Here is a 137955-nt window from a genome sequence, read left to right as displayed (position 1 = left end):
ACCAAACACAAATGCATGTGTTGTGTTTTTCGAGTATGATTGCCTCTCAGTTTTGTGTATTCACTTCAGTGATAAATAGACAATTTTATCCCCGGTGCTGTTTCGATTGTGCCTACTCCCAGCTCCTTTGTGAAACCACCTGTGACTGAAAGCTTGAATTAGTTGCGATGTCAAGAGCGATGTGTTATAATCGAGACACCACTGATATCGATGCATACCTGTGCAACATGGGCCCGAGCATGTGGGTGTGCTGTGTAATGCGCCTTGGAAAAACTAAAAGCCACTCTCACCTCCTGGTCATCCGAGTGCGGCGGACAAACCATTCCAGCGAAGTGACACAACCATTTTTCACCCTACTCCCAACATATTACCTAATTTCTCCCGGTGCAGAGGCCCCCGCTCCCCACTGGCCTTACCGCTCTAACCTCCAGACCTAACCTGCTGAAAAAAAAAGCTCCACCATCCACCTCCATCCCTCCTTCCAGTTCTTTAACCGCCCCTTTCTCTTCCCTCAGTCCGTCTGGGGCCAGCAGCTGATGGATGGCCCCTCAGGAAAGGGTTGCGGGGAAGGGTCATGTCTGCTTTGTGCAACTTCTCTGTGCTACAGTGCAGAAACAGAGAGAGATGTATGGATTGCCACAGATTTGAAGGGTGGGGGAAAGAGAAATGGAGGGAAAAACGTGTCGGTGGGGGCAAAGGAAGTCCACAGGAAAACAAAACAAGAATTGTCAATCTTTACAAATCATCCCCCGGTTTGCAGCACCTCCCATCTCCTCCGTGTCTACTGCCACATCTTCCCAAACCCAATTCTGCCTGTGTTGTCTGCTGTCAGTAAAATCAACTGGGGACTGCTGTGCATTCTGGTACATGTTGGTGTATGGTTGCTAGAGTGCGCTACGTATTTGTTTGGGCTGTCAAGTTGTCTCTTGAGCATCTGCTTGCCTTCTGTTGAATATTTATCACTTATTTAATACCACCACCTCCCACCTGCACCTCACCCATTCACTTTCTAGCTCTCCTTTTTTTCCCCCCCCTCTTCCACACCTGTCTGTCTTTGTCTCGCCTTTTTATCTTTCTGCATGTTTCTTTGATGCGCAACATGCAGAAACTTCTGGTAAACTGTCTGTAACTCTCTCTCTCTCTTGCGCTGGCAATGCCACCCCTCCCACACTTAAAGCACCTTCACACACACTCTTCAACACATCCACATCTCTTAGATTCAAACAACCCTGAGCATTCAGAATAAGAGTGATAGTTCTTCCTTTAACGCCATCAAGGGACTGTTGCTGGAAAGATTGGTGGAGAACAAAAGCGAGAATGAAATGTCAAGGGAGAGGGTGTACCTGCACCTGGAAGGAGAAAGAAAGAGTTGGAAGGAGTGAAACTTTGTCGAGAAAATAGTCCCTCATGTGTGTTTCTCTTTTCCCTTCAGTCCCACTGTTTATTCTCATCACTCACACAAAACCTGGGAGAGACAAAACAAGAGAGAGGAATGGACATGAAGAAAAAGAAAGAAAAAAAAAGCTCCTCCCTTGAAGGTGTGATTCATTGTAAAAACGAGTTTGATTTCAGACAGTAACTGTGCTTCAGTAGCATCCTTCCCCCCCCCCACGGGAAATGTCACCTGACAGAACACGTTAGCGGCAAGAGAAAGTTGGAAAAAAACAATATAGGTCAAAGTGTAAAGAGAGAGCATGTGGAAAATTTGATTCAATAAAGGAGTGACAGAGGTGTTGAGAGATGACAGTGGTGGAGAGAGCAATAGAGCTGTGCGAGGCTTTCTGTCTCTCGGATTCTAACACGTCCACCAGGACGTTGCTCCTTCTCGTTCTTCTCCTTATTAGCGTTTGAATGGTCACTCGCGTCATCTCGCCTACTTCAGATTTCCTGAGATCGAAGTCTAAGGCCCATCTGCGTCATTAATAAGGAAAGTGTGTGGCACACATACGGTACATGTCAAAGACTGGGCTCTGGTGAAACAGGGATAAGACCACTGATCCACTGCTGAACACTGTTACCATGTTAAATAACAACTAAAAAATGGGGGGGGGGAAAACATTTTAAGAACATTATCTCTGTGGGGGAAAAAATGAAAGATTTATTTGGTGACCCTCGACCCTGCGTTGTCCACTGTGATGAATGTCGTCCACTCGAGCTAAGGCTTCTTTTCCACCGGTTGAAAAACCCACTGACACCCACTAATGGCGCTTTTCCATTACACAGTTTTATCTACTACTCGACTCTACTTGGGCTGGGTATCAGCCATTACTCTAATACCTCCTCAGTGTCTCAGTGTGGGTGGGGTAGCTGCCGTGATGTTGTTATTTTCGGTGTACAATTAATCGATGAATTGATTATTAATCAATTAGTGAATGATAACACAAGATTTCCGATTGTTTATGCTTCTTAAATGTGAGTATTTTCTTCATTTCTTTGCTCTGAATAACAACAAAGTCATTCAAAGTTAATCGTTTTGGTTTGTGGACAAAACAAGACATTGGAGAACGTCGTCTTTTCCAGGTTTGACGAACACCGATCAACATTTTTTAAGGTTTTCTGAGACTTTATGGACCAAACGATGAATCGAGAAAATAATCGTCGGATTAATCGATTATGAAAATAACCGTTAGTTGCAGCTCTAGTGCTTAATCATATGAATCAGTTCATTAAAAAGATAAGTTCAGTACTTCCTGCATGACCGTCACTGAACTAAAATATGGCGGAATGGGCTTTCAATGGACTCCTGATAATTTTGAGATTTTAGGCATTTCCTTGCTTAATGTTGGACATGAACGCCTATTTTTTAACTGATGTCTGTCAATGGACAGATGTTGTTGTTTTAGATAAAGGACACAGCTGATTGCAACACATTATTTCTGGACTTCTATTTAATAAGGACGTCTATATGACAGATATCAGTGGCTAACAGTGAGCAGTTGTCATCATGTCCCCACTTAAACTGATCGCACTATTTTAAATTCCTCATGTGAACCAAATAAACACGACGAGTCTTGTCAGCGAAAGTAAAATTAGCTTCTTTTTTTTGTCCCCCTCTGGTGCAAAGCTGTCAACTGTATCGTCACGTTTCAGTGGTGAGAAAAATCCAAACGTGAAACGAATTGTTTGGTGCCACTTTCGAGTACTTTGTGATAACTACTGTAATTTGCCATGCATCTATTTATCACCATGAAATAAGACCACCACAAACAGCACTCGTGAATAACATCAGTCTCTGTAAAATGTAACGTGTCTTATGAATTATACACACACACACACACACACACACACAGAGTTTTCAGCCTGACTGGTTTGAAAATCAAAGCCTGGGAAGTAAATGTTTCTTGATATGTTGAAGATGACACACACACAAGGCCTGGAGTTATTTTAGAATAAAATAACACTTTTTTTCAGCGCGTTCCATACGTCTTAAAGAAGCAATTACATGTTTTTTTCCCAAAGTGATTTAACATTGAGACGGTATGGTGCACACACACACACACACACACAGTTATATACTACCCCCCTACCTCTGCAGCGCCCACCCACCCCCTCAACTCCTGCAATTAGAAGTTCTTTGATTCCTATTGGCTCTATTAGAAACCAGGACGGTAGCGCTGTCCCCCATCTTGAAGCCATTTCAACAGGAAATGGTATAATTCCCTCATCTGGTTCCCATTACAGCCTGGCGGACTTCTATTCCTGTGATGCCTGCACAGTGTAATTAAGGGCTTTGTGTCTCACAGCTAGCCATAAGTAAGCTTTCTTTTTCTCTCACTATCTCCCTGTTCTCTGTTGCCCCCTGGAGACTTTCTAATGCCCTCATGGTAAAATGTACCATATTTCTTAATCGTTCACATACAGTAGAGCTCAGAGACAGTTGTCGTGATACTTTCACTTACTTACTAACTAACTTCACTTAATAAACAAAGAAAGAAAAAAGAAAAAACTGATCCAGCAGCTTATAGGTTTAGCAGCTTTTTCTGGGTGTGTCCACGTTACACTGCACCAAGATGAGAAAACATCACCTTTTGTTTTTTTTTGTTTTTTCAAATGCAGCATGTGTTTACCGAACATCTTTTAATACTCGAGCCAAAGAACTAGGTCAAACTAGTCTCAGTCCGATCTGAAATAAGCTTTCAACTTCCCATCATCCAGATGAAGTGCCCGAATCAGTTCTCTACAAATGTGAAGGTTAGAACAGACAACAGTGAGTGCTCCCCCTCTTAGTTGTATGTGTTAATTAATACTGTGAGGCTGCAGCAACTCCATTGTCATCCCTCTGGCTTCCTGGTTTCGGTCGCTTATTGTGAAGACGGAGGCGACAGAAGTGCAAACCCTGAGCGCCTTTTATTTATAGCCTGGTTCTTATTTCACTGGTTCATTCCAACATAGAAATTGAAATGTGGTTTTCCCTGCAGTCCGGACATTAGTCCTTTATTCTCTAAACATGGGTTATTGGTTGGTGGCTATAATCTGCACAGATGTTGAAAGCAGATAATCTTTATGTTTTGTTGTTGTTTTTTTGTTTTCTTTAAAGAAGGTTACATACATGCACAAAGAGACAGAACAGGAATGAGTGGGTGCATGTGTGCGCGCGTGTATTATTGTATACAAACAACCGTAATAATACTAATGATCTACAGCGTCGTCTTCATAATGGGTGTCAGAGGGAGGGGACGAATGAGGGAAAATAAATAAATAAACATAATAAACAGACAAAATAATAATTATATATATATATATATATCATAATTAATAATAAGAAGGTATGAACATTCTAATTAACCACTAATGTTTGAGGGTACACACATTACGTTTTTAATGATGCATCATTGTAGTAAACCTCTGTGGGATATTACCTTGTGAGAAAGTCATTATGTTTCATCTGCATGTCATTGACCTTCTGCATCCAGGCACGCTGTTCAGCCTTGTATCAGAGGTAATATGTGGTCGGCGTGCTGGCGTCAACAGGACGTCCACTTGCTCCTCTGTAGTTGTTTGCTAACATTCAGAAAACACTAAGAACAAGGAGTTCTCTCGGGGCGTTTGACAAGGTGAAGGTGAGCCGGTAATGGAGCTTTTTCATTTTACAGACGACGGTCGAGTCATGGCCGATCAGAACCAGCTAAGAAGCGTCTTCAGACACTTTCAGGACTCTGAAAGGTCGTGGTAGTGTGGACAGCAGGTGTATTAGAACAGTATTAATATGATTTAACTAAAATCTTGCTGACCAGATGTTTTTTTTTTCTTCCATTTTGACATAAATAGCTTCCTCTTTTAAACCCTCCCTCTCTGTTACTGTTGGCCCTGTTTTTTCTCCTCAGAAAGGGCAGTGATTACCGGCATGACTTCATGAGATTGCTTGTCGGAGGGAAGTAAATATTGGATCTTTACTCCCCCGGTGAAAATCGCCAGACGAGATTTCTTTAATCAAACCCTCGTATACAGGTATAATGTTTGCCAGAATTAATGGCAGCAAATAATGGCGGCACACATGTCTCTGATGTCTGTGGTCAATTTTACCGTTATCTCGCACCACTCCTTTGCCAGCGGAGTGATAGGAGGGAGCCAGTTTTAAAACAAACGTCATGGAGTCTCATTAAAATACCTCAGCGGCTAGACCTCCCCGCCACTCTTCAAAGTGGGACAATCTGTTTTGTACAACACGGAGACTGGATCGTTCCATAAACGTCCGTGTGTGTGTGTGTGTGTGTGTGTGTGTGTGTGTGTGTGCGTGTGTGCGAGCGTCATTTTATGGACATGACACACATTGCACCCTAGAGGCCTACACTCCCGACAGCCCAAACATGGGCACGTTGGGTGTTCAGCATAGATCACCCACATGCAGTATACTGTACACACACACACACACACACACACCTCTGCCTGCACTGTTCTCGAAACCCTGTGACTGTGTCGTTGGAAAATCAATATGACTTGCTTTTTCATCCAATTAATTAGTGACTGGTGGATAAAGCCGTACGTGTGTGTGTGTGTGTGTGTGTGTGTGTGTGAGGCTATAATCCTGTATGTGTTTGCCCAAGCATGTGTGTCTGTCTGTCTGTCTGGTCTTGCCTTGTTGTTCTATGTAAATGAACAATGTGACATCACTTTCTGACAACATAAATAAGCTTTACTGTTATCCCGTGCACACCGGACAGCTTGCGATGATGTCACTAATGCCTCTCGAAGCTCGCAGCAGTTTGGCGACTCTGCGACAAACAATAGTGTCGTTGTGTAACCAGATTATCGCAAAGCCCTGTGTCCTGGCCGCTCACTTCTGGCACCTCCTTCTGAGGATGAGTGTAATCCTTCAGGCCCTCGTACACCTGCTCGGTAACGACACAATGCGATAACATGTCATGGAACACTGTGCTATAGACAACACGTGAAAAACGAGGAATCGAGATCGTACGCGCTGCCTTTGAAGCACTGCACACAGCGCCGAGGAGAAGCGGCACAGTGGTATGCAATGCACTGCAACATATTTTCACCAAACACAATGCCAGCGTAGGGATGTCTAAAAAAAAAAAAACCCAATGAATTGATGCAAATCCGTGAAATAAAACGCAAGACATTCGAGGACGACACAACACAATAGCAATGCAATGCAAAGCAATGCAGAATACAAAAGGTTACGCAACATCTATTTTCTCTGCTTTCTCCAAAGGGCATTTCCATTTGTATGTTTGCAGCCACTTCAGTCAAACTCAGAAACCTCTGCTTTGCTGTACAATAGTTAAATTGTTCCCACATATGTCAAGTCAAGTCCAAGGCAAATCTCCACTTCAATAAAGATAATTATTATTATTATCAGCGACGCACGACATTGGACGCTTTGCCATGACATGTACGCTTTCCCCGAGGTCATTTAGTCTCTTCTGTTGTGAAATGAACATAATATATTGCCTACTCTTGTCGCAGCAGATGTGAATTTTCTTTATTGAGCAAAATAAATAAACGGAAGAAGAGTTGTAGAGGTCGAGGAGGTAGCAGCCTATTTAGTAGCGATGGGCATTCCATGCAAAAACACTAACTTTGAAAGTTATATCAAATGAGTCGAATAATCGTTGAAAAATCACTTCCTGAGCCAGCGGTTAATTTCAATAGGAAAGGCCGAGGTAACGTCGCTGTCAAAACTATCAATATGTCATATCTTGACACGTCAAATTAACTTGAAACTGCATTCCGTGACACAGAACAAAGTTTTGTGTCTCGTCTGTGCTTCACGTATATGCTGTTGTGATCTTGTGAAATGTGTACTCTTCAAGTCTGAGATCTGCCACCCTCGTACGTCTCCCGTCAGACGTACGAGGTTCAGATGCTGAATACAATACGGTGTTTTCTATCAAAAGCAGGGAAACGTAATAGGTGAGCACACTAATGGACTTTTAAAAAAACGAATCCATTATTCAATAATCATAACCCATCCCTTCTCTGTAGACTACTCTAGTAGTCATTGGTCATCTTGGCAGATCTTGGCGTGTTTGCTAATAACTGACGATACATTTTAAAGCCAACATCCGTTATCATGCCGATAATACTGTGCGTTATTATTATATGTGTTACAAATGCTGCACTTAGTTAATGAAAGTATTACGCAAGTGGACTGAGATCTGGATCAGAACTGCCATCGGATCAGCATTAGCAGGCCAGCACCGCTACAAGACAACGGCCTTAGACGACATATCTCGCTGTCAACCCAACTCCACTCGCCCTAAAGGCTTTATATTCTGCCTCAGGCGTTCATCTAGACTAGCAAAGGTCAACTTTCCGACTGAAGGGGGGACTTACAATAAATAAACTCGTAGCACAGACTCGAAATTCAATTCCCATCTTACGGTGGACGGTGGTTCACGAAGGGTCACCGATGAGATACAACATGCATGCAAATATTGAGTCGAAATCAATGTTAAGTCTTAAGTGATGAGGGATTATTAGTTATTAGATGCAGCCTAAGGTCAGAGCGTGTTGGTGTAAGGTTCCCTGGCTGGTGTCAACATTAATACCTCCAAGGGCAAAGGGCGAGAGAAGGTCACATCTTTCCGGAATAAATATGGATGTGTGACTGGAAAACAGCCAAACCTTGAGGTGTCGGCACCTTCTTCCCAAGTGACCTGATGAGCATTCCTCTCCGTGTTAACTCAAGCAGTCACATTTATATTCTGCAGGATATTTAAATTCATAAAGTTTGAATGCCAACACAAGCTCCACCACAAGTTTCATCCGTTTAACATTAATCATGTCTTTATCAAGGGTCTCTTCTCTTTTTCTTCCTCCGTCTGTTCTCGTCTTGTCAAATGGGCCATTTCCATTTTCAGCTAGCCCGATGCCATGTCTGTCCTGGACAGTGATTAAGATAATGTAAAAATATCCAATCAGTTCCACTGCCCTCCTAGACTGGGCAGCCTCCACAGCTCAGAAGTATTGCAATGCAATTAATTCATAATAACCTCAAATATTAGATGCAGTCTGTGCACACAGAATGGATCGAGGAGTCCAAATGTTTTTCCCCCTTCATGTGGAAAGACGGCAGTTAACAGAGGATGTTATCTCTTTTGGGAATATAATTAAATTCGCAATGAAGGAATCGTGAAAAACTTCAAACCCGTGTGAGCAACAAAAAAAGGAAATAAAGAAAAAGTCCACCTTCTGACTATTTACTCATATGGTTTATTTTATGATGCAGCATTTGAATGTTGTTGCATTTAGGGGGGGGGAGAGAGAGAGAAAAATTGTGGCACCAGTTGTGAAAAAGAAATATGACATTTGAAGTGAGTCATTATAAATCCTCTTTCTGCTCTGATGGGCAGCATAATCGTCACTTATTATAGATGCTCAAGCCAGCCAGGGCTGCGTTTGTATAAATGAGTGGCAGACCCAGAGTATCCGTCTGTATCCAGTGATATGTGCAATCTTTAATCTCCCGCAGAATCATGTTACCTCCTGCCTCCTCTTTCAGATTACTATTGACCTAACATCGCTGACATAGCCTGAGAGACCGCTTGTGTAACTGTGATATATACGGTCTCTGAAGCACAGGCTCTCAAAATTCATTCTTAGGGTTCCGTGTTGTCAAAACGTTTGCGGGAGCTGGCTGTGACACACCGACACTGTCATTAGCTTTGTCTATCAATACAGGGATCCATTTCTATCTCCCTGTTCACCCCGGGCCAGTATTTGAAAACTGTAAAATTGCAGTCATTACTGATAGTGGATGAGGCCTTGGTGGAGTGTGTCCCAGGCTCATGTTACTGTAGCCTGTGCTACCAAATGGCATATTAAAGTCAGAAAATCAATGTGAGTCTGGGAATATAGAGCAAAGAGTGCACAGTTTCCAGTACCACTCCCTGTCCTGGTTAAGTGTGTGACAGGGTGGAGGCTAAATCAGATTTTCAGAATATCCCGAGTGACGTTGCAGACATTTCGGTAAGTATTTGCTGTATATACAGTAGTTAATTGTGCAACTGGGTGAGAATTGATTCTAATATATGGTATGTCAGCGTGTTCCTACAGCCTCTGTCTCAAGATGCTGCACCCCCTCCTTAGTGATGACATTTTCAGCTCTGACAGCTATGTTCTTCTTTTTAGCTCCGGAAATTCCCATGTCTTTTCCTCCCTGTCTGCACTTCTTTCTCTCCTGTCAGTGATCTTGTCAAAAAGCTCATCGAGCCTCATCCTGACATCGGCGCACTTGCCCACTCCCTCGCTCGGTCCCCTGATTTTCCACTCACATTTGTGTGGCTCCGTAAGAAACGAGTACCGAACGTATCACGAGGTCACAGGAGTAAGTCGATAAACACCACCTTCCTCTGGGAGTCAAACATTTTAATGTGCTCGAATATGCTCTGCTGTGATGCATAAAGAGGGATTTCAGAGTCAGAGCAGTTCAATGCGATGCTGGTTGAGGCCGTTACTCTTCCTCATTTCTTTCCTTTGCAATGGGTTCGTTTCCCTAACCATGCCACCTCCTCTGCGCTGATTCAGAAGCAAAGTGGTGCCAGCATGACTGTGGATATGGATGTCTGGAGGCCCGTCTATATGTCTATGCATGTAATATATTTAAGGCTTGGTAGGTAGTTCAATTTCTCTTATCCTATAAAGGGAACCATTCAGCCTCTCGAGGTGGTAAAAGCCCCACTCAGCACTGTTGTTTACATGAGAAACTGTTTGTATTCAGCTGTGATCTTGTAGTTGTTATATAAAGAAAAGTGTGTGTGTGTGTGTGTGTGTGGGGGGGGCATGGAGATAGAACGGGCAGTGGTGCCCCCAGCCATACCTCCCTCTGCCATAAAAAAGAACACTGAAGCTGGAGGCGGGGCCAAAACACAAATGGCGTGTTTGGTTTGGTATGGTACATATTATTGTGTGTTTCCGTTAGGAATAGTACCCAGGAATACTTCACTAGAATAGAGGTGGTATTTTTGAAAAATTCTGCTTCCCTACCTCAATTTCCCCTTAGTTGAGAAATATCTTCATTCTTATTTTTTTTGTTACGTGCCCACAAGTGACACTTGATCCGAGGCTTGAAACTGCAACACTAATTCCGCACTTTTTAGACCCACTCGTAGGGGGACGGGACCTCATTCCCAGAATGTAAACATCTTTGCTAACAGTTACGCTAACAGGAGCAAGTGTCACTGGTGGCCACATAACACAGAAAAGAATGAAGAGATTTCTCGGGGCAAACTGAGGTTGGGAAGCAGAATTTTTCAAAAATACAACCCCTATTCTCGTAATACAAAGCTAAATGTAAATCGGTGACGTATTCCTCTAAGAGTAATGGTACGGTACATGTTTAGCTTGACCCTCATACAAACTTGACGTCTTATGAGACAAACAGCCACAAACCAAGCAGGAAAAAAACAATGTCCGCCATTGTTGACGAGTTGAAACGGTCCGAGCCGCACCGTAGTGCGCAAAATGGAACTGCACCGCTGTGGAAACGCACCAAATAGTTCTACCATGTAGTTCAGGATGAGACATGAGGGAAAGAAAGCTGGAAAGCTGATGTGAGACGTGTAACGATGAACTGTAGATGATGTGAGGGAAGCACTGGCCGAGACACAGGTGAAACTCAGAAGAGCGGAACAGGTAATCAGGGAGGCAGAAAACAAAGTGAGACAGGAGAATAATGCAAGAGGAGACACTCGGGGGAGAACCGGTTAAGTACAAGAAGAGAAAATAGACCAAAGTGCAGAATACTTAACAGGGGCAGGTGATGACAGTAATGTGTTTTCAACACCTTTTTCTGAAAGAAAATTGCATGTTGGCTGCACCTAGTTTGTTTTTATGTGTTCATCTTGTACATGTGTTGCCCAAGGCTTGTTGTAAATAACGAATTCTGAGACGTGTGATTGATTTGCTGCTCTTTAATGCAGTTTGTCAGTGTAGATCTGAAGGATAAACCAATACAAGGAAGCTATTAATAAGAGCTCGCTCACAATGAAGGGGACGCCACTCGATAGCCACGGATACCCGATAGCCTACAGCTCGACTGCGACTCGAACGTCGCCATGAAACAGTGACACGAGCATCAGGAACAATCTCCTTTAATTATGACATGCATCAGCGTACACATCACGTGACGTGGCTGAAAGTGTTTTAATGTGTTTTTGTAAAAAGAGAGAATTATATGAACACATACTCCATCTTTCAACTGCTAACCACCATTATCATGTATGTAAGTGCCAGCGTTGACTGTTATTACTGTGGAGGTTTAACAGCTGGAATATCTGTTCCATGAAGACACATTGGTACAGAACTATCCGTGATTTGGAATAAACAATAACACACTCATGCAGACACTCACACTCAGGCAGATGTTCATTTGTTCTCTTGGGAATGACGGAATGGAATATTGACATTCCCACCTCATGAGGATGTCCCTTTTTTATTGTACCATGTTTAATTGACAGCCGTTGCGGTTTCCGAGCCCACGCGGCCGCGCGCGACATCTCATTTTCTATCTTTTATCCTTTCATCTTTTATCACATCTCCCACAAAATGTTGTCTGTCTTGAATACTTCCTTTTCCCCTCCAGGTTTCCTCTCAGATGTTTTAAGAGTTTCCACCAGCATTGGCTTGTGAAAATCTTTAGTCAGGCTGTCAGTGTTCTGAGCCATGCCTGGCAGAGAGCAGTCTTTGATACTGAGTGTAACACTTGGGAATATCTACACACAGTGGATTTGTGTCTCTTATGGAGCTGCCATTTCATTACCTCCCTCAGCTGTCATATAGATTCAGGTTTATTTTCCTCCTCAGGCAGAGTAAATCCGCTCCTGAGCCAGGCATTCACACCATGGCACAATGCTATAAAATGAGGCCTAATCGACATGGCCCTGTAAGTGGTCTTACCTTTGGGGAGCCATTGTGAACCCAGACAGACATGATCAGGTGCTGCGGCCATGACCAATAACAGCCCTGTGGTGTCATCCAAGAGCAATAGAAGTCTGAGCTGCCAGTGACCCCCATCGTCTTTCAAGCCACATTTGCCACCCCACCAAATCCTGTCCCATAAAATGGAGATTGTAAATACATAAGTCTTTATAGGGTAAGTCACTTAGTGTGTGAAATGTAGTTCTAACTTTGTCGAGGGGTAACCTTTGGCTCTTTTATGGTCGGCCGAAAGGAGAATCTTCACTCACGCCAGTACTTGCTGGACTAGAAGTGGCTGGGGAACTGACCTCTGTCTGCCAAGTTGTTTTGTCAAAAATTGTATTGTTCATCTTTTTTTTCTTTTTTTTTGCCAGATTTGAATGCATAACAGCTAAAAATCGTTTTGTAGTTGTTGTTGTTGAGTTGGGCGATTGGTACTCAAACACTCAAAGGAAAAGCCGTGGCGACAAATCACTTTCTAATAAAAAGTAATAGCCCTAATATTGACTCTGTTCCACCCTGCCTTTGTTGTTATTCAGCCTGTTGAAGTGTGTGAGAAGCCGGTCTATGTGCTGCATGTGTGAATTACCCCCGTGATGGGATTGGTGTTTCTGTGACAGAGATGTGTCTGACGACAACAACCTTCATAGCATTAATTGAAACTCTCCCACCTCCACAAGCCGGGGAACGCTTCAATTAACTTCTCTCAGTGGCTCTAACGGTTCAATTACAGCGCTCGCCTCTGTTCTGCATGTCAGCAAACACAGTCACAGTTCACAGGGTGTGTCATCTGAAGGCCATGCTTCTGAAGTCCACTGATATCAAGCCTGAGGTTGTAGGGTACACTGGTTTGGGTGTCCTACTCTTTTTCTTTTTTTTTACTTTTCCTCCACACGAACATGAAAGCCATTTGTTCTTGCATGTGTGTATCAAGGTGAACAGAGATATGCCCTGATTAAAGAGGCTTTCCTGTCCTGTACAGTAGGACACTGGCGCTGATTGGCATTCTGACATTGAGTGCCAGTCGATTTCAATTCCCTGCGCCCAATTATGCGGGAAAGTTTGATTTGCCTCCAGTACCTCATATCAAATGAGACCAGTTGTCCTTCAGAGGGAGGCTCAAGAGAGAGGAAAGAGAGAGGAAAGAGAGGGGGGCGACGAAGAGAGGCCACCAGAGGAGCTAAAAGAAAATTGGACACTGACAGAACTTAACAGTTGGAGAGAAAAATCAGACAAGCGGAATAGACATGGGTCATTCCTCTGTCCTGTTACATTGTTGGACTCTCAGAAAGCAGAGGGGAAAAGGAGAAGTTGTAAGAGAAGCCTCGTGACTGATGTCAATTGTTCCCCTCCCTGTCCTTCTATTCTTGTCAATCTCTTTATTTGTCCTCTGTTGGGTTTTTTTCCCCCCTGTTCTGGTCCTCTGTCTCTCCATTTATAGTGCTAGATTGGCTTGTTATCAGTTAGTGGATAGCTGGCACATCAGTCTCTCATGGCTGCACAGGCAGGACATACACATATACACTTAGAGATACAGACGCACACACACACACACACACACACAGGAGCTGGTTGGTTGCTAAAACAAGTATCCTGGCAGAGTCGGGAGAGCAGAGAGAGAGGGAGAGAGAGAAAGAGAGAGAGAGGAAAGCACACCACCTCATCTAAAGCTGCTCCAGAGATAACTCACAACACCTGCAAGGAGTAGGTCTGGGAAGATAATGATGCCTGCAAAAAGTCTGTGTGTGTGTGTGTGTGTGAAGGCCTGTGTACAAGATGAGGAGCAGGGCAGATAAGGAAGACAGAACATCATAGGCTTCCCCCTGCAGACTACCACAAGGTTTACAGTTTAATTCTCTTTTCTTTTTTTTTTCTCATTCCTGACTCCTGAATCGGTCTTGATGAAGTGCAGCACAGCAACGGCGCCAGTCTTTAACTTCTGAACTTCTTAACAATTACACAATCTCAGAGCGGAAACTAACACGTGTCATGTGTCAATTGATCATAAAACAGTGTGGATGCACTTTCACTTATTTCCCTGCTCTTTCGATTTAAAAGAAAAACACTTCTGCTCACGTTTTCATACTTCAAGGATATATTCGTGTGTCTTGTGTCTTGTGGTGATATCAGACTTGATCTGATATCAGGAAGAGAAAGAGAGCTATCAGGGAAAGTGATTTAGAAGTGCTGCCTTGGCAGTGGTTGTTGGCTGGCTATCCGGCAGACATCTCAGTGATCTATGAAGGGGGACAGTGCGACCCCGGGAAAGCTCATTTTCAACCGTTTTCCCACAATGCTGAGCATGGAGACAAATGTGGTGCTGAGTGATGCGCCGCGCGTAGGAGTTAGATGAACTTTTTGGAGCCGAAGAGATCGGCGATCAACGGACTAATCTGTGACGCAGACTCGCCCAGGCTGCTGTAGCAAGATGAAGAGAGACAGCGAGGGGGGAAAAAAGAAGCCAAAAAAACGAATCATGAAGAGACGGGGATGAATGTAGAAGGGGGAAAAGGAATTCATGTTGATATGTTTCTCTCTGTTTTGTTTCAAGAAAGAGAATCATATTCACTCTGTGAGGGTGTCAAAAGTGAATGGCTATTGGAATATGACTTCTCTTAAAGGAATACAGCACCAATTTGCATTGAGCTTTGTATTCCCAGAAGTATTCCTTTAAATCACTAATAAAACAAAACAAAATGAAGTGAACTTTTCACTGTTAATGTCATGAAGTAAGAACACACAGAACCGATTCCCATGTGTTTATTTTTTTTTTGTTTATATGTTATTATGAAACATCACATCCACACCACAGTGAAGCCAGTGTTGCATCTCCTCAGCCCTTAAATCGTCAGCCATGAATCAGAGCTTTGAGACTGTAATTATTGTGACTAAAAATGAAGCTTATTGTTCTCACTTTTGTTCTCGCAGAGTTTCGAGCAAATGTGATTTAATATGTCACACTGGGAAGCCACAATGGACTCGCACAGATAAAAACAAAAAAATATATATATACTGTATGTATATATATATATATTTGGAATTCAAAATGCTTTGTCTTTCCTCTGTTTTTGAAATTGGAAATTGAAGAGGTTTGCCAATTAAACAACCAGTCTTTTGATGCTTATTGTGAAAGTGAGCTGAACCTTGTTGGCTCTTGCCTGATGAAGTGGCAGTTTGTTTATACAGGGGGACAATCCACATTTTGTCGTGAACCGATAAATAAAATGTTTCTCTGTTTCGCAAATTAAAAATGTGTGAAACCTCTTCACGGGGGCCACTTGATTACCTTCATTATATTTCCTGATTTGAACTGTGATTGTTCTAATGTGCTCTTGTTTTTCTGTCTTCTCTCTGCCTCTCCCCCGCTGCCCCTCACTGATCTACACGCAACCAGGTAATAAAAGCTTTTTGTCATTTCTGATTTATTTCATTTTATATCTTTGAATGCTGCACTTATGAATCAGATGTTTGCTTCCTCCAGCTTAAGACACTGCAATCTACTGTTCTTTGCTTTTTTTCCCCCCTGAGCAATAACAGATGTGAGCTTATTTATGCCCGTATTGTTACTTCAGCCTACTCAACACCTGCAAAAATGCACACACCCACACGCTCAGGATGAGTAATGACTGGAATGAACATGGATATTTGCTGTTAAGCAGAAACAGCCAGCAGCTTCCCAGTTAAAGCACACAAATAGCAGGGAGCAAATCGGAGCTTTTGACCTCTACCTCTTCCTCTTCCTCTATTATGACTGTAGGCAAATGGAGTTTTCATCTCCCTCGCCTACGGACATTACCTACAGACATCTCACTGGAAGCAAATGTTGGTAGATTAAGACTTTTCTGTTTCCCTGCTGTATGAAAAAAAAAAAACCTCAGTCAAACTGACGGCAACAGTATATCCTGCATTTCCCTTTGCTGTGTCAGCTCTCTTGACCTATTCATATGCAGCAAAAGAGAAAAAAAATTCAATAATTCACATAAAAGCAGCCAGTGCATGATGCTGATAAAATGCCAGCCCAGCAGTCTGCGAACTTCAGCACAAATGCAAATACTGCAAAGTGACAGGTCTTTTACCATACATTTATCCAAAGCACCTCACAGTTCCATAACTGCCAACATTTACACTTGTAAGGAGAAGTGCACTCACAGATACACCGCTCTACCCTTTTCACGCGCCGCATCTTTAATCTTGATGTTCAATATATTCTGAAGCAAGATTCGTTTCTGTCTCTTCTTCTTTCTTTTTTTTCTCCACACATTTTCCCATCATGCCTCATCTTTCTTCTTCTTCTTTTTTTCTTCTTTTACTTTAGTTAGTCATGGCTTTTGAACACTCTGGCTCACTGGTACCCAATTTCTTTTTCATCAGAAACCTTTGATTCCAATCAAAACTTCCTCTTACCCTTTTGCACAGGAACAAATTCCTTAGTGCACATCCACACCAGGGAGGAGCAACATGTTCCATCATTTGGACTCATGCGATTGGTCCATTATTGGCTGTTTTCCACTCCAGTATGCTCCAGCCTCTTGCTTGGTTCTGGACAGGTAGTGTCCATTTGATGTAATACCGTCTGACAGAAACGGTTGCAACGTATTTTTGTCTCTATACGTGGCAGTAACGTCGCCAGTGTTAGAGGTAAAGACACTGAAGTTCCATCTCTCTAACAAATACGTTGTTAGAGAGAAGAAGGCAAAGTGATGGAGATGCAAGAAGTAAGTGGGAGTAAATATTACGCCGTCAAATGAACTAAGCCGAACTTCAGTCTTTGTCTTAATTAACCTCGGCTCAGAATAGTTAGGCGGTTGAGGAAAAAAAACAAACGTCTGGTGAAGAAATCATCGGTTAGATGTTCCATTTTCCAACGCATTGTCGAGACACGGCTTTGACAAACAGCAGAACAGGCGAGGATGTTGTTGTTGTGATGTGACCTCCGACTCAGCGAGCTATATATGGACAAAGGCGTCCACGTTTGACAGTGATGTGTTTAACCCTTCAGCAGAGACAAACGCAATCGGAGGGAATCTATTACGAGCGAGTGTACACCCCACTGAAATTGTATTCGTCATAATGAGTGTCTTATCTCGCTGTCAGAAAGTTGTGCCGGTATATAACCTTCCATGTAGTTTGACTGTCATTTTATAGCGCATTGACTCTTATGAATAAGTACCAAAAACTGCTTCAAAAGCTCACTTTTTAAAGCAACGCCGGTGCTATTTTTGCCCTAAAGGAAAAGTTTCAAAAATCTTTCTGTCTCTCTTCTCCCTGAACCTCTGTCCTTGCACTATGTAAGTTTGATGAGCAGGTAAGAATGATGTGAGAAGTGTGTGACTTAATGATAGCCAGAGACTTTAAGTACCAGAATCACCTCCAGCAAGTTTTTCAACAAACTTTTCAGCTGCTCTGAGGTCCGCCGCAAAGTCTTAAAACTTGTCAAAAGTCAAAAATGACAGTGTTGTTGTTGCAGTTGCTGTCGTTTTGTTGGCTTGGTTCTTTCCTTGAATGCAAATGTGTGTATTAAACTGGTTTTTATGCGTAGTTAGGGGCTGTAACTGTTCCTTGATGAACAGCTGTGGGGGTGCCGGCTTCCTGGGGTTTCTGCTGGTTTACTTTGTCGTGGCAAGCATTGATTTTTCTCATTTAACTCACAGCGAGGCCGTGAATAAGCATTTTTTTCCTCCAATGTCAAACATTTCCTGTAATTTTTGCTGTCGCATTATCTGTTATTTAAAGATTTAGGGTCCAGCGGTGGCGAGAAACAGGGAAAGAAGCGGCGTTCGGCCACTGGCACATGACAGGTGCTGGGACTCTACAGTGAGCTTCTCAGTGTGACTCTGTTTGCTCCGTGAAATAAAGGCAAGGCAGATTACGTGTGCTCCTCCAAAAACCTGTGAAGAGAGTTGCACTCTGTTCCAAGTTGTTAGCAGAGCTGTAGTGCAGCCCTGCCTCAAATCCCATTACCACAGCATGTCTTAGAAGCGTCTGCGTCCGTGGCTTTGATCCCCTGCAGCTGTCGGTATCGTAATGGTGGCAAATGAACTTTACTTTTTATCCTTTGGTGCTGGATTTATGCTAGGGTTTAGACGGAGACGTTTTCTTCTTCTTCTTTTTTAAATCAGAGATTCTATATTCCTCTGTCTACTGCCTTTGCCTCCCCTCCTTTTATTGTTTTCTGTCTGTTCAAGCAGTTTTCAAGAAAGAAATCTGTTGTGCAAGCTAAATGGAAATGGAGAACAGGGTAACGTTGCCTGACTTCTTGCCGTGTTTCATCTTGGCGGCCCTCACCTTTAAATGTCTCCTGTCACAATCAGCCGTGGCTTGTGAGGGGTGGGTAGGTGGGCTCAGCATTCTGAGACGACACCTCGCAGACAGGGAGGGAGAGAATAACAAGTGAAAGACTGGAACAAAGGGAGATAGCAAGACAGTGACGAAAGGGTAGGAAGGTGCTGGAAGGAGGAAAATGATCTATGATTGCCCTCACTTAACATTCAATTGGTCTGGAGAGAGATGCAGATTGAACTTTCATAGGCTGTGGGAGCTCATCCATCGATAAAAGCGGAAATTATAACCAGCCTAAATTGAGAGATGCTGGGAGTGAAATAAAATAACAGCCATTATTCAAATGGGGGATTATTAGTTTGCCGACTGGCCTTTTGCTCACTGTGGGGCCTGACAAATATGAGGCTTACCACGGCCTGGCTCCATGCCATTTCTCTTGTGTTATTGTACATTTGGCCTTGTTGTTCTCTGAGATTTGGACTTGAGAAAACAGTGACGAGGCTGCACCAACCCCCCCCCACGCTGCCTCTTCTCAATCACTTACAATCAGATTACTCTAAGAGTTGATGACAAGGCGTCAGGCTTGCAATGGACCCCCTTCTGTGGAGCCTTAATAAGGAGAGAGTGTAGTAATCCCCCATTTCTCATCTGGTCGTCTATGTCGACCCCCTCAGGGATGGAAAGCAGCATCAGATTTCTGTCCCCTCCTTTATCTGATGTAATGGATTTGCAACCGTCACAACCTGGAGGAAAGACGCAGACAGGCCAGCTTTCTAGGAGGAACCTGGCTGAGTATGAGGAAAAGTGTGCAGGATCACAGCTGTCGGTTTTTTAGTGTATGGACTCTTAATGTAAGCAGCCAAGTGTGTGTGTGTGTGTGTGTGTGTGGCCATCCTTTCAGTCATAATTATAATGACATTTAGGGAATGTCTTGATTTCTCTCTGCTGGCAAAACAGCCAACAAAATGTTGGCATCCTGGTGCCAAAATAACAAAAGGTATCAACAGAGTTATTCTTATTAAAATGAGCCAGTATTTGAACATTAAAGTCAAGGACAGAAAGGTTTACAACAGATTTGTTGTCTGTCCATGTTTGCACTTTACCGTCTCAATCACTGCAAGGGAGGGTCTGGCGTAATTAGTCTAATTGAGGCATTTGGATGCGATGACTCAAGTGAAAGAATAAATAGTCATAAAAAGAACGACATTAAGACTCGAGAAAGACTGAAGTGAGGACGTGTGTGCGTTCGGGCGGCTAAATACCTGTTTTCTGCGCTGTCATCCAAAATGCCTCACTGGTGAGTTGACCTTGCAGCATGTGCACGAGCTCATTCTGCCATTTTGGCCCTAGTGAGATGAGTTTGAGCAGCAGTTAGCCCAGATGCTTATCAGTCTCCTCCAATGGCACGCGGCCATAAGTCTTAAAAACACACACTTTGCTAATCTCGCTCTGGCGACTTTAAATATCCCACATTCTCTCTGTTTTTTCGCCACGTAATTATTCTTTGGTGGCTTCGTGTCGTTATTTATCGTCACGCTCCTCTTTCATCTGTAGTCTTATCTACAGAGCCAGCTCCCTCTGCCAGCTTCACCAGGACTATGGCCAGCTACATAAACAGTTCACTGACAAGGACGGTCAACTGTTTACTGACGAAGCAAAAGTCTTACTGGCAGCAGCCTGTGTTTGTGTGTGTGTGTGTGTGTGTGTGTGTGTGTGAGAGAGAGAGACGATAGTAAAGAGAGCCCCCTAATGTACAGCCACTTTGGGATTGGACACCTACAGGTCTCCCTGCAGAGACACATTTTTCGTAATACATTTAAGGTTTGCTTCACCTTGAATTCTGTCTGAACACTACAAAGCACACAGTGGAAGGAATAAGCAGGACTATCTCTCTCTCCTCCTCTTCCAGTCACACCTCCCCCTATTTTACATCCTCCTCTCCTTTCGGTCCCCCTTGTGTCCTTTCTTCTTCCTCCCACGGTCCCTCTGCACTCCCACCGTCCTACGCTTCATCTTAACTATTATCAACAACATTGCAAGAGATGAATCGGTTCTGGCCAAGCTCCAGCACCGGGCAGATACTGTCACTGAAATCCATACATTATTTCTAAAGTCCGTTTCCTCTCCTCTCCTCTGCTTTAGTGTAACGCGTTCGTCTGACCGCGTTGCGCCTTTTTTTGCGACGATGTCGCTTTTCAATTAGTTTGTCACGTGATGTACAATTAAAAGGTCGCGAGCCAAGGTCGTTTCCTCTCACGGTGAAACGCTGTCCTCGGTTGCCTGACGCAGCTCATTTACGTGTCTTGGCTCAGGTGGATGCATCAGAAGTCACGTCAGTGCAGACTGTTCCAAAGCCCCTGGACAGGAGCCCTGCCTACAGCTACAGCTATGTGGCTAATTTGGCATATTCAAATGTAATGTTCTGTTAGCATGTGTTTTAGTATTGTTAATATGTTAATATTATATTTTGATGGTGTCATGTGGTTATGTTTAGGGCTGCAACAACTAATCGTTTAAAATCGATCATTAAAATAGTTGGCAACTCATTTAATAATCAATTAGTTGGGTCTACTTTATTACACGTACAGTTGCTACCCCCTAATGTGGGTCAGTAAGCCAACCAAAGCTTTTGTATACAGCATATATCAAACAACACTGTTTTTATTTCACTGACTTCAGTATATAGAAAAATTGTATGTATAGCTCATATTATATATGGACTTAATTCCGTACACTCCTTGCTGCCGTTTATGGGCACTAATGAAGTAAGGCCCAATTTCAAAAGTCAAAAGTCCTGGTATTTTCTTATTTTATTCTACAATTATTAAAGCCACTGTGTTCCTGGGAGAACACAGAGCTTTAGAAATTGATTTATACCCTTGCGCTGATCTAATCTTACCACAATTTAATCACAGAGGTCAACATGAAAACTCCCTGGACTTAGTGACTTCATTTTTGTCCACCCGGTGGTGCAGGGTGAGGCTGTGCATTTTGGCGTCAATAGACCGGATACTACTTTCGGGTGTCTTAACACTGTTGTAGCTTTAAATTGCAAAAGGAGCTCCAATGCAGTAGATACTCAATGGCCATTCATTTAACCCACATATTCAGTACGAGCAAAGTCCTTACTTGAGTTTAATTCAGACATCAATGAGCAAAGATTTCCTAGAGTTAAATGAATAGGTCCACACCAGTGGCATCATCTGGAGGTGAGACTCAAAGCACAGATATTACTTTGAAAAATCGCCGACATGTGAAGCAACGGCGCTGTAACCCTGTGGGCAAGTGGGATAAATGCCCCCGGTTGAAAGCTGAAAGGACTGCTGTTTTATTGTCGGTGATGTTTTTGATTAAGTTTAACACAGTGGTTCTTTGAGGACCTTTTGAAGATAACTGTTCCTGAAGCGGCGGTGCTGCTCTGACTGGAGCAAAGAGTGAAGCAAGCGGTATTAATGTGCCAGATGTTGTTCTGCAACCTGGACTTCATCTTTCTTTCTGTCAGGTGTGTCTGTGAGTAAAGGGGATATTGGTGTGATGAGAACAGCTGTCGGTATTTGCAAACACATCACTAAGCCCACACAATGTACAAGGCTGCCCAGTGCCAGCGGGTCTGTAGGGACCAGCTGCCCATGTCATTAGACATTCAGGCCAGACATCGAGCTGTGTGCCGCCAGACCCAGGCCAACGGCTTTGAACTCGGAACATGCACCGCGCCAGGGTCAGGCAGTGGGGAAAGCAGACTTGACTCTCGCTTCCAGTTGACACGCATACTCCTGTACGTGTGCACGAACACGGCGAGTCATCTGGAGTACACGTAGATCGGGGTTGTTAAATGGGAGGCTCATTAATATGCTTGTTTCGAGTTGATTTTTATATTTATTTATTTATTTGTGTTGCTCATTATCATAAGGGCTCTGTAGGAGCACAACAGCAACTGCTCCCAGTCCACTTTAGGCTTTGCTAAAGTGGGATTTTAACCCTATCCTGGTGTCTGTTGTTGAAAGAGAAACAGGGGTCTTTGTGTGCTTCCACGTGTGCTTTTGAAAGGTTCTGCGTCTGCGACTCAAAGCGAACGCATCACGGACAAATTATTGGAATGTGCGACACTGGATTGGTGACATTTACAATTCAAAAGCCAAACTGCTGCTGTTGCATGTGTGCAATCAGTCTGCTGTTCATGGCAACTGTCAAGGAGAAATCACATGTAATTAGGTATTGTTGGTATTGTGTAACCATGGGGATGTTTTCACATCAGTACATCAGAATAGTGTAAAATAAAACGTCGTGCTTATGTCTTAGTCGGTGATAAAAGACAAAATGAATCAACGACATCTCAGAAAAAGAGCTCAACCAATACACAGCGTTTATTAAAGGTACGTTTGAAGATTAAAGTTGTTGCTTGTGCGTCTACAGAAGGAGTGCAGTGAAGTGTGAAGTCTGAAGCGAAAAAGGGAAATCAATGCCTCAGCCTGATGTAACACGACCCAGTCAGCGGTCATAATGTACCCCGTGCCATGGCTTTTCATGTACCGTGGATGTACTTAGCATTGGCACATATTGACACAGCTGCCAAAATAAGTCTTTCCAGAGCTTGAGCTTTCTTCGATTGGGAAGTTTCAGTTCGCTCGCCGAGCGACGCCGAGCGACGCCGAGTGCAAGGTCTAGTGACAAACAAACCGTGTGTCAATATGTAAATCCCAAACTGTGTTTGTTCTCCATTGTTGGAGAAGCGTAATAATCGATACCCAGTCAGTCGGTTTGTTTGTAGACAGGAAAAGAATAGTTTCATGTGCATTCAAATTCGAATGAAAAGCTGTGATCACAACGGCCCCTCATCTAAATTCACCCCCTGTTTTCCAAAACAAATGCCTCCTACTGAACTGAGGAGTTCCTGCTGACAGAGACCAAGAGGCAGACCGCCAGTCTTTGAGGAAACGACTAAACAGTGACATACGCAGAGGATGACACGCGGGAGATGAAATGGAAATGAGGCATCAAATCGTATTTCATCACTGCACCATATGCAACGGGGCAAGAAATATGTGTGGCCGCACAATTTAACTATCCGGCTTACCTTACTGCTAACTTTGGCTTTGCTGAAATTGAAAACATCTCAAAAATAGTATCACGAATATTTCATGGACATTTAGACCTGTTGCAAATCAAGTGCAAGAGGTTTTGTCTTTCGACCTGCTGGACTTGAGAATGTGATGTTTCTTTGCTGCAGTGTTGGTCAGTGCTAAATAGACAACATATATTGAAAATACAGAGGGGGTGGAATAAAACAGAACAGCCTTAAATGACTCCTTGTCATTTTTCATTGCAAAAACCACACCAGAAAGAAATCACACATTTTGTTCAGAGTTCAACCTTCTCTCACACTCAATAGAACTTGTCTTAACTTGTTGCTCTTGCTTATTACAGCCTGGATGTGTAGTTCCACGCAAGTACAAAGACAGACGCGAGCACGCGAACACTTTCATGTTCGCATATTCACTCGCTCCCACGCACACACGTGCAAAGACGTACGCACCAGCTCCAGCCTCTGTCTTTTGTGACTCACAGACTGCAGCCCCCTCATTCATCAATAGTGCCAGAACAACTGGGTCAGGGGTCGGCATGCCACTGCAGCAGGCTGGCAGGCAGCAGAGGTAGAGAGGGATTTCACTGAAGGCACCGTGCCCTAAAGAAACAGCTTCCGCCTTCCTGGTACATTAGAGCTCCGTTCCATCAGTAGCCTGGAATTGTTGCACTGCTGTGTGCCAGACTTTGATATGCAGGTTCAGGTGACACCCAAACAACGTGTCCTCAAAGTCGGCCAAACAGTCCTTAGTCTGTGATGCCATGCATGTGCCTGTGCGGGATAAACGCCGGGGACATTGCCATTTAGTTGTTTAACTACTCTGCCAATCCATGTGCACCGGGTGTGCAGAGTGAAAGTGTGTGTGAGCACGAGCGCGTTTGTGTCTTTTGTCGTAGCCGGGCGCACGGGGTATTTTCACGGTGTCAACGCACACTTGCTGTTGGATGTTTCCCGAGTGCGGTCTGTGCATGTGTTAATCCATCTGGTAATGACTTGGGGATGACTGGACTGGTTGGCATCGTGCAGTGGTGCCATTTAGTGTTTTCTCTTCCACTTATCTCCCTCTTTCTGTCTCACGCAAACACACACACACAGACTGCCACAGCTGTGTGGTGCTGTAGTAAAATCCCTTTTACAAAAGGATAACTGTAGAGTCTCTAAAGTACACTTCAGTCTTCCAGAATAAATGCCACCCATGTCCCGGGGTACAGCAGATGAATGTGAGTACTGTGTCCTGCTGTTTTTGAGATTCTATATCACACATAATTATTATTCCCATATTCCCAACACATCTTCAACATGCTTGTTCTTTCTATCTACGGTCAAAAAAGGGCATGTGATTTAGATGTTTTTTTTGTTTTTTTTTTACTGTTTTAGAACACCCAAATTTAAAAATATGTGCTTGACTATGGCGTCAAATTTGCAGTGAAACGTGCTCATATAGATATGATATAGATACAGTTATTAACATGGTGTGTGGAAATATGGGTCCCTCGCGCGCATATTAAACAAATGCCAGCAGTTCGGACAGCTGCGAGTGAGAAACAACTAAGCACTACTTCTGTTGTGACCAATCATAAGAGGGCTGGTGCCCCTCCTTGGTCTCCGCCCCCAAACTGTCAAACGTGTGGTCAGCTCGTGCGAGCGCGACCACAGCGTCACCGCTTAGTTGTTTAATGCGCTCACAATGCTCATTTCCGCACGTGTGCAGTAATATTATTTGCCCGTGAGCGCGTTTTACTGCTCTCCCGACTTTTGCCATAAATGTGACGCCATGCCACTCCCGCGGAAAAAAATGTCCGTCCAACTTGTCCCTCATTCTACACACTTGCTTTATGAAAATGGGACACGTGTCAGTCAGTGTGTCAGTCGCACAAACACATAACACACATACCACAGCGGACAGGGGGAGAGCATGTGTGACAGCTGGACACAAGGCCGTCACCTCGGGCTGGACAGATCTCACAGTCTACGTCAGAAACTTTATTGCTTCACAATGGAGAAATCATAGAAGGATGGAAGGCAAAGGATGTGTGTAAAGGACGAAACCTGAGGTAGACATCTGTCTGGATCAATATGGGCCAGCCTATATCCAGTGCGTCGTTATCTGAGAGCTACAAAGTCTCAGGGAACTGAGCTTTGGTGTGTGTGTGTATACCTATTTTTATCTGTGTGGGCCTCGGAGGTGGTAGTGTGTGAGTGTGCGTGTGCGTATTTACCTTCCCTCAGTGTGTCAGTTATCTAGAGGAAGTGGGTCAGCACAGATTTTCTTCAAGGTGTGTATTTCCTCATTCAGCCAGAGCTGGCAAACTTCCACTTGGACTTAATAGAGGTGTTCAAGGAAAGGGATGAAACAAAGTACATTAAAGAAAGTTCTCTCTCCTCTGAGTCTCATTAGGCAGGAAGTCCATACTTGTCTGTGTGTATTTAAACCTTGGTTCCATGCTCTTCTCAGCCAGACTCTGTCTCCCTGCCCTGTCCCTCTCTATTTCTCTGTGTTTCCTCACCGACACCCCGGCTCTGGCCTTCCTTCACTCTGCCGCCCGCATCAAGCAAACAGCGGTGACACTTTGTCTAAGCTATCTCGCCCCGGCAGACCTTGCCACCGTGGAATCACTTTGTCTGGCCAAGCTCCGTGTCATCTGCGTATCCTGAGAACCAGAGGAAAAAAAAGTAGCATGGAGACAGAGACACATTAGCACACAGGGATGGAGAAATAAGTGTACAGGAAGAAGAGAGAAGGCGACGGACATGACGGGAGGGAGACGCAGCTCAGAGAGATCTGTCCTGACATTTAGATTTTTAGTCCTGTGAGCTCCTTAGACAAACATTAATTAGTTTCCATTTTACCTGTGATATTTTTTGTGGACTGGTGAACTGCTGCGTGTGCATGTGCGCCTGCAGTGCACACTTCAGTTTCGGCATTGGGGCCTGAAGTTCAGGGCCCCAGAGCGCTTCTCATTGGCTGATTTGAAGCAAGGGCGGGCACTGCAGCTAGGCTAACATACACTTTATTCATTCATTCATTCATTCATTGCATGATGTGTTTATTACCTAGCTAGTGTGCGATCTAGCACTTTACCAGAAGTTGGCGAGCAAACGTTTGGGACCACATCAGATGATTTAATCATTTCTCAAGAGGGAAAAGTCAAAACCAGGTATGAGGGTATGCGAGTAATATGTGGTATTTCTGCATGACCGCACCAGAAGTTCCAGACCAAAATCGCCACTGCTAGTTAGGCATGAGCGTGACGTTTGACCTGGCCATTGTTATCAAATGCAAATGGTAATTGCTCCTAGAAATGACTGGTGCAATATTTGGCAAGAAGTGGAAAAATAGTAAAGGTGTAAATGATAAACAATACGTGTCAGTTTTATTTAGCGACGATTCTGCAAGAAATCTTAAAGGAACTGGCTACAGCCGTTAAAGTGTTCTTGCAAAATCATTCTCTCTGCACTCCCGTACAGTGTGTTCAACTTGTGTGTTTCTGGCGAACTTGCTATTATCCCCAATCCTGCTCTGGGGAATCTATTTTAGCTGCATTCCCACAGTGAGAGAGAGGCTCGCTGTGTTCTTCAGCTCTCTCACTTGAAAATGAGCGGTTTTGCATAACACCGATGCTTCCCGAGATAGCGAGAGAAGTAACAAGACATCAGTTTTTGGGGATGGCGTCCTCAGGAGACCAAGTGTTCTCAGAGAAAATGTTCTTCAGGTTGGTCTCGTGGGAAAAGCGATCTCCGTGCTGTTGTGTTGCACCGTGTACCAAGCGAGAGGAAACTTTACATTGCACTACAACTCTGCAAACTACGCAACCTACTGTGAAAATGTCTATACTCCTTATTTAAATGACAGTTACAGGGAAATGCAGTGTGCTTATAAATACCAAGAGGGTTAGAGGGTTACAAAACCCAATAACCTTCATTGGCTTTATTTGTATTGTCTGTCTGGTGAAGTTCCTCCTGTTTGTGTGGCAGAAGTTTCAAACACGATTTGATTAATTTATTAAATCCCATCAAGTCGTCTTGCAGCAAACCGTATCAGACATAATCTAAGTCTACAGCAGATCCTTGCAAACAGCAAGGTTCTAAATGGAATTTATCCTTTTCTTTTTCCATTTTCCGACATGCCAGGATGCACTCTTTTTTCCACCAAGAGCAAAATCACATCTAAAAGAAAGCTGGCACAAAAATTAGATTTGCTGTTGATGGCCAGGGACCTCATACATTTAAGATGCAGCCAATTTCCATGGGCACAGAAGTAAACATGAGCAAACATCTTTTTGACATTTTACTTGGCTCAAGTGCCATTTGATGCTCTGGGTACCGGATTTGAATTTTCGAAGCAGGAATGAATTTCGCACTTTTTTTTTCATTCTGTCATCGTGCTGCTATCTCAAGACTGCATGCTCAGACAAAAGTGGGGAACTAATGGTTCTCTGTTTGGAATAGAAAGTCTTTTATCCTGAGTGTTAGCTGGCATCATGCGGTTTCATTGTGGCCCATGATCATGGCAGTCTCTCTCTGGTTCCCGCTCTCTACTCAAATTAGAGCTCTGAAAACTGTGCTCTTGGCCTGCTGTCAGCAAAGAGGAAAGGGTTATGAGAGGATACTTTCATGTCCTTTTTGATACATTTCTGTTTTAATTGTCATACAGATTTGTTCTGTCTGGCTTTGCAGCTGCGGGCTTAAGTGTCTCCAGAGGCTTGTCTTGAGAAGCAGACATGATTCACCCTTTTTATATTCTCTCCCCGTGTTATGGTTTTTCAAAAACGGTTCTGATGTTGGATCCCGCATTGATTCTCTTTTCTTTGACTGTATGTGCTTTTAGTCATAATGCCAGTGCAATTGGTGCCACCAAAGACAGAGAAAATTGAAGAGGAGTATAATTGAAAATCTGCAGCAAAGGCCCCTCTGGCTGCGTGTCCGACTCCCAATCTTCCACTTACCTCATATTAACTTGATTTTTTTTTTTTTACATTTCTTTGGCATCTTGGGTGTCAGAGGAGTCACTCGATCCATAGCCTCAAAAGAATGTTGTTACCAAACAGAAGAGGAGTGCAAAACTGTAATTTTGTTTTGCAGCTGACCCAGCCAGGCATATCGATAAATGTTTCTGTCTGATTCAAACAAATTGAATCAACAGTCCTGACCTGGAGACCACAGTGTATCTGCCTCAGCCGCACGTTGAGTTTAGAAGTATATGAGCAAGATTTTAGGAGGAATTTTAAAGTATCGGCAAAGCAAAGTAAAATCCAATTTCACAAACCTTTACTTTATCTCCCTTGTTACATTTGAAGAAACTGGTGCATACAGTGAAGACTTTGTCTCCACAGACGAACACAGTTGGAACTGAACAGCTTTACTCAGAAAGACAAAAGTAAAGATTATCAGCTAGACTAGCTGGAATAGATTGCTCCTCATAGACATGGTCATCCATCACTTAAAAAATGCCATGTGTTTTTCTGTCAATTGGTATTGAATTCAGAAAATGTTTAAGGTTTGGGGCTGAACTTTGATTCTGTCTATTATCGTCTGCTCCTTTGCGCAGCAATGTTTACCATAGATACTCAGTCTGCAGGGGAAATAGAATGGATGCCATTATGCTCCAAAGCAATGTTCATTTTGCACTGGTTCATAAACCTAATTTCGAAGACTTAAACAAAAAAAATGTGCCTTGTTAAATACATTTAAACACAGTGAGCACGCTGATTGCCCAAATTAGAATAATTACATCTCCGACATACACATTCGCATCAGGATCCATGGGGTAGCTGCTCCTCCAAAGCCCTGGATTTCAAATTGCACTGAACAGACACCCAATGTTCACAGCAGCTCGAATGAGCAGCAATGCAGGTGCTGTGATGACACATATGTCTCCCTCTGTCCTCGGTGTCTCTCACTGTTCATTCATTTCAACATAATGTTATGGCTAAATTAACGCTTAGGGCTCACCCTTAGGAGCACCCATGCTAATTTGCTGTGGGTATAATACACAACTCCTTATATGGACATCCTGGGGGGGGGTGTCTATAGGTCACATATTCAAGCTTTTTTTATTTTTTCATCTTCTTATGTGTTAAAGTTTGAACTGTGACTGTATTTGCAAATTTGCACAAATTCAGTCCAATTTGAAACATTTTGGGTACTTTGTTGCTCAGGTGTGTTTATAAAGTGTGTTCAAATGTGTTTTCTTCCATCAGGTTGCCTATAGGTTATGCTGGAAAAAAGGATATAAGACACTCTATATTGCTCATTCTGTATTTACCGCATGTTTAAACATAGTAATGTAAATAAAACAGCCAAAATGCTCTTAATAAGTGTCAATAGAGTAATAAGCCCACACTGACGAAATACTACTGTTAATGAGAGCAAGTAAACACACTTGACACTGACTTCAACAGAAGCTTGTTACAGTGTGGACAGCCACTGTACTGTTGTGTCGAATCAGAGGTTTTTGCCAACATCACTGTCATTAGTTAAAAAAAATATGTGTCGCTTCACTGCAGTAAAACTTTCTATTCAAGTATATTTTCTATCTTCACAAATGAATTTAGTCTTTTATTGAGTTGTTCCATTTATATATTTTGGGCAAGCACCAAAAGAAAAAACCCGTCAGTGGGATAAAATGTAGTGTCATTTATCATTTTCTGATAAACAACTCTCGAAAGCTGAGTACGGAATAAATGAGCTTGTTAAGGTGGCTGTGTGTTGTCTTTTTTTGCTTTGCAGCACCATGGACAGCGGCTGTGTGAACAGTATGATCACTGATACACGAGCTGCACTGTTCTTTTCTATACATACTGTATCTATATATAAACAGTGCGTATATATACACAAGTCCTCGCACGTTTTGCACCTGCATTTGGGTATCATCCAATATAAGTCTGACTGCATTTCGCCAGCAATGATTTTAAATATCGACTTCTGAATCATATTACCTCGCACATCCATCTTTATCTTCCTTATATTCATTTTGCAGCGTTTGGTCCGGCTCTTTCCGTGAGTTCATCTCACTTTTTTTCTGCCTCTCCATCTCTCACTGTCTCTTTTTCTTTCCATCTTCTCAGTCCCCCTCCCGCCCCCCCCACCCCTCCATACATTGGTATATTGATTGACAGGGATTAAAGGGGAAAGAAGAGAGGGGGGGGAAACAGAATATAGTTAGAGGTGGCATCACCTCGTCTCATTGTTCTGTTTCACACGCTAATAACAATAAGTAAGCAGATGGAGCAGCTGCGATGTCAGCCCATGTTGTCTTTTCAGGCACATACAGTAGAAAAGTGCACCCATGAAGCAAGCTGCCATATGACGAGTGTGAAGAGGAGACGCTATACATTATAAACCATATTTTCTGGTTTGATCTTGTACCTCCTGTAGGTTTCCCCATTATTATTCACCAATCAATTCACCCATTCATGCCTGTAACCCAATTTCTTAACAATATCACCGCATTGTCACCAATTACATTGATGACGCGACCATTTTTGAGGTTTTGTTTGCCTCTTCGAACGGGAATTCTCAGCAAAAGACGTGGACTAGAGATTTGCCACGTTTAATTTTTAGCACCAATTGTTCACTGACGGTTGACAAAAGCGCGTGCGCCGTTTTTTCCATTCACAGTCTTTGAACACAATCGCTGAGGAAAAATGCTGGCTCTCGTCATCCTGGATCCCACATAAAGAAGCTGGCTGTGACCTATTTTGAGTTCCCACTTGCAATTCAAGCAGAGCTGCAATTCAGACAACTGTGCATTTTGCAACAGCTGCATAAGTCGGTTGTGTTTTCAGCACAAAGGACGGAGAAGTATTTTTGCGATGTGTTTTATAGAAGAGACGCTTTGAGTCGTGCTGACAACTGAAGGATGACCTCTCAACACCCAACCTTTCTTTATGGCACCACAGAAAATTAGGAGACAGACAAATAAGCTTTCACAGATGTTTCGGCATCGGCACAGAAAGCCATTCGGCAGATTTATTCAGTATCGAACCTTCAGCATCCCCCACTTTTAGGCACAGTGAAACTGTGGAGCCGAATTTGTTTTTTTCAAAAATACTAAAAGCACTTCTCTTGTCAGAATAAATCAATGAAAGTTCCAGAAGTTTCACAGACGAGCAAGGATATTTTTGACAGTATTTTTCTCTCTAAATACACAAAAAGGAGTTTTTGTGCTGAACCAATTGGTCCTGCTTCTCCACCCCCTATTTTCTGGCTCTGGACTGAAGTTCACATTTACAAAGGTAGATGATAAATAACACATAGCAAAAAAAAAGCCTTTGTGATGCCGATCCATTGCCTCCAGCCACCAAAGCCATTTGGGCCTCACCAAACCTCACCTCTCTTTTCATTTTGTCTCTCCCTGTTGCTGCTTCTCCTGCTCTGTAGCTCTGCCAGCTGAACACAGCATCTGGCACCTTGGAAGTGAGGGGAAATTGATGGGCATGTGGAGCAATGGGTAGTACAGCGTAGAAGACTTTGTCAGAATAGTATCATATTTGTGATAGGTAAGTACATTCTGAGGGGTCAGGGTGTCTTTAGAGGTCACCCCGTCCAATGCAGTGGTGACAGCGCCAGCGTGGAGACCAGGAGATGGAGTCTCCAATCAAAAATTGATTTTTAACTAAAGCAATTAGATTACTGTCAGTTTACAGTAGTTACAGTACATGCACGGCTGGTTCACGGTATGACTCCAGCTCTAATACTCGAGCCCATTCATTGTCTAAATATTCAACATCAAGTAACAGGCACAAAATAAGCAAAGGGTACAGTGTTTAACAGAAAGAAAACGGCTGGCTCCTGCCTTCACCGTATGATTAAGGTGCACAAATCAATTCCAAACTGTGTCTGCGTGTCTCAAAATAGTACATTTTCTTTTTGTCAGTGTCTCATAATCTGCGATGCTGCCATTATGTAAATATTAAAACACTGTTGCTGTTTATTTCTATTTTAGTCGGATGTCATGTGTACACGGAACCTTTTAGCACAATCATAGTTTTCGGGCTTTCACACAATATAGGTTTGTTTTGTTAATTAAATGTGAATTATATTATTCAGCTTTTGACCATAGGCAGCAACCCTGCAAGGAGCTGTCAGCATACTCGTGAATTATCCTGTACATTTACATTTGCAACTCTGACCGAGTGCACATGTGCCAGTACAACAGGGCTTTAGCAGTTGACAGGATGTCGACGTTTAACTTCGGCTTGAATTAAATTCCTGTTTTGTGGAAATACTGTTCATTTAATTAAATTTCAATTTATGTATATTCCAAGCTTCACAAGAAAAATCAAATATGCGTCTTATAAGAGCCCTGTGACCCTTTATACATGTAAATAAGAGAATAAATAAGTATAAAATGCACATGGAAGTAGGCCCTGTATATACTTGAAGGTGCTTATCTAACTTAGGACTGAGATTCAGTCTTGGCCTTGGAAAAAAAAAGCAGCTGGCAAAACAATGTCAACTTTTGAGCCAAAATAGATGAGAAGTTCTAAATGGAAAACAATATTTTTTTTTAGGGCTTCGCCACAACTGGGCAAAATCTGTCTTCTTTATGTGATACACTTGACAGCTTCAGAACAGCTATACTAAATGTGCCTCACAGTTCTTTTGTCCAAAGGTTTTTCTTGTGTTTTTTTTGTTCCCCCCCAAAAAGAAATATTGTTACAGAACACTCTTTTGGAAATACCAAAATGTAATTCTGATGAATTTACTTTATCTTACTATCGCAAATAATGCGTCGCCTCGTACCTTCAGTTGGAAGAAGCAAATAGCAGCAATCTGATCTGTATCACTGTATCACATGCAAGTACAAGGTGTTTTAGATGTCGCTGATATCCATAAGCTCCCAGAGCATCAAATGTTTTATTATCTTTAGAAGCCAAGTGATGTATGGAAGTATGTGATGTTATTTTACGTGGGCTCTCTAGCTTGTTAGCTTGTCAGCTCACCATATGTTAAAGATACTGTATGTCATCAGCGGCACAGTATGATCTTTTTGTTTTCACACTATATTAAGAAGCAGTGCCATATAAAACACAAATTTGTCAACGTGGCGTTCGACCATTTGGCAAAACTAGAGATGTTGCTAGCGCGCTACAGGAAGTGCACGAAAATAGACAAATCCCTGCAGACGTTTCCTTGGCTGAAGTAATCTGTGGAGTAGTGCATGTATACGTGCGGGGAAACCTCATTGTTGGGGGGGGTTGTCAGGTCCACTTACGCAGACAAGCCTCTACTAGCTTAGTCAAGGGATTGATGTTAGTGAGGTCTGAGCTGGAACCCCAGGCTTTTAGAGGGCTCTCAACCCAACCCTGTCAAAAATAATGCATCTCCCTCCACCAAAAAGTCACCATCTACACGCATTAGCCCCGCGTCTACCTCTCAGCAGTACCTCCATCTCCAGATGTCGCCATCAAGTCATTACCTCATCCCACACCTTTTGGAGGCTGCGGAGGAATCATCGCAGGGCTCTCAATGGTCCTGCCCTGTCACTATTAATGTCTCACCTCTGCTCAAGCCTTCCCCATCTATCTCACAGCCCACCCCCGTTTTTTTTTGGTTGTTTTTTGCTGTCTTTCGCTGTCTTTCCACTCACCCCCAGCTCATTTTGGGAATACAGTTGACAAAGTCGAGAAAGAGGCAAAGAGACATCGAGGTGAAGGAACATCATTTCCAGCTATCTCACTGGGGAATGTGTTCAGATGGATGTAAGAGAGTATGTTTTTTTAAGAGATGGCATTCATTTTACACTCATTTAGAGCAATAAAAGACATTTAAACTATTTAATTGAACATGACAATGAACCTTGTGCATCTTAGCTACTTAATAAAAACGTAAAAGGTGCACCCTGCACTTGTTTATTTGTGTGTTCTTGGATTTGCACGTAGATAATCTAATTAAAAATGCCAGATACTAAAAGAAATAAAATAAATCATTGGACACTTAATTGCGAAGAACTGCTTTTTCAAAAACCAACCTTGACACTGATGTACGGTATCTTCAGCTTCTTCCACTGTTGGCAAAATATTAATCACGCGTCTCCTCACCTTTGCAGCACCTCATAAAAAGCCAAAAGATATCAAAATAAGAAAGAGTCGAGCTGCCAGGGATTTGAGTCCAGACAGAACATCCGTGTTGCTTGTTGTCCATGAATCACTAGATTCATACCTCGCGGTGATGAGGTTTATACTTTAACTTCTACAGAAGTGCTTCTACCTTAAACCACACACACACACACATTTGATTATTTTTTTTCCACTGTATTTTAATATCACGTCTTTATCAACAACACTGCTGGCGTCTTGAGTCTTCATTGGCATTCATTCATTCATTCTAATAAGTTGTTCATTCAAACTGAAAAATGTACTCATAAATAATCTGCCAACAATTATTTATTAAAGTCCAAGCAGTATTATATCTGTGGTATAAGAGAGTCTTTTGTAAATTAAAAAAAATAATTGAATCAGCAGGCATGCATTTTATGGGGTTTGGGTTTCATAGTATATTAAGGCCATTTATAGGTACTTTGAATGGATCCCCCTTTTCAGATGAAGTATTTATGAGAGTCATTCATCCTGTGTGGTGGCACAAGTCATTGTCTGAGTTATAAAAGTAGAATAGAACCAAAGCCTGTGTGCAAATTGGGTCTCTTCTCACTATACGATGAGGAGATCAGAGTGAGATTAAAAGTGGATCTATGGCGCTTCCAAGAAAAGAAAAGAGCAGATGAGGACAACATTGACCTTCAGTGATTTTCTTCCTCTCTCTGTCCCTCTCTCTTTTCACCAGCACATCTCAAGACTCATATTGTATTCACACTGTCCAGAACGTGCATGAGGTTGCTTTAGTGAAACTTTTATAGCCCCAGGCAAGCCCCTAAGCATGAACCGAGGGGGGTTACCGTCTCCCACTGAAGCCAAGACCAGCCAACCTCTTACACTATTCAATTAAACCTGTGGCCTAAGTGGTGGGGTGGAATCACAGGGGAGAATCGCACACATAAATACACAATTGTTGAAAGCACGCATGCACACACAGAACGGCTCTCTCCGCACTGAGTGCACACACACACACACCTTAGGTGCATTTATATCTTTCAAATATGTGAAAGACACATGTGCACACACAGTTGCCCTTTGTTTTAGAAACAATGAAAGAGCTATCTTCAAGAATGCAATGCACGGGAGAGGAGCGGGAAGGGAATTGAAGCCATTAGGACCCCTTATTACTTTTTTATCAGAAACTGGGGGATGAGCTTGTGGAATATAGCGAAATGGAAAGAGATGCACCAAAAAAAAAAAAGAAACAAGACATAAAGATGGGAGTGTGGGATGGGGTAATAAAAAGAGAGAAGATTGAATAAGACATACTGGTATAAGTATGAATGTAAGGGGGGTAACTAAAATAAATGACAAGCTGTTGATGGAAGGAGAAAATGAAATGAGAGAAGAGGAAAATAATCTAATTATTGCACATCAGCAAAATTCTGGTATGTCCTTTTCTCTTCAGACATCTGTTTGACTGATGTGGAGGAAGCAGCAGAATAATTGTGAGAACATGCATGTGTGCAAGAGTGTTCACTGAGTCCGCACATGTTTGTTCCTGTGTCATCTATGAACCTATCAACCAGAAGTATTACCACCAGCCACGTTCATATGCTTTAGCATTGGGAATGTCCTCTCAGGAGGACATTTAAGTCTATTTCTGTCCTCATTGTCACCGAAAAAAAACCAACATAACATCACTGTTGTCTTCTTCCGGTGAACAAAGAGGGCGTGGATGCAGGCCAAGCTACATTCTCAGCGGCCAGTGCTGGAAAACTTGGTTATTACTTCACACAGTCTGACATGCTTGTAGGCTGTATATTCTGTGTTTGAGTTTGAACTTTACCACCCAAGTTTTAAAAAGGATTATTGAATTTCAGATAAAAAATGAACAGCTCTAACTGCAGAGGACTGGATGCAGACTACCCTGAGGTGAACTAGTGTCACAGTTGAGATAAAACTGAGGTTCCCACAAGGGGAAAAAACATGTTTCTGGGTTAGTTAGGGTTTGGATTAGGCATTTAGCTGTGATGGTGAGGGTATTGTGTTGTGGATTGCAATATGTTAATGAGTGTCTACATGGGGATATTGGAACAACACTCATGGGTGTGTGTGTGTGTTGATATTGATGAATGAGGTTGCAGTGGATGACTCATGGGAGAGAGGGTCGATGCGGGTGTGCAGCACATGTGTCTGTGTGCCTTTGTGTACTTTTTCTATGTACCCTTAGAAGCGTGTGCAATTTGCATTTGGAGAACATTCACATTTCTTGTGCCTCGTTATGTTTCTCCACTACAGTATTTTTTTATACAGCCAAAACCTGTCGCTGCCTTGTACCTCACATTTTCTGCCTGGCCCACATTGTAGACTGAGAAACAAAACGCATATTTTTACATCAGGGTCAGGGCTTAGGTTAACGTCACACCTGAAAGCCTTGACTGTGAAGGGATACTGCATATTCAGCTTGCCTACCCTGACCTTCCAACATAAACTAATATCTCTCTACACCCTCTGTCTCTCCCTCTCTCTCTTTCTGACACTCACTCAAGCTTAAGGGGATGTTTCATCTTCAAATGAGGAGACATCTCATAGGAGACCAGGGGAACAGACTGGAATGCTAATTGTTCTGCGCAACCACTGGAAAACACAATAAGAAAGAAAACCAGCCTGAAGACATGCAGACAACAGAGGCATATATACATATATATATATAAGCACATGCAATATGCCACACAGAAACACACTCACCTATACTTTATATATATTCCTGTGTGTCTTATTGCTACCACACTTTTAGCCACCATGCACAATGATGGTAAAATGACAGCAGCAATATCTCTTTAAACTCTTTATTAGGATTAGTTTTGGATTAGTGACATCCAATGGTGAGACTGCAGATTGTCTCCTGTGCTCACTCCTCTCTTCCCCACCCATGTTTGGGAACCATCGTGGCCTTCACAAACCACAAAGAATGTCATTCATATCTGTTTGTGTAAGCTTCCCATTCACATGTGATATGCACACTCTGTAAAGCACGTATAAAAAGCCTTAACCCTTTAACGCCTAACCCTTGAATTGTCTGTGTGGACTTATTTTATGCTTATTTTAACCATAAAAGGTGCCAGAAAATGTCCTGTGAGTGTTTTTGCCTATTATTTCCTTCAAATATCTGGCAGTTGTCAGAAACAACAGATTTTGATTGTTAAATTTGAAATTTTTACAGTACAGTTTTCCAACTCTGTCCTCTCTGGTGAGAAAGGCGGCGATTCTTCAGCTTCTTGCAAAAGCGCAAGTTGAAATTACCGTAATAATCACATGTTGGCTATAATTTGCAACTTCTCTGTTGGGATTTTTGTGCACTTGCGTGTTGTCGGTGTTACGAAACAAAACACAAAAACAATTCATAGAGAGATTATACAGACAAACTTGTCTTCCAATAAATCCTCCAAAATGTTACACACGGGGCCTTTAAGGAGACTGCATACATACTCTCGTGTATGCAAAAATCTTGAATCTAATCCACAGCTTTACACTACTGACTGAGAACAGATGATGATACCGTGTGTGTGTGTGTGTGTGTGTGTGTGCGCATGTCTGCCCATTATCTGTGACTTAAAGCCCATTGCTAACACTGATGGGCCCAATGGTTAAGTGCCTGTAATAAAGGTCTTAAGTGTTTTGGGCAGGCCTGAAGCTCAGAGGCCATTTGTTGCACAGAAAAAAGTGCTCAGGATATCTACCCCTCTGCCTCAGCCTCATCTTTTCTGTGTGGAATTCATTCAGTTTGAGAAGCCTCGGATCTGCTTCTCCAAGAATTGAAGGAAGGATTAGAGAAACACGGGTTTTGAAATGTAAATATCTGCCTGGAGGAGACTCACTTACCTCTCGCAGATGATGGGTCTGTGATTAAACATGAGGAAATGAAAGATGGTGCCGGCTGACATAACTCACACTTTCCACAAATTCCTTCTCCTTCAATTTATTTGACACTTTGTGATCTCCTGCACATTTTGTCAGTAATCCAGCAGTGTGGAACAGCAGGTGAATTTGTAACATGCCAAGGTTGCATTAACATCGATTGGTGTGGCCAAGACACAGATTACATGTGGGTGTCCTGATTGAGATTGGAGCGTAGAAAACTATAGACTATAGACTGAGCAGATCTCCCCGAGGCATTTATCCTGTAGTTCCATTTAACCTCTTATAGAAGTGTGTTAATTTGACAGGTATACCTCAGGGCTCACCTTGGTGTTTAGATAAGGTGGTAGGGCCCGGCACATCACAGCAAAGATTGCCGTCATGCATATTCATTGGGCCAAAAGGAAAGAGGAATGTACTTGGTGTTGGTTCTTGTGTTATAGCTGTTTCCTTTTGGGCTTGAGGAGCTTGGGACACATTATGTGTTACATTACTGACCCATCTTAATGGGGAATCAGAGGTCAGTTTTATTTTGTTATACTTTCTTTTTCACATTTTCTCTCTCATTTCGCAGATACCCAAGTGGCAAAGGATTTAAAGCCTCCTTTTGCCTTCATCTTTGATAGCTAAGGGGTTATATTTTGCATGTAAAAGGCTTTGAAGCCTGGTAATCACTCACACATGAATAGAAGAACTGTATGACCACAAGGACTTGTATTTTGTTTTATAAATATAACCCATACAAGGTCATCGGCCTCTTTACATGACTCGGAAATAATGTAGCCATCTAAGCTGTTCAGGTGTGAGCAGATCGTCCCGTAATCAGAAGGTCTGGGTTTACCGTGTTCCCCCTGGTCTGCATGTCATACTGTCCTTGGGCAAGACATTCATTCATTCATTCATTCATAGTCCACTGCATTATTATCACCATGAATCAATCCCAGCTGACAGAGGGCAAAAGGCGGCGGGGGGGGTACACTCTGGACAGGTCGCCTGTCCATCACAGAGCTAACACACAGAGACAAACACTCACACCTACGGACAGTTTAGGGTGTCTAATTCACCTCTGCGTGTTTTTGGACTGTGGGAGGAAACGGGAGTACCCACACAGACATGGAGAGAACCTGCAAACGCCATACAGAAAGGCTCTTAAAGAAGAAGAAAGTGCTAGCCCCTGCCCTGCTGTGTGGCCCCCGTGGGCAAGACACAGATCTCCAAACTGCCTCTTATAGTCATCCTTGTGTAAACAGGATGCACCAGTGTAGTACAGTATTGTGACACAGAAGTGATATGAATGTAAATTGGCCCTGTATGAATGAGTCTGAATGGGACGACTGTGACTCAAAGTGTAGGGAGTCTTCAGTAGTTGTTAAGACTAACAAAAGGGGACATAAAAATCCAGTCCATTTAGCTCCATTTACCATGTAGTTGCTTCCTCAATGAACCATCACATTCCAGGAGACTTGAGTCTTTATTGTTTTAAGTAAAAAAAAATCCAACAGGGCATTCACATCATGTGTGAAACACATGATGTGTTTCACACCCCCTCTCCTGTGTGTTTTGGCCCTGATTGATCCTAATACCTGCACCACATGCCAAAGACTCATCCCCTCAAGTCAGAGGAACTGACAGCCATATGAATCCTTTCTCACTTGCCGCTGTATGTATATAGATAGCGCTCTCCGGGTTTAGTGTACAGAATGAATCACCGTGCCAGCAGGATGAGGGAGCCGAATGATAGAAGTCCATGCTGGCACAGCAGTGTTCTCCGGGTCGTAGATCTGTAAATCATTTTCTGTGTGTTTGAATTTTCTTTAACCTACGTCAGGCTGTGGGTTTAGTGTTATCTTTTCAAGCACGAATCTGCTATTATATGTCTGTGAAGGAACTGAGGCCCGTAGCAGAAACTTCATTATTAATGAAAAGTCTGTAATGTTCGGGGCATATTGGACATCAAGATCCAAACTAAGGCACTTGCATGTTTTGAGTTGCACAAATGAAACGCAAAACTGCGTATCCTGGTTATCTGTGTGCAGTGACTTGTCTTTGTCTGTAGTGTTTCCCTTGAATGGGTTGTCCTTGGCATCGTTCTGAGATTCCAAAGGGCTGCAACATACAATCTACAGACCACAACGGGGCCTTGTGGGAGAAGGGAAAGAGAGGTCAAGAAAGAAGTAACGGAAGACAAAAATGACACGAGATAATAGAGAAGAGAAGAAGCAAAGGGCGAACAAAGATCTCCAGATCTCCTGGAAAAAAACGCATTCAAGTTGGCTGTAGTCCTCTTGTGGTATCACAGGTAGCCATGTAGGTTCTTTTTATGCATCTAGCACAATGCAGTGAAGTTAAAAGAAAGGGTTTTGAAAAGACTTTTTGTGGGAAAAACTCACCAGAAAGGCAACACTCATCATTCTACACAATCCACAACGGCTTGCTATTCAAGAGCCCCTCTGAAAACTGTTGAGCAGGAGCAAAATATAGCAGTATTTTAGCAGCAGAATGTGGTAAAGGGACAAAATTGATAGGTCTCTCATATCTGTGTGCTACATGTGTGGCTAGAGCCATTAGCAATTACCTTAGTTTGCCAGCTTGCAAGTTGAGGCGCTGGAAGGTGGACTTTTTTATTTTTTATTTTTACTTGCCTGCAAAAAGGCCAGGTGAGCACTTTCTCCTTGCTTTCGTTTTTTCTTTTTTCTTTCTTTTTAGGTTAAGGTGCGCTAATTGTGCATTGCCTTTAGGCCAAGCTTCATATTTAGTCGGCAGAAATAAAAGCAATCTTATGAAATGTAATGCAAGTATTGAAAGTAGAAGGGAAGTACTCCTTACATTCATTGTTTTGGGGATTTAGGTAAAGGAGACAGTTCTTTCCAGGCTCTGATGAGGTTTGAAGCATGGGCCCTTGGTGGGACCTTGAAAAAGACACCAATTTCTTACCATGACGCTTCCCTCTCTTCATTCCTCTCCCAACTGCCTCCACTCACTTCATACCCGCAGACTATAAAAGGGAGCAGAAAGACTGAATCATAGTGCTGCTGGTTTTGGAGCCTGAGGTTCAGATAAACAGTGAAACAATAGTCTGGCCTAGAAAGTTGTCACTAGAGATAAACATAGCAGTGGAGTGAAGTATGGTGTGCTCTGTGTGTGTGTGCTTTGTGGTTGAAGGGATGGGCCACAGTAGTTTACAGTGTCTCCATCTGGAAACACTCTGTTTTGGTCTGCTGTTTTAACTGGGGATGTGTAGGTTGTCTAAATATTCACATTTCACAAAGACAAAGTTGCACAGAGAGAGAGAAACATACAGAGATATACTGTGCACAGATGGGATTTGTTTTCCTTTATCATCTGGAGGACCCGCAGATGGACAGTGTGATCTTACAGAGTGACTCACAAAAAGAATCAGGAGAGAAGCAGGAGACGAGACATCTGCAGATAAGAGACGAGAAAAGAGGGAGATGGCACTTTGAGAGAGTTGAGTCTATTTCACCTGGAAGCTTCAGAGGAGACGTGGTATTTTTTGCTTCCGAAAAGCAGAGTGATTGACTGAAGAGAGGCTGGGGATGGATCATTTATAGAATAGAATAGAATAGAATAGAAATACTTCATTCATCCCAGAGGGGAAATTGTTTAAATTATAAATGTATAATATAATTTGTTTGTGTCTGTGCTCTGTGTACATGTTATTGTTATGTCTAACATTATAGGTGTCATATACTCACTGAGATATATTGTGATTTATTTGTACCGCTGCTATGATGACCAAATTGAATAAAGTTATCTATCCATCTATCTATCTATCCATCTATCCATCTATCTATCTATCTATCTATCTATCTATCTATCTATCCATCCATCCATCCAGCCATCCATCCATCTTAGGTTAACTGGACACTCTGGACAGGCAACATGCAATTCAGTGCAGCCATGGCCAAGTTGTTTGTTAACTGGAGCGTTGGCCGTTCAAGTCCCCACTAGGTCAAAGGGCAAGGAGTTAACCAACCCCCCATTGCTCCCCGGGCGCCCGTACGTTGCTCAGTGGCTGCCCACTGCTCCTAATTCTAGGAAGGTCCCTAGTAGAGGATGGGTTAAATGCAGAGAAAGAATTTCCCTAAGGGATTAATAAAGTATAAGAACAAAAAAAAACAATTATTTGATGAGTCGATAAGTCATCAACTAATTTAATGTCAAATGATTTAAATAATTGTTTCATCTGACTTAAGCTATTTGGTTTCAGCCCCTTAAATGTAATTGCTTGTTTGATGGTGATGAAATGTGAAAATTGCTGTTTGAAAATCACACAGGAGTTGAAATCTAATGCTGCCCATTCCCACGTACGATCCTGTGTATATAAATATATCTATTTTGTGCAGGTCTGTCAACATGGGTTTTTTCCTCGCAGAGCCTTCCAAGTAAATCCAAAAAGACGTTTTTAAATTTCATACACACACCGTAATCCATCACGTGTGTGTTTGTGTGTGTGAGATTGCTGTTTGTGATCAATGTGCGAGTGAAATTACATTCGAGTCAAGTGTGCCAGTAATGGCAGCATGGCTCCAGAGGTTTGACACATATGGTGACAGATTAGTTAGACAGGTAAACAGGCAAGCACATGCCACAGACTTCATACATGTCATGTGTTCTGACACACTGCCAAGCATACACACGTTAGGAACTGGCGCGCGCATACAAACGGCACATGATGTACTGTCACATCTGCTCTTGCACTATATAAACTCACTGATATTCACTCAGACACACACAAGGACAGTAATCCCACAAGCGGCCTGTAGCTGTAATAACTTTTCTGACAGTAATAGCTGATCTTGCTCCCTGTACAGTGGGGTTAAATCTACGGCTTAAACTAACACACAATGGCTTTGCACAAAACCCTTAAACCTTAAGCCTCCAATGTCTTACACACATAGACACACACACACACACTCACACTCACAGACACCTCGTATCCTCAGACTTTTGGTCAGCCAGCCAGTACGGCCACAGTCCATTAAACGGGTATTAATGCTACTTTCTCCTACAAGCGTCACCTAGGCCATTAGCATTTTTTTTATTTCCTCGCCCTTTCTCAAGCACATTGGTTCAGCTCTGCGTCCACCTGATCACCCACCCTGACCTCTTGCGATGAGACGTGTAATTTACACATTTATGTATCGCGTTCTTGTTTCAGTAATCTCTGGGTGACTTTTGAGAGATGATCCGTTTTTAGCATTCAGGGGCCACTACACACATTCACTCTTTCTGCCCTCCCTCTCGACACTATTGATCCTTTCAACTGGATAATGAGCATCAGAAGCTTCACACTGTAATTTATTGTTATTGACATTATTCCTGTCTGTGTTTGAAATCACAGGGATTTATCTAACAGTATTTATTGTCCTTTATTTCCTCTTCTACCCTGTGTTTTGTGTGTAAGTGCTTAAGTGTTCTTTCTCAGAATAATTGGTTAGTGAGTTTTGTATAATGGTGGAGTTTTAAGCACAGTGGGATTAGTTCTGCTGTGTCACCCTGATGTTTCAGTTAGCAAGACTGATGAGATTGTTTCCCACTGTGAAACACTGTGACCTGAAGTCAAATTGGAGCATTGAAATGCTACAGTAAAGTGGATCGTAATGTTTTTTAGGTTATTTTGGATGACATACTATACTATGACATTTTTGACTGATTTTGGACAATATACTATACTATGACTTTTTTGGACTGATTTTGGACGACATACTATACTATGACTTTTTTGACTGATTTTGGACGACATACTATACTATGACTTTTTTGACTGATTTTGGACGACATACTCTACTATGACTTTTTTTTTGGTGATTTTGGACCACATGTCATAGTATAGTATGTCGTCCAAAATCAGTCAAAAAAGTCATAGTGTAGTATGTCGTCCAAAATATGTCAAAAAAGTCATACTATAGTATGTCTTCCAAAATCAGTCAAAAAAGTCATACTATAGTATGTCGTCCAAAATCAGTCAAAAAAAGTCAAACATTCTGATGTTTGCCATGGCCACGCCCCTTTGAATCCATGAGACCTTTTAGTAATTTTTCATCTTTAATGTGTACAAATTGACATGTTTTTTTTATGGCGTTTTGTTTTACGATTAATGCGCTCAGACGAGTGTGACCGTCGTTTTATAACGACGGCCAAGATGGACGCCAAATTCAAAAATGTCTGACTTCCTGTTGAGTTTCAACCAAGTTTCGTGAAATTTGGGGCAACTTAGTTTCTGCTTTTTTCCTTATTTTATAAAATATTTCACACAGTTCTGACTTGTGAGCCAATTTTCGTCCAATTTCACCAACGTTTACCGTCTTAAAAATGTGATCCTTTACTTATACTAATTATTGAGGAAGTGATATAAGAAAACTTTCAAAAACAAACAAATATGTTACAGCAGTGATTGTGTGTGTGTGTGTGTGTGTGTGTGTCACCGACACCTTGTACCACACTCAGCCTGGAGGTGTTACGCTGTGTGAGCGACACACACACACACACACACACACACACACACACACTCTTTCCCTCCACTGCACTCCTGATTGGCCCAGCTAAGAGCAGCTATCTTACAGTGTGTGTGTGTGTGTATGTGTGCGTGTGCGTGCGTGTGTGTGCGTGTGTGTGCGTGTGTGTGTGTGTGCGTGTAGAGGTATAAGATCCTCTTTTTGTATCCAAACATGTGACAGCCGAGAACAGACCCTGGTTTCAATCACAGCACCAGACTCTTTGTGTGTCAACTCAGTGACCTCCCAATAAACACACACACACACACACACACAGTACAATACATCAGGTACACAAGGAAAAACTGGTTATTTTAAATAAAATCGAAGCATACGTGCATTTTAAGAATATGTTTCCAGCCTTATCTCACCATTAAACAGCTTTTTTCCTTTAGGAAATTGAAATTTGTCGCCCGTTGTTAACCGTTACCCCCTAAACCAAACTCCATAGGAAAAAACAGCGATTTTACGTCACAGCACAACAGGAGTTGTTGATCCACTGCTGCTGTGTCCTTGTTGCGACTTCAGCATCTGAAAACCTTTGTTTTGATTAAACATGGTTTAATGTTTTCCAGTTAGAAATTGACTGTGTAATGGTTGTAATGTAATGCCTGGTGTGTAGGTACAGGGGGCGCTCACAGGCGCCAGTTCCTCATCTTTTAAATAAAAACCTAAACTATCTCTCTGTACATATACTTACACACATGCGTTCACGAGCCTGTGAGACAGCGGGAGATTGACATGTCAGAATTGCAGGAAATCTGCGAGTCACGTACACTTCCTCTTTTCAAGTGGCTGGTTTAGAAGTGACTGCGAGGTCACATAGTTTCCAACACTGCCACACTGAGGTCGAACCAGTCATCTGGAGTGTTGTGTAATGATGGAGAGCTTTAAGGTCAGGGGTTAATGCTGTGCAGGCGAGGCGGACGCAGCAGCCTCATCGTATCACGACACTCTGTAGGTGTGTCCACACACACACACACACACACACACACAGGTAACGCCCACATGTACACACTCACACAAACATACACACTTCTGAAGATGAAGGTCGGACAGAAAGGCAGCTGCCGCTCGTCTCAGTAAACGACTCAAACGCAACATGTTTACGGGAAACTCAGAGGGGCAAACATGAGGACGAGCGACGCCGCGTAACAGCACTAAATCAGAGGCGCGTCCAAACGTGAGGAGGAGGAGGAGGAGGAGGAGGAAGACACACGAGTAAATACTCATAACCAAAGCGAAAATGTGCTGATTCAGCAACAACAACATTTTTACCGAAGCAAACACTGTGTCAACAACATTCTTTGTGCACGAAAAACAAATATTTTTCCTCCTGCTAATGAATTCCAATCAAAATAAAGTATAAAGTACCTTAAAGGTATTTTACTTGAGTAAAAGCAAAAGTATTTTACCAATTATGGGTTCAATTCCCGGCTCTGCTAAGTCTATATGTGTCCTTGAGCAAAGACATTTAAGCCCATGTTGCAGTGTGTGAATGGTGAAAACTGTTGTGTAAAGCAGCTGCTCAAAAGCGCTATACACTGTAAATACAGACCATAATACCAACTCTGATTTTATTTGGTAGTAACGAGTAACAAAGTTAGAGGAAAAGTAAATGTACAGATACGTGGACTTAATTTTGGACTTAAGTACAGTCACAAAGTAATAATTACTTTGTGACTGTACTTAAGTCAATCAAATTAAGTCCATTAAAACAACAAAATATTTAACATAAAAACTGCCAGGACCAGGAAGTAGCAAAGAGACGAAAGTCAGTGGCTCTTATTTTGAAAGCCAGGTTGAAAGGAAGTGGTACTACATTTTTTTCACACAAACGCCGTAGCAACACGGTCCATGGATGGAAACTAAACAAGACAAGAGAGGATGAAAGGCAAGGAAGGAAGGAAACAACCTGAGCAAGAAAGAAAGAAATGGAGATAAATCAAGAAGAAGGAAAGTAAACAACGGTGGAAAAAGGAGGTACAGGAGGAAAGGAAGAAAGGAACAAGGAATTGTTTTAAAAAAAAAAATAAAGACGAAAGAAAGAAAACGAGGGATGGATGGAAGGAAATGTTTTGAGGAATGTAAGAATGAGGAAAGGAGGCAGGTGGATCTAGTATCCTTCCTTCGTGCTACACGACACCTACACTCATTGTCCTCATCGTCATGACAACATCGCTGAGTCAGCGTTTCACTCTGCCGTGTCATCGTCAGCGGTTGCTGAACTTGAAAAAATAGACACTGCACCTTTACCTGAGATTGATTTTCTACTTTTTACTCTTTCTTTTCCTTTTTCACAAAAATCAATATGTCTGTGATGGATCAGCAGTGAAATCCAAACCTGGCTGTAATTAAAGCAGCAGCAGGTGAGATTTAATCCAGCATAAATAATCTGACTCGACAAAAGAGCTGAACCAGAACCGTCCGCTCTTATTTTGAAACAGGAAACTCAGGAAAAAAAGAACGATGTGTGAGGATCAGTGAAGATAATAAAGATAATAATAATAATAAAGTTATTTCAGGTATTTTTGGCTTCACGTCTCCATCTCTGAGATTTATCTCCATCTGTGAAAGGAGGAGGAGGAGGAGAGAAAGGAGGATGAAATAGTGGAGGAATATTCAGGTGGGAAATGATAAAAAAAACAACAAATGAAGAATAAAGGGAAGACGAATGGATGAGATAAAGAGAGTGAGAGATGAAAGAGGACGAGTGTTTTTACGAGAAAGGATGAACGGAAAAACTGAGAGACCGAGATCAAGGAGGAGGAGGAGGAGGAGGAGGAGGAGGAATAAACAAACACAAGATAAAAGTAAAGGAGTTAAAATACAGAAGGGAGAAGAGAGGAGGAGTAACATTGTTGCACCTGTGTAACGTTACTTTTTTCAAAATTAAAAATGATGAAGAGAGGGAAGAAAAAATGAATTTAAAGTTTGAGGAAGGAAGGAACTGAGATGAAGGAAGGGAAAGAAGGTAAGAAAGAAACTGAGATAAAATGAAGATGAAGGAACGTAAACAAGGGCAGAGAAAAGGAAGGTTAGAAGGAGGAGTGAGGGAATGGTCTAAGAAAGAAAGAAAGAAAGGAACAAGGAAATGGTTTAACAAAGGAAAGAGAACAAGGGCTGAAAAAAAGTGAAGGAAGTAAGGAAAGGATGTGTTTTTAGGAGTGTAGGAATTAGGGAAGTAGGCAGTTAAGGTCACACAGGTGGATCTAGTGTGCTTGCTTTCTTCCTTCCTTCCTTCCTTCCTTCCTCAGGTAAGGTAAGAAGATGTGAGGAACCACACAGGTGCACTGTCCTCGTCGTCATGACAACATCGCCTGCATTTGTTTACAGGTCATGAGTCAGCAGTTCACTCTGCCGCGCAACGTGATCACATGATCACACGAGATTTCAGACGCTGAAACATTTGCAGGATTTTAAAACATCGCAGGACTCCGTACACACACACACACACACACAGTAAAGAAACAGGAAACTTTCCCCTCTGTGTTTCCATGATTTCAGGTTAGAAAGAAAAAGAAACGACGCAGGAAAGAGGAAAAAAGTGCAGTAAAACCTGCAGCTATTATCTTTATGAGGAGATATTAGATAGTGTGTGTGTGTGTATGTGTGTGTGCGTGTGTGTGTGTGTGTGCAGGGCCACACGCCAGTCAGAGCCCGAGAGGCCTGTGTCGGACTCTTGAAGGCTCTAATAAACACCAGATGTTCTGAGGGTAATATATACACAGACCCTGCGCCGCGTCCATCAGAAGCATCAACAACTACAGACACAGAGACACAGAGGACGAGCTGAAGGAATTCTGAGGACGGAGACTGTCCCACAAAATACATCTCATTTTGTGGGACATTGCAGCTCAAGCCTAGAGGTTAGCAAGACCCAAGACCCGGGGTCACGACCCGATCTGAACAAGCACCTTTCTGCCTGGGTTTTCTCCGTATACTCTGTTTCCTCCCACAGTCCAAAAACATGTGGATTTGGGGATCAAATTTTAAATCTGACGCTACACAAAATAATAATAATATATTTTTGGCTAATCTTTGACATATCCAAGACACCCAACATTTGTTTGTATCAATTTTGTGAGTGATTACAGTGACATCAAGTCATCAAACTGGCATTTAAAGGCTTAAAATCCTCAAAATGATTGTGTGTGGTAGTTCAGAACAGAGCTGAAGTTGTTTCAGAAATGTTTAGAGAAAAAAGCTGAAAAAATATTATTATTATTATATCTATAATGTTTTTATGACAGTATTTAGAAGTGGACATTTTTGTCCTTAATGACTCAAGTGTATTGTCATTTTTTCCCACACTGTTCTATTGATCTATTGCCACATGCACTAACACCAAAATGATGGACAAATGGACAAAAATATCTACAATGAAGCCTGAGGCTTCAGGTCACATGTCTGATGCTACAAAAATATCTATAGCGCTAGTTATCACTTTAGCGTGGGTTGAATTTTGCTCCAAATGAGGACAGGAGAGTTTGTTGTGTTGCAGCAAAAATAGACATGCACAATACTGAAGTTTTTACATTTCATATCAGAAACATTTAGACCAATTACCAATAGCAATAAGTACATAATGTGTGTTTAATGTACAGCAGCTTTCATAAACATCCAAAATAGTGGCCACTGAAGAGCAGCTGACTTTTCATTCAACTTTTGGTTCCATTTTAGGTAAAACAAAACGATTGTCGACGCGCTTTCTGTTGCTCTGCATAAGTCATCCTGATCATGGGCTGATTGGTTGTAGGTCCATCCAATTTTTGGTCCCATTGGCCACACCTCTTGGATGTGGGAGGTGCCAAAGGAAATTATTCAGGGATCATAATGAGATTATCAAAGAAACGGCCCAAAAATATGCACAAAAAGTCAAATAATTTTGCCCAGAATTCAGAAAATTGGTCATTTCAGCTCCATTATTATAACTAAATTAAAAAATGTCCCCCCGTGAAAGTAAATAGAGATTGTCTTGTCACATTTGACAGTGTAGAAATGCTCTTGCAGGTGTGTCCCATTTCTCAGATTTCAACCACTGCCACTGGTAACTCAGCTCCAAGGGACAAAATGGTACAAATGAGGACTCGGACTGGTCCAAAAGATCCAGCGAGGACAGAGCGATAAGACATCAAGTGTAAGAAAAGTGTGTACGAACAAACGCGAGCGTTTTGTCCCTATCTGCGCCACCCGCCTGCAATCGAGAGATAAACAGCCAATTGAAAGTTCCTTTTTTAAAAAAACCGCAGTGGCCAATTGTGTTTCTCGTTGCTGCCTTATCTGCGACAGACTCCCAGAAACTGATAGGGAACCTGGTCGGGGCCTCTGGATTCCGTTCCCCCGCGCACTTACCAGCAGTTTATCTGGAGGCTGGAGCCTCTGTGAAATGGCAAACGGTGCCAGAGATATCATTGGACAAAATCCCACTGTGCTCTGCCGTCCAAGTCCTCCAAGTCACCGTGTTTGTTCTTCCAGAGACACACACACACAGAAAAACAACTGACACACTGGCATCACTCACTGTTCCAGTGTTTGCCAAAATGACTTTAAAGTGTCACAAATCGATAAGATCAGAGTTTATGGGTGAATTTTCATGGTAGTGTGACACAGCTTCGGACGCGACCGTCCGACCTTGACCTGCTATCCAGAACACGTGTGGACATTAATGGTAGGATTTAAGAGAACGGGGTCTGTGTGGTCTCATCACTTTGTCGTCCATGACATTATAGACGAGTCAAAGTTTATTTATACAGCATGTTTAAAGGTGCAGTGTGTAAGATTTAGCAGGAGATACAACAAAAATTCCAAATTGATTTAAATTTTTATACAATTTCTAACTTATACCAACATACTTAAGGTTAGTATTTTTTAATTTGTTTACCTAAAAATGTTCATTTTGTTTTTTCCACAGGCATGAACTTTTTTCGTCACTATTGATCAATAATTCCACAACAATAAGTGTTCAAATCAAGTCATATAAGGCAGAACTCCTCCGCCTCAAGACTCTGTTTTCAGTCTTGAAGAAAACCAAGTAAACTTTGACCAATCACAAGTCAGTCAGTCAGAAAAAACAAACAGTGCCTCCTAGTGGCTGATCTACCAAGCAGCATTTTAAACAATTCTCTACACTGCAAAGAAACAAATTGAACACTATTCTTCTATCGATCCTGGCGTTTACGGATTTACAATCGAAGGAAAAGCTTCACTGAACGTTTCCATCTTTCTGCTTAAAGCCAAACAATCTGCTGATTCTTCCTCATCGTCCTGATCCTTCTCCTTCTTCTTCTCCTGTTTCTTAAACCAGCAGCAGATTTTATTGTTTCAACAGACAATCACTGACCAGTTCCCTTCTCCTGCAACATGTCAGAGTCAATCAAGTGGACTCAGGTTAAGAAGCAGCTTCTCACGGCTGCTCTCCAAGACGTTTGACGTAAAAACGGACCGAGCCAAGCCAAAGATCACGTCTGAAACAGGACGTGGACGTTCAAAAACAAAACAAAAAACCAAGTACTGGATTGTTTATGTACAAAAGTACCGCACAAATCTTGTGCACATACGTTTGCTCAGTGGCTGATTATATTATTTGTACATTTAAACCTCCTCTATTCAATACTTTTACACCAACAGTGACTCAACTCATAGTTTATTTCCTTTTTAGCATAAAAAAACTACATATTGACGTAAAACTGTGGAGAATCCAAGAGCTACAGAGTCAGATATTTTCTTGTGGAGGTGGCGGAGACCAAAAATGGAGTAAAAAGAAGAGGAATACTCATGTTGTGGCCACTAGGGGGCCCTGAAACTAAACGCAAAATCAAAGCTAATGTTGCTAAACTCTACTTAAGGGACTTTATGTGAATGAAAGAAATGTTCTCTTTTTTGGTGTAAAAACGTTCAACTCCTGATGGAGATTGCAGTCGAGTTTTGTGTGAATGTGACTTTAATGAGGCGTGGAGCGTGTGTGTGTGCGTGTGTGTGTGTGTGTGTGTGTGCGTGCGCTGCGGCTCAGTGTCGGAGTGTCGGCGTTACTCACGAGGCATGATGCCTTGGTCTGCCAGCTGCTCTCGTGTCCTCCTCTGCTGAAGTCTTAACTGCAGGACTGAAGGTGGAAGGAGGAGAAGACAGTGAGAGGACAGATGAGACAGAGGGAGACAAAGAGGCGGACAGACAGACAGACAGACAGGGGACAGGTGAGGTGAGAGACAGGAGAGGGACAGAGGAGAAAAACAGCATGAGGAGAGACTGAGAATTCAACCCACTTTACTGTAAATGCTGTTTCACAAGAGTATTTGTTTTTTACTTGACTTAACTGAATAAATCAACAACCACCATCATCCTGACCAATATGACTGTGAATAAATGTCCCTAAAATAACAATGAAATCCTTTAACCTTACATTTGTGTGACAAACAAAGACATTTTCCTTTTTGGAAGGTTCTGGAACAACTGGGAAGATGCAGCTTCCCCTTGTGGCCCGTCAAAACAACTGTCAAGGGCCGACAGGCGGGACACAATTATGTCAAAAATGGAAATTTACCACGACAAGATTAAATGTTTCACTGGAACTTGACCCTTGTTTACTCTCCTCTCTTCCTGGTAAACAAGTGTTAGATGTTGGTCTTGGATTTGAGGCTCAAAGTTGCTCTGGTGTTTTGGTGTAGATCAGGAATAGCAGCAAGAAAATAAATAAATAAATAAATAAATAAATGAATGAATAAATGAATGAAGGAACTTCTTTAAAACATTGTGAAGAGCCCAGTAAAGATTAAAGCAGACTCAGTGTAGAGGAATTGTGTTTTTAAATCGTAGAATTAAAGGGGTCATAATCATTTTTGTCATGTTTACATTTTAATTGTCTGCTCGTATTATTTCTTTGACTTTAGTCTTTGATTATTGATGGAGAAAATGTAACGCAGTATCAATAAGTATCAATAAGTAAAGAAACTTTAAATTCAAATTATATCTAGCACTACTGAGTGGTTTATATTTCAATATATGGCAAAATCAAGGATTAATGAATATAAAAAATAATGAATTATTTTAATATTCTGCATCTGATTGTGAATAAGTATCGAAGCAAATCGATGAAGTACCAAGTACCAAGTATCTGTATCAGTATCCTATATAAGTGTTTTTCCTACTAGAATATCTGATAAAACCATGATCAGAAGAATATCAGAATATCAATAAGTATTGGTTCTATATTGGTACTGTCAAACTCCAAATTATACCCAGTATTCTGCTTCTGACTGCGAATATAAGTATTGATAAGTATCAATACTTCTAGGTATCGGTATTGTATCAGTATCGATTTTTTGCAGCACATGTTACATGTTACATGTGTCCGCAGTCATCATACAATAAATATAGAACATGTAGAAGAAGAAGAAGAAGAAGAAGAAGAAGAAGAAAAACCCAGTGCTTGCTCACAAATATTTCTGTGAGCAGGATGTAGAGGACGATAAACACAGCTCCTGACTTTTAAACAGATCTGCTCTCGTCGCCAGTGTGTGGTCCACAGGCGGCGCGTGTGTGTAGGTGGGAGTGTGGGTCATAAACATTGTCTGTGTCTGTTGGTCGTCCTGTGTCTGTGCCTCTTTTCCTCCACTGTTATCTGAACAGCGCTTCTGCGACGTCGAGGCCTTTAATTACTCACTGTTCACTGTCTGAGCTCAGGTTCACGCAGCTGAGGCTTTTAACGTAACCACAGAGAGAGAGAGAGAGACAGAGAGAGAGAGAGAGAGAGACAGAGAGAGAGAGAGAGATTATGTAAGCGCCGCTCGCCTCCCTTCATCTGACATCTGCTTCGGTTTACAGTGGAGAGGTCGTGACCTCCTGGTCGCGCGAGAGAGAAAACGCCGCGGACTCCAAACGTCGAGGAAACGTTTGGAACGATCCCGCGACCACAAACAGGTTTATGATATGTAGATATATATGTTTTAGTTTTCTTCTTTAGTTGTTGTCGTGGAAAAAAGAAGTTAAAGGAATTAAAAAAACACTGAATGATTTACGATATTTGCAAGATTTATATTGTTATTTTCCAGTTCTATGAAATCCTACAGATTTTTGTTGATGTATTTCTGATTATGAATAATAATGATAAATACCGATACTTAATACTTAACGGTATGATAACAGTTTCTTTAAAATTCAAATTACATGCAGCCCTACTTTTTTCTTTCTTGTTTTTGCAATCCATGATAAAATCGTGATTAAATATTCCGATTTTATAAGTGAAAAGAATCAATTATCAGGTATCGTATCAGTATCTATTACATTCAAATTATATGAATGTGAGTAAGAATAAATTATCGATACTTATAAGTATCGCTACTTATCGCAGTCGTATCTGTATCTTTAAAATCTAAATTATACGTAGCCCTAGTTTTTATTGCAATGCATGATAAAAACATGAGTAATAAAGTATTCCGATTTTGATTAGGAATAATCATCAATATGTATCTTTAGGTATCTTTCAATATTCTAATTATACACAGTCCTAATTTGTTGTTGTTTTTTTTGATTAAATGATTATTAAAGTATTCCGATTTTACTTGTGAATAAGTATCGATACCGTAGCAAGTAGCAACTTGTAAAATCTGCGAGTAAACGGTAACGCAAAAAGAAATTAACTATGCTGTCAGATGAAAGGTGACTAAAGACTGGACGACAAGTGCTAGCAACTGTTAGCTTTGATTTTTAAGTACATTTTTAAGTCACCTTAAGTGACCTTAACACCTTAAGTGTTTTTTTAATAAATTGTTGACATTTGGAGGAGACAACCAAAGAAGAAGAAACAAATTCAGATTGTGTTCACGTTAAAAATATGTACACATAGAACTAGGTCACTCTAAATTAACCATTGAATGTGAACGTGAGAGTGAATGTTTGTTTGTCTCTATGTGTGACCGTGCGATGGACTGGCGAACTGTCCAGGGTGAACAGCAGGAGGATAAAGCTGTAGATAATGGATGGATGGATGGATGGATGTACACATAGAAATATATATATATATACATATGTATATATATATATATATGTGTGTAAAAAAACACATATACAGTGTCATCACTTACATCCTGGTCACATAACCAGGATGTTTTCAACAACATGTCACCTGGATTTTGTCAGTTTTTACAGTTTTCCCATATCTGATTTTTACCAATATTGAACCAATACAGACACTGATGATCATATCTGCTCATCTACAGCAGCCTGGTTGGACGACAAACCCCGGCTTTAACACTGAAGACACTTTATATTTTATATTTATCAAAAGACAAAATTGAATTGAACTTTTAAAACCACAGACGTTTGTTTGAAACCGTTTCTTTTCTAATACGCACACATGTAACACGTTTGTCCACATTTATGAAGTCAATAAAGTTAGCGATGATTACACGAGGCCAGTGTGGTTGTCCTGTGATTTACTGTCACACGTTCACAAGAGAAGGAAACACAATAAAACAAAACAAAAAAACCCGGCTCGTTTTAACGGCGTCACTGAACATGAATCGCAGGAATATGTGTTTGTGACACGTGACACTAAACAGTGTATTTGAGGTTTATTTTAAGGCTGAAAATCCAACTTAAAAGTGTATAAACTCACATTATGCATGACTTTATCTGGTGTCAAACGCTTCAGCTTCACGATGACGAGTGAGTAAATCAGTTGAGTCTTAACTCATTAAATGTCACTTAAATCATCAGAATTCACTCCGACACCAGTGAAATTGCCTCAGTGCGTCACAGTAAAAAACAAAGCTAATTGAATTAATTGAATTATTAATCACCGACGACGTGTCCTGATGACTGATTAATCAGCCTGATTTCAGCGTCTCAGTAAAACACGTCATAAACTTCACAACAGATTAGTAACACGTCGTCAAAGAATCAGTGGCGAACCAAGAAGAAAACTTAAATTATACTTATAAATCACATTCTAGCTGCTTTAAAATGATTTATTTATCTCTTTTGAATGTGAATATTTCCTGGTTTAAGTCAAAATGTTCAGTTTTTCTTATTTCACACACATATGACGTGTGAAAAGCAGAATTACATAGAAAAATAAAAAGGCTGAAGATCATTTTTAAAAAGGTATATTTGTGTAAATATGATCTCTTTATTTAAAGTTTAATTTAATAAAAAAATAAAGGACAGGTTTTATTTGGAAGGATATGCAACAGCTTTTTAATCTCAAATTATTTATTTAGATGAATTTATATTTTGTATGTTAGAGTATTTTTGAACAATGAAACGACAAAAGTTTATATTGTATTCAGAAAACTGTAATATTATATGTATCGTCATATCTGTGATGACATTTCCTTGTTTTAAAGGCGGTTGCATTAATAATCCTATTTATTTTAGCGAATAAATGAGTGAACAATTACAAATATAGATAAAAAAAATGCACGGAATCGACAAAATTACACTTTAACAAGCCTAATTACTTGTCTTATAGCAGCGTTTTTATCATATTTCTTGTCAATTTCATCGTTTCTAACACACGTAAATATCCTTGTATCATGTAATACAGATCATAAACAGTGGGTATTTTTATTTGCAGCGTATCGTCACTCTCACATCTCATATACGGCTCAAAATATAGACACATTATTACAGAAATATTGATTTGAAGATCATTTCTTAAAGATTTGGTGTTATATTATTTGTACTTTATCGTCCCTGTCCCTTAAATTAACAATAATAATAATAATAAAAACAGGTAATCTGAGGGTGTGCGTTTCACACCTTGTCGGCCGCCGTTATGTAACGGTATTTACAACCGTGTATTTTTGCAGTGCAGTTACAGAGCTGTTAATACAATCACCACGAGAACCCGGTCACATTTCACAAAACACGGGACGAGGGGTCTGAGGGGAGCACTTATAAAGTCAGATCCTTATCTTTGCTGCCTTTTAACTCCAACCATGAAGCAGCAGCAGCAGCAGCAGCAGCAGCAGCAGCAGCAGCAGTTCCCATGGCTGTGATTCTGTAGCTCCAGCCTGGTTTTTTTTTCATTTTTTATTCCATTTATTTTCACAGGCTGTAACCTGAGTAACCTGCTGCTGCAGCTTAAAGAAAACTGTAAATCCTGAACAAGCAGAGCGTCGTCCACCTCCTCCCGTGTCATCAGCTTTTATCACGAGGAGATTTACAGATTTACAGGCTCCACCGACTTCACTTCACTTACGCACAATATTTCACTCATGCGCTCATACATTCAACCTCAAACGAGTCACGCGGGTCGTCACATTAATAAGACGTCGGAACGTGACGATGAACTTCACTGCGGCGATAAAGAGACGCGTATCTCTACATCTGTGCGACATTAAACACGTCAAGAAACACATCAAACTAAGTGTCTTAAGTGTGTGTGTGACCTGTGTGCACCCCCCACAATGAAAACATGAAAATCACTTCTCGTCTGTTTCTGTTTGTAAATTGCTTCACTCTTCCACACCAAACCCCATAGAGAAAACCAGTGTTTTTAGCTCACAGAGACACCAAGGCTGCAGGTCTGCTGCTGCCTCACCTGCTCACTTTATGTCACTTCAGTAAATCAAAACAAACTATTTCAAGCACAGAAATCACAAAAACACCTTTTTAATTTCCCGATGGAGGCAGAAGTGGATCAACACGTCCCCCTGTGCTGTGGTGTTAAATCAATGGTTTTCTTAATGGGATTTGGTGCAGGAGAGTCCAGTGAAATAAGAGTTCATAGACATGCATTTTATGAGGTGAGTCTTTTACTGGAGTGGCTAACATTAGTCAGAGAACGCTGTGTGAGTTTTAAATGTTTTTTTTGCTCCATATTTCTGCACATTTGCTCGCTGACATTAATGCCTCACAAAGTGATTTTTGTTGTTGTGTGATTGTGGGGAAGAAACTCCTCCACCCTCTCCATGCTCCCCGGGGGGGGGTTTTCTTGGGCATCATTTCCCGCCCCGCTGATTATGCTCTAAACATTTGTAAGGAAAAGAATAATTTGCTCCTGGAGCATTCGTGGAATGCAAATATAGAGACGAGGAGCGACTCAGAGAGAGAGAGACGTGAGTTTGACAGGATTCACAGAGAGGGACAGAGAAGAGACAGGCGTTCAGTAACGTTCTCCTCAGGGAGGTGGCAGTGTTGGGCAGACAACTCTCACTGGACACACTGTCAACATGAATCTGAGGAAGGTTTGACGGAAGAATCTTCAACTGAGAAACAGCTGCTCGCCGTTAAAACCCTCCCTGCTCCTGTGATGAGCCTGCAGGTAACAAACTGCTGCTTCCACTTCAGCCGTGCACAGATAACCTCTGACCTCCACACTCCCCCAGCCTTTATCTGTATCTGCTGGTGACGCTTGCAAGAACACTGGAGGCTTCCCTCAGCATGAGAACAAGTGCAGGAACCTGCTGCCCCCCCGAAATAAAGACCCCATGAGGAGGAGAAGAAGGTAGCGATGGACGTCAAAGTTCACGTGTGGCTGTAAATCCATCGCCACGCTGATGGCGTCAAAGCCCCCAGGAGGATTTCAGGCCGTACATCACGCACACCTGTCACTGCTTCACCCACAGAGCAGCGGCGACCAGGTGCCACGCGTTGGCAGACGAGAACCCTGCGTGTTTGTGTGTTTGTGTGAGCTGAGGAGATCTGGTCTTACCTGATCTGAACTTGCTTCGTATCAGTATGGAGTGCTCAGAGCCCAGAAGAGTCATAATGCTTCACAGTTGTTACAGTTCCAACGTACGAGTCACACGCGTCAAATGAAAGCCACTGGGGAGCGTCTCTCCCCGGGGACGCCTCCTGAGACCAGATGGAGCCGCCTCATCAACTCAGATGTGCGGGGGGAGAACTCAAAAAGCAGCTTCTTCTTCTTCTCTCCGTCTGTCCGTCCTCTCTGAGTCAGTGAGTGTGAAGCGTTTGGTCCCATGAAGCTGAGGAAGCTCTGAGCAGCGTCAGAGGCAGCACACGGGGGTAAGCTCTGAGCGGGGAGGGGCTAACAAAGTAAAGCAAGGGTTCTCCTCTAAACCACGCCTGCTCCTGAGCTCAGACCAGGCCTGCTGGATCCTGGAGGCTGGAGCTGATGACTTTTTCTTCTTCTTTTTCTTCTTCTTCTTCTTCTTCTTCTAATTCTTCTTCTTCTTCTAATTCTTCTTCTTCTAATTCTTCTTCTTCCTCCCCTGCCACCACCAGTTTAAATATATCTGCCTATCAGCTCTGCTGACTGTCATTAAGAGGGGAAGAGGAGGAGGAGGAGGAGGAGGAGGAGATCGAGATAGAAGCACAGAGAGATAATGGACAGTGTTGAACTTTTACTCCACTATTGTGTACTTTTACTCCACTATTGTGTACTTTTACTACACTATTGTGTACTTTTACTCCCCTATTGTTTACTTTTACTCCACTATTGTGTGTACTTTTACCCCCTATTGTTTACTTTTACTCCACTATTGTACTATTGTGTACTTTTACTCCCCTATTGTTTACTTTTACTCCACTATTGTGTACTTTTACTCCACTATTTTGAACTTTTACTCCACTATTTTGTACTTTTACTCCACTATTGTTTACTTACTCCCCCTATTGTTTACTTTTACCCACTATTGTGTACTTTTACTCCACTATTTTGAACTTTTTACTCCAATTATGTGTACTTTTACTCCACTATTGTGTACCTCTTTTACTCCCCTATTGTTTACTTTTACTCCAATTATTGTGTACTTTTACTCCCCTATTGTTTACTTTTTACTATTGTGTGTACTTTTACTCCACTATTTTGTACTTTTACTCCACTATTGTGTACTTTTACTACACTATTGTGTACTTTTACTCCCCTATTGTTTACTTTTACTCCACTATTGTATACTTTTACTCCACTATTGTGTACTTTTATTCCCCTATTGCTTTTACTTCACTATTTTGTACTTTTACTCCACTATTTGATATTTTCAAATGTAATACACACATATTATATATTTTTAGTATTTAACATAATTTTTATTGTTATGAAACAAAAACAATTATTACCAACTTAATATATTTATTTTTCACCAGAGCATCAAAACTAATTGTATAAAAGTACATATCATACATATCATAGAATTTGCATCTTTAACAATGATCCAAATTCTATGATATTGTACTTTAAAACAAATCTAATCCTCACATCTCTTTTAAAAAAGCAAAACTCGTCTTTATTTAAGAGAAAAACCCTTTTATTCTTTTATATCTGCTATGCTTGTTTTTACACAGCTGTAATGTTCATATTTTTATTGTTTTATTGTGTTTTTTTAATATTCTGTGAATTATATCCGTCGTATATGTCAGGCTGAAGATTATTCTGTCACTGCAGGGACAATAATGTGTTTTTTAATTTGGGTATAAAGGCAAATTGTGTAAAATTTCTACCTCTATTACAGTGTGAAATCAGTTTGAACCTCATAATGACGTTAAATTTAAGTTTATAAATAGTTTTCATGATAAACGATTATGTGTGTGAGGTCAGTTGAGCAGCAGCTGAGCAGCAGCCGTGATTCAAACAAAGACTCCACGACATACCAGTCCAACATTTGTCAACGCAGGACGTCGCTCGCTCACTCACTCAGTTGCCGTCCGGCGTCGCCAGGACAACCCTCAGAGAAACGTCCGTCAGCGTGGGACATCAGCTGACATCACATTCCTCCACAGTTGTTGTTGAAATGGAAATACTCACACACTGGTGTAGTATCGTGAGTAAAGACCAGGTATGGGACAATATAAATATTTCCTGCAACGATTATTTTGTCAAAAATAATTACTGAGATGACTAAACTTAAACAGGTGTACAATTTTCTGTCTAGAGGTGTGGGGGGAAATCGATACAGTGAAATATTGGGATATTATTGTATCGCTTGATAACATATCATCTTGATAATATCGTATCGTGACTTAAATATCGTGATACTATCGCATTGTGATGTAAATATTGTGATATCATATCATGATAATATCGTATCATGACTGAAATATCTTAATAATACTGTATCATAACTTAAATATCATGATAATATCGTATTGTGACTTAAATATCGTGATACTATCGCATTGTGATGTAAATATTGTGATATCATATCATGATAATATCGTATCATGACTGAAATATCTTAATAATACTGTATCATAACTTAAATATCATGATAATATCGTATTGTGACTTGAATGTTGTGATAATATCGTCCCGTTAAGACGTCGCTGAGATATACACATCTGAACTTGCTCAATAGGATTTCCCATGTTGTTCCCAAATTGGCGGCAAATCCATAATGTTGATCAGATCTGAGTGTCTGATTCTAGATACACATTCTGAATTCCATTCCAATCCGAGTTCTGACAAAGATATGATGTTTTAAATTTACAGTTTTGCCCATTGTGAATGATCGGGATTTCTTGAAAGTTTGATCCTCTTTTGTGACGTCATCAGATTCTTTCCAAAATTGAATGGGAGCATACTTGGGTAATCACCGACCCATCACGAAAAATTCAGATTGATTCATCAAAAAAAAAACAACTGTAGACAGGAAGTAGCTAACCTCCACACATCTCCATCCACTGATCCTCAGTTTACTGAATAACAACAGGAAACCACAGAACTTGTTTTTACGTCTAACTCGAGCTAATCAGTCACACACCAGCGATCTGCCACCGTACGTTTTAACCTCTTCACAAAGTAGACACACGACCGCTGCTAACAGCTACAAACACACACACACTGAGGAGAGACGCACAAAACAAAACACACAATAATTCACTGTTAGAAATGACACGAAATGCTCCATATGCAGATATTTACGTACGTTTGTGTTTCTCAGGATGAAGTTCTTTTGTGTCCTCACTCACACACACACACACACACACACAGACAGACACACACAGACAGACAATGTGTATGTGTCTTAATTAGCAGGTGAAAGTGCTTAAAGGGACACTCTGTCACGGCCTGACAGTGTACACACAGAGATTCCTGAAGAGGTCACTCAGCCCCGGCTTAATCCTCCCCTTTAATTGGGCCCAGTGTCAATGGACATGACAAGTCTCATCTGAACTGTCTGGAGACACACACACACACTAAGACACACACACATCTTAGTGTGTGTATTTGTAGTGTGTGTATCTTTATGCGGACATTTTGTCTGGTCCCCACAACTTTAAAGGGCCTTTTAAGGGTTAAGACCTGGTTTTAGGGTTAGGGGTAGAATTGGCTTTAGGTTAAGGCTAAGGTAAGGGTTAATGTTAGGCACTTAGTTGTGATGGTTAAGGTTAAGGTCAGGGGTTAGGGAATGCATGTCAATGATGTGTCCTCACTAAGATATAAAAACAACTTTGTGTGTGTGTGTGTGTGTGAGTGTAAAAAGTGATTATGTACACTATTTTTGTACAATTTTCACAGTTGAATGTACATTTCATAAAAAAGGAATATAATTGTAATGTAAATATTTCAGTATGTGATGTTTAAAGAAAAAAACAACAATTTACTGTCACAAAAAGCATGAACAAATGTGGCTAAGCTGCTATGTCACGAAAGGACATTACGTCAATGACTGTCCTCACTAAAAATGTGTGTGATAGTAATTTGACTTAAAGATGTAGTACGTAACTATTCAAGGACAAGAAAATGATAGTTTTCATAGCTCCACTGTGAAAGATCCACACATCGAGATCCAGTAAAGCAAAACACAGAAACTACAGTGGTGTGGTGGCCAAGTGGTAAGGCGTTGGTCTTGTAAACCAAAGAATGTGAGTTCAATCCCCATCCATGCCTAGTCACTCAACATATATTTCCTTAATATGTTAAACAGGATATATGTCTGTAGAAACCACATGTTCCTTAAAGACCCTGTGTGACCCTCGATTATAAAATGCTGCTTGTTGAACACATAGTACTGTTGAAGTGGTGATAAGCCTTTAGCTGTGATGGGTAAGGAAAGCGTTATGTCAACGACTGTCCACATTAACAATGAGTGTGATACTCATGTCATTTAAAGATGTACTACGTAACTTTTCAAGGGAAAAAAAGACAAAGAAAATGATGCTGTCAAAAGGTTTGGTAGCTCCACATTGGGAGCATTTGTTCCACACAGATCCTGATCAAGACAAGCACAACCCTTGACAAACGGAGGCGTGGTGGCCAAGTGGTAAGGCGTTGGTCTCGTAAACCAAAGAACATGGGTTCAATCCCCATCCATGCCTGTAAAGAAACAATGATATCTCTAAAATGTACAGAACCACACACTTTCAGAACATCTGTCAGAAAATGTTTTAGAAATCTTTATATATTTGGCAAATAATAAACTGAATTCACCTATTTTCAATTACCCAAATTTGAGCCACAGCAGTTAACACATTTGCTGCGTCCTTCATCTGAAAACAGGCAAAACTATCAGACCTGACGACAGAGAGAGAGAGAGAGAGAGAGGGAGGGGGGGAGTGTTTGTGTATACAGCAGCAGAGCAGGGACGGGGCGGAGACAGTTGTGTACTGTTTTCTGAGCAGCAGATTTCACGAATTGCCGTCGTCGCCTCTGTGTGTGATCACTTCCTGTGTGCAGTCACACTAAACGTGGTGGTTTGACTGTAACTGACGTTTGTTTATTTTTAATTATATTTAAATACTCTATTGTTCTGTTCTGAGTCATCGTTTCCAAGAAGTGATGAATCAGAGAAATGCGTCGCATTGAGCTAGTGGCGGTCACATGTGTGAAATATCTGTGTACATGAGACACGCGTGGAATCCAGCGCGCACACACGCACGCACACACACACACACACACACACACACACACACACAGCACTGCAGGGAGGAAGTGGACAGGAATGTGACCGTGTGCTGGACACTGTGGGAGCTGCCGTGTCCAGCATGTCCTCAGCTGTTCCTCTGCAGAACAAGAGAGGAAACACTCCTTCATCACTTCAGGACCTGTAGTCCTCATGGAGACCAGAAACTGGTCCTTATGAGGCCAGAACCTCATTTCTGGTTAAAGGAACTGGTTAAAATTTAGGGGTTAGTCATTAATTGGTTATGTGATAAGGCTTTGTTAAGACCAGTGGTTCCCAAAGACTGGGTTGGGACCCACAGACAGGTCGCTTAGGACCTTTTTCTGCCATAAACACGGACCTTCTCAGGACCAGTAGTCCTCATGAAGACCAAAACCTGGTCCTAATGAAGCAGAAACTTATTTCTGAGGAACTGGTCAAAGTTTAATGGTAAGTAGGGCTGGAAAACAGACTAATTTAATCCCTTAATTTGTAATTCAAAAGGGTTTGTTTTTAATAAAAGGTTTTCCTCTTGCTCTCCTCTAGTTTAAGATAAATTTCCCGACCTTCTGACTGGTTCTGACTTCTTCAAAGGGCTTTTTTGGGGGTTAAGAACTGGTTCTAGGGTTTGGGGCTTGGGAATGCATTATGTCTATGAGGGTGTGCGTCTGTGTGTGTGTGTGTGTGAGGGAGTTTGGAGATAGTCGAGGTTTTGATAGAGTGCAGATAAAGAGTTTGTCGCCCAGAGCTGAGGCCGCAGGGTCAGGAGAGCACAGGATATGGGTGGGAGGTCTAATAGGCCATGTGTGTGTGTGTGTGTGTGTGTGTGTGTGTGTGTGTATTCATGCGTGTGTGTGAAGGACACACATCTTAGCCTGTAGCAGCAGCAGCAGCAGCAGCAGCAGCAGCAGCAGCAGCAGCTGTGTGGCATCAGTCTGCCGTCACTCCGCTCAGCCTCAGGTAAACACTGATGTTTTAATGACCAGTGACAGTGAAGAGAGAGAGATGCATCATGGTCCTGTGTGTGTGTGTGTGCAGGAATACATGGAGGCGTGGTGGCCAAGTGGTAAGGCGTTGGTCTCGTAAACCAAAGAACATGGGTTCGATCCCCATCCATGCCTAGAACTCAACACACACTTGCTTATGATGTCAGGTTCACTGGGGTATATCAGTAGAAACCATTTACCCCTATAGGAGGAGTGCCCTCAACTTAGTCTTTGCTACCTCATCAACCCTAAAAATGGTTTCGTAAATCTACTGCTCGCTTTACAGTTTATCAGTTATAAACATATTACTGTTTAGTTTAATCTTTGAAAAATACTGCAGTACATAACTATTCAAGGAAAAAGAAGAAAAGAAAACAATAGAAAATTATTGTATAAGCGCATCGAGATCCAGTAAAGCAAAACACAGTAACTGCAGTGGCGTGGTGGCCAAGTGGTAAGGCGTTGGTCTTGTAAACCAAAGAACATGGGTTCGATCCCCATCCATGCCTCAAATTGCCCTTTAACACCTGCCACACAAACAAACATGGCTGCCTTTACAGGTGTGCACAATTCAGTCTTGTTTTTTTCAGTTATACAATTACTTATGATCACTTACTGTATGTCTTTAAATCAAAAAAATATGAATTGGTTTAGAAGTGAAGTGAAGTGATACTTGTATAGCATAGAAAATGATGGTGTTAAAAGTGTAGTAAGCTTCACATAAGATGAAATATCCATACTGAGTGAGCGGAAACGTGGACTAGTGGCGTGGTAGTTTGATAGCGTCACATTGGAAATATTTTTTTATTTTCATAAACAGAGGCGTGGTGGCCAAGTGGTAAGGCGTTGGTCTCGTAAACCAAAGAACATGGGTTCGATCCCCATCCATGCCTAGAAAACAGCATACATTTACTTAAAATGTTCACCAGGTTATCTATAAGATGGGGGACAGGAACACGCTCTAAGTCCTTGAAACCTCATCAACCCGAAAAATGGCAAATACAGCTTGTGTAACTGTTACTTCGGTTAAGCATTTGGTTGTGAGGGAAGCAAAGGCAAATTGGTGCTGTCAAAGGCTTTGATAGCTCCACATTGGAAGCATTCTTTTCCCACAGATCGAGATCCTAAAAAAGGTGGCGTGGTGGCCAAGTGGTAAGGCGTTGGTCTTGTAAACCAAAGAACATGGGTTCGATCCCCATCCATGCCTAGAAAGAGACAACTCTGTAACATGTTAACTATACCAAGAACAGGAGTACACGCTATGAATCTAAGGTAGATCACTTTCCTTAACTCATTGACCCAGAAATTCCAAGATGGTTGCCACCCATAAACACAATAGATTTCCTTTACTATTGGCAGAAGATGGATGAATGGATGGTCACATTGTGAAGACATGAACTTTTTTCCTATAAAGTTGTAGCTTGAGTGGGCGGAGCTAAGCAAACAGCATTTGGCTTTGATTTGTCGGGCGCCCCGCGGCCCGTTTCCTACACATATTTAGAACCGGTGATGAAGTGAAGTTGATGTGCTGTTTTTGTAAGCTATCATTTATCGTTTAACTCCACTGTTGAAGAAATTAGAAAAACGTGAGGAAGTTGGGAGGGTGATGCAAGGTTAGATGTTGGAAGTTGGATCAGAGAGAAAAAAGAGAGACAGAGACGCGAGGGTGATTCATTCCTTTATCAGAGCCCAATCAGTCTTATCAGAAAGAGAGGCGCGTTTCTCATGACACGTATATGAGGAGGGGGTGTGATGTAGTAGAGAGAGGGGAAGAAGGAGAGGTGAAGAAGGGTGGGAAAGTCAGAACCAGACGTGGAGTCAGGTTCAGCAGTCGCCATCTTCCCCTGAGCTGCGGTTTTTAAAGACGTGTTCCAGGGGGAGCGAAGTCGAACCCAAACCAGCAGCAGCAGCCGCCGCCGCCTCCCCTCCCGTCTCCTTTCACTCCATCTTTATCTCAGTCACCTTCACTCCTCGGTTTCCCCCCCCCCGCTCCACCCCTGTGCCTGCGTTTCAGCCGGCGGGGTTGGAAATGTCAGCGTGTTTGAGAGACGCCGGCGCTGCAGCCAATCCCAACTGAATCCTTAAAGCACAACAAGAGTGCAAGAATGGATAGATTTCCCCCAAAAAATGCCATGGGGGAGATAACTGTTTTGTGTTTTTGTGGTTGTTTAGATTTTCGGCAATTGACTTTGCCTCCGCTGTAGTCTGCAGGCGCTGGCGTTCGGCCATGGGAGGGAGGGAGGGAGGTTTGGGAGCGCGTCTGTGAGGCTTCAGCACAGAGACGGGCCTGCATCACCACAGCTTAGCTCTAACTCCTACCTATTACCGATGGCTTTATGCTGTATTACCAAAACTTCACTATCAGAAATTTAATAACTCAACGTCTTCTTTGTTGTTGTTAATGTGTGTGTCCGTGACTAATGGGTCCAGATGAAGGGAGTGTATATCAAGTGGAACCGTCATCCATGCCAAAGTTGAATATTCTTTCATTCTGGCCTCAAAGACGTACAAAGAGGAACCAATTAATGAGAACATTTGTAAAAAAAACAACAAAACAACCCAGTTAACTTTATTACAGCACAAACAGACAGGATAAAGGTCTGCTTCCCTTACTGCGGCTGGTAAAGTCACAATCAGCTGTGTCAGCAAACAGCACGGTAGCCCAGCCTCGAGAGATACACACACACACCTTCTGAAAGCCTTTCAACCTTGATTGATTGGTTTTGTGCGACAAACCACACGTGTGCTGTCAAATTAGAACACAAAAACAGAGCTGCAGCAATCTGGAGGGGCCAAAAATCTGATGATACATAATCAGTGTTGTAGACAATTGCTTAGTAAAAACATGTCTGACCGTGGAGACACCAGGAAAAAACTTAATGCTTAAGCTCTGAATTTGGTAGTTTTGACCATGACTAGTCCAATTAAGATAGGCCAATGGAGGCTGGGGGTGCAGGGTGGTTGGTTGGCAGCAACAGAAGTTATTTGTCTTCTTATCTGTAATTTGTCTCCCTGCTCTTGTAGATACAGTTCTCATTTGGACAATAACCTCCAGAAGTGACCAAAACATTTCATCCAAACCACACAAAAGTATGCAGCCATAAATATGACCTCTTTGGGCATCACCACGGCATCATTGCAGAGGACGTAGAAGAAAGTACAGCAGTACAAATATTTGGCTATCTGGATCTCCAGAGCTGGTACGGCACTTCTAAATGGTCTGGCTGAAATGGCCTGTCAGCCAGAACATTCCTCCTCTCAGTCAGGACCGACCAGAGCCGTGTTTGTTGGTATGACCCTGCCCTACCCACCTCAAAACCCCTCCTTCCCCTCACTGACGTCTGTTTAACTGAGTCCAACATCTTCCCCTTAGACACTGATCCCAGGTCGGGTCATGAAAACGTTGCCTCTGAGGTTGCGCCGATGCATGATCTGACCCAGGAACAGCGTTTCAGTCGGTTGACAGACGGAGAGCAGACACAGACGGTTGCCATGGTCTACAGACTGATCCCTGGGTACAGAGCTGGTATCTGCTGGCCTGGACTCCACTTGACCATTGAGGACCAAAGATTTATTAATAGCCTGTGTGTGTGTGTGTGTCTGTGTGTTTATCTGCCTCTGCATACACGTGTGTCATATGTCGTTTGCACGCTCGCCCAGATCGGAGAACGTCTTATCAGCATCGCGGAACATTCGTCAGGGGGGTGACATTTTCTGCCGTTCCGCGACTCAAACCAAACACAGCGCTACATGTGCTACCACCGCTCTGCGGGACGTTGAGAGGCCTGACTTATGTGAGTTGTCAGTAAGAAATTACGCTATCATCGCGCCACGCTCACTGATTCGGTACGTTGCCTTTTCCTATTATTTTTGCGGTGATAGGTAATTCAGCCGGACAGACCTTTCTTTTCACCCGCCTACCCGATTCTGAAAGCTGAATCAACAAAGGGGGGGCACCAGCGTCTGTGCGGCCCTGCTTGCTTTTAACACCCTGGGGACGCCGAGTGGGTCGTGATCACATGTTGTTGTAGAGTTCGTAAAGAGGCTAACATGTGTATGTGTTTGTGTTTCTAGCCGCCGTTCACCCCAGCACACCTTTCCAGCCTTGGTGGGTTTGGACACGGTCGTGACTGAGATAAAGTCATAAGATACGGTGAAACTGATGTTGTTGACTCAGTTAACAGGATTGTGAACTGTGTCAAAAGTGTTGCCTTTACTTCAATTGTTATGGCAATTTCCTTGGCCAGAGGGCAAGCAGAAGGGGCAGTCTATGGTGACGTATGGAGAGAAAATACAAAATAAAATCTGACTGATGGTTGAGGAAAGGTCAGATTTTTTAACCTCTGTCTTTACAAATTAATCACAATCAAAAAAGTAACCCCACAGTGCCAATAGTACCAACTAAATAAGGATTTTGGACATTTGCGTGATTTCTGACATCCGTAGAGTCACATGGTGCTAATTTTATTGCATCAATATAATTTGCACATCACTTTAGGATTCCGAACAATATCTAAAGTTCCCGAACAAGAGCATGTACCTGTAAATGTTTGTTAATCGCATAAGTGTCCAACGGTCCACTTGAGGCTCTACCAATGTCCAAAGAATGTCTTTGGAAAAGGAAAACAGTGATTGCTGATGAAACTATAAACCCTGTGTTATTTAAAATTGGCTGCACTTTATGATGACCATAGTTAACCGTAGCGATGGCTGTAATGTAACACGTCGCTAAAAATAGCTTTGTATTTGGTGTGAACGCAGCACTAGCATCATTAATTCATAATTATTCTTCTGGCTGACCCTTTAAAAGATGAATTATTACAGTGACCCAACACTCTGCATCAACGTCAAGTGTTGCTGAAATGCATTGTGGGTGCATTATTTTACTTTTCCAACCGGCAGCCAATTATACCAAATATTACGCAAATATTTCAACACAAATCACATTTGTGTGTATAGTTTAAACACTTCAAAGACCAAATAGAGCTTTTCTGCCTGTTTCTGGTGTTTTTTGTCAGGAAAAATTGCATCACAAATCACACCACCATCAATTTACCAACATTAGCAGCTTTTGCTATGTTGTTAGCCACGACGGACACTGCTCTGCCAACCTACAATAGCTAGCTAGCTAGCCCCAGCACAAAGAGTCCAGTGTTAGGATATAATTACAAACTTTACAAGTAATAAAACTGTTTATTATTATTTTCAACTGAATTTCTACAAGCAAAAACTGAGCCTCTAATCATGAGTGTTAGCATCAGTGCCAACTTCCATATGGAGGCCAGTTTTATTTCAACGCAGACAGACAGCTCCGTGTCCCGTGATGATCACCCCGTGTACGGTCACGGTGTCCGCAGTGTCGGCACAGAACACCGTCTATGGATTCACTCTGCTGAAACCAACCACACATTAAATATTAATTATTCTTTAAATGTCACACAGATTAGAGATGAGAGACTTTGTCTCTGTGGTTATTTACACCTGTGTTTACACACACACACACACACACAGTCTGGTACGAGATTAAATGTGTGCTGAATGATAAAAATCAGCTTTTACACACATTAATTCAGTTTTACTTCAAGAAGAATGAAGTGTAGATTTTGTTTCTGAAACATTTTGATGCTATCCGTTATGGAATGACTTGGTTTTCTTCACGTTCACGGGCAATAAAGTTGGAATTTACTCCTCTGCCTTTTTTATGAAGTGAGTATGGAAGTACGGTCATGAGAGCAAACATAAAGAAACATAAAGGTCTTGTGGTTAAAGGCCACATGCTTGTGGATTACCAACACACACACGCTCACAACCACAATTAGATCTGACTCAGAGCATGGAGTCGGTGGGTGAGACTGATAGTGTGTCACAGTGACCAGAGGTGTCACTTTCTCTCTCCTCCTCCTCTCAAAAAACACACACACACACACACACACGTCCACAGTGATGATGTCATTGGCTGCTTGTCTGCCGAGTCATGGACCAGAGCAACGATTGCAGGCTGAACGACTCACAGGCTGCACACGAGGGGGAGAGCAGGGGAGACACGGGAGGAGGATGGACGGCAAAGAGTAAGACGAGAGACAAAGTCAACAGTTTGTCCTGGAATGGACACGGAGACAGTGACATTGCCCTGACATTTAAATGAGGCCCTGACAACATGTGTATGTGAGCCGAACAACACTAGTGATGTTACATAGAACATATACTTTATTAATCCCCTTAGGGATTTGACCCATCCTAGAATTAGGATGCAGTAGGCTGCCACACTGAGTAGCTCGCCAGCCCTTTCAACCTGGTGGGGACTTGAACCAACGACCTTTCGGTTAGAAGTCAAGTTCCCTTTCCACTTGGCCACGGGCTGCCCATAGCACATATATCTGAAATGGGCTCCTCAATCATATACAGTATACTACAATTTATGTTCCATTCAGCCCTTATATTTGAAAGGAGGCCTCTCAGCCACTTAGCGCTGATTATCATGTGTTGTCTTTACAGGGTCCCTTATAGGGCCTCATAAAATGTATTATTATGATTATTAACTTTTCTTCTTCTTGTTGAGGCCAAAGATCCTTACACAGGCTCCCTGACCGCCAAAGACTTAATTTGGTTAACTGAATGGTTTAGGCCCAAAAAACATGTCTGATCTGTTGGCTTGCTATGAACTATCCTAAGGTGATCTAAAGTGATCTGGTTCAGGGTTTTGCTCTGTGTCCCAAGAACCAGGACAAAACATGGGGAAGCATCGTCAGGTGCCCCAAAAACTCAATCAATCAATTCATTCTTTTAAAATCTAGCCTGAAAACCCTTGCATTTAAATAAAAATACAATTAACACTACTACACCTCAGTCGTAACAGTAACTTTTAGTTTCTTTTAATTTCCTTTTGCTTCCCTCTTTCTTACACTTCTCTATTTAAACATTTTAAATTTAAATTTAAATTTAAATTTAAATTTAATAGCTTTAATGCTGCTCTTGCTGTATTTCGTTTTAAAATGTTATAAATTGTAAAGCACTTGTTGTAGAAAGTATAAGAATAGCAGTTCTACTATTAAGTTAATTGGCAAAGGCTAGCGCGTTAGCCGACTGAAGCTACAGATGGACTAATGAGTACAGATTGGCGCTAGTTAGGCACAGTGGGTCACTTAAGTCAAGCAGCAGGTTTTAAGTGGAGCTAATAACACATACAACGTGTCAAATACAATATTTTCTGGTAATAAATTACATTTTCAACAATGGCAGTAAAGTATCCTGGACACAAAGACACCACACCCTGATACAGGTTTTGAACAAGCATCCCTGCATTGACAAGTCTAATTTTGTTCCTCATGGCCGTGGGTTGCCAAATATGAGAACAGGGGGCATCTGGAATTGAACCACTTGATCTGCAGTCAAATGCTCTACCACTGAGCTACACCCCCCCAGTGTTGAACTACTAGTTGCCACTGGTAATGGCTGAATGAATATAGAGATCTTTAACAAATTTGAAACGCAGCGTTTCACTGACAGCTTTAACCTCAGCACTGTGTCCACACAAACGACTTTCACTCTCTACATTCCACACATACGGCTGCAAGCGCTTCTCCCTCCCCCCTACCCTATCCCCTCCCCCGCTCCTCATCAGCTGCTCGTCAACTTGACTGACGGTTCAGAAATGTTTGGGCTTCCCGACGCGTCCAAGGTCGCAATTTGTCCGATAAACAACCCTCAGAGGACGGACGACGGACGGCGACCAGCTTGTCAGACTCAGAAGCAAATTAGGAGAAGCTGAGCAGAGTTTTCTTCAGTGTGTCCGTGTGAACAAGACAACGGGATTCCTGCTTCAATGAGGGGGCAGAAAAAACTTTGTATTCGTGTAGTAAAAAAAGCTCCCCCATGTGAAACACGTGCTGATAAATGTGAGACGTCAAAATGAAAACGAGCAGCGACCGAGGCTTTTGTCCAGTGTGACCTCGTGTTTGTGCTCGGTGGTGATTGGGAGCGCGCTGCCCGGCGACTCTTATCGCGCCTGTCTGTCAGAGACAAGAACACTGGAGGCCTGTGAGGACGGCTGCCTGTCGGAAATTCTCCCGAGAGCCTTGTTGTTGGCTAAGACTCACACTCGGGGTCAGAGGTCGCGGCGCGTCAGCCACTGGCCACATACCAGGGAGACAGCAGACGAGATGGTGACGGCTATGGGAGTGAAGACCTGGCTTCTGCAGGTGTTCCCTTCACGGAGAAAAACAGAGCTGCAATAATATATAATAATATCAATAATATTTAAAATATCAGACAAAATGTGTTTGTTTTTGTTACTGCACTGTTCTCAACGGTTTTGTTTTGTTCATAGGGGAGCAAAGAAACAATTAGATATTGACATTTAAGGTGGTTTATAGGCAGAAATGTAATATGCTACCCATTTTTGGAATGGGTCCTTTCAAGTTTGGCCCCAACATTCACATGCACTCAAGGACGAACTCTTTAGAGTTTGGTGTTCCAAAGGTCAAAGTTCAATTATACTGTGACCCCACAAATCCTTGTTCAGGAACACCTCCAGGAAAAGTTCTTATTTTATCAATATCAATATATCAATATTTTATCCTAAGAAGGCCTCAAGAGAATCCTTGCAAATTTGGACACTCAGACTCAAGGATGAACTCTTCAGAGTTTGGTGTTCACTTTCCCAATGTGCTATCTCAAGAAGGTCTGAGCGAATCCTTTCAAATTGGGCCCAAACGTTCACTTGAACCCAAGGATGATCTTTGGTGCTCAAAGGTCAACTTTAAGGTCTTCACTGACCTCACGGAACGTTTGCCTTGTGATTTGTTCAGGAAATCCATTTCAAATTTCTTGGAAATTTTCACCTGTACTCAACGATGATCTGATGAAAGTGTTCAAAAAATAAATCTCAAGAAGGCCTTGAAGAAGAATCCTTTCAAATTTGACCCTAACATTCACTTGGACTAAAGGACAGTTGCTTTAGAGTTTGGGGCTCAAAGGTCAAACTTACAAAGTTACTGTAAGACAAAGTCCAATCCAATGTGTTATCTCCAGAAGGCCTCAAGAGAATCCTTTCAAATTTGGCCCTGAAATTTGGACTCTTGGACTTAAGGATGGACTCGAGTTTGGTGTTCAATGGTCAACTTTGGAAACGTACACTTGAAGGATGTGTTCAAAGATCAAAAGTCACTGAGACTTTCCAAACTTTTTCCAATGAGTCTCAAGAAGGCCTTGAGACAATCCTTTCAAACATTCACTTGAACTCAAGAATGATCTTTGGTGCTCAAAGGTCGACTTTCAGGTTACTGTGACCTCACATAACCTTTTATTTTATTTTTTTTGAATGTGATTTGTTCAGGAACAACTCCAGGAACTCCTTCCAAATGTCTTGGAAATGTTCACTTGGACTGAAGGATGGACTGATTAGAGCATCCAAAGATCAAAACCTGTGTTATCTCGAGAAGACCTCGAGAGAATCCGTTCAAATTGGGCCATTACGTATACTTTGACTAACAATTAAATTTTTGTTAAATCAACAAGCACATGTGACACGACTCTAGGAAAAAAAAAAACTGTGTGAACTGTTTGACAAAAAAAAGTTCCATCTTTCTATTATTCACTGATTTCCTGTTTTATTATTTCAGATTTCCCTGATTTTTCAACCCTGCCCTTATTGTTTACACCTGTTTCTTGTTATCCTTAATCCTGTCCAGTTCATGCACTCACCTGTGTCTAATTAGTTTGCGTACCAGGATTTTACCTTGAGTCTTTTCTTGTGAACAATCGTTCTATCTGTTTTTGTTCCTGACAATTTTCTGAAGAGTTTTATTTTTTTCATTGTGTGTTTGTGAGGGTCAACAAACACCCTCAAGGGGTCTGGAATTCTGGTTTCACGTTGTACTGGTTTCCAAACTAAACCCGATTCTTCCAGTTGCATTGTAGATCAAAGTTCTCAATAGTCAGCAACCCATCGTCAACAAAGCCCTTAAATACCTGTTTTTATGACACGTTGGATTGAAAATATTCAATGTTTTCTCTCCTCCAATTCACCTTTTCTTTCATTTCCCGGTGTAGCAGCTGTACTCGCCCTGCACCAACAGATGTTTCTCCAAAAAAAAACAAAAAACAACAGCAGTGTTTTCTTCATCATTAACTTCCAACACCTGCTAAAGCTTTTTTGCTCTCACAGAATTTCGGGGATAATTGAAGCGAAAAAACAGCGCGCCGAGAGAGCTCCGCCGCGGCCTCTCGCCGAGAAGAAAAGAACAGCGCCGCGCTCAATCGAGCCCACATACTGAGAGGGAAGTCGTAAAGTGGATTACACCGAAGATTTATGGCCGATTTGCTTTTGTTGTTGAGAAGCCTTCGTGTGTCCGTCGCCGCTCGGATCGGCTCGTAAACGCGGCGTTTGTGTCCGTCATCGCAACGACTCCTTCAGAACTTCTGCACGTCCTTGCTGTGATGTGAGTCGTGTTGTCCCGTGCGATGAGCGGCTCACTGTGTGTTTCCACTAATATCTACACACTCACTGTAATCACAACCAGGTGCCTCCCATTCAAATTAACATGTGGTTCTAACTTCACCCCCGGCCCTCCCCCCAACTCTCTATTTTGACAAATGCATACCTGTGTTGCTGACTAGTAAAACCATAAAATGAATTCTTCTTTTTTATTATTCACAGCACATGAGGAACAAGAGAACGAGAGAGGGAGCGGGAGGTGGAACAGAGCGGGGGAATGATTTCACCTTGCATGCGACCCCTGCGCCGCTGGTACCATGTACCTTGATACGTGACTGGGATCACAGTGATTTAGAAGCAGGACGGGTTGTTTTTTTTTGTTCTCGGCTGAACCGAATCCAAATAAAAAATAATAATAAAAACATGAGCAGGGAGGAAAAAAAAACATTAATATTATGTTTTAATGATCTGTGCTCCAGCAAACACCAGGATTTCACTGTTTTCTGACAGAACTTGCACTCATTTAACTTGTTTAAGCAAGGCATCGCCATTTTGATTAAAAATGAATTAATCGTGTGCTCTGTTTTTCTGAATTGATTGAATTAATTAATCTCCAATTGAGTTTAAACTTAGAATTCCTGCCTTTAATCACGGAATTCCTGACTTAAGTCTCAGAATTCTTGAATTTAATCTCATAATTCCAGACTTTAATGTAAGATTTGACCTTTATCTCAGAATTCAGACTTTAATCTCAGAATTCCAGACATTAAAACTAAAAGCCTTTATTTAGCATAAAAATCCAACCAAAATTTGAACCAAGGTTCAAATTTAGTTGTGTCGTAATTAATCAATTAATGATTTGTTTTGCTGTGACATTACAGTTAGTATTCCACAGAAGTTGTAGCCAATGAAAGCAGTCGGGGATTAGAAACAGCTTCAGGACGTTCTGATGATGACAGAGCTATTCATTTAAAAATAAAAAATAAAACTACATGATGGACTGCACTGTCTCTTTCATTGATATTTATGTTAAATGAATAAAAGGCTTTCAAGAGAAGACGGGCTTGTAAAAACCCTTAAAACTGTTCCGCAGACTCAGAGAGCTCCTGTGGGAATATGTGGCAACGTTAAAACGCCTGTGATCGATATTGGAAGAATAATCCCAGAGGAATCTGGAATGCTGGTGTTCCTGCGTCTGAGCTGTGAGCCGGATCACACTCACATATTGTGTTACTGTTTTCATTTCTACTGTGAGGATTTTTCACCACATGGTTAAAAAAAATCACTGCCGCAAAGCTCTTGTATCCACAATACAACACCTGGAAAAAGAAACTCTTCATTAATCTCCGCTCGCTTTAAGAATCTGTGGCGTTAAGCAGGCGCTACCGTTTCCAAACCACATGTGAGACAGCAGCAGCAGCAGCAGCAGCAGCAGCAGCAGCAGCAGCAGCAGCAGCAGCAGCAGCAGCAGCAGCAGCAGCAGCAGCAGCAGCAGAATAACTCTCTGGGTTATTTTCAGGTCAGCGCGGGCGAGCGGGCGAGTTCTTAATTGAGTTTCTAAGTGTTTTGTTTTAATATGTCACTTTTAAAGGGATCTAAAAATAGCCTGGGCGGATGCTATGATCTCATCTTTTCCAGAGTTTTGGACACACAGAGATAATCCTGGACAGTCCTTTATCTCTGCCACTCACAAATGAAGACCACAGATTAGATTAGATCTGCAGAAGGGCCACATAAATAAAAAAGGGAAAAAAAGTCAGCCGCTCATTTTCTCAGATTTCTGACTTTATTCTGAGAATTCCTTACTTCATTTGAATCTTGGAATCCCTGATTTAACCACTCTGTGGTCCGTCATCACAGATCGCAGTGATGTCACCTCATCGATGACCTCACCTCGTCACACACACACACACACGCTCATCTACAGATTTGTCAACACTGCCACCATCTCTCCCTCTCTCTCCCTCTCTCTCCCTCTCTCCCTCTCTCCCTCTCTCCCTCCCTCTCTGACTGACTGACTGAGAGCTGCTCTCAGTCCACACCAGGCGCTGCCATCTCTCTGCACGCGCTCTGTATTTATATGAGCTGCAAAAAGCACGTTTAACTGTACATTCCTGATACGTGAACAACGCTTGGCTCGCGAATATTTGAAAAGCAAAAAAAAATAAAAATAAATATATGTATAAAACAACGTAGTGTCCAGTGGAGAGCAGAGCGCTTGGCAGGAGGAGAGTTTGCTGCTAACAACAGATTTATTTATGTGCTTGAGCTCACAGAACCATAATAGTATACCTTTCAATAAGTTTTACTGTATCACTAAATGTGAAACCAATTACAAACCTGGAGCGGCACTAACACAGACGCACTTTATTATTTTCCCTCGCGCTCAAATACACGGATATTTACTTCACGATAAATAATAAATCTGTTTACTGCCCCGCGTGTGTGTGTGTGTGTGTGTGGACTGAGGTAATATTTGCCCTCTCAAATGTTTGATCCATCAACTGCTGCTCGTCGTCGTGGTCTCTGCTCTGTTGCTCTGTGCTCCGATGATGAATGAACATGTGAGTAATTTCATGCATGAATTACCAGCTAGAAATAACAGAGAAATTCACCGGCACACATTCCACCTGTTGCCTAAAACACACACACACACACACACACACACACACGCACACACACACACACGTTGTGTTATGCTGTTGAGACGTCGTGGCGATCGTGATTGAGATAAAAACGCCCGCAATAGGAAGGGAAACATTTAGCGACTACTTAGAGAACACGCTGTTCTTATCGTGTTTACTGTAATATCTGTCCGGTGTTTTCATTTAAAGTGATAGTTTTTTTGAGTGCTGACACATAGCCAGTGAAAACATGGCTGCTGGCCACCTAACCAAAGACGCACCTAATAAAATCCACACCGGCTCAAGTCGATGAAATTTTGTGGCTGGAAAGTGAAGTTGGTATAATACTGCACCAAACCCCATGGAGGAAATCAGTGATTTCAGTTTACTGGAATAAAGTAAAGTTGATGAATTTATGTTACTTAATATATCCAAACAAAACATTTTGAACACAGAAGTCACAAAAAAACACATTTGAACTGACTGATAGAGGTAACAGTACACAAACACTTCCTGTGTTCCAGCAAACTAAAATGGCAGGATTTCTCTATGGGGTTTGGTGTGGGAGCACGACAGGTTTACAAAGTGAATGAAACTTCACTTTTACTGTTGGAAAAGCCTAAGAGTGAAATCAATCTGTGAACATATTCTTAAGATATTTAAGATGGTGTAGATTTGTTTTAGATAAGATTTTGTGGCCTAAATCTGTCTTTCCTCATAGTTTTCAGAACACTTTTCGATGATGACGATAGACAAGGCTCGACCTCAGTGAAAACACGGCTGCCAGCAGTGAGAATAGAAAAAAAACACTTTTAACCAATCAATGAATAAAATCTACATATCTTAAAAACATGTATTTTGTGGCTGTAAAAATAAATTGGTATCCTGCACCAAACTCAATAGAGAAAATCAGTGATTTTAGTTTGTTGGACTACAGGAAGTCCATGTCTACTGCTGCCTCATTTGATGAATTTGGGTCACTTACAGTAAGTATATCTGAAGAATAGATTTTAAACACAGAAATCACAAAATAACACTTTGAACTTACTGGCTAGAGACAACAGAAGACAAGCACTTCCTGTGTTCCAGTAAACTAAAATCGCTGACTTGTCTCCATTGGCCATGTTTGAAATGAGGGTGAGAATACTTCTCTTATGCTAGTTCTCAGATCGTGGGGCCCAGCAGGGGGCGCACACAGTGTAGTCAGGGCTGACTGCTGTATGTGTCATGAACTTTCCCTTCAAGATAAAGAGCCTCTGCAGGTTTGCAGAACACTTCCAGTGATGAGGATAGGAAAGTAAATATTAGCACTATTTACAGAACAGGCCGATCCTGTCGTGTTTACACTAATATCTGTCCATTAGTTCCATTTAAACTGGGTCACAGGTCAAATTTTAACCACAGACATGCACGAGTGTCTAAAATCAGAAGGCTAATTTAATTTCCCCCCCGATGAAAATGAATCATACAGGTTTCCCAGCACGGAGCAACAAAAACAGGCGAGCCGACAGTTGAGCGGCATAAAATGATGAAGCGCCGGCGGTTGATCATGTCTATCAATATCACTGACTAATCTACTCCAGATGAAAGTAATCTGGCCTAAACGCCAGCCGCCGGTAAATCAGTGCGGATTCCAGTGGGTCTGTGGCGCGAGGAGAAGGTGCTGCACGGAACAGTCTGACCGGAGCAGGGACTGCAGGTGTGAGACAGTCCCGAGCTGCCAACGACCTCCTCACACACGAGCACAGAGCGCCGGCCCAGATTAGTGTCGGGTAAAATGTTCACATGAAAGAATCTCAGTGGTGTTGGGGCCACCGAATCTGAACGCTCTCCCTTCTTTACACCACAGAGTCCACCTGAAGATCTGAATTCTCTACCGCTTTATCCTCGTCAGGGGGGCTGGAGCCAATCCCAGGTGAGAGGCGGGGCCACACCCTGGAGTCCATTCACACCTACAGTCAATTTAGGCCACGTACAAACATAGATAATCTTTTTCTTTGCTGTTTTCAAAAAGTTCCCTCGTAAACACGGCATCATTTCAGGAAATATCTCCGTCCACACAGAACCACCGAAATGACTCAAAGCGTTGTGGTACCAAGACTGTAGTGGCGCTGTAACGTTACACCAAATACGGAGAAGAAAACGTTGTACATGTTGCAGATATAATAACAGAAACTGTGAGAAACGGAAATAGGAGTTTCGTCAATGGTCGTTCAAAGCTAAGTTTGTTTGCTGGGTTCAGACACCGGCTAGCTGCTAGGGTTAGAGAACAAACTGGACTGTAATGTAGCATCAGTGCCTCAATACAGGAAGGTTCTCCGTTTGAATCCTCGGTTGGACCGAGCCCTTTCTGAGTAATTCATGGGTTTTCAGTAGGTCCTTCTGTTTCCTCTCACAGTCCAAAAACAAGCAGATTAAGGGTCAGATTAAGAGGAGAGGAGGAGACTCTACTCTACATCTGTATCCACACTTCAGCATTTTCATTATAAAATGAGTGTATCTGTTTTTTTTGTGTTTTTGGTAGAAACGCCCCCCGCTAAGGTGACACAAGCGACTCTTTTAAGGATCCATGTGTCACATTTCTAACAATATCTCTTGCACACACTGGTGCCCTTAGTGAGTCACCTGACAAGTTTGAAGCCTGTCAAGCAAACGTTGGACAGTTAGGTGGAGGTTCCTTGCATTTACAGATAGATGTGTTAACTTTATTTTGGGTATGTTTGGTGTCCACATGACCCTAGAACCTTCAAGCCCTGAAAATTGAGAACTTCAAAATGCTGGAGGAACAATTGGAACTGAAGACACAGTGCACTGATCATCAGATGTAACCAAAAAACAGAAATATTAGCTTTTACTTTTCTGCCCAGTGTTGTTCACTAGTATTTTCTGGAAAATAATTTAACAACTTCCTTTTCACAGTGGCAAACACGATTCTACTGTACCTGAACAGCTGCAGACCTTAAAGGATCATCGTTATAGAGGATTTATGGATATCTGGTTTATCATGTTTGAGCCAAACTGAAATCAAAAATGTTTTATTCACAAAAACTCACACTCATTCACTACAAGCCTCAAAAAGAAGATGCAGTGCTTCAGTATCATGAGTTTTCTGGTGCAGAACATTTGAACTCTGTGTACATTCAATTCAATTCAATTCAATTCAATTTTATTTGTATAGCGCCAAATCATAACATACCTTATCTCAATGCATTATCAATACAATACATTATCTCTACATGAAGTTCTTATGGATTTTATGGATGTTTGGATTTTCTCCAGGTCCTCTGAACGTCCCCCCGCAGTCCAAACTCTAATTCTACGTGACTTTTATGTGTCAGAACTGTGATTTATGTGAATCCATGTTCAACATTTCTCACGACATATCAGCTGGAGGAAGCTCCGGCTCCCACGCGAACACTTAAAGGATGAACAGCAGAGATGATGGACGGACAAGAGGTCACATACTTGCCTCACGTCCTGTCTTTGCCAATGATGGTAAGATGTAGGCGTGGGAATAACAGGGTACGTCACGATACGATACGCGGCCCACGATACTAATAATATCACGATACAACAACTCTGTGATTGCGACACAATCGTATTGAAGAAAACAAAAACGTTATAAGTCTGTGTATTGAACGTCTCATAACGTAGTTTTCTCCACGAATATCCAGCTGTAAACTCCCTCTTCTTCAGGTCAGGTAACTTCCACCCAAGTTTCTCCTCATTCATTTGAGCAGCGCCACCGTGAGGAGACATGAAGTAAAATAATAGATTACGAAAATAATTGTTAGCTCCATCATTGAGAGAAAAAACTCTCCTGACAGAACCAGACTCAAAGATGTGTGGCCATGTGCCAAGACGGGTTGTGGTGAAAGGAAAAGATGGGGGACAGAGGAGAGGAAGGGGGGACAGAAAGGAGAAGAGCACCAGGAGCAGAAACACAACATATTCACAGGTTAACCGCTTGAGTTTGAGTGTGGTTAATGCCCACAGATTTCCATCTGATCCCAAACATCAACCGTGTATCTGATATCACTTCTCACTCCCTGCTGTGATAAACTTACTGGAAAAAAAACGTCCAGACACAAGATATCAACGCTCTGACCACGAACACAGAGACGTGGAGAAGCTCTAAGCTGTAACGTGTAACCGGTATCGCTGGTGTTTAGTCGTCGTTGACGGACTGTTTTGACTCTCGCGGATTACGTCCCTTCATAATAAAAGCTCGCACACACTCATCTGAGATTTTATCCGTGACGAGGCTGCACTGTGATCGGCGGTGATCCGCGGGTTGGTATTTTCCAACAGCAGACACATGAGACGTTCACGCATTAAAGGAGCAAAATAAAATAATAATAAAATAAAAAAGAGGGTTGTAAAAGGCTTCCTGTTTGACGAAAAAAGAGCCAAAGAAACAATAACAGTATTGTTTCTGAAAATTATTACTGTTGTAGCCAAAAAACTGCCAAGTCATGGATGAAGACTGGCAACAATGACTCAGGTTTTTACAAATAAATGATCTCATAAATCTGCAGTAAATGCATGGTTTTATCATACAGAACGTGAAGTGCTTTCTTCATTTAAAGTTGTAGTACGTAACTTTGAAATAAAACCTTGAACATCTGTTCAAGCCATTCACACACAACTGATAAAATCCGGCGGGACTACCTTGAAAAGTTCAGAAAAAATACTTTATGTGTCACATGATTCTACGATAAATATAGTTAGCTGTAGCATTAGCATCAGACGGGAATCTACAGGTTGCGTTGTCACCGAAATATGTTAAACTTGAAATATTAGCCACGCATTTGGTTTCAATGTATGAGTGAGTGAGTGAGTAAATGAGTGAGTAAATGAGTGAGTGAGTGGTTTATTTTACAATTTAACGTTAAGGTTTTGAGTTAAATATTCAAATGTTTATGTCAAAAAAACCCTGACATGTTCAGGGTCAAATCACATAAATCTGCATTAAATATAATCATAAATAAACCATTTTTATATAGTTTTTGTGGGTGAATGTTGTTTTTAACTCTTCAAAATCAAAATGAATAAAATGTCTCAACATTTCCACTCTTGTTTCAAAACGACAACCTTTTTGAGCAGAAGTGGCTTTTGTTGCTTGAGTCACGGTCAGCGAGTCGGTAACACTCTCATCCTCATCATCATCATCATCATCTTCTTCGTCCGCTCTCAGAGAGCGTTTTTTTAACAAATGAATGAGTGAAGTTCAGTTCATGTTCCTCTGCCTCTTCACTCACCTCTCACTCCCGCGCCTCCGCGTCATGACATCATGGAAAAGTCTGTCAGGTCTCAGAGAGCGGGGGGGAGTGGGAGGGGGGAGAAAACGTGATGGGTCTAAAAATACCGCTTAAATCACAAGAATTCCTGGGATATTTTCACCTCGTGATTCCCGTGGCATTTTAAAAAAACGCAAAAAAAAGAATCATCAGATGGATTTGATTTGTTGAATCTGGCCACGCTCACTCATTCACCTGCTTGAAAAGAAAACAAGACAAAAAACGCACTTCTTTTCTTAAGTTTCAAACAATAACAAACACGTTGTGTTGTTCTAAAACTGAGGCGAACTTATTTGTGTTTTACCCGCTTTTTTTTCTAATTGAGTCCGACGACTCCATAAATCATCTCTAACAAACCGTTAGTGCCCTCGAAAACTGTGAATGTTTGGCCGCGTCAGGTCCGAGCCGGAGAGGATGAAAGATAAGCACTTGTTTATATACAGTACACATATATATATACGTGGAAATACAGGTTCTTTATACGTGTTTAAGCTCAGTGCATCGTGTCCCTACAACCAACCGGCTAAAGAGCAGATTATTCACAGTTAATCACAACAAACATGAGCTCATTTTAACACGAAAACAAGTGAAAAATACTCAGAAAAATGTGTTTTGATGATGCAATAAAAATGTGAAAGTCTTCATTCGGAATAAAATAAGTCACATCAGGACGTTTAAAAGAAAGAAATATGTGATAAACCTGGGAAATAGAGTCAGATTAATCCATGAAATGATAATAAATACATAATCAAACAAAAACGGAAAAATAAATAGAAACATAAATGGTTTGGTTAATGAAAAATGTAATAAAATGTGATGAACACAAACAAATAAAAAGTCTAAGTCAAATATTTACGTTTTTGTTTGTTTATCTCCGATTGTCCCACATTATTAAAATAAGTACGGAGGACCAAACCTGCCAAAATTAAAACCACATAAATACATTTAAAAAAAGAAATGAAGCCGTATTGCAAACTTAAATCAATGAAATACATAAATGGTTTGGTAAATGACAAGACTACGCCTACATTTCATAAAGTAATAAAACAAAATAAAATCAGGACGTTTAAAAGAAAGAAACAAAAAAGTAATAATAAGGTTTGTTTATATCCATTTGTGTCATTATTTGTGTGTGTTGTGAAATGATGGGACAGGTACGAAGAGGCAAAAGTGCCAAAATTAATTTAAAAAAAAGCAAGAAGAGAAAAGAAAAGAAAAAAGAAAAAAGAAAAGGCACAATAACGCAAAGAAATACACAAAAACATAAACTGTTTGGTAACTTAAAAATATATTTCTACATTCCATGATGGAGACAGACAGACAGACAGACAGTGCTAGTGATTATGTCTCCACGTTTGTCCTGCGTCTGCCTCGTCTATGTACAACAATGCAATGCAGGGCATGAACCACTAGGTGGCGCCGTAACAAACAAGGGAGATCAACTTCACTTCTTTCTTGCACAAAATTCAAGAACCTTCAATGACCCATGTCTATTTATGGTGACCTGTTCTTAGACAACAGGAAGAGGAAGTCCAGGTTCTACTGATTCCTCCACCTTTTTGAAGAACTTGGTCACATGATCTTACGTCTAAAGAAGAGAAGACTCCAGAAGATAAATAGAATCAGTACTCACCGTGTGTGCTTCCTGCTGATGGATGTTGCTTCGTCGTCAGTGGTGCAGAATCACAACGGCGACGAACCTTCATGACTCACACGTCACTCACCGGTGGACGTCATCTCCTCACGGGGCCACCGCTGCTTCTCTGCCAAAGAAAAGAAGAAGAAGAAGAAGGGCCATTAATGATGAGAGTGAGCGCACTTGACTCTGACGATCAGCTGTAACAGCTCCACGGTCAGAAGGATAATTGAGTCTGAAGGAGCTGGAAAGACAAAGTGAAGAAGCCATTTGGATGTTTGTGGTTCTCCAGGAGCTGGAGAGCGGCCATGTTAGTGTTTGCAGAGCGCAGCGCGAGCTCCAGCTTTTCCTCCTCAGAGGTCGAGCTCGGCTCGTGGCAGGACGGCGGAGCGCGTGCCGCTTTGTTTACCGAGTCGTAAGCTGCACTTTCGACCTCGCGGACTCATCTCTCCATCAGCCACTGTCCCGATGTTAATACATGGAAGATGTTTCAACAGCTCGACAAGGTTCTCAACACGCAGGCTGCAAAACATCACCCATTCTGGCCCAGTTATTTAACACGGACACACAATGATGATGTACACTTGAAACAAATAAACTCTCGTCTCCGGGTGCTCCGGTTCCCTCCCAGCAGATTTGGGGATTAGACAAATTTGGGCACTCTAAATTGACCGTAGGTGTGAGTGTTTGTGTACTCAGCACTGCCCTCTAGAGGAAGTATTGCATATAAACGTTCCATACTGACGCAAAACACGCACCGAGGTATGTAGGGCAGTGACGGGGAGAACGTTTTGGACGTAAGACGCGAGTAAGAATGGACAAAAAGTTGAGAAAAATCTGTAGACATAAGTTAACAGCTGCATCTCTTTGTTGTGTGTTTTCATGAAAAGTGATCAGATAGATGTTCGACTGCCATGTTTTATTTATTCATCCCTGTAGGGAAATTCCTTCCTCTACTAAAAACCTTCCTAGCATCAGGAGCAGTGGACAGTCACTGAGGAGCACCCAATGGGGGTTGGGAACCCTGCTCACGAGTACCCCAGCCCTTTTTGACCTGGCAAAAGACGAGATCCCTTTCCACTTGGCCTTGGTCATCAAACATAACCCATCAAGGAGGAAAATGAGGCCTTAGTTGCTCAGGATCTCCAGCAGCCTGGTCTGCAGTCCATCATCCCCTGAGGTCTTCACCATAGGGCACCGCAAACATACATTTCTGTTTTCTTTAATAAGGTCTGTTTGGAGAGTCGACTATAAAACGCTCATAAAAGTTTCTGAGGCCTAAGGAAAACAGGAACCTTTCTTTTTTTCTCCTGCAGTAGTTGGGGATCAAGTTTTATAGCAGAATCTTTACAGTAATGTAAAAAATATTATTATGAGATTAAACAGCAGAGATTTACACTCAAGTGTTAGGTTGATAGAAATGTGCTGAGGACACTCAGGTTTAGTTCCTGCAAGGATGATTAAAGCTTGTACTTTGTGCTGGACCATTTTTCATTCGTCAGTTAATCAAAACCGTGAGTATTGTTCAATAAATACTTAGTGCAGTACCTGTTAAACATGGCATGTGCCTGTTTTTTTGTGGATATTTTTATGTTTTTAAGTTCATTTGTGTGTATTTCTGTTGGGTTTGAACGGTCATAATTACTGAAAGTTGTGTTTTTTTACATTTATACATCAAACATAAACACAGATATTGAAATGATGACACTGTAATAGTCAAAATAACAATGACAAATGACTAATTCAATGAAAAGCGTCTCCTTTAGTGATAAATCTACCGCGTTATTTCTCGTTCAAACAACGTCACAGTCAGCACAGCACACACTGGCGTGCTCAGTGAGTCGCCTACCAAATTAAATGTTAATGTTTAACTGTTAAATTTGATAAAATCAAGTAATAAATAAGGAAATTAGCTAAATATATTGATGAAAAACATCTCCAGACTTCTACGAGCTAATCCAGTTTTCAGACACTTGTGCTTTGGCCTCAATCTCTGCACCTAAAAGTCTTTAGGTTTATTTCTTTGATATAAACTTTGATATAAGCCACGCGGACGAGTCCTCATCCCTCCTTTAACCAGGCTCCAGTTGCTCTCCCCACTTAGCCAAAATGTCACGGCCCAACAGCAGCCTACATCTGAGAAACCTCAACGCCGGACCCGTGATTAATGACGCACCGCGATCTGCCAGGTTGATTTGGCCAAAGGAACGAGCGTTCCCGAGTGTTGTGTTGTAGTGCAGTAACTCAAGGTTATTCTCAGTGCATCAGACAGAACCAGTCAAATCTGGCAACCACATGTCGGCCAATCGCTGCCCAGTCTCAGCGGGACGCCTGGTGATCTGCCCTCATTTGTAATGTCTGGCTCCAGCAATGACAAAAACCCAAAAACCCAGATCGAGGATTCAGGACTCCTGCGGTTGGACTCACATGTTCTCTACAGGACAGAAGTCTTCCCTAATATCTGGAGAATGTGTTTGCCAATTATTTCCTCGTCATTAGACGACGTTTTTTTGGTCGGAAACTGGGGAGGTTTTTTTTCATGGTTTTGTAACTCAGCACCAAAGTCCATTGAGAAAAACATCAATTTTCCATCGTGGATCCACTGCACTGCTGCCTCAGTCACTTCAAATGTGTTATTTTTGTAACTTCGGGGTTTGAAATCCTTTACTCGGATTGACCTCAGTGACACAAAGTGACCACACGAGGCAGCAGTTGACTGGCAGCTCCTGTGTCCGTATGAATTCAAAATGCTGATTTTCTCTATGGACTTTGGTGCAGAAGAATGAACAGTTTGCAAACGTTCTAACAGCAAGATAATCATATCTATGGCTCGAATAATTGTTGTGGTGCATTAAAGTGCATCAGGCATTTTCTTCAGATCCTGTAGACTTGAGATTTTTATCAGGGGAGATACAAGTGAGATTGAGCCTGGGTCCCCACACCTTGGTTGACATCAAATTCAAGAACTTTTTCAAGGACTTTCCAGGCACAATTCTCTCAAATTCAAGGACTAGGATGTGCTGACACAACTTACGATGGGAGGATTTTCTATTCGGACTATGAAAGAACTCTGCTTTTCATTTGTCAGGACAAACTGAACCTACAGACGTTTCACCACCAACTCTCAGAAGTGAAGAAGCTTCTTAGACGAGAGGAGAAACTTCTCCAACAAATCTACAAGTCCATCGTCTCACGTGTGAAGAAGAGAAGACTCCAGAAGATAAATATATGTATAATATATATAATATATGGCATCACTGGCTTTTAGGGCTGAACAATTCATCGAAATTTCATCAAAATCGCAATAATTATCAAATTGCATGAGGAGCAATATTTCTTAAAGCCAAAACGTGTGTCAAATTACCATTTTAGGTTAAATACTGTCCTTTACACGTCATCTTTTACGAGTTAGCCGTTGAGATGCACTCTGCCCCGACCATTGAACATGGTCCACCTCTTCTCTTTGGCCTTCTATCTAGATTTTTATCTTTTGAACTATTTTATTATGTCACTATTTTTACTGTTTTACCTTCAAGTTTTTATTGATTTTAATGTTTTGTCCTCACCTTTTATGTTGCTGTGCCTTTAACTCTGCACTTTTTAAAGAGGAAAATAGAAATAAATAAAAAACATCTGTATTTCTCACAGATCTGCACACATATCAGAAAGTTAAACATTTATTTTCAATATGTTACCGAAATAAAAATGAGAATAATTATGTAAAATAAACCATTCCCCGTGAGTCAAAATAGATATTTATTTAAAAGCCGTGTGTGCACTTTAACTGTTGTTTTGCAGTTTTCTTGGAGTTTCTTCTTCTAAGAAACAAATACGCTGCGTCCGCTCAGGCCGTATCTTGACACACAGATTACACGCGGTGACGGAACGAAGAGTTAGTGAGGCAGCGCCGTGCTGCACATAAACATCAGCATTTACCGCACAAACAGGACAAACAGTGACGGTAAATCACCGGCGTCTGTTAAAAGGCTCGGGAGGAGACTGGGACTCCTCCAGCGCAGCGTCAGGACCAACCGCTTTAATGAAGCCTTAACTGATGGGCCTGGTGCTGCAGCCCACCCAGACACTGACAGAACCCCACTCTGCTGATTTATACGCCAGTGACAGCGCCCCGACAGTGGAGGGGGCGGGGCTTTGTCTTTCTCGCAGACAAAGAGCTGGACGAGAATGAAGTTCAATAGGAGTTAATCGGTGAATCTGCTTTTTTTTGAGTGTGGATGGAAAGAAGACGTTCAAAAGAGACCGGGGTTATAAAGCCCGGATTTTATCTGACACGTGGCACTCGGCGCGTCGTGGAGATGAGGCGATAGCGGCTCACGTTTAACGGTCGTCTGCTTATCGATTTGTTTTTATCTGCTCTTATTTCAAAAAAATTCCTCCTCTATCTTCTCGGTGTTTAATCTTTATGAAGTCGTTATTGTGTTAAGTTATTGTGTGTGTGATGTCACACTGTTTTTGTCAGTGATGCAGGGAAATAAGAACACGTGTCGCTGTGAGACGCCGTGTGACCTTCTCGCCTCAGATGCATCATCTTAAAGGGGAAAATGATTTTAAGCACACTTAATGAAAAGCTCACCCGATACAATCTATGATAGAATAGAATAATAGTCAGTTCAAATGTGTTCATTTGTGTCTTCTGTCTTTTAAATTCTTGATTTGGGTTTATCAGCAGACCAGCAGCTACTGTGTCGCCAATGAGCTAAAAATGCTGATTTTCTCAAAGGACGTTGGTGTGTGATGACAAACTTTAACACATATTTTCTAGATGCTGCGCGAGTAGATTTGATTATGTGAGTGTAAAGAAAATTTAATTTTTTTCTTCTTTTCAGTAACTTGTCTTGTCCTTAAAAATCAGTGTTTGTCAAACCTAGAAACGATGATGACGATTTTCTCAATGTCTTGTTTTTTGTCCACAAACCAAAAACAGCTGCGACTTGTCTTTGTCCCACGGAGCCTCGTCGAAGCCTCGTCCCTCTTACTCTTCTTCACCCTCACATTTTTTCTCCTCGTCGTCGTCAACGTCGTTGCTCATTTTGCACAATTATGGAATGAAACGGGACAAAAAACTCTTGTGTGAGGCTGTAAAACACGACGGGTTATCTCATGTCCTGTGTTTGACAGCGACAGTTAGGGGGGAAATATGCCTTTAAATTACAGGAACACCAAAGGTGGACTGTGGGTTACTGGTAGTCCACTTCCTATTATAGTAGAACTTGTGCGCGGATGACGTCTCGTGGCGTTCGTGTGAGTCTTTTCTCCCGTAATCAAGTGTTTGTTGTGTTTTGACTTTGCAGTATTTCACGGTGAATTACAACATTTTCATCTCCCAACAGCAGCCAAAGATTCACACGTTCAGCCCCTGGAGCTGCATCATCATCATCATCATCATCATCATCCTCTCATCAGTCCTGCTGTGTCTTTCACTGTGGACATCATTCACATCTGCGCATGTTTTCATGTCTCTTTCCCGTGCTTCTCTTAGACTCCGCGGGGTCCACAAGCGACCACCAGCCGAGCCCAGGCCAGGGCCAGATTTACAGGAGGCCTGTGAGATTATTTGTGTTGGGCTGGGTCCAGGATTTGCAACCAGTGATTGTGAATTTATGCTGGAATCAATACGGGGGTGATCCTCCTCCAGCTGAGCTCATTAAGATAATTCCCTCCCGAGTTCTGCTTAAAAACATTTGTTTTGCACATTGTGATGAGGAGCCAAGCTGCTTGTAAACCGCTCACTCTCCCCACACCAAGCTCACGGGGACACAGAGGCTGCTGGTCCAGTGCTGCCTCATGTGGTCAGTTTGTGTCACTCACAAAAGTCCAAATAAAGGATTTTAAATGCCGAAAATCACAAAATGACCCATTTGAACTCTGTGACGTAAAAAACACTTGTTTCCAGTCTCATGTTGGGAATAAGGTGACAAACATACTCTTTAGATATTGTAGACTTAAACTGACATAGGTTTAAGTTGGTGATCCAATTTGTCAACTGGTTTGAAGCAGGATTTTTACTTTAATTTAACAGCTTCAGATTTTTCTCCACCGCCCAGTTCCAAGCGAACTACAGCTACAGCTACGGCTACAGCTGCGGCTACAGCTGCGGCTACAGCTGCGGCTACAGCTGCGGCTACAGCTGCGGCTACAGCTGCGGCTACAGCTGCTGCTTGGTCAGAGAGTGTTGCACTGGAAGAGTCCTGAGCGCGACGTCCAACACAAGAATCAAAGCCAGCAATGCTGGAAACCTGTGTTAGAGGGAACTAAAGACAGAAAACCAGCTCCAGTGGCGCAATCGGTCAGCGCGCGGTACTTATACGGCAGTAACCTGCAGAGCCATGCCGAGGTTGTGAGTTCGAGCCTCACCTGGAGCAATACGGCTTTAGTTTGACAGTTGACAACATTTGATATACATAACGGTTTAACTGTGTAATTAAATAATCTACCAAAAATATTAGAAACCAATATTCCAAATTCTCCTTAAAATTCCAAAATCTCCGTCACGCAGGAGGAACTGTGAAGTCATTGTTACCAGTGTTAAAAAACAGTGACTTATCCCTTTAATCCAGCAGCATAATAAAACCTAACAGTCCCGCGTCTGTGATTTGAAGGAGACGCAGCAGTTTTTTATCTGGAGACTCGAGTGGCCAACATGTTGAACCTTTATTGTAAGACAGGTGGTGTCCGTGGATTTGTTTGAAAGTAAATAAACTCTGCGGAGAATGAAGAAGGTCTCAGCCCCGCGTACGCGGCGCGTCACGCCACCGGGGCGAGCTTGTTCATTCCGACGATTCTCTCGACAAAGGATTTGGCGAGATTTAGATCTTTTTTTTGCCATTTCTATAATAAACAATGGCACGGCCCTAATGAAAATATTTACTTAATTCTCCTAAAGTGACTTATGGCAACTTTGGCCACTAAACAGTGTCATGAGTGTTATGGCGTCAGGTGCCACGGCCTGTATAAATACTGCCTGTACACTTGTTTATAGGAAAACCCCCATCTGGCTTCAGCCAACACAGTCACAGACGCACTGTGACCCCTGGGATTTTTCAAACGGAAAATAGAACAGGGCTGTTTGCGGAGTGCGGGGCGTGTGTGTGTGTGTGTGTGTGTGTGTGTGTGTGTGTGTGTGTGTGTATGTGTGTGTGTGTGTGTGTGTGTGTGTGTGTGTGTGTGTGTGTGTGTCGTGTGTGTGTGCCAAAAAGACTCCTGAATCCCCCCGTTCTCAAGAGCCGCGCTTTTGAAGAACTATCCAACAAAAAAGAGAAAAGAAAAAGAGAGAGAGAAGGAGATACAAGTGGCCTTTTTCATCCCCCATTTCGGGGATTTATAAAGCATGACAGCGTTACAGCACTGAGCAGGACTCACATTTAAAACAAGAATAAACCAAAGAACAGGAAGAAAAACAAAGAAAAAAGAGAGGCAAAGCTAACTTAGCTTACAATACATATTTTATTTCAGCTATAGTTGCCATGTCATTAGGGTTTTATGTCAGCAGCTAATGTAGCCAGGTGCTACGTAGCACTAGCATTTGGTGTTAGCACCTGTTGTAATTAGACACCATAGCATTGGCATTAAATATTAGCAGCTACTGTGGCCAAATGTTGCGGTATCAACATTTGTTGTTAGCAGCTACTGTAGCTAGTCCGCATGGCATCAGTACTTGACATTAGCAGCGTCACTTAATGTTAGCCGCTACTGTGGCCAGGTGTCAGTGCACTGATGTTTGACATTAGCAGCTAATGTAGCAGTTGCTGTAACCCGACACAGTAGCATAGGTGTATGGCGTTAGCAGCTCCTTTAGCCAAATGCTGTGTTATAGCCATTTGAAATTAGCAGCTACTGTGGCCAGATGTCGTGGAATCAGTGTTTGGTGTTAGCAGCTACTTTAGCCAGATGCTGTAGCACTGATGTTGAACATTAGCAGCCAATGTAGCCAGATAACTCAATATGAGTAATGTAGACAGAGGTTGTGGCACTAGGTTTTGACATTAGCAGCTACTGTGGCCACATCAGCATTTTATGTTAGCAACTCCTATAGCCAGATGCTGTAGAATTAGTGTTTGATGTTAGCAGCTAATGTAACCACATTTTGTGGCATCTACATTTGGTGTTTCGTAGCTAGAACATGTAGCATATTTATTTGACATAAGCAGCTATTGTGGCCAGAGGCAGTGGCATCAACATTTGCCTTTCGCGGCTGTTACACCACCTTCACTTAAGAGCAACTTTAGCCAGATGCTATGTATTGGCATTTGACTTTAGCAACTACTATTGCCACAAACCTCACCACATCACCGGTTAATGTTAGCAGCTACTTTAGCTAGCTGCCGTAGCACTGATGTTTGTCATTAGCAGCTACTGTGCACTGGTTATGGAATTGGTGTTTGGTGAGTGGGGCTAGCGGCTAGTTAGTAGCTGCTAGCTGCTGTGAGGTCTGGGTAGAAAAGTACCTTGTCTTGTTCTAGTGGAATCAAGTTTCATTGATATAAAAACTCATAGTTTTCATGTCCACTTTAGATAATGTAAACAAAACAACGCGTCATGAAGATAAAGCAGCGTTTACGCTCCCGTCGTTCCTCAGCCTCAGCTCGTCGCCGGATTTATTACCAAACGTGGGATTATTAAATGTATTCATTTGAAAGTGCATTAAACAAACCAAGCGTTCTTTTGGGTTCCTTCTACCTTTTTTATGACCAGCAGTGGTTTAGTCTAGAAGGCCCTTAAAAGCAGCGCGTGACAGCTGACGCATACACACAGAGCCGAGGTGACTTATGGCCGATAGAGCGTCGGAGAAAGTTGAAAGGTCAAATGTTTCAAATAAACAACGAGCGGCTACGATTACCTCTGGGGTTTTTTAGCATGTCGTGAAAATAGAGCAACATGAAAGAGTGACTTAAAAACTGCTTCAATTGTTCGGTTTATTAACAACGAGGATACTGGGATGTTTTTTTAAAAAAGACACTAATGGATTTTATTTTACTTTAGTCAAGAACTTATTGTATTTCTTTCAAAACAGGAATTTTTTAGACGGATTCTGAAAACAATGCAAAATCTTAATCTTATCGTTCTTACTATATATATGGATTTTGTACGTCATTGTATATTACTGTACTGCTTTATAACGTGAAATGTTCATTGTTTTAATTTATCGCACTATAACGTGAAAAGCGGGGATTGTTTGAACAATATATATATACACTGTAAGAACATAGTACATTTACATACTTTTATATATAAAGAGAGAGTAAGATCAATAAACTATTGTATACTATAAGAACAATACACGATAGTTTATTGATACTGATCTCAGAGATATTTCTCAATATTTAATAAAATCAGCGAAATAAGCACTTTGATTTTTTTCTTTCCTGCCAACATGGCAGAGCAAACAAACTGAGTCAGACATTTCCTGATTGACTTCACCATATTTTTCACACATAAAGTCTATGATTTTGTGTTTTTTTGTGCCGATTAGTGCACATTTGATAAACGGCAGCATCTGTACCGTCTCAGTTTGCAGATAACAACAACAATAATAATAATTAAGTGCTTATTTCTACGTAGAATCGTACAAACTTGTGTAAAAATTTTTTTTTAAAAGTTTGTGAATTGAGTGATTAGTGCGAGAGGCGTAAGTGAGGAGCCTGACATGTTTCTGCAGCTGCGCCTCGAGTGTCGCCTCCTTCAAACTGTTTAGCTCCGCTGACTTTATGCACATCAATCACGCGCGGGAATTGAGCCACGGACGCTTTTCACAGAGAAAACAGTGGAACGCGTCCCAGAGACACTTCAGCAGCAGCAGCAGCAGATATTAACGGGAATGTTGCAGCAGCAGCGTCATGAGATTAAGAAATCTCCAACAAGACGACGTGTTATTATCTCACAGTTCACCACACGCTGCCGCTGTGTTATGAAAAACACGCTCTCATTGAATCCATCACGCCTGATAATCCTGCCCCACTCCTCACAACTTACCTCAGATACATGAGAGGCGGCGGCACGTGGACGATGAGGAGGAACTATTACTTCACCACTTCACTCGCTGTGATGCTGCCAACTATCCTGACTTTATTCTGCTGCTATAGACACAGACTGCTGTGGTCACTCGCTCACTCTCTGTGTGTATGAATAAAGGATTATTCTGACGGGATTAGTTTATACATGGTCGCTAACGAGAGCTATAGACGTGTTATAGACGTCTTCTTTTTTACACTTAGTTTACAATTGACTGTCATTGTTGACATTCATGTTGTTATTGATCACTTTTATGAAAATGTCCTCACTTTTATGAAAATGTCCTCACCTCTTCTGTCCTCATTGGAGCAAAAACTGTACGACTTCCACTACGTTAATTAATTAATTAATTAAGGTAGTAACGTAGTGGAACCATTCTATGGAACGCCAAACAGGTCACAACTCACTACAAAGCTGTTTCCTTCCACGTGTGATCATGTTATTGGAGGTCAGAGGTCAGTGTTTAGTGACCATAACAACAGATTGTTCATATATAAATGACACCACAATACTATAAAAGTATGATTTGTGTGGTGATGGTGTGGAAACATTGTTGCTACAGAAGAGCAACACGCAGGATTTACACCACGGGCTTCAGACTGAGAGCGAGAGGCCTCGCGGTGAACGTCACACAGAGACGGTGAATTTACAGCCAGACTATGGACACGTTTACACACACACACACACACACACACACACACAGTAGCGGTGGAACGTATACATACATTAAAACGCATCACGTTCTTTGTCACAGGGTGAGAAAATAAAGAAATAAAGAAAATAGAAGGATTAACACGTACGGGAACGACGAGTACGAGGAGAACAAGAAGTGACCGTGACCTTTGCTGACCTCTGGAATCAAACCCGTCCAAAAACAAGGAACACAGAGAAACTGAGTGAAAAGAATCAGAGGAAGAATTCACTGTTTGTTTCATTTAGAATTATCACAAAAAGACTAGAACTTGTCAACAATAAAACACACACAGGTCAGAGTATACGCTAAACTGTGTGTGTGTGTGTGTGTGTGTGGGCTGTGAGATTTATGAAGGAAATCTTTCATTTTTTTGTATTGTTTTATTAACACAGTCTGAGCATCTAAGCATATAAGGCCTGAAACTATGGACAGAGGTGCAGGAAACGCAGGCAGTTACCTGGGGCTTTTAGCAGAGAGTTGGGGGGGGGCCCAGGCTCACAAAATGTGACAAAAAAAAACCTTTAAGCTAGTAAAATACAAAGAGTCTCCGCCCACCCCTGCTCTACTGCTGTATATACATAAACGCTCCCTCCGTCAGGTCAAGAATCACCAAAATCAAAAGTGACATATGGTAGCTTTAACCGTGACTTCAAAACACATTGTAAAACCGAGTCGTAGAGGTTCTGATGATAGATAGATTTACAAAGCCACTTACAAAGGCACATACGAAGGTAATATATAACAAAACATGGCTTTGACGATGCACCTTAAAGGCAACGGTGCTTTGATTCCAATTACAACAATGAACAGATAAATAGAAGGAAAGATAAATAGCTTTGCCTGCTAGAAAGTTCTACAATTACTGATGTGTTTCGAGGCTTAAATTAGCTGTATATACAATAAATTATATACATATATGTTTGTACACCAGACAATTGTTAGCTTTGTGCGAGATAACCAGATTTTTTTGATTATTTATGGATTTTTATGAGTTTGACAGGTGAAAGGAAAAATACATTTGACATACGTTGATACATTTAAAAAGTGATATATATATATATACATATACATATATATATATTTACGGACGGCTGTCGCGCTGTCACCTGAGTGGTGACATCAGCGCTCCTGGACGAGGTCAACAGAACAGACCCCACTGCTGGCACCGTGAATTACAGCCTGTGTGTGTTTTAACTTCAAGCTCCGCACAAAGAAGAAGCCATGAAATCTAAATACATAAGGGAAGTATAAATACAAAGGAATCGTATAATCTCACACACACACAGTGACATTTGTGCTGTGCCTCCCTGTAGCGTCTCTGGCCGCCCGGCCCGGGCAGGCTGGCACTCTCTGTGTTTACAAAAGGCTCCCGGAAAGTTTACAGAGAGTGTACTTGTGCCGCAGGTTTGTGTGACAAGCTTTAACGCACCGTACCCATCAGTGGCCAAAACAGCCGCGGACCTCCCTGGAATCCACTCTTGCCACTTTTCCATTCATGCATTTCCACAGGAAAACAAAAAAAAACTGTGTTGACCATCAATACTGGCTCTGTTTGTGCTGAGGCTACCGTGTGTTTAGCTCGCGTTTGTCCTGTCGTGTGTCACCGTGTGTGAAACTCATACCTCACTCTATACTGTATTCTAGAAAATAAAAGTGGTGGAATTGTCCTTTAACCATGCTGGCTGAAGTGCACACTGTTTGAAAACACGTGTCAGACACTTTATCTCAACAATCCAGAGGCATTTTCCAACAAGAAACTTAGGTTTGTGACACAGCTCTTTCCCTCCCCCTTGTAAGAACATGTTTGCCACGTTATCTGACCATTAGACAGCCCAACTTATCTGGAAACTTAATTTGTATCACTTTATAAACCGCTTTCCCTCCTGCACCAAAGTCCATTAACAAAATCAGCGATTTTATCTTGCAGGGACGCAGTAGCTGCTGGTCTGCTGCTGCCTCGTGTGGTAGGTTTGTGCCAATGAGTTGAGTGTGAATGAAGGATTTCGACCACAGAATTGACCTAATAAAACATTTTGACAGTGGACTGACAACTCCTGTGTGCTGTGATGTAAAATCGCCAATTTTCTCTATGGAGTTGGTGAAATCAGAAAAGGCCTTTTAACCTCAAAGATAAAGCAACAAAGCTATTTGTAAGACATTATAGACTTAAGCAGGTGATTTTATTAAACCTCGTGACAAATCACAGCGAGCGCGGACTAAAGATCAGCTGCTACCTTTTTTCTTTTTCTTTTTTTTTAACTGAAAAAATGCTGAAGTGTGTGTGTGTGTGTGTGTTATAGACTGTAGTCGACATGAAGCAGATGTTTATATTATGTCTGGGATTTCAAGGCCTTTTTTCTTCTTCTTCTTCTTCTGCCCATTTCTCTCCATGTTAGAGTGTGGATTATATATGAGCTGCACACGATCGGGATTTAAAACACGGAGAACGTGGTGTTAAAAAGTGGTCTCTGTTTACGAGCGTGTGTATAAACGAAGATTACATAATCCCAGAAAAGAAATCGAAAGCGTTTGTCGTCAGGTGGTTTTTCCGTGCCTCGTCGTTACCCAGAATCCCCTCCCGACTACGGTCCACCTACAGCAAAATGTAAATATTGTTCCTGAAGAAAGTGTTTTTTCCCAGAAGTGACGTCACGCAGACGCGGCGTAACGAGCGGAATCTGCAATGGGTTAACATAACAAGATGAAGTGATGTGCTATCTGTGCTATGTGAGCGCACACAGGGTTTCGTGTTCACGTCCAAACACAAACACGGCAGACATCGCTGGATCTGACTGGACGTGGAGCGAACACACACCAGACTTTATTTGACAAAAAGAAAAAACCTTGTTATTTTTAATTCCTGCAGTGATACAAACGTCTCGGGAACATGACAGCTGAGAAGTTTTGGCAAAAAACGCGGACGCTTACTTGAAATTATTATCTGAGCGAGAGAGAGGGGAAGAAATCTGGACTTTGGAAGGTGAAGAACGCTGGAGCGGGATTTTGTAAATGATGATGGGGGTACAGAGAACTCTGTATCACCCCATTATCACCTGGTTCACCTCAGTTTTTGCCTGGTGTGAATCGGCAAGACCAGTGGTGGTCTACTCTACAGGGGTCTACAACGTCTACAGTGGTCTATCTACAAAGCATCTACACACAGGGGTCTACTCAACGTCTACAGTGGTCTACTAAACATCTACAGTGGTCTACTCACGTCTACAGTAGTCTACTCAACGTCTACAGTAGTCTACTCGACTACTCTTGTCTTTTTTTTTTTGCCACTTTCTCCTTTAAAAACGTTAATCTCCATCAATAATCCACCTTCTTGATGCTTCATTACTTGGGGCGTGAAAAGACACATTTGAGGGAGCAGGTTCTCCTTTCATTTTTATTATAAAATAATAAAAAAAGACAGAAAAACCTGGCTTCCCACAGTGTTGATAAAGAACTTGGCGAGTTCTCACTGTTTGGTTCAGGAGATTAAACTGTATCACAACTACTTCAGGATGAATTTTGAACAAACGGCTGCAACACTGGACTAAAGCTCGTTGACTTTTCGTCTGTGTTGTGCTGTGAGACATAATCTCAGCCGTGTTGAATAATTTGAACGCGATATTGTCGTCAAAACACACTCTGCTCGGTGAGACGTCCACATACTCTGGACACGAGTCAACCTCGGTGTGAAATACACACAAGCTGGAATGATTCTGGACAAATTGTTTGACAAAATATCAATGACGTGAAATAAAAAAGCGTCTAAAGGGCAAAAGGTCGCTGCAGTGCTTCACGTGTCTTCACATCCACAGAAGGTGTTGTGACAGTGTGAGTCAGGAGGCCGAGGTCTAATGACGAAGTGTCTTATTCCACTGTGACCTTTCATCGTCCCCACAGCAGCAGACACACAGAGACACAGACGTACACACCGGCACATTCTTCTTACCAGACATCTGAACGTGACACGCTGCAGAAGCACCTCGCCCCGACACTGACGCGGCGTTTTGACGAGGCCCATGTGTGGATTTCTCTTTTTTATACACTTTTTTTTTGCCAAAGAATGAATAGATGTATATTGTAAAAAAAAAAAAAAAAGAAAGAAAAAGGAGTGATGAGTCTGTGCTCTGTGATGTGAGTGCGTGTCGGCCTCGTCAGACACATGGAGCTGAGAACACACTGCTCTGTTTAATAGGTGTCACTTCACCTTCAAAACACTACAAACACACGGCCGAGAGATTCTATTTTCCACTGCTGCTGTGTGGATTCAGATCGATGTGGACTCTGACTGTTATTTAAAGCAGTGTTTGTACTTGAAGACGTGGTATTTCAGCGTGTACAAGTTCGTATTTAGCGCACAATCCTTCATATCAAAGTAAAAGCTTGGTTATACTCTTGACAAATTGTTCCTATGCATCTGCCTTATATTTTTACAACTTTTTCCACACTGCGGGATCAGCTTGTATAAATATGGATAAGTTAATAAAAGAGTGCGCTAAATGCGGAAGAAAAAACATTTAAATCTAAGCAAAACACAGCTCTGACAACTTCATCTTCATGCTAGCAACAGAAGCTGTACATTACATTATCTCCACAGAAAACAAACCCCTTTTATATAGTTTCTAGCAATTGATCAACACTTTCTATAGCAGCAAGAAATGTAGTTTTAACACCATAACTTGTGTGTTAGTATTGTTTTTATGCTCCGTGTTTGAAGAGGAGATGAAGAAGAAACTGTTTTATTTGATCATTTTGGACTAGATAATCTTCTACATTTGCAAAAAACTGGTAATATTTCACTTGTTTAGCTCGTAGAGCACTGTCATCTTTAACTTGTGATTGTACTAGAGTAGTTGTTAGCGGCTACTGCAGTTGTTAGCTGTTACTTTAGTTGATAGTTGTTAGCTGTCACTGTAGTTGTTAGCTGTCATTGCAGTTGTTAGCTGCTACTGTAGTTGTTAGCTGTCACTGTTGTTGTTAGTGTCACTGTAGTTGACTGTCACTGTGGTTGTTTAGCTGTCGCACCGCGGTTTGTTTGGCTATCACTGCGGATTTAACTGTCCTGTTTGTTGTTAGCCTGTTACTGTAGTTACATTAGCTATCACTGTGGTTGTTAGCTGTCACTGTAGTTGTTAGCTGTCACTGTAGTTGTTAGCTATCACTGTAGTTTATTGGCTGCTACTGTAGTTGATAGTTGTTAGCTTTATCACTGTAGTTGTTAGCTGTCATTAACCAGTTGTATCACTGTAGTTGTTAGCTGTCACTGTTGTTGTTAGCTGCTACTGACTGTGATTTAGTAGCTGTCACTGTAGTTGATAGCTGTTACTGTAGTTGTTAGCTGTCATTGCGGTTGTTAGCTGTCGCATGGTTGTTAGCTATCACTGTTGTTGTTAGCTGTCACTGTAAGTTGTTAGCTGTCACTGTGGTTGTTACAGCTGTCATTGCAGTTGTTAGCTGTCACTGTAGTTATTAGCTGTCACTGTAGTTGTTAGCTGTTACTGTAGTTGTTAGCTATCACTGTAGTTGTTGGCTGTCGCACCAGCCCAGTTGATACAGCTATCACTGTAGTTGTTAGCTGCTATTGTAGTTGATAGTTGTTAGCTGTCACTGTAGTTGTTAGCTGTCGTATGAATTTATTGGCTGCTACTGTAGTTTGTACTTCTGCTTCTGTAGTTGTTAGCTGTCACTGTAGTTGTTAGCTGTCACTGGTTTGTTAGCTGTGCTGTAGTTGTAGCTGTCACTGTAGTTGATGGCTGTTGCTGTGTAGTTGTTAGCTGTCATTATGGTTCTTAGCTGCTTCATATGGTGTATGTGCGTTGTTAGCTGTCACTGTAGTTGTTAGCTGTCACTGTGGTTAATGGCTTTCTGTTACACTGTAGTTGTTAGCTGTTACTGTAGTTGATAGTTGTCACTGTAGTTGTTAGCTGCTACTGTAGTCGATAGCTGTCACTGTGTTTGATAGCTCATGCTGTAGTTGAGTAATATTCCTTCATTTCCCATAACAAATACTGTATTTATGTATTTAACTAACAAAAGCAAGCCAAAGATGTCAGAGCTCTACTGGTAAAAAAAAAAGGTTGTTTTTTTCAGTGATTTACAGAATCTAGTAAATTAGCAAATGTACTAATTATTATGCTAAATCTTACCTAAATTAAAAATAAAATGAGTTACAGTGCAACTGTCCCTTGCTTCATCTCTTCAGATTTCTCAAAATTATAACTTTAACTTGTCCTTTTACTCCAAATAATTACAATATAAAAAAGAAAATGATATAATATTTAAATACAAAAATACATTTAATATTTTAAGCCTTTCATTCAAATATTATTCAAATAAGTGACTTTAACTACTAGTGAGGTACTTGCAGTTTAACTTAGCTGTGGTCCTTGAGTTTTAAAAACCCACGTCCTCGTAGCTGCATCATGACTTTGTTATATTTACTGAAGAGGAAACAATTGTGCATCTCTGAGTGTTTACAGAAAGATCTAATGCAGATTAAGTGCAGAAGGAATCTGGGATAAAATGAAGTCATCCAAATTTCAAGTCTGCCGCCTCGCTTGTATGTGGCCGATATAATAAATAGCAGTAGTTTGGACGCGGACCTTGTAAAAATCCTCTTGTTGTGATGAGCGCAGATACACGAGGACTAATATGGTGATTGTGTTTTGTCTAATTGGCACGAATCACAAGACTCGCAAACTGTAAAATATGTGCCTCACACTCTCTGCTGCTGCACAGAGCTCGCTGTAAAAAACACTGTGTGTGTGTGTGTGGAGAGAAAAGACCTGACATCGTGAAGGAAAAGCTGTAAAAACAGAAAAAACAGGAGGTTCCTGACATGCTGTCACACATATTTAATGAGTCCTCGCAGTCGGAAAATAAAGACGGGCTCTGACGCGTGTAACCTCTTATCTCCTTGGCCCCCTTTGTGATTTTACTGTTGTGTTTCCAATACAAGCAACGCGAGGTGCCAGTGGAATTAAACGCAGCGCTTCTCTCCGGAGCCCAGAGGTGGCAGGAGTTTGGCACCCGCGGGATTGAAGGGGGAGGAGTCACAGCAGAGCCATAGTCTGGACGTTCCAGAGACGAGGCGACACAGAAATTAACGTTATCGGCCTGAGCGCAGACTGGAAAGAGACCAGGGTTCTACGATTGTTGTCTGATGAGATCAGTGATCAATTACAAAAAAAAGGGAGCTCGTGTTTCTGAGACTGCATCATCACTTTAAGAATCAGCTCAGGAATTCTTTATTTTTTTTTCTCTATTTTGGAATGAGAAGTGCTTAAAAATAGATGATCTGACGTTCAATATAAATTACACTTTTTTGTAGGTTTTGTCTTCTTTCATTAGTTTGACGTATTTCTTTGTTATGGATTTATAAAACATGAAAAAGGACAAGACATAACTTCTGACTCTGTCTCCTGTTCTTTCCTGCTCTAATCTAATCTGGCATAGAACCAGAGGCTTTTCAATCGTGTATGTGCTGCTGTAGCACAGCATTAAACTAAAGGCTAATACGTTTGGTTTCATTTAGCAGAGCACAGTTAACGCTACAAAACTGGAGGCTAATATGTTTATGGTACTTTGACAAAAAAACAGTTAGTGCTACAAAACTAGCTGCTAATACGTTCGGTTTATTTAGCAAAATCAAAGTTAGCACCATAAAACTAGCCGCTAATACGTTTGGTTTATTTAGCGAAAGCAAAGTTAGCACCATAAAACTAGCCGCTAATACGTTTGGTTTATTTAGCAAAAGCAAAGTTAGCACCATAAAACTAGCTGCTAATACGTTTGGTTAATTTAGCAAAAGCAAAGTTAGCACCATAAAACTAGCTGCTAATACGTTTGGTTAATTTAGCAAAACACAGTGCTTCAAAGCTAGCAGCTAATAACTTTTTAGGTTTATTTGGCAAAAGCACAGTTAACACAATACATTTGCTTTAATCCACATTGGTATAAATGTAGTACAACTGAATCTAAATCTAAGAACCAGTCTTTTGTTATTATTATTTTTGATAGTTTTTGTTGCTTCAACTCTGTTGCACATTTTTTTTATGTTCAAGTTGAAAACTTCAGACTATATTATTATTATGTGATTATGTTACATCAAAGTTACTCAGCAATACCACACACACACACACAAACACACACGCACACACAATTAAAACATTGTGGTTTAGTGTATTTGAACCCACTGAGTTTGTGTGTGTGTGTGTGTGTCATGTGAAGAACCCTCTCTGTATTTAGACGACCATGTGACCACTGACCACAGTGTGACTCACTGGCAGGAAACAAACACTGGGGTCAAACACTGTGACCTCTGATTTCTAATTGGCTGGTAATTATCAAACGAGTCTGACCTTCAGGTTTTTACTGACATTTTTACAGACATGTGTGAGCTCATGTCTCTGAACAAAATATTACTTATTAAGACGTTTAAAGCTGTAGTACGTAGAATGTTTTAAATGTTTTAAATCAGTTTTTTGTAAAAGAAAAACAAACTTTTTTAATTCTGAGGTTTTTCCGACATTTTATGGACAAAAAAAATTGCACGTATAATTCAGGCAAATATGGAAATGATGATTGGTTTCAGCCCTAATGACACATAACTCACTTACAGTGCCGTAGAAAGACACATCAGAGACATCAGTACCCTCTAGGGGTCGAAGAGGAGAAAACTAGACGATGCAGACTGGCACATAAAGACCTGTATCTTTGACTTTACTTTATATAGAAGCCAATATTTTTTATTTGATTTGAAAAGACCAATTTTTTATATAAATGCCTATATTTTTGGCATTTATTTTTATATTTTACTTTACATCAAAATGTTTTTATATATATATATATGTATATATATATATATCAAGGCCTATATTATTTAAGAAGCTAGTGGTAAAAGTTCAAGAGAATTTGTCTTTTTTGATTCAAAAAAAATCTCTGTACACAATCTGGACTTGGAAGTCTGAAAGCGGCATAGAGTGAGTAAAATATTTGTGATATCTAGAAATGTTGATACGATACATGTTTAAAAGAAGAATAGCCAGTACGTCACATTCAAACAGATTTTTGTGTCTGCCAGTAACTGTCAGTGGAATTGTTATTTTTAGGATTATTATGAATATTATTACCTCATGTAAATTTGGCCAATTCCAGAGAAGAAAAATCATTAGTTTCATATTAAATGGTGCAAACAATACAGTCTGAGACAGAGTGTATCTGGCTCTGCTGCTGCTGCTGCTGCTGCTGCTGCTAACATTATAACTCATACATGTGGAGGAACTTTGTGTCTGCAGAAGGGAAGAAAAATTAAAGAAATGACTGGTATCTGTGTGTTTTCATGTAAATCTAAACAGTGTGAGGTAAAGATTCAGGCCGTTTTGTCCAAACCTTGTCGACTCGAGTGTAAACCAGTTTCATTCCTGCATTTTTAAAAAGTTCAGTTTGTAAACACAGAGTGCGGTCGACAAGTCAACGAGTCTTTGGATACAAATATCTGAAGGTCAACACGAGCGAGAGCAGACGACGAGCTGCTCAAATTTATATAAATCAGGATTAGAGACAGAAATATCAACTATGTGTGCTTTTAAAGAAACAATAACACAAAACTTCTGTGTTTTTACAGCTCATGGCAGTGACTCACAAACAACCATGGGGAGGGACAGTTTCCAGAATAATCCACAAAATAATCCATTAAAATGATCCTGACATATTAAGGCCTGTATCTTTCTAAATTTATAAAATAAGAGGCCTATTTTTTATGTAAATGCCTATATTTTTTATTTTTCTTGGTATGAAAAGGTCTATTTTTTTATATAACCCCAGATTATGCAATCATTTTGAGGATTTTAACCACTTTAAATGCAGTTTGATTACTTGATAAAATAAAACAGTGACATTGAGTAAACAAACTGGCAATTAAAAAATGATTCAATATTTGGAATATTTTTGACTAGGGCTGAAGAGATTTGTGCAGAAAAAAATATGAATCTATAATGTTTTTAAAGCAGTTTTTTGGAAGTGGACATTTTTGTCCTCAGTGACTTCAGAAGGTAGTAAATTAAACTGATGTATTATATTTCTTATATAAAGATCTATATACATATATATATACAGTATATATACATATATATCAGTCAGTCTTCACTACCGCTTTATCCTCCATCGCGGGGGGTGCTGTGCCAACCTCAGCTACATCTTAATTTTGAATATTTCTGATATTTTAAACCTCAACTTTCCTATGAGATCTAATAAATAAACTATAACAGCACGACATTAATAATATTCAGTGAAGCTGTCATGTTTGTCGTGCAGGTTCTGGGACAATGGAAGTGAAAACAAAAGTTCATTTTTTGATGAATGTGCTGAGACTGATTTATTTTTTTTCTGATTCTGAACACGCAAACACACGACAACAAACACTCATGCTTTTATTTTCATATAATGGACCTCAAATATCCCCAGATTAGCCTGTTATCCGGTGCACATGTCAGTCAAGACTCAGTGGAACAGTTTTGGTTGGTTTTCGTCTTCACACATCAGCAGAAAGAAAAACAAACTGTCAATCAAACCTCGTGGGGTTTTCTATTACAATAAAAATGTTGTTTTAGAAAATAATTACAGCCAAACAAACTCACACATACAAAAACAATCTAGGGCTGTAATCCACCAAAGAAATTCTTGGTCGACTGAAATTTCGACTCAAAATAGACTAGTCGGAACGCGTTTTGCATCACGTGCATCTGCAATATCATAGCACATGATTTCCGAGAATATACTATATAATATACCACGTTGATATCAGTGCGATATCAACTGTTGAGGAACATTTAGATGATTTGTCTCATGTCCTCACACAGAGACACTGAACACAGGAGCTCAGCTTCGCGGCTGAGACACAAACAGATCGCTGCCGTTGTTGCGGGCGAGTGCGTCTGCAGTTATAAAACCAATCAATGATTATTAGACTAAAACATTGAAATATGTCAATTCTGATATGATCATGTACTCAAAACAGACGGAGCAACATAACAAAGAAAAGTTAGCTTAGCGTTTTATATAATATGCCATGTTTGTAGTTGAGCTGTGATATGAAAACTTTGCATTTGACTTTTTATCGCCATCTATTTTTGTAAAACGCTGCCACACTGGATGTTAGAGGACGACTGACTGTAGCTCAAAATTAAATAAAACCACCGACGAACTTTAATCTTTCGGTCTCCTGTGGGTTGGGCTAATCCAAAATACTGAAAACAAGGGGGTGTTCTCTGTAGACATGCTGTTACCTGTGGAACCATAAATCGACCAGTCACACGGATACAAAACGTAGCTGCTGTAGAATGTGTTTTTTTTCTTTTAGTATATTATGTTCTTGTGTTTCAAGAACATTATTTTATTTAAATAAATATCAAATACATGAAACATGTCAATAAAAAAAACAAAAAGTAACTACATTTTTGGAGGAAAAATAAAGCTTTATGGACTTGGCAACATCTACCGCTTTATCCTCCACCGTCTTTCTCTTTTTGGAATTTGGAAAATTTGGGAATTAAAGTTCAACTTTTTCCCAATAGATTGATAGATTGAACAATGTGTAAAAAAAATACCATACACTTAAGTATAAAATGTACAAAATACTCAATCGTTTCAATCATCAGTCTGGAATTTAAAAGGGTTAAAATCCTCAACATGATTCAATATTTGGAATATTTTTGAGTAGGGCTGAAGCGATTTGTGCAGAAAAATAACAATCTATAATGTTTTTATAGCTGTTTTTTGCAAGTGGACATTTTTGTTCCTTAATGACTTGAGAGGGTAATAAATTTAACTGATGCCTGAAGGTTAAAAGTCAAATGTTCTGCTAAAAAGAAAACTTTTATGTCCTTAACATGTTGAGGAATTTCTTATAATTGGCTGATTAAAAAATACTAAACGGCCAAATAAATCAATCTACCTCTAAAAATCACATTTTGACTAAACTAAACCAAACTAAAGAAATCCACTTAAAGTGTTGCTCTGATACTAAACTGGTTCAGATGCTCAATGTGGAGAAAATCATGAGGTTTTGAGACGATAACATAAAAAAACACAATGTTTATGCTGAATAAAAGTAGTAAGATTGTTCAGATTTGCCCAAAAACTGGAGGAAAGTTGACGTGTGACCACAGCCAGAGGACGAGGGAGGCGTGTTTTATCTCCGCTGCTGCTGTGACACCCGTGTTTTGACGGAGAACAGCGAAGCCTGCCGCCGGGGGTAATCCCAGATTTCCTACGACACAGCTCTCAGCTTATAGCACGGGGCTTGACTAATAGCTTTCTTCTCAAATGACTGCTTTGCTACACGACTTCAGACGAAGGCAGCGGGCGTAAAATTCAATCACAGTGCACACGCTCGGCAGCCCCCGTACACAGTTGTCCGCTTTAATCCCCCCCAATTTGCCCTCGAAGATTCTCGGCCTCTTTCAGCCTGGACCTCTCCTCCATGTTCTCCTGGACTAGTGTTGGCCTTTAGAACATCTTGGCCTTGAACTTTAAAACCCTTTGGGGTCATGGCCTTTTCATGCATACTTCTCTGACCTTCTGCAAGAACATCCTTCCTAATGCGTTTGAACGTCCAGTCCGTCCTCCAGTGAGGAGTGACAGCTTCAGTCATTTGTGCAAATGTCTTATTACGACTTTTTCCTCCAAAAAGGACTTTAAATGGAGGCATAGATTATGCAACATCTGCCTGGATTAACAAACTTTCCAGGGTTTATCCAGTTTCTCACTAGAGGTTAGGAATTTTCTGGGACCTCATGATTCTAAAGTGATGATATAATTTTAAAAATCAATCGTCAAATATGGAAACCAAGGAAGACACAGAAATCTCAATCCTTTCTTGAGTTTCTGTTGAACTTCAGGTTTTCTCAGTTCAGTTTGGCCAAAAAAAATGTGCTGGTCGTAAGTTTGTCTTCCGCCTCTGGGGGGGGCTAATGTGCCATGATGTTGCCGGAGTTTTCAAGTTTGGTTTTACACGGCGTAAATATTGTGTCGCTTCTTCTCCCGTTTCACACTTTAGCGATAGCCATCTCACTCGGCCAGCGTGCGCGGTGACACACGCATGTTGGATATTGGTACTTTCCACAAAAGGTTGTTTTTTCATTTTAAATGGGAATCACAAAAATAGATAATTTCCTTCCACCTCTACCCCTCATACAAATGTGGAATGGGATTAGCTCGAGCTCCTCTAAAGACCTTCAGAGATTAAGTTACCCAAGCTACCGTCTTTCCCTGACCCTACACTCAAGTCAGAAAAATGTAAAACATAAAAATGAGCAAACACACTTTTACTAACGAAGAAACCACAGAAGAGGAAATCTAATTAGGAAGTACACGCCGCTCAATACACGTTACACTGAAAAGGAAACTGTCGGCTGTTTACGACGTATTTCATTTATTTATTCATCACGTTTTCTCTTCTTTTTTCGTGGCCTAATCACCACTTTATTTTTTGAGTATAAACATGAGTCAAGGTTAGAACCTCGTCCCCGACTCCCCACACTAATGTCTCCGGGTCTGTGGTCTAACGAGGTGGGGTGGCCCCGGGGCGCCGGAACAAGTGAGCAGCCGGGTGGGGGGGCGCCAAAGAAATGCAGGGGAGGTTTCCTGCCCCGGATCCTGTTCTGGGAACATAGTATCCCAGACCTGTGTTCCCAGACTTTAAAAACGAGCCAACACAGAATCCCAGACCAGACAGACAGACGGACATACACAGGGTGGGGGGGGTGTGTGTGTGTGGATCACGCCGTGTACTCAAACACGTTTCTCGAGCTGATCTCTTGTAGTTCTGTCTCTGTCTCCGCCTTGGCCTTCATTCTCGCGCTTATGACGCTGTTTTTCTTGTCGTCTGTGTGTGTTTGTGTTTGTGTGTATTTGTGGGGAGTGTGTGTGTGTGTGTGTGTGTGTGTGTGTCTCAGAGGGCCCAGCTGGAAGCAGCAGTCGTGGTCTGGCCTGTGGTCAGATTCAACTGATTCACTCATGTACAGAAATGACATAACAGTGTGATTTGTGCTACAAATTGTTGAGCGGCAGAAGCGAGAGAACGTCTCTCTTTCTTTCGCTCTCCCCCCGGAGTGATTTTAGTTTTGATGTATGTCATAATCCGAAGTTTCAATTGCGATGTTTAGCCCGAGGCCAAGAGTGAAAACAACTAAGTCTGTTGTATTAGTGGTCTAATGTAATTATATATCATGGATTACACAGCTGAGTACTGACACGGCTGCCTGTGTGGACTCAAGAAAATGATATGGATGTCATTTCTACACCATTCACTCTCACATTCACACCAACCTGTTCAATTGACCTCTACATGTTTTCAGACAGCAGAAAAACGGAGAACCCAGAGAAAACCCTGTACAGAAAGGCCCTCAGCAGGACCAGGTCGCGAACCCAGACCTCGACCCAATCTCTACACCATGTGGCCCCTGTCAGACACATTTTTCAACTGAAAATTGAAGTTAGTAAACTGCTTGATGACCTGCACCAAAGTCTATTGAGATAATCAGCGTTTTTAGACTGCAGGAACACAGCCACTGCTGCTCTACTGCTGCCTACTTTGTTTCAGTTTTACACACTTGGATGAAGTGGAGTGAAGAAATTGAAACACCAAAGTCACATTTGAATGTACTAACGTAGGCAGCAGTGCATCATGCTGTGTTATAAAATCGTTCATTTTCTCTATGGAATTTGGTGTGGGAAATGAGTGGTTTACAAAGTGATATAAAGTAAAGTTTCCAGGCAGAAAAAGGGCTGTCAAATATAAGCTGACATAGGTCAAAGAATTCTCACAATGTTGTCAGCGCCTCATACAACCACGCTTTAAAATAATCTAAAGAACTTCTATCTTATCAGAGATGTTTTTTGGGAATATCCCAGGCTTTTCTCACTCCTGACACACAGCGATGATGTCAGGAGTCTAACATGATTTCCAACGGCTCCATGTGAACTTTCACACCGTTTTCCACAGTCGCGTCTCAAGGCCGAGTCGATTATGTCGCTTTAACATTGTGTGATGGGCCAGAAAGGACTTTAAAAACGAGCCAAAACACAAACAAACACAAAAACGCTCCCGAGCAGATGCCAGAACGAGGCGTTCCCAGGGGAGGCTGGTGTCGGACGAGGTTGAGGACAGGGGATGGAAATAGCTGTCCAGACCGCGGGGAAAGCCCCCGTAAATACTGGGACAGCGAGTGTGGGCCCTGTCTGGTGGACACACAGCTGTAGTAGCAGCAGCAGCAGCGCTCATCGCTGGAGTGACTTCAGTGACGAGAGTGCCTTCTGGCAGCGAGGCTGCAGCATTTTGTTTTTTGTTTGTTTGGTTCTGTTTGTAGCCCAGCAGATGGGAAACAAGCTGGGTCCATGTTCTCGGGAGGTCCCGAGGGAGAGGGGGACCAGAGGGAGGAGACGCTGCCAAAGTGCCATGTCGGCTTGGCATGACCGCTGCAATGACATGTGGCTCAAGACATGCAGTTTACTCGCAGACAAACATGAATGGCAGACGCAAAGACGTTTGCGAACAAACACTGTTCTTTAGTTCTTCATGTTCCTCAGGATTCAGACAAAAGTTCCAAGACATAGATCCCCCAATAAATTCCCCAATTTTATCGTCTGTCTAGTCTATAAATCATGTGACTCCTGGTAGACCCCTGAGTCACATGAACGGCCACGTTGGCAGCCTAAGATGTGGCAAAAATGAATAATAATCCTGAATCAAGAGTTCATGTGCATTATAAATCCACGCAGATTGACCGATACATCGCAAAAAACTTGACAGACTCAATATCAGCAGCTTAAGTCTACGAGATCTTCAGCATATTCAGCCGTTAGACCGTCTTTTCTGACACTCTCCCGCACCAAAGTCCATAGAGAAAATCAGTGATTTTAGCTCACGGGCGACACAGAAGATGCTGGTCCACTGCTGCCTCGTGTGGTGAGTTTGTGTCACTGAGGTGAAGTTAAACGAGGATTTCAAACACAGAATTAAAATAAATAACACATACGAAGTTGCTGATGGAGGCAGCAGTGGATTGACAACTCGTGACAACTCGTGTGTGCTGTGATGTAAAGATGGAGTTTGGTGCAGGAGAGTTAGCGGGTGACTAAAGGATACACACATCAACTTTCAGAGGGAAAATGCACTTTTGAGGATTAAAAAGAGTCTGTTTCAGTTGTATGTTGTAAATAATGTCGTTGTAAACACTTATGTATGACTGGGTAAAAAGTAGCTGACACATTTACAATCGTATGAATTGCAGTTGTGGTGAAGACACTGAACTAAAAGCAGCAGACTGCAGTGGAGTGTGTGTGTGTGTGTGTGTGTGTGTAGAGAGAGACAGTTTGTGAGTGAGTGAGTGAGTGAAAAGACTGAAAGGACAGAGCGCGGTGTCTTTGGGAGCAGGGCGACCCATGTGACTCGGCCCGCCCCTCTTTGTGTTTCCCACACAGTCCGACATCAGCGGAGCTCGGGCAACGCCGTCACATTCACAAGGACCTCAGTCTGCGAACTTCCCCCCACTTCATGATTCATAGCTGAGTGAAAATGTTTGCTTATGGTGCTGCCAGCTGCACATGGCATCACCAGGCAGCGGATTACTTCTTTATTTTGTATATATTCTGAAAATACTCCCCCCATTTACTTAAACTCAAGTAGCATCGAGGAGATTAGCGCTGATATTTGTTTGAGGGGTTCTCAGGATTGTGAAGGAAATTTTTCATGATGTATTTCGGGCTCTCGTGAAGACGCTCTCCATCATCTTCCTCATCCTATACAACATCTCCACGTTCATGTCACACACTCATTATATGAGTTTCTGAGAGGCCGTGGGAATTAGCAGATAACACGGTCTCAGATGATGAAAAATGACCAAATCCTGGCTGCTGTTGCCATAGGAACAGGTGCATGTGGCACAAGGCCTTTTCCGCCATTAAATCTGTTAAATACAAGCTTGCAAAAATGAATTAAGGACATGAACGCTGTTTCATTGCCTTTTAAACGTGACATTTAAAATGTAATATCAGATCATCATCATTATTGGGAATGTTGGTACAAAGAATCTATGCTAGCGCCCTTTACAACTATTATTTCTTCAAATTTAAGTGTTTTACATAAACTTAGACTTACTTACAATCTTAACTTTCTTTTATTGACTGTTTTTGCTAAAGCTAAATAAAGTTTGACTGAATACAGTTCCCCTACATATATATTTTTTGTAGTAAAAAATGCGGTTTTATTCTGCTATCAAATATCACAAAATATGTTTGATGTGTTTTTGGTATTGTGGTTGAAAAGTAACACTATTAACCTAATCTGCATAATATCATGTATTTTGTGAGAATATTACAGTAGAGGAAGAGTAATACCACAACCAAGAAGTAGACCCTCTTAATACATTATTAGTCATAATGAATGTTAGTAGCTTTGCCAGCAGGTTGGAGCAAGTGTTTAAACTTTGACATTAGCAAATTACTAGCATCTGGCTACAGCTAATGACAAAAACTGATGATACTGCCTCCTGCTGTTGTAGCAACTAGCAGCTAGCCAGATACACAGAGGCTACTAGCTACTACAGTCAGTAGTAGGTAGTAGCGGAGACAGCTATAGTAGCAGCTGGCGGCTACAGCAGTTTTACTTCACTTAAGAGGGAGCTAAACTTGTTTCATGGTCAGAACAGCTAGCAGGTAGCAACTACAGTAGATGCTAGCTGCTATATTTTTTATATATTTATAAAAATATATAAAAAGTAGTGACTAAATAGAAAGTTGCTGCACACGGAAAAAAACAGAATGACGATGCACTAAAGCCTACTAACACTCATGCGTCCATAGGGGAAAAACATTTGCCCTCTGACCTCTGTCCTTTACGCTCCAATGAAAACCAAACAAACACGCACACACATTGTATTTAAGCTTAATTAAGTAAAAACACAACTATACAACTCTTTTCCTCACATTGCACCTGTTCATTAACAAACCAGTGTTTTCTGAAGGAAAAAAAAGTGTCTACAAATAGCATTCCCATGAGCCTCTGGTCTAAAATAATAAAGAAGGGGGGGCTGGCAGAGGCCGCCCACCGCTCTGGTGCAACCCTGTCATGGGAACCGTGCTCAGCCGTCTGTGGAGATTTGAGCAGCGTAAATGCAAACGTCAACGTCCGAGTATCTCTATTTACATCGCAAGTACGAATCCTCATTAATCTTTAACGTGGAGACAATTGTTCTATTTTTAATCTCAAGCAGGATTTAGCACAATAAACAAACTTGATATTCAACTACAGCTGCTTCCTCTTTTTCACCAGTAGGGTGCAGTCATCGGTTACTGAAGATGTTGGGGAATAGTTCATTCATTCATTCATTCACTGTTAGAAGTGATGAAGTGTAAGCATAGCATAGCATAAGATAAACCTGAGAAGATTCCTTTAATTTACTGTTTCTTGGATGTTTCAGAGTTGTATTGCACTAAAGAGGGCGCTAGAATTCAGGACTACAGCTAATGAAAAGAAAAATGATACTAAACTCCTAAGCTCCTAGCAGCTAGCCAGATACAGGGAAGCTGCTTTAGCTGTGTCGTATCATTATTGTGGACGTAAGCTGCTACGCTAGCGAGAAGGTGTGACACGGATATATCTTAAGCAGCAACTGGCACCAGGCTACAGTAGGTAGGAGCTGTGACATTGGTTTTTAGCTTTAGCAGATACTAGCATGTGGCTACAAGAGCTGCTAACATCACTGATGCCATGTTGTCTGACAAAAGTGGCTGTTACTAGCTGTAGTTGCTAGATAATAGCTGTTGTGAGCTCTCCTCAGGAAGCACATGAAAATGAGCATAAAAAGAGTTAAGCGCCCTCTTTAGCGAAGTAAAACTACTCTAGCTGCTACTAGGTACTACTGTAGTTGCTAGCTGCTACTGGATGCTAGCTGTTGTGAGCTCTCCTCAGGAAGCACATGAAAATGAGCATAAAAAGAGTTAAGCGCCCGCTTTAGCGAGGTAAAACTCATTTGAACACCCAGAGACTTAGGAAAAGGGTATTTTATCTCCTATAAACATTAATTTAGTGCCATTTTTCACCAACTTTATCAGTATGTAAACAAACAACCTTCACACGCTTGTGACATCACCGCTTTAAAATGGCAAGAAAAAAGTAATTTTTAGAAAATCTAGTAGAATATCAAGGTTTGTTTTTGTGCAAAATTTTGCTCCTAAATAAAAATAATTCCTCAGTTCACCTCTGCTATAGTGCATGTGTGAGTATAAATGTGATGAGAGAAAAGGAATCAGTAAATCACATGTGAAGAGCCAATAAGGCCTGTAAACAAAACCAAAATCAGGGCACGGTGGCCATAATCACCAAAGTAAACACACACACACGCACACACTTCAACAAAAACATTTACACAAAAGACCATTTATTAAAAGAAAACAAGAAAAAAAGCCGAAGCATCTCCACCAAAAAAAGAAAAGTGAGAATTCCAGAATGAAATGAATCAGATAGTTTTTGAGTGTGTGGAGCAGAATGAGCTTCAGTGAAGCACACGCTGTTCACCTTTCTCCACTTTCATTCTCAGACTACAACTCTATTTTAGGGACCTCTGATGACTCCATCTTGGCCACATCTCCCTTTTTCCACTGTTAGAAAAAAAAAAAGTTATTCATAATCTTCCCAATAACTCTGCAGTGTTTGTGCAGCGTGATAAAGCAAAGGGAGCGTTCACAATCTAAATTTGCATTCTTCAGAAGTGAATGGCTCCGACAGATGGAGCAAGACAGCTTTTTCTGCCTCCTCCTCCTCCTCCTCCTCATCCTCCTCCTCATCCTCCTCCTGCAGGGAGGCTGTTTACACGGGGACAGTTCAGAGATCCAGAGACGAGACAATGCTGCTGCTGCTGCTGCTGCTGCTGCTGCTGCTGCTGCCGGCTTCTCCCCGCGACTGACGCCGCCTTGGGTGGGCAGCATTTCAAGATCATCCCCAACAAGTACAGGAGGAATAAAAGGAATTGACAGATTTTGTGCCAAATCGTCTGTTTTATGACGCGGCCCCTTCCTTTGAAGTGCTTTATCTCCACTTTAGAGCCTGTCACTGTAAATAGCAATGCTGAAATATGAACGTAGCTTACCCTTGAAATACTAAAGCAGAAACAGAAAGTCGATGAAGGTGGAGGGAATCCCCCTATCTCCCTGTTATCTGTGCAGGTCAATACTAAGAGGTCAGAGGTGAGAAGAGGGGCCTTAAACTGAGGCTTGAGGGCGCACTGGTTCCACTGCACGCAACTATCTGGACTCAGAGAAATCAGAAACACAAGAGTGATTCTTAGACTTTGTGAGAAAAGCTTTACGGCGCTCAGATAATATAGAGAAACATTCAGTGGAGTCGGTAACATGTACAGAACGTACAAAACACACGGAACCATCTCGCCGTCTGTTTATCTGTCACATGAAGGTCAACAGGAAATGGATTCAATACGCACCAGCTTGAAGATAGCTACAGCGCCACCTACGGAGGCGGTGTCAGAAGTACACAGGCCAGATTCAGACGAGCTACGGCCGCAGCTTGATTAACGTAAAAAATACTGAATGGGTTTTTTTTTGTTATTGTTGCTGAGAAACTGTTCATTTAATGTTTTGTTTCTGCAATGAAACTGTAGGTGGCGCCATAACAGACCCATCGGCAGCGGGAATTCTTTTACAAAATTCAGGGGCTTGGATTTTAGGGTCAACTTTCAAGGGCCTTGACAATTTTTATTTACTTTCAAGGACCCGTGGGAACCCGGAAACATAATAAAAAACATCCACACTGAGGATCACCTGCCAGTCCTGCGTCTTATCTCCTCACACAGCCTCACTCTGATAAACCACGACTTCTGCACAACTTTTTCTCTCTTCTCAGCAGGTGAATTTATGGTCACCACTGATCCCCCGCCGCCCGGTCTGTGTTATCTCCCACAGAAGTGGAGGCGGATCGGGGTTCTTCACCCTCTCCACCTGTACTTCATTACTCCGCTCCGTCACGACCGAGGTACATCTTGTATGTTCTTGTCTCTCTGCGTTCGAAACATAATTCACGGGTCACAGAGTCAGGCTTGAACCCGACACAGGATTGTTCTGGTTTATTTATTCTCACCTAACGTCGAAACATATTTCCATCGCAGCGGTTTTTATGACTTACAGTATATATATATAAATATATATATTTTCCTGGAACAACTTTACTTTACTGCACACGTGCATGTTCAACATTACACAAATACCACCTACATTTTTTTTCTGAGACTAATAACTTCAATTACTCAATCACTACCCAAATCTTTGATACGACTCAACTAAATACAAATAAATAGTTTACCAGCGAGCCATTAATCCCTTGAGTGATGTAAAGACTGCACATGTTCCTGTGATCAAACTAAAAACAGGAGCAGCTTTCCCCTCTACAGACTGTTCGCCGACAATGTTCTTGAAGTACAAAAATAAAGGAGATCATTCAAATGTTGCTTCTTTTATACAAGGACCCTTCAATCTTACTCCCCATTATTGGCCCTTCCCTTTGCATTTAAATGTAAAGAAAGCTGCGTTTCCATATCATCCACAAAAATCTGATTTCTCCCTTGAGCCAAAGCTTAGGTCTTTTTTTTGTCATGACTAGGGATGAAAATAAACATTATTTTCACATGTCGATGATATTTTCGATTAATCGAGTGATTGTTTGGTCCAAAAAATGTCAGAAAATGATTGTTTCAATGACATTTTTTGTGATATGGGGCACAAAAAATCTAAATTTACCTCCAAATATTTGTAATGTCAAGCCCTTTATTTATGTTATGTTGATGTATAAATCAACGTCATGTTGAAATGTCATCTGCAAAAGTGCAACATTCTCCCATAAGATAAATAGCTGAAGCTTCCATATATGGAACTATAAAGAAAACAAGTTTTAACCCAACAATAAATTGGTAAAGACCCTTAAACCCATCAAGTATCTCTCTGATCCCTTCCCATTCCACGCTGACAGAAAGTGTTGCACACATGGGCATCGCTGACAGCGCCTCCTACCCTCCATCATGGGTCAAGCAATTCATCCCGAGCGGTGGAATTAAAAGAGAGCAGGGACATCTTCAGATGTTAATCCCCTACTGGGATTCAGGGATGCTGTGACCTCATGACTGAATCTCATATGGTGTGGATTGTAAGGGGTTTGGTGTTTTCACTGTGGGAGTGACGGCATTTTTACCACCGCTGTCTCCTCGGTCTGCACCTTTGACCCAAAGGAAGTTGTAAACACGGTAATCTGCTGCCAGTAAGAGAAGGTAATGACTGCTCCGAGGTCATGACACGACAGTGTCCAAGTGTCTCTGAAGAGACGGATTGTTGGACGGGTCGCACAGGAGGAGGGACAAAAATAGATTCTTAGATGCTTAGACCACCACCACCTAATGTCTGTTTGTTTGGATTAAACCTGCTGCTTCATGAAATGCATTTTAATAGTTTAAAAGAGAGCACCTTGGAGTTTTTCTTCAACTTTGTTGCCACTATAATTCCTTTTTGAACAATAACAATTTGATGTTATTAAATCCCCCTCCCCCCATGGCTGGGCTCAATGGTCAAGCAATGGGTACCTTACTCTCAGGTAGCCCAACCCTTGAACTGTCGGCATTCGAACAGGCAAAAGGTAATAATTTATCCATAATTATCAATGGGGAGCTATGGGGACTGGGTATCTTGCTCGGAGGTACCCCAATCACTTTGATCATCTGGCTATTGAACTTGCAAAAAAAACATTATCTCCCTATAAAATTCAATGGGAAGCAATGAGGATTGGGTACCTTACTTGGATGTTCTCCAACCCTTGACCTGTCAGCACTGGAACTGGCCACCCTCTGATTACAAGCCAAGTTCCCTTTCCACTAGGCCCATGGTTCCCAACCTGGGTCCAAGGCCCTCTTAGGGGGGCGCAAGAGATCACATGGGGGGGCACAGAGCTTTGACTGCTCTGAGTTTGTGAGGTTAATATAATTATATTTGTGCATCCCAATCATAAGTCAGTATCGTCCAAATAAAAACCATCATTTGTTTGGTCCACCTTTCAGTTTATTAACCTATTTGTCCTGATCACGTTCCCGTTGAGTGAGAAACGTAAAAGCACCAAAGACTCACCGGGATCAAAAAAAGAAACCAAGGCAATACCTTGGTTTTGATTGAACGGAAGCACGGGACAGTTTTTATCTATATACACAAACCTCAACTGTTTACTTTATTCTTTTTTGTGTGCGCGCCCTGGACAGGGGTTCAGGTTGGGGGGCCCTGGTTTGTCCTGGACACAAGCAAGGGGGGCTTCAAGGAAAAAAGGTTGGGGACCACTGCACTAGGCCATGGGCTGCCCATACACTCTTCCATTCAAAATATTTTATGAAATGTAATAATAGAACAATTACAGTGCTTTAATTATGGATAAGAAAAGATCTGATGCCTCAAGTGCTCTTATCTATCTAATCTAATTCTACATCTGCAGGACATCTCTCCAGTAACACGTAAAAACAAAATAAGATAAATAAATCCCAACATAAATTTCATGTACAATAACCAGAGGGATGTTTGAGTGACAGTAGTTGAGAGACGTTGCAGTTGGCTTTAGGTGTGACGGTTTAAAAAGGCCACATGAGGTTTTTCCCCCTCCGTGACGAGACGCAGTAAATGTCACGCTCACAGCAGACAAAAGCAGGTGAACGCACACAGAGTCAAATATAATCTGCTGTTTACGTTTCTCACTCACTGAACAACGGCTCCTGTGGAGGATTGAGACAGTGGTGGAACTTTCATGGTACGTACGGAGTCACCTCTCCACCAAAAACAAGCCATAAAATCATCGTCTTCCTCTGACCACCGGGGGATCAAATGTTAAAAAAGACGGATCGCTGCGGTGTGGAGGTCACCACGAGGAGGAGAAAATAAAAACCAGGGGGTGATAAAGAGGTTTCTATTGTAGAGCTCAGGTCTTAAGGGAAGACTTAAGTCTGAAATAGAAGGAAAACTGAGTTGTTATCGTCTTAAGAGTCTGTCGACGTTAAATCAGTGACATAATCTCGGGGTTTTATGCGTATGAAAATAAAACATGATTCCACACCTCATGTCACATTTGTTTTAAATGTTCATGTTCACATCAAAATGAGAATTTCTCACTCTGCCTCACATTTAAAATGATTTGATTGATTACCACAAGTGATTTTGTCATTTTGAATTCATTAAAACATCTATAAATGTCTCATAAGTGCAATCCTCCACACGAGTGGTTCTTTCCCAAACTTAAATGTTACAGTTTATGTTTTTATGTTTGAAAAAACAGGCATAAAATGAAGTTTTCATTCATTTAAATTGATGTTAGCTGTTAGAGAATTTGAAAACACGGTTCATACCCTGTTCTCATTCAGTGAATATATTCTGATTTAAATTGTATAAACTTTTAAACATTTTAACATTTAATCATGGTTTATATGTTTGGATGTTTAGAATGCATTTTTACTCTTTATTAACTTTAACTTTTGAGTCTGTTGAAGCTTCAGTTATGTATATCTAATTTTAAAAGATTCAAAAGTCTTACCTGTTCGCTGTCTGTCGGAATATTCCTATTCAAAGACACGAGCTGATGTCGCTGAAAAAGAAAAAAGAATAATGTCAAAAACGCTCTTAAAGGTGCCACTTTATTAGGTACACGTTTACAATCAAATGCAGTCATCTTTAGTCACTCTTTAAATAAATGATCACAAACTATGACAAGTGCATTCACACAAGGATACTTATCAGGATTTACTGATACTACTTCTTCAACATTTATTATGATTCTGAAAAGGTAAGCTAGACATTAATAACAACTTCATATTTTTAAAACATATTCACATCAATTTTTCGTTAAAGACAGGAGAGAATTCCGCTAATTTAGTTGGAGCTAAAAATACTGAAATTATTATAATTTATAAATTATAATCATTAATCATCACAATAATCAAGTAATAAATTCTATGTAGTCAGCGTTCATGTGGATTTTTATAAACATTTTCATTTTACAGTATTCATTATGAACACATCAACAGAAATGAATGAGCAATTATTATTTACATCATTGTCTAAGTTGTACGTTTACATATTATTGTTCTCAGAAACTTAATAAATGCAGCAAAGTCACAACATTTGTAGATTTTATTTTACTCAAAAGTTAATTTGACAAAGTTTTCAATGACCGGATTTGTGTATTTATTTAGTTTATTCATCGTTATTTTTATACAAAAAAATTAGACTGGAGACGATGTTGATTTTTGTGATTGAACATTATATATATTATTACTCGTCTGTGTCTGAAAGGCGACATTTTATGTCTGCAAAGCAGTGTAAAAACATACAGTATTTTATATAAAACATAATGTATAATATCAAATAAGTCATTCAAAAAACTTTAAAAAATGACCTTTTAGTGACTTTCATGGAACAAAAATGTGATTTTTCACTAAACCTTTATTTAAGTGAAGCAATATTGTTCTGTTTTTGTTTTTGTTTTATTTCTGCATCTACATCAACTTTCTCCATCATTGTGTTGGAGTGAGATTTCAGCTTCTCTTTGACTGAAGCTTCATCAGAGCGATGAGGCAGAAGCTCTGATGAAGCTTCACGACGTTTTCCTTCCTCTCCCTCTCTCTCTCCCTCTCTCTCTCCCTCTCTCTCGATCTCTCTCTCTCTCTCTCTCCTCTCTCTCTCCCTCTCTCTCTCTCTCTCTCTCTCTCTCCCTCTCTCTCCCTCTCTCTCTCTCTCTCCCTCTCTCTCTCCGGTCGGGGCAACAAACTGCCAAGAGACGCTTGTAATCGAAAGCGGCCAATAAATACACGAGAATAGCACGACAGGAATGTTCACACAGTGGTGATGTGGATCCCACAGAGCGCCAACAGCTCCGTCCAATCCCCGATCTGAGAGAGAACAAGGGAAAAATACAGCATTCCCACTTCAGAGGAAGGAAGAAGGAAGAAGGAAGAAGGAGGAAGGAGGAAGGAAGGAGAAGAGGTGACTTCTGCATCTTCACAGAGGAAAAACCTCTGAAAGTGAAGTGATATCTTTAGGTTTATTATAGAATGATATCTTGTTTATTCTTGGAGTTAGACGGTGTTTTCTAACAAGAAAAATGAAAACTCTCCCTGCATCAAATCCCATAGAGAAAATCAGTGATTTAACATCACAACTCAAATGTGTTATTTTGTGTCTTTGGCTTTAGAAAAGTTTGAAAAAGAGTTTAAAAAGAGTTTGAAAACACACGAGTGACATCAACACAGCAAATCAACACAGAGGCCGTGGTAGACCAGTGATTTTCTCTATGGAGTCTGGTGTGGGAGAGTGAAACTTTCAGTTTACAGCCTTAAAAATAACAATGAACCATTATGATGAGATAAAGTGGCATAAAAACTGTTCAGAAGATACAGATTTTAGAAAGCGAGTGAGTGAGTGAGTGTTTTGGGGGACATTTCTATTTTCCCCTCGCTCTCGTTTGCGTCGATAAATGACTCAGTGGATAAACTGCGGCGCAGTCTGCACGCTTTAGTAGATTCCTATAAACATAATTCTTTCCCATGTGATAAGACATCTCTGAGGAAATGACACTGACATGAAGTCATGAAGCCGTTTTCTCCGTCCAGTTATTACATTAGCACAGAGCCAAAAACAACAACAACAACAACAACAACAACAACAACAACAACTACCTCTAACTCTCATTGTCTCTATTAAACGTAGTCTCTTTTGATGCCAAAAAGGGGAAAGGACTTCTTCTGCTTCTGTCATCAATCCTCCCACAAAAAAAAAGAAGAGTGAGTGGATTTATGTGAAGACGAGAGATTTGTGTCTTTTTGGCATCACGTACTTCCTTTTTTTTTTCTCCTCCCGCGGATAAATGATGGATTTAGAGAGCGTTCTTGTTCCAGGACACAGACAACGAGACCGTAAACCAGAGGAATTCACAGCCTTCATATCTGTGCCCGCCGGTCCAGACCCGGTGCCCAGTCCTGACAGTTTAGAGTCAGACTGAGTGGATTCTAAACCGGGAGAAACAGGATCTCTTCCTCCTACGGTCTCATGAGATTCAAGATTCTTTATTGTCATTCCAACACACATTAAAACATGAGGTTCTAATGTCTACGAGAGCGTCTATGTCCATGATGGCGTCCACTTTCATTGATTTACAGCACACTTGGGATCTTGGGATCTAATTGTCTTTTGTGGGATTTTCATGTCGTAACTTTACTCGCTCATTGTTCTGCTGCTTGGAATCTCACGTCATCGGTGGAGAGAGAGAGACAGTGGACAGTGTCCACAACCCCTGCTAATAATTATGTCTCCTTGTCTACGTACATTAAGCAATGCAGGGGGTGAAACAGTAGGTGGCGTCGAAAACACACAAGAGAGAAATTTCACCCAAATATTAAAAAAGGTTTTTAAAATCTTTGGAGAGGATGAAAATTGCTCACTCTCCTGAACCAAACCCCATTGAGAAAATCAGAGATTTTACATCACAGCACACAGGAGGTGTGGATCCACTGCTGCCTCCAGTATCAAGTTAAAACGTATCCGGTATCAAGTTAAAACGTATCCAGTATCAAGTTAAAACGTATCCAGTATCAAGTTAAAACGTATCCGGTATCAAGTTAAAACGTTAAAACGTATCCAGTATCAAGTTAAAAATCCAGTATCAAGTTAAAACGTATCCGGTATCAAGTTAAAACGTATCCAGTATCAAGTTAAACGTATCCAGTATCAAGTTAAACGTATATAAAACATCAAGTTAAAACGCATCCAGTATCAAGTTCAAGTTTATCCAGTTATCCAGTAGTTAAAAACGCATTCAGCATCGCTAAAACGTATCCAGTATCAAGTTAAAACGCATCCAGCATCAAGTTAAAACGCATATCAAGTTAAAACGCATCCAGCATCAAGTTAAACGTATCCAGTATCAAGTTAAACGTATCCAGCATCAACGCATCAAGTTAAACGATCCAGTATCAAGTTAAAACGTATCCAGCATCAAGTTAAAACGTATCCAGTATCGTTAAACGCATCCAGCATCAAGTTAAAACGATCCAGTATCAAGTTAAAACGCATCCAGCATCAAGTTAAAACGCATCCGCATCAAGTTAAAACGTATCCAGTATCAAGTTAAAACGTATCCAGTATCAAGTTAAAACATATCCAGTATCAAGTTAAAACGTATCCAGCATCAAGTTAAAACGTATCCAGTATCGTTAAAACGTCAGTAGCATCCCGTTAAAACGCATCCAGCATCAAGTTAAACGATCCAGTATCAAGTTAAAACGTATCCAGCATCAAGTTAAAACGTATCCAGCATCAAGTTAAAACGTATCCAGTATCAAGTTAAAACGTTAAAACGTATCCAGTATCAAGTTAAAACGTGCTATTTTGTGATGCAAGTGTTTAAATGTCTTCATTCAAATTTACTGCAGTGACAGAAATTTACCAAAACAGGCAGCAGTAGACCAGAAAGCTCTTGTGTCCCTGTGAGCTAGACTTTGGTGGGGGAGAGTAAAAGGTGTACAAACTTTAGTTTCTTGAAGAAAAAGATTGTGTAACAGGGAGATAAACATGTTCATAGACTTAAGCAGGCATATCAATTTTTAAGTGAGGCTTTTGTTAAGTGGCTAAAATGTAAGATTCTCTCCACTGACACTTCAACGGTTCACGGCCGGTGTCAACAAAGTGCCGCTCAGTTAGCAGCCTCAGTGGCGGAGGAATCGACCGACCTTACAGGCGACCACAAAGGAACCAGGTAGCATTCAACAGCAAAACACCGCCTCGGCCAATCAGCCACCAGCTCATGTGTTGCCAAAACAGCCAATAATCCGAGGCCCACAGTCAAAGGGTGAGTGGACTCATGGGGTGAAAGACAAAGGAGGACGTGTACGATACAGCAAACAACAGAAGTCATCGTTTATTATGGGTATTTATGGTGCACTAATCCAGCCTTTCTCTACAAGATGTGATGAAACAATTTTATACAGTTTAGTGATGTGATGGTTCGTTTGAGAAATGACACGCCTCCTGAAGTCTACAATATCCTCATGTTACATATTTGTACTTTCCTGTTCATCAGCTGGAAACTGAAGTTTGCGACACCGTTAACTAGAGAAAATCAGCATTTTTAGCTGCTGCTGCTGCTGCTCTACTGCTTTTTACTTTTAAGATATCACAGACTTAACCAGGCGTAGACTTTGTTATGTTAGCCTGGTTCACAGCACTAACTAAAAATGTCAGTTCCCCCAAACCCTTAAACTTTCCCTTTAAACACAGATTCCAGAGCATTCCACCAGCGTCTGTCCCTCCAGCTGTTGTCATGTTAAGACAAACGCTCTAAAAGGTATGTGGACGATGACAAACGACAAACACGTGAAGCGAAGTGAAAGCAGACTTCTGGAGAGAGAAAAACACGACTCCTGTCACAAATCTAACGGCAGAGGTCAACAGAAGACGCAAAATACAAGACAAGCAAGACAAGCAAGACAAGCAAGACAAGCAAGGCGGGTGATTTAGGAGCGTTTGGAGGACCAGACGCAGCGAGCGAGACACGACATCTACACGACAACAACGTTCTCTTCACATACGTGTAACGGACACTAAGTGATGGTGGAGGAACGTTTGAGGGATGACACTCCAGAGCAGCCTTAAGGTTTTCTGTTGTTTATAAAGAACTGTCTGTCTGACTGTCTGTCTGTCTGTCTGTGAGGAGACTCCAAACTTCTGCTGAGCTCGAGGTTCCAGGTATAAAGTGTCATCGTAAAACTATGTCCAGCTATAGTTGAGAGAACAATATGACAGTGTGTGACGTTGAAAGAAAATGGTTTTTTACACATTTTTTCCCAGAAACTTGATTTGGTCATCGATTCATCGTTTTTTTTCCCAATAGTTAAACCAGGTTCCTCTGATTTTAGCTTCTTAAATGTGAATATTTTCTGGTTTCTTTGCTCCATATAACAAATAAAAATCATCATTTTCGAGGTTTGTCACAGATTTTCAACAACAAACAAAGAAAATGTGACAGATGAAGTCAAAGTGGTTTCGATAGCTTCTCTTTCTTTAGTTTCAAACATAAACTGTTAGTTTAAGTCTTTCAGAAACAAAGTCAAAGTCGCAGCAGGTGTAACATGTATGACATAACTCGTATGACATGTCTCATGTCCCAGAGAGACATGAGACATGTCAGTGAAACAGAATGTGCAAAAATGAAAAAGCCCAGCAGTGACACACCTGAGTAGGAATGTAGCAGCAATCATTAATTATTCTTATAAACTGCACCTGGAACTTTCCTGCTGAGAAAAGAAAGCTGAAACACAAGAAAGTTAAGTCGTTATTACTTTAAGTCTTTGCCTTTTTAATGAATTTTATTATAAATCCCAAAACATCTGCATGTGTTAAGTGTACCCTTAGACGTGTGTTTTTAAAAGTGACTTTAATTCTCATTAGGGACCTCACAGTAACCCTTTTTTCTCTGTCCGATAAAATCATTTCAGACGTTTTAATGATTTCTTTGTTTATATGGATCAAAGAAACCAGAAAATATTCACACTTAAGAAGCTGAAACAATCAGAAAACTCATCTTAATTCCTTAATAAAAAAAACACTCAAACCGATTAATCGATTGTCAAAATAGTTGACAATAAATTTAGTAATGGATTAATAATCGAGTAATTGTTTCAGCCCTAATGACGACGCAAGATGAAAACCTCTTTAAAGTAATGACTTTAAGTACGGGGGGAAAAAATGACTTTTTCTAAGCCAACAAAACCAAACTATTTAATTTTTATTCAAACTAAAAGGCAATATATTCAATATCTAACATTAATCCCTGCTAAATGTGACATACTGGACATAATTTAAACAATAACTATTATTGTATGCACATTTAATGCACCTTTTAAATCCTCTAAAGCCAGTAATTACACCTGACAACCATCTACAAAACTAAAACTGCGGTATGCGAGTTTCCTCCGGTGGTACTTGATATAAAAAAAGTTTGTGAAGGACCGGCCTAAAACTACATAAAAAGTAAAGGTATTTTTTTGATTATACACTTATACAAACAAATTAATGACAAGTATATTCAATTTCTACCATTAAACCCTCTGAAATGTGACATCCTGGAACACAATTTAGACGTTTCGGCTACAAACATAAAAATTCCTCTTCACGTGTCCAAATCGTACCTTCTTTTTCTTCTTTCTTTTATTATTATTATTATACAAAGTTGAAGAGTGTGTTTACATCAGGTCGGGGTGTCCACCAAACAAACAGCTCCACAAACTGAGATGCACAGAAATGTTTGTTTACTAAGTCACGGGTGGGGAATGCAAGCTGTTTAGGGGCCGGCCTCTGTTGATACGCTTGTTTGTGTATGTGTGTGGCCGTGAACACACACACACACACACACACACACAGTACGTACGTACGTGTATACAAACAGTATTTACTCCAAACATGTGTGAGCACTCCAAGGCCACCGTGTGTAAACTCTCCGCATGAAAACCAATTTAGCGTAGTAAATATGAAATGGTGAAATGTTTATGCAAATGTAATTAGCAAACTAATGGGGGCTCTCGCAGGGAACAGATATTGATCGAGAACATCTGCTCGATTGTGTGAGGTCATCGCATTCTCAGGCATTCAACGCTCGCGTTACAACATTACAACACTCCCGACGTCTAATCAGGCACAGTTAGCAGACTTCTGCCAAACACACACACACACACAAGTTACAGAAACGTACCCTCACTCATCACTCCATCACGTCTGTGTCCACCATCATCTGACAAGTCTCTAGCCTTAGCTAAAGCTTTAGCTTTACAAAAGAAGGAGAAAACGGATATTTTAGTTCACCATCAAACTTGAGGTTTAGCTAAAAGCTTAGCTTCACAAAGCTAAAGCAAGGACAAAACTTTAGCTTTCACAAACTGCCTGTTATGTCTACTATCATACTTTAGCTTTAACTATAACTTATAAAGCAAAAGCAAGCCGTTTGGTCCACCATTTTATTTGAACTAAAATATTAGCTTTACTATCGCCTTAGCTAAAACCTTGCCTTTAAAAGCTAAAGCGAGGACAAAGCTGACTGTTTCATCATATTTTAATAAAACTCCCACTTTAGCTGTAGTTTTAGATATGTCTGCCAAGTTTAGCAGCAAACATGTACTCAATTTGCTTTTCATAACGTTTTATGATTCTTTCCACACACACAACAGTCTCTGGGTAAGCTAATAGGAACCACAGCATGGTAAAAAACTGCCAAAAGCTACAAAAAAGGAAGAAAAAGATGATAAATATTTCTCTGTGGGTTAGTTTCACTTAACACTTGACACACAGTTTGTTTAATACAGTGGAAATATTCAGTTTAAAATGGAGAAAATGGACTAAAACGACATGTATATATTTTGCTCTACAGTGTTATACATATTTTTTTGATTCTCTATTTTTAATCTTTTCATAGCGACTCTGGATGTGATCAGAAAAAAACAACTCACAATCCACTTTAGAGTTTATTCTATAAACACTGTGTCCTATTGTTAACATGTGTACGTTGTTGTGTATGGCAGCAGACGTGATAGACATCGATGAAATCAATTTAACTGTGGCCAGATGGTCGTGCACATTCCTGTAACGGCAAATTTCAAACACACACACACACACACACACAAATGAATCCTACACTCAGGTCCATTAGAGTTGGAAGCGAAAATCTCCGCAATGACAAAATCTGTATTTAATTACTATGCCAAATATGCTTTTAAAGCGCGGCTGAATTAGCCGCCCTGTCCGTCACCGCGTTCACGGGCACTGAAATCATGTGAGATTAAAACATAAAAACATTCAAAAGGGTCTTAATTTCACAACTTGATAGCATCGTGGCGCGCGCTTTTCACCTGTGCTTTTCACAACAAGCTGGAGTAGACTAAATATTCTTGTCCTTATTGATCAATTATTCCTTGATAACCGTTCATTATAATTTAAATCAAGTGATCTAGAGAGAGAACTAGACTTCAACTCCTCTTCTCCCACAGTGTTTCTATTTTAGGGTCCCACTTATTTTAAACACATTTGAGCCAAATATAATGTTCCTTACTTCCGTTACCGCCATTTCTGTAACACCTCATTTTATTTTGCAGAGCTAAATCAGCCATTTCCGAAGAGATTTGATTGATACATGAATCACAATATCCATTTTATTTAAAATCTATGTGTAAGAAATGCCAAGTGGAGTTTAATACAAGTACTACTACTAACAACAATATTGGTGTAATCCTGCATAAATTGAAAGACAAAAACTACAAGGAGCTACACTTAAACCCTTTTCCATAACATTTATTGTATTAAGTCATAGGTTTATGACTTAATACAATAAAGTTCTGACATGAAGCTACTTTAAGTAAAGGCCAGGAAACATATCTGATCAAATTTTACTTGGCGACCCAAAGATCCTGGAAATGTGATTCCTGAATAATCTGTCCTTGATTCTGTTCCAGACTTTGACCAATCACGGCAGAGTTCAGAGAAAGACAGGGTGCTTCCTATTGGCTTGGCTCTGCGAAGCAGCTGCACACATTACATTACATTACATTACATTACATTACATGTCATTTAGCAGACGCTTTTATCCAAAGCCACTTACAATGGGTATGAGCACAATCAGCCAGGGGTGGAATTGAACTTGCGACCATGATGTCTTTCGCACACAGGGTAGTGGTCTTAACCACTGAACCACTCCACCCCCACAACACACTACACACAGACCAGTAGAAACAAGCGTCTTCTGCAAAGCAAAGAAGGACAAAGATTCCAAAAGAAATGAAAGAAAGACACAGAGAATTGTCCAACAGGACCTGGGTTTCAGGTGACGTCTGTGATTATCTGGGTACAAAACGTCAAAATTAGGATTTTTGTGGTTGACGACCAGTTGGTACCTTGTTGTGTACTTCCTGGAAGAGGACCTGCTACCAGCTACTGGTGGTAGGACTCTTTCTAAGGTGAGTCCTTAACTTTTAGGTGTCCAATATATGTCTGTTTTTTTTGGTGTCCTTTGCAAAGTCACCTGCCAAGTTTGATGCTCGTCATGAAGACAGTATATCTGTTGTATTTCTACATATATCTCTTACATTTCTTATCCAAACGACGTCAAAGTCTTCACTGCACACACCGGTGCTCTTAGTGAGTCACCTTCCAAGATTGAAGCCTGTCAAGCCAACTGTTGGACAGTTGTGTGATTAAAAGTCCCAACACACTGCACCTTCAAACAACTGGAGCAAAACATTTTCAAGAAAACGTCATTACATCACGACGTTTCATCACCGAGAATATTCCAAATAGCTGGAATAACTTTCTGAGGAATACCAACCGCATGAAGTCGCACTGATCCGTCATCAGGACCCATTTTCATGTCGCAGCTATTCCAGCTGTGCAGGCTTCGTTTCAGAGCGTTTTTAATTTAGGGCTCGTGATGATCTGTGGCTGGACCCTGACAACAAAACTACCTTCAGATTTATTCACTCACTTATTTGTACCAAAAAAAAAGAAAGAAGTGAGTCTGTCTTTTATCAACGTGACTGATCAGAGAGTGGATAGAGTTGACTTTATTGATCTTTTCATATAAACTCAGCGCAGGCTAAAACAATCACTTTCTACCAAACTAAAACCGGTTTGTGTCGTCTACTGCTCGTATTTAAAGCAACATTATCCCAAATCTGAGGCTTTGAAGTCAAAGTGAGGGCGAGAAAAGAAGTGTTTACACAGAATGTGAAGGTCGGGAACGCGTTGAGGTTATAAAGGACTGTAATGGTCTCAGGTCGGGAGCGTGGATTACATGGATCTCATGAACTCAATCCCTTTAAGCCTTGTCACAAACCCAGCAAAGTATTAAAGTGATTCCGCCGCAGGAATTCATAATGACATGTTAAAACCGTTCTGTGCACAGCAGCAGAATAACGTCATTACAGTTTGCTGAGGTGTTGCTTCAAACGCCAGTTCGGTTTGTACCTTGATCTTCAGATCTTTTTTTTTTTGATGCTTCATTCCCAAATATTTTCACGCGGTACGTCAAAAATCAGGTGTCTTGAATTTGGCGGTCGGTGACCATATTAGGCACCAGAGTGCTCCACCGCTCACCTTCTTCAGGGGTTTAGTTTTTGATTCCAAAATGCTTTGATTGCACCAAAAGATTAGAATCAGAAAATGGTTCATACCAGGGTAGGAAATTAGTGAGGACTCGGGGCAAATTAGTCTTGAAATTTGGATGATGTGTGGCTTTTAAGTGACCGCCACCTCCTGGTTTTGAATAATCGAACCAGACTATTTCAGGTAAAGATGCAGAGATGTTCTACAGTCCATGTCTGCTAAAACTACATCTACAAGACTATATTGGGAATTTCAATCGCAAATTTTGCATTGACAAATCCAACTTTCACCTCAGTGACAACTGACTAGAAGTTAAAAGAGCGTGGTTATATTTTAGCGGAGGTTTTAAGCGACACACTGAGTGTATAGTCAATTTCCTTGTAAAATAGTTTGTCAAACTTGCTAAAAACGGCTAGCTAGACATCAACTCCCAATCTTGTAGGATTGCAGATGAAATAAAGGTACAGTTTATAGGAGATAAAAGTGGTTGTTTGGTGTGTGCTTAAAAACAAAAACTACAAATCTAGGTCTATGAGTCTATGAATATGGGTCTGTCATTATGGTATTACAGTCACAAATACAGTCAAGGTAAAGGTAATAATAATAAACATGCATTTTCACATGTACACTACAGAAAAATATAAATGAATACAATTATAAAAACATAGAATATACAGTATAGACATTAAAAATATATGCTGCACATGCTGGTGAAATTAATATTGTCTATTGGGATTAGATTACACACTGATCCTACAGTATGTCTTGTTTTAAATTGTAATAGTAGTGGAGTTGACATTTAAATCCAATCTAAATGGTAATAAAAAGGTCTTAAAAAGTCTTGAAATTCATTTGTATTACGTAATACAAGTACAATACAGGAAATACAAGTATTGTATTACGTATAATGTAATACTCGTATGGCGTAATATGAAGTGTTTGGGAAATACGTCATTTCTTCTGTCAGGATACTCATGATTTCCCAAACTGGACAGAATCACCCTAGAAATTAATCTCGATTAAAAAAATATGTTAAATAAATAAATCAACTGATTTTCTCTGGTATGTAGAAAACCCTTCACTTGACACGTACCTGTATGAGCTCATCACATCATCTAATTTGACCTCGTTCCTCTTCCTCACTCTTCTTCTGTTCAATCCCTAAACGTACGTCGTTTACTCCTCTGATGTTTTTACCTGACTGTGCAGCTGTCACTCCCCGTCTCTGACACACACACACACACACACACTGTGCGTGCTATGTTATGTAAAAGCTAACGTTGTGTGATATAAAGTTGCTGAGTCAGCAGTGACAGATCTGATGTTCACTTTGAATTTTACGGCCCGTGGAACAATAATACAACACGACCGTCGCGCTCCTCCACGGACAAACAGTTATCAGTACCAGACTTAAAGTTAGGTGGTCCATGTAAGAGAAAAAGAAAGACTTAAAACTTAAAGGCTTTTAGGAAAACGCTGGACGACTTAGAGGCAGACACATCTGTCTCTACATGTTTTTATGATTCTGTGGGGTTTTATGATTAAGATTGTGATCGTGAAAATTGCATATTTGATTATTTTATGTTTTTGTACTGTATGTATGGCTGCTGAACTTCTGTAACTTGAAAGAGACATTTTTTAATCTCAATGTGATTAAGTAAAGGTTAAATGAATAAAAAATAAAATAAGTAGACTTTGAAAACACAGTGGTGGAACCAGAGGGGGGTTATACAGAGGATCAGGCCTTAATTTTTTTATTCTGCTTCATTTTATTTTACCTTTTTACATCTAGGAAACATTTATTTAATGTCAGAAAAATAATGGACATGTGACCACAGGTCATTAATATCAATAATATTGATTGCTTTTACATGTTTATGTTCTTTGTGAGTAATTATCCAACTGATGTGTAAATACAGTAACTCTGAAACAATCAGGGCAATTCAATGGGTAAACAAATGAATTTTATTTTACAAAAAAGGAATCCATTGTGCTAACTAATGTATTTTAACTTGACACATCTTTAATTTCAAATTTGGTCTTTTATTTGTTCTGAATTTCTATATAAGCCTCACGCACACGCTCCACTCCATTTCTACATTTTTGGTGTATTTAGTACAGCGTCACATACAGGCCTAGCTTAGGTACTACAGAAGTCATTTTAGGTTTTTTTGTGTGTACACAAAGACATTTTTTGAAACAATGCTGTGTTCATGGACAACTTTTTAAGAGCGAAAAATGTACAATATCTTATATAAAAGTTGTGATTCTGTATGGATAAGACTTTTGGATGTTTTTCAGTGGAGTTCTGGCCAAGTTGAGCAGCTACAAGGACAGAAACTCAAAGTTTGAGACAGAAAATAAACCTAAAATCTAAAGATAGTTCAGGATTTTTGTGTGGCTGTATGGTGTGCTAAAGGTGCGACGATGACAGAGAAAACACATCGAGCTGATTTTTATAAAGTCCAACAAAGAGTCTTTGGATTCGAATTTTGCTTTCCTTTTAAGTGATTGGACGTCATTACGACACTTCTGCTAGAAAACTACAACAGAACGTGGACATGTTTTTCTCCGTCGATCTGCATACGTCATGCGGATCAGTGGTCGGATTGGTTGTAGGTCTGTCCCATCCCACAACCCATTCCTGACGTTGGACAGGCCAAAGATTTCTGCTGTGTATATGGGAGCCTCCGTGTGTTTAGGAAAATCGGTGGTTCAAGTTTGGCTCTTGTGGTTTTTCACGCCCTCCGCTTCACCCCTCGCCGACAGTTCACGCAGCTGAATGCCACACAGGCCGTCGGCGTGTTACTGCCTCTCTCTGGTGAATTAGCACTCGGGACACATGGAACCACATGTGTCCAATTAGAGTTCCAGTAAACTCCACTGGCACAGGCATCCCACATCATTTTGGGGGCTCTGCTTTGCTGAAACGCAGCCTATGGCTTCTCCTATGATGTCTAATTACGCTGCGAGGACACGAGTAATTGAAATAATAAGTAATGTGTTTGGATTTTTGCAGAAGTCGGTCCAGATGTAGAACATCTGTCTGGGTCCCGCACTTGTTTCGTTTGTTACTCTACATGGTGTTGTGAGAGCGGCTGTCAGTATTTGTTCATATCTCTGAGGCTTGTTTTCAATGCACATAACACAAAGATTATGTTGTTTACCAGCTCTTAATAAACCACAAACTGTCCTTCCAGTGGTCACTTCTGCCATGGACGTGAAAGTCGAGGTTCTTAAAGGGATAGTTTGGGTTTTATAAAGTGGGAACACAACATTTTAGTAAAACTAATATAGGACACCGAATATATTGCCTGTTTGAGAGTAAAACATCCTTAGAATATTGGTGCTTTTCCATTAAACAGTTCTAGCACGACTCGGCTTGACTCTACCTGGTACCTGCACTCAAGTTCATAGAGGAAATCTGCGATTTTAGGGACACCGGAGCTGCTGGTATACTGCTGCCTAGTTTGGTTAGTTTGTGCCACTGAAGTAAATCCAAGTATACAAAGTGACACAGACGTCAGTTTACAGTTTAAAAAGGCTGTGTGACAGCGGCAAAGCATATTTTTAACCCTTAGGCTTCACTTTTATTTCACTACTCTCTTAGTCATTAAAAACAAAAAGGTCCACTACCAAAAAAGTGCTGTAAAAACATTACAGATTGATATTTTATCACTTATTTTATAAACAATGTTAGCTCTGCTCAAAACTATCAAACATTAAATCATTTTGAGGATTTTAACCCTTCAAATGGCAGTTTGATGACATAATTGCACTGTTATTGATGAAAAAAAACACAAAAACATTGTTATTTTCTATATAATGTTTCCATATAATATAATGTTAAAGATTAGCCAAAATATTGACTTTGATGCATCGGCACTTTTTGTGTAGCATCAGATTTAAAATGTACTACACTCTTAAGTTATTAAGGACAAAAATGTACCATTAAGTCCCATTAAAAACACATTTTTTTTTAAAGATAAAGTGGATTTAAACAGGTGTAGCGTTTATTTTCTTTGTAGGTGAAATGTCCCTTATGTCCTCAAGAAGACAATATTTTGGTAGACCTCAAAGAATTTCCAGAGGCATTTAAAATGTAAAGTGACATACAGCGACATCCAAATGTTATCATCGTGACTACACTTTGACTAAACGCACATATCAGTCGTGGCTTGTTTGCATGTCGCTCCACAGAGAAACCACACTAATGTCCAGTAAAAGAGACGCAGAACACATGTGAGTGTTAAGTGAGGCTGAGTGAGTCGTGAGGGAAACCAAAGGAGTGCGTTATCAGCGCAAGATAACAGGAAACACATTAAAGCAGGTACGACGGGACAGTGGAGCCATTACACATCAGTGTGGAGGTGAAATTAGCAGGTTAAAGTGACCACCAGTGCACATTATCAAGATGAGTTTAGAGCACGGAGCTCTTTGAAACACGAGCACAGCACTCAAGGCCGCGTCCTGACGACTGACAGCATAACTGAGCTATTTAAATGATTTGTCTCCTGCCGTTTGAATCATCTGTCTCCCAGTGAAACTAGACACTTGGCCTCTCAGCCAGTGGCCTGTTGTCAAAAATATACAAAGGAAAAAAAACACGCACAACTGGCTGTAAATGTATCTGAGATCTCCTCTGTCGTTCTGAGGAGAAACACGAGACGCGGTGAAGATGTTCCTTCAGCTCGGAGGAATTTACACTAAATCATGAAATCATGACAAAACGTTCCAAACACTGGTTCAGTCATCAAGAGACAACTGTGCTGCTCAAATTCTGGTTATTTGTAAGATTGAATTGAAGATTGAATGACTTTATTCAAACACACATTCACAAGAGCTGTTAAGAAATGAGAATAGAATAAAAATAATAATAATGTGAATAACCTTAAAGAGGACCAATTCTGGGTCAAGATTGGATAAAAAGTGGAAAAAGTTTCTCTAAGGTTTAGAGCCTAAGTTTATATTATATTTTATATTTAAGATTTTCATCCACTGCTGCGAACATTGGACTTATTGGAAGTTAGATCAGTGGGATGAGTAGTCAGCGACAGACTGAACGTAAGCGATAATTTAAGATTTCTAAAATGTTCATGTTTTCTCCTTTTTTATGACAGGTGGTCTAATAATTGTGTTGTGTGCAAATATGTGTAAATATCTTCCATCTACTCCAGTCGAAACATTTCCACCCGTCCACCAATCATGACATTATTTTCCAGTGCATGACATTTTAGTCCAGGTAATTTAGTGTTCAGTGTAGTTTCTAACACACTTATTCACATTTTTCCTTTCATCGATACGCCAGCGTTTCCACCTCCCTCAAACATGAAACAGTATACGCGATTATTTTTTTATCATTTTGGTGAAAATGTTCTGTGTTCCTGTGGAAAATATGCGACTCACGAGCAGTGTTTCCACCCCCTGGTGGGCCCTGAGGGTTAATGCAGGTAGGATGTGAGAGGTCATAAATGAGAGGTCAAAAGTGATACATGTGATTTTTTGGATATTATCAGATTTTACTTTTTCATGTGTCTGATATCGGGCCGATACTGACCAACACCGATTCACATCCCCGCCGGACTCATTTGGGTATCGGTATTTACAGAGTTTGTGATCTCGGACACATGGCTCATGGCTCTGTATGGCATGGTCCCATATCTATAGTAGATCAAGTTACACACTGGGGCTTTAAAGTGTGACCTGGAGGGGAAGAAAACAAACACACATCTTCGCTCTGCCTTCACACCACGACGTCTATAAAAAGAACATGTCAGCCCTGCTGTGTGTGTGTGTGTGTGTGTTTTATCAGTGAAACAAACACACACTGCTGTGGCCTCATGTTTCCTCCGTGTACGACACTTCACTTATCAGCTGCTCTAAAGCTCCGGCTTCAGTTTCCGCTTCCTCATGCCGGCCACTCTGACTCCGCAAGAGGCCGAAGCAAGTGACACAGCAAGTGTCAACTTCCTCACACACAGAGAAGTCAAGGTTTTTGCCCCAAATCCACGACCTTTGGTGCCTGTTCCTCCGTCTCAGAACCGCGTCGTGCCCCCTACTTTTGAGTGTGCACCAACCAGTGCTGCTGCAATCACGTTATTAATGGGAGAAAGCAGATTGTTTGGATATCATATCCCCCATGATAATTAAACCCAAATGTTTTTGGAAACCAAAGCTTATCCAGAACATGATTATTGGCTGCGTCGCACATGAATTGATTTCCAGCGCAAGTAAATAAACATGCAGATAAGAGAGAAAGGAAGCCCGTTTTTCCCAAAGTTTGACCACATCACGAGCGCGAGAGTCACCTGACATCGCGTACACGTACGACATCATCACTCTCGGCACCACACGGCACATGGCATGAGGTGCTCTTTGGCTCTGAGCAGCCATCGTCTTACACAAACAAGCAGAGCTCTAAACCTCAACATTTAGTCTCATAGTTTCACTCACCACATTCTCTTTTTTTCTTCTTCTTTCTTTTTTGTTGCTGCGGCCCGGGCAGCTGCTTTCCATAAACAGTAATTGGATTCACTTGTTTTAATTTGCTTCACTACTGTAGGCTGCGTCCATAACTCACTCCGGATACATGAGGAACATTTCACGTCCAATTTCCTGAGCGGTGATTACACAGAAGGAGGAGAAGAAGAAGAAGATGAAGGAGTGTCCTCCTCGCACCCCAACAGCTCCCATATCCACAAAACTGTGAAGCATGCAAACTTCACACCATCACCATCACCACGGTCACTGTGCTGGTTTTGCATTAATGCAGACGTGACAGTGACTTCCTTCCTGCTGCTGCTGGTGTCACTATCAATGGAAACATCTCTCTCTCTCTCTCTCTTTCCAAGTCGATAATGACGTTCAAATACAAACTCAAACTCGAGAAATTCAGCCTAGCCAGATGTTTTCTGCAGCCAGTAAACAGCAGCTGATTAAAATAATAATAATAATACTAATAATAAAATAACTGAGCCTGAACAGAATCTGAGGTACAAGCAATACAAAATAATTTTGGTCATGTACTTAGTTTTGTG

The 137955-nt window shown here is 41.2% G+C and overlaps 1 long non-coding RNA gene and 7 other non-coding genes across 8 annotated transcripts; 7 read left to right on the top strand and 1 right to left on the bottom strand.

The window, feature by feature from the left end:
- Window positions 1–52230: 52230 nt before the first annotated feature.
- On the bottom strand, window positions 52231–137660 carry LOC122759551. The gene is made up of 4 exons (XR_006358273.1): window positions 137372–137660; window positions 120318–120368; window positions 84979–85108; window positions 52231–52320 (listed from the first exon to the last, which is right to left on the bottom strand). It is a non-coding gene; the product is annotated as an uncharacterized LOC122759551 (long non-coding RNA).
- Window positions 62938–63009, top strand: trnat-ugu. The gene has a single exon. It is a non-coding gene; the product is annotated as a tRNA-Thr (tRNA).
- trnat-cgu lies at window positions 63366–63437 on the top strand. Its single transcript has one exon. It is a non-coding gene; the product is annotated as a tRNA-Thr (tRNA).
- Window positions 65050–65121, top strand: trnat-cgu. Its single transcript has one exon. It is a non-coding gene; the product is annotated as a tRNA-Thr (tRNA).
- trnat-ugu lies at window positions 65424–65495 on the top strand. The gene has a single exon. It is a non-coding gene; the product is annotated as a tRNA-Thr (tRNA).
- Window positions 65808–65879, top strand: trnat-cgu. Its single transcript has one exon. It is a non-coding gene; the product is annotated as a tRNA-Thr (tRNA).
- On the top strand, window positions 66122–66193 carry trnat-ugu. Its single transcript has one exon. It is a non-coding gene; the product is annotated as a tRNA-Thr (tRNA).
- trnai-uau lies at window positions 91271–91364 on the top strand. Its single transcript has 2 exons — window positions 91271–91308; window positions 91329–91364. It is a non-coding gene; the product is annotated as a tRNA-Ile (tRNA).
- Window positions 137661–137955: the final 295 nt, after the last annotated feature.

This window comes from Solea senegalensis, linkage group LG18 (genome assembly GCF_019176455.1).
Source record: "Solea senegalensis isolate Sse05_10M linkage group LG18, IFAPA_SoseM_1, whole genome shotgun sequence".
NCBI lineage: Eukaryota > Metazoa > Chordata > Actinopteri > Pleuronectiformes > Soleidae > Solea > Solea senegalensis.
The sequence above is the reverse complement of the archived record's forward strand: the minus strand, read 5'-3'. Positions and strand labels throughout refer to the sequence as shown.